This window comes from Symphalangus syndactylus, chromosome 4 (genome assembly GCF_028878055.3).
Source record: "Symphalangus syndactylus isolate Jambi chromosome 4, NHGRI_mSymSyn1-v2.1_pri, whole genome shotgun sequence".
NCBI classification, from domain to species: domain Eukaryota; kingdom Metazoa; phylum Chordata; class Mammalia; order Primates; family Hylobatidae; genus Symphalangus; species Symphalangus syndactylus.
In genome coordinates this window covers 81,669,911-81,791,806 of record NC_072426.2, presented here as the reverse complement: position 1 = coordinate 81,791,806, position 121,896 = coordinate 81,669,911, and the positions used below count along the sequence as shown (strand labels likewise).

Below are 121,896 nucleotides of genomic sequence, written 5' to 3'. Positions count from 1 at the left end.
TTAATACATAATTTCCCAAATGTGCAAAAGCTTAGGTAAATGGTTAATATAATGTTTGAGCATTAAGTGTGGGTACATGGATATTCAGGGTGCTCTCCTGGATTTAACCCAGATGTGTTTCTATGGATTTATATTAATAAATCTGCTCTCTGAATCTTTAAGTAACCATTTTCAAATCTTCCAGCTCTTGGAGAAGGGAAGTATCTTTTATTTTTCTAGATCATTGTTTTTCTAGCTGTGTTTCAGTTACTGTGTTCTTTCAAGGTTCAGCTGCTTTTGGCTTTTTAGTTTCTTGAATTTTTCATCTATCTCAGGATTTCCAGATGTTAACTGAGAGTCAGTTGCTTTTGGCTTTTTAGGTTCTTGAATTTTTCGTCTATCTCAGGGTTTCCAGATGTTAACTGAGACACTGTATTTCAGGGTGTGCTCTGTGGGGCAGGGGTAGGTGTCAAATCTGGACTCTTGTCACTTCTTACTTCCTGCTTTGTAGCTTTCTTAGCTTTATATTTCCTTTGATTTTTCAAGGCTGCTTTTGATAATGGTTTATCATTTCCTGGTTGTGATTTCTTATTCTGGGGTGATTTCTCTTCATGCAGCTTAGAATTGGTGATTAGTTTATTTCTTAAAGCTGGGAGTCTATCAGTCATTGCAAATTTAGGTTCCTAGTTGGGTACTTCACTTGGAACTGCTTGATAAGTTACTGCTTTTGCTGGAAATAGTTCATTCAGAATTGGCTGCCAAGAAATCTGCCGTATTTCTACATTTGGTGACACATCTTACTCATGCAGGATAGGGCTGGTATAATGTCAAAGCTTGTATCCATTGTTAACACACAACCTGGGAGCATGTGTGATAGTAAAAGGTGCTCCCATCTAGGTACCTGGCAAAATATGTATGATCAGAGGCTACTTGTTTGGAAATAAGTTTGTAGCTTTTAATATCCCACACTCATGTTTGTTCCTCAGATTTCCAAATCCAGTTAGTATTAATATATGGCCATAAGGGCCAAATAGGCTGCCTTAGAGCACCAGTTCCAAGGTCAAATGCAAGATCACATTTCAAGTTGAAAATCATAGCTTTGGCAGGCATAAAACCATAAATAGCATAAAACTCAGTAGAACCAGAATTCCAAATTATATCATAAATGGGGCTACGTTTTGGTAATTGAACAAATGACAGCACTTTCTCCATTTGTTGCAGTGCAATGCAGCCTTTGTTCCCCATAGCAGGAAGTTCTTGTCTTGTCAACATCTGTTCTCGCTATTACAAGCCAGCAGTGGCTTTTTCATTCCACAGTGTTGTAACCTCATCGGCTTAGAGAAACTGCAGTTGGCTAAAGCTGCATGAGGTCCAAAAAAGTTGGAGTACGAGTATAATACAACAAATGAAAGTACACCCTTACTCCCTGGAACATAGACAGTCACCTTTTGTGACTGGAGTCCAAGTGATAACCCACAATTAATTTTTTACAAAGACAACTTACTTGCAATTTTATAAAATCGTTGTTTACAAAGAAGTGAACTTTATTGTTAACATTTTGGACACAAAAGAGTTTCATCTGACCAGATGGATACCAATCTGCATTTTTTTCTTGATGAAAGACTTCAAGCACACCCTACACAGTGGAGTTGCAGGTTGAGTCTCCCAGGAGTGCCATGTGTAGGGAAGTGTAAGGCTGCTGTATTACCAGGACATGGGTTTTTGGTAAGAATTCAAGGCAAAGTGCTTTTGGAGGTGGAAGAAGTGTAGTAAACCCATGTTAGTGACAGATAATATTTACAATTTTTTTCCTTTGCCCCAGCAAAGGAAGGTCCAACTGTTGCTAAAGTTATAGACTTTGTAATTTTCCTGAGATTTTCTTGGAAACACTATGCTTTCTGCAAAACATGGTGGTGCATTCACCATACGGAGTCCTTCTGATCCTCAGCTGGGTTCACATACCGACTGTGGGAACTTAGAAGCATCATTATTTCTGAGTCTGTAGCCACATCTTCCAGGAGTGGCATGGACAGCCCCACCTTCTCCTGGAAAACAGTTACCTTTCTTTCCAATCCCCCTTCTTGTCATGAATTTTTATACTGCTGCTGGGTCTCTTACTTGACTAACTTGGGGGAGGTCTGTATATGTGTCCTCCACTCCCCGCTGGAAAGTAATGGGAAATGCATGAATTCTCCAGGCACACAGCCTTTGCTCCTGCAGTTTCTCTTTGGCCATATGAATAAGTCCGTGATGAATCCTCAGCGGTAGGATTTTGGATTGCAATTGGTGTTCTCTGTCACCACTTTATTGATGTCGGCTGCAGAAACCTCCACCCGGTCTTCAGTGGGGTCCAAATGAACCAGAGTGGGAGGAAGGAAATAAACTGTGGTCTCTCCATAGGCTCCTATCAATTCACACTCAGCACCAAGGCCATCTGGCACCTGACTCACATTCCGCAACTGTGTCGTCCACAGAACCTGACCTCTGGCAGGGCAGGGACTGACATCCCTCCTTCCCCGCCTTCCAGCCTGATTCTTCTGGTATCCTCGTCTCAGAAAGGGTCACCACCATCCTTTACTTGCTCAATCCAATAACCTAAGCAATTGGCTCAAATCTCTTTCACTCCCTTTCCACGAAGAGTTCACAGACAGATCCAAACACACCTCATACTCCACCATGCATGGCTATTCTTACTGCCATGGCTGTGTCACAGTGATACTTCCTCCTCACCTCCCCTCCTCCATGGCCTCTGCAGTGCTCGCTCTGCTTGCTTTCACTTTCTCACTTTACTCATTGCATAACAGCAGCATGATCCTCCAAGAAGTAATTCCATCCATCTCCCTGTTCAAGGCCCTAGAACACCACTCACGGCATCTACAGTAGCTCCCCACACCTGCCATTCCCCACACACCTGTCACTCCTGCTTCCAAGCCTCAGGCTGAGCACCCTTCCCCTGCTGGATCCCCAGCCAGGCCCCCTCTGGTGGGCACAGGCCTCTCCAATCTGGGAGCTCTGCATTGTCCCCTAGGCGCCCTAGGCATGAAAGCCTTGTCCTGGGTCCTTATGTGGGATGGCTTCCTTCTTAACCTTCAGATGCTACTTTCTGAAGTAGCCTCTCCCAGGTCATATCTACATCATTGCCCTGTTACTACCTTGCCTGGTCATGTGTTGACTGGCCCATTGTCTGTCTTCCCAGGCAGAATGCTGGCTCAGTGAGGGGAGGAGAGAGGTCTTTCTCACCATTGCTCCCCAGCCCTAGCATGGAGCCTGGGACATAGTAGGTGCCTAACACACGTTTGTTAAATGAACTAATTAGATCCTTTCCTTAGCCTTCTGTGTCCAGTGTGGTCAAGAAATAGCTATTGAATGAAAAATAAATAGATGAATGGATCAATAATGGTGTAATTCTGTTGTAAATCTTGCTGCAAATGTCACCGACATGCAAGGCAGCTCCTGGGTGTGAAAGCACCTCTTCTCCATTTTTTCCTCCCAGTCATGTTCATGCAGTGGCATTGTTTATAACCAGATTTCCTTTGATCTTTTGCAGGACAAGAATTCATCTTGTGTGGGTGGAAAAGATCATGACTCTGGAATTCTAAAATATCTCCCAGATTGATTTTTTTTCACCAAGGAAGCACCTGTGGATGTGGGGCCCTAAATGAGAAAGTTCTGATTTTACACATCTATGATTTGGATGCAAACAAAAGTGAATCTCTGACCTTCTGGTCACCTCTCTGACTAGCTCTCCCATTCCTGTACATTTACTCCAGGGAGAAAGTGCAGAGGAGGCGGGCCATGCCAGGAAGGGCACAGCCACTGGAGAATCTGAATTAGTGGATTTCAAGCAAAATTAGAGTCTGAGGCTAGGACCACCTGGAAGCTCCTGTGGTCTTCCAGAGCTGACACAAGTGGCAATGAAAATGGCCTGAAGAAGAGGCAGAGGAACTTGCTACAACAGCCACTGGCATCTGCCTCTGGGCTTGCCTTTTGTCTCCTCTTCCTTGCTCTTTAAACCTGGCTATCCTTACCCTCCCTTGGAGAACACTCCTCCCAAGACTGACTGTAAAGTAAGGTTGCCCCTGCAGAGCCCAAAGATGAGCCTGGCTGAGAAACAAGGAATGCTCTCTCAGCTTTCCAGACTCCCCTCTCCCCACTGCTGGTGAAGCTCATGGCTGGTGAAACCTTGGCGTGTTTAACCTCTCCATACAAGTAACTCATTGATTGTAGATTTTGGAAGCATCTGAAAATACAAGATAGTGTTAAAGTATGCATGTGTGTGTTTGAAAGAACAGATGGGAAAATCCCTTTCCCATAGCTATTAATAACCCTTTCCAGGCACTAAAAGAACAACAGCCATAACTCTCACCCATCCAAAAAGTGCTGAGCACAGCACTGTCTTACTTTACACACCTCCTCCCTCCTAATTGCTCACTGGTTGGATTTCTGATCTGATAACTCTATTTAAAAATTGAGTTTTATGGGAATTTCACCCTTGTCTGAGCTCTTTCTTTTGGCCAAGCTCTTCCCCTCTGTGGCTGCCTCTCCTACTCTGTGAAACTGGGCCAGCATGCCACTTGCTCCCAGAGGTCCTGCAGCCCCAAATAGGGGCATGATCATCATGTGGCTAGGGTCACTCAATGCAGTTCCAGAAGACCCTAACTCCCACAGAAGAATCGCCATGTGGGCCAAGTCCTGCATCTTCTGGCACTTGAGGTCCCTTCATCTTGTCTCCTGCCACTTGATAGAGACCTGGTGTCAAATGAGCACTCTGTGAATGCTTGTGGAATGAGCATTTTCACCTTTTGCCTCTGCTCCCTCTGCTACCAAAATTCTCAAGATTCTTGGGTCACATCATGGCCTCTCCTGGGTTTGAGTCTTTGAACAAGAACAAGCTGTTCTGTTTGCCCATCTTGCCTTAAGAGCACCCATTGTCCAGTTTCCTGATGTTGAGTCCATGTGTGTTTACCTTTGAAAGGAACAAATTGAAAATCTGCAAAAGAGTTGAAAAGTGGAAAATGGTGGCATAAATAGTCCAAGACATAAGGGAAATTTTTGATGAAAGGAAGTCAATGGCATCGGAACCAGTGGTTTCCAGGATTCAGCACTGAGATGGGATAGAAATGGATGGGCTTCCCCAGAGAGTGTGAACCACCCCAGCTTGGAATAGCAGGGCTGGGAGCGCTGAGGCCAGGGTAGGAAGCGGGTTGGAGGGAAGGATTTGGAGGACCACACTAACACCCTGCCCAAGCTTCACTTGGCTCAGCCTGCAAGCCAGGGAAAAGGAATATGTGCCTGTAGGCTCTGAGCACCAGTGGGCAGAAACACAGGTGTCTCAGCTGGCACACAGCTGCAGAATACACCCAGGAAACACCAACCCCAATTACTCGGCCCTGCAGTGAATGCCTGATTGTTCTGGCAGCTGAGGCAGGATGAGCTAAGTTTGTATGGATGAGGGAAGTTGATCAAAATTTACTATTGAGTGAAAACATGAGTCACAAAAATTATATTTCCATATAGTACACACATGCAGGCACAAACACACACACACACACACACACACACACACACATCCCTGAAGGGATTTACAACCAAACGAACTCAGGGTTCAGATTCGGAACTGGACTTTCTCTTACAGGTACTGTCTTATTTCTCCTCCCATGCAATGATCTTGTTCCTGATTCTGAGGGACTGGCTGATTCTGATTTCCTGGTGGTCATGCTTTGGGGAAGAAACCTCCAGTCCCCTGACTGTGCATCTCAAACCCTGATTTCCCTTCCAGGACAGTTCCATGTGTGCACCTGCATCCAATTGCCTTGCTAGGTTGACTATAGCCTCCCAATAGAATCTATAGATTATCTGTGGGATGTTTGCACTCTATTGAGCCTGGTTTGATACATAAATGTTTGATTGACCACATAATTTAAGTAATGTCCAGATTGTGTCACTGGAGGCCTCTGGGTGGAGGCTGGACCTCAGGGTCTTGTGGAAAGATACTTGGATTTTCTTGTAAGTTTAAAGGGGACTGGATCTCGGCTGCCATGTCATTACCCTCTTTTACTCAGCCTCCGCATAACCCCTGGTTCTCATGGTGCACAGATGGGAAGGCCATTGTGCCTCCCTTATTCTGGGCCACAGGAGACACCTGGCTCTGAGCACTCAGCAAGAGGCTTCAGGAACACCCCAGGGAGACTGGCACCCAGCCAGCTCATTGCCTGACTTGGCTGCAGCCCCAGCCTGTCTTTGAGGTATTTAGAAAGTGCAGCATGAATGCCTCTGGCATGGCCCCAGCTGTGGGACAATAAAATGCATCATTTCTCGGAGACAAGTTCTCAGTGTCAAGTTCAGTGTCAGTCAAGTGGCCCTAATAGAAGAGTGTGCTTCCTGTCCAGGGAGTATTGCGGTCCCATGTTGGACAACTGCAGGCACCACTGTCCAGAGGACACAGGGACAACCTGAGAGAGACCTGGTTCTGATTTTCTATAAAGAAAATTCATCACCTGAATTTCCACTATTTTAAGACAATCTCCATTGTTAAAAAATAAGCTTTGATGCACTGAAATTTCGGAGTTTATTTAAGCAGTGATTCATGAATTGGGCAGCTCCAAACTAGAGTGGTTTGGAACTTCCCAGAGGTAGACGAAAAGCTCTAAAAGGGTGAATGTGGAAGCAGAGCAAATAAATTAATTAGTTAAAATTTGAACAATGGCCTTATTTGGACTATGCAGGTGGGAAGTTCAAAGTGATATAACTAATAATGTCCAGTTGGCTGGTGGTGGACTGAGCTTAAGTTTAATTTTTAAAAAATTAGTCATATATAGGAAATGAGTCTGAGTTAGGTTTCAGGGGTTTGTTTATGTAGGAACCCAGGGCATTGGAGCCACCTCAGTCTAATGGCCTCCCCATTTAATTATTTTAACATCGTTAGTGTTCTAGAACCAACCTTTATATTTTAAAGCATATATAGGGCACTCTCTCTCTCTCTCTCACACACACACATATACACATGTGTACATATGTATACATATTTATTTTTGTGTATTGATCTTTTATCCTGTGACCTTGCTGAACTTACTTATTCTAGATTTGTTTGTTTGTTTGTTTGAAAATTTCTCAGAACTTTCTATGTAGACTATTATGTCATCTCCCAGTATTGAAAGTTTTTCATCCCATCCTATGTGCCTTTTACTTTCCTTTCATTCCTCATTGTGCTGGCTGGATTTTCCAGTACTGTGCTGAATGACAGTGGTGAGAGTGGACATCCTTGTCTTGTTCTAGAGCTTAGGTGCAAGCACTTGGTCTTTCACTGTTAAGTATAATAGCTATGGATATTTTGTAGTTGTTCTTTATTTCTAAACTTCTAGTCCTCAGTGGTCCCCTATCCGTGAATTATTTTTTTGCTCAATTAAACTGTTAAATTTAATTTATCTAAGGTTTTTCTTTTAACAGTTATATCTGAAGTATTTTTGTCTGTTTGTTTTTTAGACTGTGTATAGTTGGGTCATATTTTTTATTTAATCCACCCTATCAATTTCTGTTTCTGCTTTTCATTTGGTATATTTAGACCATTTACATGTACAATAGTTATTGATCTATTATTCGATCAATATAATAGAATGTTGAGGTTATCTACCATTTCATTTTTCATTTTCTGATTATTCTGATTGTTTATCTTTATGTTTTCTTTTTCTTCACTTCCTGTGGGTGACTTGAATATTTTTAGAATTCCATTTTGACTTATCTTTAGTGTTTTCTGATGTGTCTCCTTGCATATTTTTTTAGTGATTGCTTAGGTAAATTATATGTACATAACTTATCACAGTCCATTTGGGTTGGCATTGTAGCAGTCTGAGTGAGTTAGAACACTTACCTATTCTTATGCCCCTTTACCCTCCCCAATTCTTAATACAATCATCTTAAATATTTCCTTTACATGTGTTGGGAGCTATACAGACATTATCACAAGTTTTGCTCCAGTGGTCAAACATACATTTGGAAATTCAAGAGGAGTAAAGTCTGTTGTATTTACCCATATTTTTGCTTTTCTGTCATTCTTTCTTTCTTCCTGATGTTTCTGTATCCTTCTTTTATGAATTCCTTTCTGTTTAATGAACTTCCTTCAGACATTCTTTTATGGTAGGTCTGCTGGTGACAGATTCTCTTGGTTTTACTTTATCAGAGAATGTCTTGATTTCCCCTTATTCCCTAAATGATATTTTTTCACTGGATGTAGAATTCTGAGCTGACAGCTCTTTTCTTTCAGCACTTGAAAAATGTTCCTCTTCCTTCTTGCCCCCGTGGTTTCTGAAGAGAAATCTTCTGTTCTTTAAGATGTTTTTACCCTGTGGTTAAGTTATTCTTTCCTTCTGATTACTTTCAAAAATTTTTCCTTGTCTTTAGTTTTCAGAAATTTGACTATGATGTATTTTAGTATAAATTTCTTTGGTTTTATTCTGTTTATGGTTTGCTCAGCCTCTTGAATATGTAAATTTATATATTTTCCAAATTTGGAAATTTTCTGACATATTTTGAATACTTTTCAGCCCCCACTCCTGTTCTCCTTTCCTTTGGGGACTTCAGTGACACAAATGTTAGACCCTTAGTTATAGTTCCACATGCCCCTAAGTTTATACATAAAAGACATCAGGTATATATATATATATATGTTAAAAATAAATATATATCTTTATTGTCTCTTCTTTCTGTTGTTCTTTCTTTTGTTGGGTATATTCTAGTTTATTTTCAAGTTTACTGATTCTTTCCTCTGTTTTCTTCATTGTGCTGTTGAGTTCATCCATTGAGTTTTTCTTTCTGCTTTTGTATTTTTTAGTTCTAAAATTCCTATTTTGTTCTTGTTTATGTCTTTTATTTCTTTGTTATAATTTTCTTTTCTTTTTTGGTGGGGGAGAGGGGACAGTCTTGCTCTGTCATCCAGGCTGGATTGCAGTGGTGAGATCTCGGCTCACTGCAACCTCTGCCTCTTGGATTCAAGCAATCCTCCTGCCTCAGCCTCCCAAGCAGCTGGGATTACAGGCACGCACCACTATGCCTAGCTAATTTTTCCGCATTTTTAGTAGAGATGGGGTTTTGCCATATTGTCCAGGCTGGTCTTGAACTCCTGACCTTGTGATTCGACCACCTTGGCCTCCCAAAGCACTGGGATTACAGGAGTGAGCCACCACACAGATCCTCTTTGCTATAATTTTTTATTCTTTTCCAAACATCTTCATCATTGCTCCTTGAAACATTTTTGTGGTGCCTGCTCTGAAATCCTTCTCGGAAATTTCCAACAACTGTGTCATCTTGATGTTGCCATTTGCTGATTGTCTTTTCTCATTCAAATTGAGATCTTCTTGGATCCTGGTATATTTAATTGAATCCTGGACACCTTAGCTATTATGCTGCAAGACTTTGGATACTGATTAAATCTTGTGTTTTAGCAGGTCTCCTCTGATGACGTCTTAGCCATGAGTGGAAAGGGTGTCTCTTTACTACTGGGTGGACATTGAAGTTGAGGCGCCTGACAAGGTGTCCAGAGACACTGTGGGAGGTGGGAAGGAACTCATTACTGCTCAGCAGAGATGAGATTCCAGCCTCCACACTTAGTCTTCTTGGCTTGGGAAAACTTGGGCAGGTTTGAGGGAGTCCCTTTACTCCCTGGCAAGAGTGGAGGTGCAGGCTCTCCACTCAGCCTTTGCTGGTGGGATAAAAGTGGGGCTGCAGGTTTTTTCCTGTGGTGTTCTGCTGGAGTAAAATGGTTATTATCTAAAACTTTTCTGTCTTGTGAGGCTGTACAATTCCTGGTCCTTTGGCTAAAGTAAACAGCTTTTTCTTGTGGAGGGTAGGGAAGTGCTATGTTTGTCTGTATCTGTTGGCATTTCTGGGTCATTAGCTTCTCTAATACCTAGTCTGGAATATATAAGGCCGGAAGAAAATTCACAGAACTCACCATTATATCATTTGTTGGATTCTGAGGTCCCTAACTGGTCTGCTTTTTTTCTATTTACTTTTCAGTCTTCTAATTTTTTAAAAAATAAAGTCCAGATTTTTAACTATACTCAACAGGAGGAATAGTTAAATATATACAGCTAGTTCCCCTTGGTGGAAGCTCTATCATTTTGTTTTTAATGTGTGTGTGTTTTTTTAAATAGTTTACTGCTCAGCTTTGCTTTTACCCTAACTGAATTTCTTTACTTTTGAGTGAGGAAATTCAGCCCATTCACAATGACTTCAAATCCTGCTACAAAACAATGAATTTCTTCCGTTTTGTTTACTACCTTTGTGCTTTTCAGTGATTACCTTTTCTTTTTTAGTTTGCTGATTTAATCAAGTAAAATTTTATCTTTCTTCCCTGTGCCCCAAAGTCTCTAACTTGGATGATCTATTATGCTTCTCGATTGCACTTTGAGTGGCCTCCTAGGTGGCCCACAGCTGCTAAGTATAGCGCTCCATTGATCCTCTGTCCATATTTTGAGGTTCTGGGAGAGTATTCAGTAGGAACACAAAAGCTGTGGTTTCTCAATCTGTGCTTTGGAGCAAGTTTACGTGCTTATACTTCTCTAAAAGAGCATCAGAAAACTAAGTTGTAGAGGTAGGACCCAGAGGCAGTGGATCACACTGACTTTAGGGCTATCTGAATGCAGCTGTCTTCTCTGGGCGAGATGACAATCCCAAGAAGTTACAGCCCTAAAGCCTTACATTGTCATCATCTGATTCTGTTCCACATTAAATGAATCCACTGGCCACAGCCCAAAGGGGGCCTGGAGAGTCCACTATTGGTAGGGAAAATAATTTCAAAGAAGTTCCTCTTCAGCTGGGTCTTCTTAAAAGGTGACATGAGGGCATGACCTAGAATCTCAAAGCATCTCAACTGTCTGTATTTTGGGCAAAGGCCCTCCTTATCCATCATACTATTTTGGTGAATGAAGATGAAATGCCTTGGCCTGGAGTCACCTGGACTGACAGGATTTGGGGTTAATTGTCTCCACCTGGGACTTGTCCATCATTACTACTAGCTTCTAAAGTCCCCTTATGTTTTAGCCCTACTTGGTGCAGAAAAGCAAAGAGTTGTGGAAATCATTTATTTATTTCTGAAGCAGAAACACATCCTGAAAGGCCTCACAAGTTCAGGTATTCACTCAAATTAGGTCAGGACACAGGAAGATGAACCTTATGTGTGTCCCATCGAACTCTGAACACTTGCTTAGCCTTTCTATGCCTCAATATTCCCCTCAGGAATTTATTTTATTTTAGAGATAGGGTCTTGCTATGTTGCCCAGGCAGATCTCAAAATCCTGGACTCAAGCTATCCTTCTGCCTCAGTTCCCAGGTATCTGGAACTATAGGTGGCATTCTTATTTTTAGGAGTCATAGTATAAAGAAATAAATTAGATAAATGGAAAGTATATCAGGTGATGATAAGTGTTAAGAGAAACAGCAAGTCAGGAAAGGAGATATGGAGGAGGTTGGAGGAGGCTGAAGCTTTAAATAGGTTGCTCAGAGAACTCTTCCCTGAGAAGAGGGTATTGAGCAAGGATCTGAAGGGGGTGAGGGAGGAAGCCCTGTCGATGGCTGGGACATTCCTGGGGTGTCAGAGGTTCAGGAAGGAGACCATTGGCTGAAGCAAAGTGTGCAAGGAGCAGAGTGGTAGAAAATGAGTGAGAGAGGTGGTGGGATGGGTGCCTGGGGTGGAGTAGGGAGGGAAGACTGGGATGGAGACCTTAATGAAAGCTGTAAGTACATTGACTTTGTGCATCTAATGAGAAACCACTGAGACTTTTGAGTAACAGGTGATGTGACCCATTTTTTGTATTAAGTTTACTCTGGGGTTCTGTAGAGTGTAGAGTTTACGGGGCCAAGTGTGGAATCAAAGTCACCAGTTTGAGGAGATTACTGCAGAAATCCTGGGAGAGGTGACAGGACTGGACCAGGGTACAGGCGACAATGAGTGGTCAGGTTTTGGAAGCGTTTGGAAATAGAAATGGAAGGCTCTGCTGATGGATTGTGTGGTGTGTGAAACAGAAAAACATAACTCTGGGTGTTTGGCCGAGCAAGTAGAAACTCACAGAGGAAACTGATGAAATTCAGGCCACAGATACATTTTCATTAAAAAAATCCAAATTTCTGAATTTCTTGAACAATTGGAAGATCTGACATCAATGGGCCCAAATTATTGCATAACGGCAATTTGCTAGAGGTGAGTCCATGCTTTCTTTCAGAACAGCTCAAATGCCTTCCCATTTGCCACAATCTCCCCCCACCCCACCCCCTCTGCTGTGCTCATGTTGCCTGCCAGGTCCCGGCAGTCATTTTATTTTATAGCTGTTGTGTTCCAGATGCTCTACTAGACACTTCCATATGTCCTTATACTTAAGAACATATGAAGAGAACAAGAAGAGTTCTTGTTGAGAACTCTGACTCTCACTGTGTTCCTAGAGCCACCCCAGCAGAGGTGGCTGTCCCCTAAGTGATGAAGAGAGTAAGAAAATCATGTGCCCAAGGTTCTGCTCTTTCCCATTATACAGAAGTTCCTATCCTCCTCCATCCACTCACTTACAGTCTGGGAGCCCTAGGTGTGACTCATGCATTTTCTGGGCCACTGTGTAGTACCTGCTCTTCCTTGTCTCTCCTGATGCCTGTGATCTGTCCCACCACGTGAAACAGCTGGAATCAATGTCGCTCATGCCTCCTGCTTACCATATCTCCTCCCATTCAGTTGGCATGTGGCTTTATTGCAAATCTTTGTCCTAAGATTTAGGTGGATTCCAGGAACTAGAGGATAATCCTAGTGAAAGATATCATGTTGTCTTCTGAATCACCCTGAGCCTATTTATTTTCCCCATCTTTTCCTTAGGACAAGGCTCATCCCAGGAGGATCCATGATGCTTTATGAAGACAGTCCCAACAGCCCATCTCTGTCATCCTCCAGACGTGCCAAGGCTGAATCATGGAGCAAACACGGCACAGGCTCAAGCTGAGACCCTGCCATGTGACCTCCTAGTTCTATGAAATACCCTTAAACAATGCAGAATTGACAAACCCTCACAGAACCTGATATAGCTACACATATTTATTGTATAAGTGTCTCAGTAAATGAACAATTTTCTGTAGTGCTTAGTAGCAGACTTCTGACTCCATAAGATGTTTCTAAGTAAAGGTTTCTTGGTCAAGGAATTTGGAAAATGCTCATAGCATATACCATTCTAGGAGACTTAGGAAACACATTAGTGTATTCAGAGCCCCAGGAAGCCCTGCCGTAGTCTGCCGCTTGATTTATTCCAGCTTATCCCTATATTATGGAATGCTTTTATCACTGAATACCTTCAGAACGCATTTTGGGAAAACTTTTATATATTCGTGGCAACCCTGGAGAAAAAACTTAGAGGTAAATTCCCTCTCCGAGAGGCCATAATAAATGTGAAAGTGTGGAAAAGAGCCCTCATCCTCCACCTCCAAGGCTGGTGTTCTTGCCAGGATACCATCCTATCAGTTATTTCTAAAACTCTTCTGTCCCCAGTGCAAATACTCTCATCACGACAATGCCTCACTTCACCAGGGCTTCTCATGGAGCTGCAGCAGTTCTTTGCAAAGTCCCCCAGCCCTGGTCTAGGAATTGGGATTGATCTATTACAGTAAGAGTTGCCTCACAGATGCTTTATTGTTATTACTGGTTACATGTGTGATATGTAGCATACATATCAACTACACCTTTAACCAATAACTTTTACTTATTTTTTATTTGGAGAATGATATGTGCTCATTAAAGAAAAATTGGGGAAAAAGTTGGTAAAGAATGAAGAAGAAAAATTCACTTCAACCTAGAAATAGCTCAGTTAACATGCCGGTGTCAAGGGTGTACATACACATATACATGTTTGCATGTTTTGGGAACAATTTGGAACAATATGCATGTTTGTTACAGTTTTGGAACTTTAACAAAAATGCACAGTTATAGTTGTTTATCATGACCTTCTTGTTTTTCTTGCCATGATAGGTTGTGAAGATGTTTACATATCATTAAACCCTCTTTGGGATCATTTTTTTTTTTTTTTTTTTTGAGACGGAGTCTCGCTCTGTCACCCAGGCTGGAGTGCAGTGGCACGATCTCGGCTCACTGCAAGCTCCGCCTCCCGGATTCACATCATTCACCTGCCTCAGCCTCCTGAGTAGCTGGGACTACAGGCACCCACCACCACGGCCAGATAATTTTTTGTATTTTTAGTAGAGACAGGGTTTCACCGTGTTAGCCAGGATAGTCTTGATCTACTGACCTCGTGATCTGCCTGCCTCGGCCTCCCAAAGGGCTGGGATTACAGGCGTGAGCCACCGCGCCCGTCCGGGATCATACTTTTAATGGCTGCACAGCGCTGCCTTGTATGAATGTGTGATGTTTCACTCAGCCATTGGTGGTAGAGTCAATGCCACAGGTTCTCCAAACCATTTCCTCTCTCTGAGCACTTGGTAAGCCTTCATTTCCAAATCTCCCTTGCAGTTTTGAGTTCTGGACAATGGTTGTGGACAGAAGTTATGGATGCCACTTCTGTGCCTGGAGTATCTGTCCCCTCGTCAGCAACTGTTGGTGACAGAACCACAGATTGGGAGCAGTCTGGATCTAATGAGTCACTGCTTGGGAGACCTCTGCTTAGAGATGCCCAAACTACATCAGACATTAGGTGAGAAATGAACCTTTGTGTGTTGAGTACCGAAATTTCGACGTTTACTTGTTACTGCTGCATTGCTTAGCATACACTAACATGTCATCACTCTAGTTGCATCTTTGGGTTTGTTTTCAATTTATATTTTAAAAATAGAGCTTCAGTACACATATTAAAGCATAATCTTTGTTTATATCTCTGACTACTTTCCTCAAAAATATCCTGCTTTTGGGAAAATGTGTACCAATGCATGCACCCCCCTCCCTGCCACACGCAAAGTACTGTATGAGAGTAACCATCAGATCTTGGCCTCATCAAAATTGTTCATTGTTCTGAAAAAAACTTTTCCTAATTTTATAGGAAGCAAATAGCATCTCGTTATGTTAATTTGCATGTTTTTGATCTCTAATAAGGTTGAAAACATTCTTTCCTAAGGTCTTTCCAGGAAAGAGTGTGAGTGTGATAAGAAAGCTGAAGCTGCGGCCATGAGCATATCCCCACCTCTCTGGCTTCCATGAGTCTTCTGGCTCCATAAGGCTTCTTTGATTGAGCCCTACCCATGAAGAAAGGTGCCCCTTGCGTCTGTCTTACAATTAGTTGCCTTTTTAATAGCCTGGAAGAGTGTGGCTGTGTCTATACAGAAATGAAGATACTGATTCTTCCCATTTCACGTGTCTTTAAAACAAAGAGCAGCCTCCTGGCTGTCCAGGGAGAAGTGGGTAGCAAATCTGAAAAGGTTGCATGGACTCTTACTGATGATACAAGGAACTCACGGTCTAGGACAGACACATATATCACAACAGACCCCGTCCTGCAAAAAGGCCAACCAAGGGGTTGCAGTAGTACAGAGAATAGGGGACCACTTCTGCCTGGGGGGCTGGAACATTCAAGCTGGATTTTGAAGGCGACATTCAAAATGACACTGGAGTTTGATCTCTGGTCCTGAGTCCCAGGCTGGGCCTTGTCTTCCATGGACAGGTCTCACGGCAGCCCCTCTAATGGGATATACAAGCCAGGTTTTCCTGTGCTGAAAGGTGATCAAATCAGACAAATTGTAAATCCACAGCCCTTGTTTTGTCAGCATGTATATTTTTATAGAAAGGAGCACATCTCTGACGAGCTGGCCAGATAATCATCTCTGCTTTTCCTTACTTCTTCGGAGCTGTGAAAGAACGCCCTCGGCAGGGACCTGGTTTTAATCACCTTTGATTAACACAGAAGCTTTTGAAAGCAAAGGTGCTTTCCGTAAACCATAGCATGATCCAGAGGCATTAACATTTCAGACCTTTCCTCAGTATATGAAATGTCTAAAGCAGATTCAAGGTATCAAGCCCATGGAGACAAAATCACTGCGTGGGGAGTTACTTTAATGCCTGTGACTTATTTCTTACAGAAAGTTTTTGGCTTTTTATTATCATTATTTTTTCAATCTTGAAAAATTGCAGGCCATACAAAGCCAGAGCCTTCTGGGTCCAGGGAATGTTTCAGCTTGCCTTTTATTTAGTGCAAAAGGAAGGCTTTTAGCAGAGATTGAGAGAAGCCAGGGGAAACCTTGGGAATGGACCCAGAAATGATTAAGAGGCTGGAAATATCTAGCCTAGAAGAAAAGGCAAGAAGGTTTGTGGGACTTCACTGGAGACCATGGGTAAACTTACTTTGTGCCCTTAAGAAAACTCAGAGTTAAAACATAGTGTTCCCTTATCCAGGGATTCTACCATGGGCTGCATGGTTTGGCTAGGGACATAGGAGGCCTGAGGCATGCAGGCAACAGGTAAGGTCTTTAAAACTAGGACCAATATCCATCCTTTGGCCTGGTTTAAGAGTGAATCTGCTTTAAAGTCTGTATTGCTGAGCTGATACTGGGCTTCTGGGGGTGAGACTAAGGAATAAAGAAAAGAAAAGAACAACAGGGCAAATGCTTGTGATATTTGTTTTCAGAAGCCCTAACTTGGAGCATAAACCTCCAGCCGCAATGAATCTGAGTGAATATTGAGAGAAACAGGCTTATGGGCTCACCTGGATAGGAAAGTCATGGTGAGTTTGTTCTCTCCAGTGTTTCTCAAAGTCAGGCAGGACCAGGCATAGGTCCATGGATGAGCTTCCAACTTCCTCTTCTCTCATTTCAGAGGAAGGGGCTCCCCACTGGAAAATGCAGCCATGGCTAAGGGTTCATCTTTGGCTTGATTTCCCAGACCTCCCCAAACCCTGATGCTCCTCAGGTGTGGGGTTCTGTCTGGGGATGCTGGCTTTTTAATTTCCTTGTAGATTGATCAGTTTTGCTGGGCCCAGGGGATTCTGCAGCATCCAGCCCATTCAGGATTGCTCAGGAAAGCCAATTCACAACTTTTGGTTTGCCACAGAACAGAGCACTTCCCTTTAAGCCAAAACATAGCTGGGGCTACTCCATGGTGAGGAGTAGGAGAGCAAGATCAGAGACAGGAGTCCACAAGCACCACAGAGGACATGGGGGCCTCTGTGCTTCATCCAGTGTGTGGCCTTGCCAGGATCACATCACATTTGGAAAGAGAGCAAGGGGGAAAGAGGAGGCCCACCCAGGACCCCTCTCTCTGGACAAGGTTCTGAAGGCTGAGATTGGTCTGGAAGTCTCCCTCTATGACATCACGCTCATAGACAATACTTCCTATTCAGTCATATTTCTTGTAAGAAATGAGAACAGACAGCAAAGGTAGGTGCCGTGTAATAAATTTGATTGTGGGAACTGAAAAATGGAGAGGGGTAGATGGACAGTTTGGGAGGAATTGCTGGGTGGGGGTTCTGGTTTCAGTTTAGAGAGAGATGTGAGAGTGCTCATAGGCTAATGCATTGGAAAGATTCAGTTGAGAGGAAGAGGTTTAGATAAGGAGGGAGAAAGGATAATCATTAAGGTATTGTTTCTGAGAAGATGTAGAGGACGGGTTTTGAAGCTGAATGGGAGGCCTGAGATGGACACACAGGTTGGAAAGTCTGTCAGGAAGTTAATGAAGTTCCCTCCCAATGGTCTCCCTGTTCTCTACAGAGCAGGAGAAGAGGCCAGCCTTCTGGAGCAAGGGCAGAGGAGTCCAGAGGACTGAGGCACATGGTTTGCATAGTTACAGAGGAAAGGAAAGCCACCATCCTGCCATGGGAAGGGACCTGTGAGCTCCATCTTCTCAGCCAGGTGGCCTGTCAGTATCACCGTGGCTCTGGCACCATGAGCAAAAGATGAGGCAACAGCTCTGGGGTCTTTTCTTCACATTATAGAAAAGTGTTTAGCGTGCTGCAGAACACAGGAATCCATGTGTGTGTGGTGCACCATGATATTTCACCACACAGGGGAATAGAGGGACTCCCATGCTGCAGTGCAACCTCTCTCCCTGTCTCGTGTTTTCTGGCCACATAACTTCCGACCCATTGAGACCCTCTCTAGACACACCCTGTGTCTGCCAAGCTCAGTGCCCCTGGGTCCTTCCAGGTTTGTGCATGGCTTTCACCCTCATACTTGCCCTGGGCTTCTCTCCCAGTCACCCGAGCCAGAGATCAGATCCCAGCACTGCTCTGCCCTGGGTCATCATGGAGGGAATTGGTTCAGCCTATCAAACACTGGCTAGGTGGTTTTTAAAACTAAAAATTTTGATTAGGAAGCATTTTGAGGATCTATTAAAGGGTTGGGAGCTGGGAAAGGACTGGAGATCAGGGAGAATGTGGGTGGGGAAGTGAGCATCAGGGCCAGCATCAGCCTTTCCGGTGGGGAGCATGGTGTTTTGGGTTGCACTGTGTCTCCAGAAGAGATACGGTGGAATCCTCACCCCAAGCACCTCAGAATGTGACCTTATTCAGAAATAATGTGTTTACAGTGTCAATCAAGTTAAGATGAGGTCGTTGGGTGGGTCCTAATCCAATATAACTGGTGTCCTCATGAAAAGGAGAAATTTGGACACAGAGACAGACAGTTGTAGAGGGAAGACATTGTGAAGCCGCAGGGAGGAGACAGCCTCTGCAAGTCATGGAGACAGGCTTCAGGAAAACAGCCCCGGCAACATCTTGATCTTGGACTTCCATCCTCCACAACTGTGTAACACAAATTTCTGTGTGTAAGCCACTTAGCCTGGTGTTTGTTACACAGCCCTAGCACACTGATACAGAGAGGGGAGGATGGGGGAGAGGGTAGTCAGAGATATAGTAAGTAATAATTGGTAACTTAAAGGTAGGCTTCCTCCTCTGTCACTTCTCAGGGAATATATAGGCAGAGTTTAATCAAATCAGCAGGATTCAATAGTCTTCTTTGTCTTGGACACCATCTGTAGGAGCCTCTTTTCCAGCCTTCTTAGAAATAACCCTTTCTGTGTCCCCAAACATGAGAGTTAAAACTGGCAGTGCTGTGCTGAGGGTGGGTTGGGAAGAACCGAACCAGAGTGGGGAGGCCTGACCCAGGCAGGCAAGATGCCATGACCTCCAGCCAGACAGGGCTGAGGAGGCCTGCTGTGAGGACAGAGAGTGCATCCCAGGTTCTGTGGGATAGGACCTGAGCAGGGGAGCAAATTCCATGCTTCTGGAAAGTTCTGACGTGATTCAACACTCCAGTGAGTTGCCTTGACCGTGAGAAACCAGAGCAGCCCAGTTCTGATGTTTAAACTCCCTTCCAGTGAGACAGGAGGAAAGTGCAACGTCACGATGACCACACAACAAGGGACAGATGATGCACGGAGGTGCAACAATGTCAGGCTCTGGTGTGGATCGTTTCATGTAACCCTTGTCCATAATCCCTCGAGATAAGATGTTTTCATGTTAAGTTAAAATAGGATAGGGTGACCAAGCAATTGCTCAAGGTCTCTCAGATACTATGCATTGGAGAGGTGATTGGAAGGCAGGTCCCTCTGATTCTCACACTTGTAATTAGCATGCGTGCAGGACAGTGCAGGGCCCAGTCATGGTGGCGGGTGGGGTGGGAAACACCAGGGAGCATGACCCAGAGAAATAGGTCTTGGCAGCTGGGATCTGCACCTGATGCCAGGAAGAGGCAGTGAGCACTCTCTCTGCAACAGGTATCACCATAATGATTCATGGGGGATGCATCCACAGAGCTTGCAAGGTTGTGTGTGTGTGTGTGTGTGCATGCGTGTGTCTCTGTGTATGTGTGTGTATGAGTGTGTGTCTGTGTGTGTATGTGTGTGTGCATGTGTGCCTGTGTGTGTGTCTGTGTATGTGTGCATGTGTGTGTGCGTGTGTGTGTGTGTGTTTGTGTGTGTGTGTGTGTGTGTTTGTGTGTGTGTGTGTGTGGCGTGAGGTAGGAAGGTACAGGTGAGGCCCTCCACAAGAACACTTTCTAAGGCTGGATGACCACAGATTGGGCGTCTGGTAGAGAAGCACAGTGCCAGACGGAGGAGGGTTGGGATTCAATGCTGAGGCCTGGGGCAAATATGGAGCATCAGAGACTCCCTTCCAAGCCAGGCTGACCACGAGGTAGGTGTGATGTGAACCATGACCAGACAAAACAGTGTCGATAATATTGGGCACCTGATAATCTGAGACTGTGACCATGTTAAGGATATCAAAAAGTCCTTCCTATTTTTTCTAAAGCATCATTCTGCACAATAATTTCAAGGAAGCTATTTCAGCAGGCTGTGTCTGGAGGTTACCAGGGCAATTTTGATGAATGACAGACAGAAAGCAGAACTCCTCACCTCCTGGAATGTGTCTCCTTCTTTGTGGAGAGAGGTTAGGCTGGAAAGGCTGGGTGACAATTCAGCTGCAGCTAGGCCGGGTGGAACTTCTGTCAGGGGCTCAGTACTGCCCTATAAGAATACTTGCCCCTGGGCCTGGAAGGACACACCCTTCAAGGACCTGGGGAATGTCTGAGTCCACTGAGTCACCCTCTTCCTGTGCTCTGGGCATGGAGGAAGGTGGGACTGTGGCTGGTGCCAGAGACAGTACCCATGTTCATTATCACACTGTGCAGAGGACCTAAGTTACAGTCTGTGTCGAATCACCCTGACACTGCACACTTTGAGGCCTTTTGCAAAGTATTGGATAACCAGTAATTACAGCAAAGCACTGGCTTTTGTCTCAACAGCTCTTTCACCATGAAAAGAACCAGGTACCCAAGGATATTTTTTACCCTGGATAATTTAACAGCTCTAGAAAGCTCCTAATGTAACTAGTTTATTATTCTTGAAGTACGATGAACCTGGTCAGCCCTACTTGTAATGTCTCTCTAGCCTCTACAGGTTCTCATCCACTGGCCCAAAGGCTGGTTCTGCCATTGGGCTGACCTCACAATAGGCTGGCTGGATGCCTACGTCTCAGGTAGCTCCCCACCCTTCCCTGGCTTCCTGAGTGCCCAAGGGTCATTTGCTCACTCACTAATTCAATCACAAATATTCTTGGGGTGGATTCACTGTGCTACAATGATCAGTTAAGTATTTTGCACCTGAAAACCCCAAAATAGAAAGTGCATTAATTTTTTGATGAAGAAAATTGACTGTCAGCTTTGCCATTATGAAACTTCTCACCTGGGGCATCACTAACCTCTGGAGGATGGGGATGGTGAGAAAGTTGTCCCAGGGATTTTGTAAGAATAATAAGCAAGAATTAAGTAAGATAATTTGTGGGGAATTTGTAAAGAGTAAACCACTGTACAAATTGAGATTTCCTACCTACTATTTATTTATTTTTCATAATAAAAAATAATACCATGGAGGGAAAACATGTCCGTTAAGAGTCCCATAAATTGGAGATGGGAGAATCACAGCTGTTTTGAATGGGCAAAGTTGAAATCATAAATGGACTCTCAACCAGATAGAGCAAGCTTGTGAAGATGTAGAATGTCTTGGCTTTCTGCTGGACTCACGTCTGCTTGAAGAAGTGAGATAATTATTCTCTGTTGATTAGAATGGAAAAAGAAATGCCATTTATTTGTAAAAAACCACAATTGTAAGAGAAAACATGAGAGGGGGTCCTTGAGATAAGCAAATGATTCATGCTGGCCTTGAATTGTGTTTTGCCTGCTCCATAGCAACTTTCAGCCGAGAGAATGGGGCCCAGCAGCAGAAGAACTACGTTTACAGACTTCGCAATTTTCCCGCAGTCCTGGCTCCTTCCAGGAACATTCCTTCTAATGCGCCCAGAAAACAAATTGGGCTGGTTTCACCATGACAACTACAAATCTAATCCAACATGAAAAGTTAGAGGCAGGCAATTTGTTATATACAATTCAAGAGTTACCAAAAAATCCTTCGGATTTGGGGGCCTTCCACACCTCTTAGGTAAGTTAAACACATCCTTTTGATTCTAAGGAAAACTGCTTTTAAAATATTTGGGAGCTCTTGGGACATCAAACAGCTCTTAGAGGAGTGCATTTTAATGGTTTACTTGTAAAGGAATCAGTAAAAGAAGTAGAAACATATGGTTCAAATTCCTCTGAATTCTGCAAGGTATTGTTGTAGATGTCTTTTTTTTTCTTTTTTCCTGAGGGTCTCCACACTTCTTTGAGTGCTTATCCTAAAAATACTCCAAATAACCATTACATGTACTGGCACAGCAAGTGAGACATCACATGGTAACATGGGTCTTGCTGAGGTTGCAGACCTGGGTCCTAGCAGACACTGGGTTCATTGAGAAGTGTGGGGAGAAGGAAAGAAACAAGAATGTTTGGGAATCCTGAGTAATTAGGGTGCAGAGGCAGCTCGTCCAGGGCTTCAAGGCTCAACAGCTTACAAACTCCAAGCAGGTAGCTTTAAAGCTTAATTGGATGCTGAGAATTGAAAATGGAGATTGGGTGGTACAAGCAGCTTGAAAATTGTAGCACACTTGTTAACTCTGGGGCATTCAAATTCAACTAAAATGACACCCTAACCAAACAAAACAGGACTGTGGACAGCCTCTGCCACCAGCCTCACCCCTACCCCTCCCCACTCCGGTGTAGCTTCTTAGGCTGTGGATTAGCACATGAGCTGGGGAGAGACTTCCCTAAAGGCAAATGAGTAGAAAGATGGGTACTGAATACAAGTCCTGGGCCCCCCTGCATTATATTACATCCCAGTGCACATGCAGGCAGGAGGCTGTGGATCGAGGGTGATGATAGACTCGGGTCAAGGGCACGTGACCTTGGGCTAAGGATACTGTCTCAACATTGTTAGATTTCTCAACTGCGAGGCAGGGGCAAGAATGATCGCATCACTGAGTTGTGAGGATGGCATATTCAGACTGTTCTACAGTTATGTGCTGCACGATGATGTTTCTGTTAACGACAGAGTAGGTACGACAGTGTATGGTATTTTTGCTGTGCCTTATCTATGTTTAGATGTGCTAATACACAAATTCTGACCCTTGTGTTACAGTTGCCCACATCATTCAGTACAGTCACAGGCTGTATAGGTTGTAGCCTAGGAGCAATAGGTGGTCCCATGTAGCCTAGGTGTGTAGCAGGCTACACCATGTAGGTTTGTGTGAGTACACTCTATGATCACGCAATGACAAAACCACCTAAAGATGCATTTCTCATAATGTATGTTTGTTGTTAAGCCATGCCCATAGCTGTTATTGTAACAGTTGATTTTTCCAGTCTTAGACATTAGCTCAGCAAATATGATTGGGTGCTTGCTTTGTGGCCTTCACTGAAGATGCAGTGGGGAGTCAACATGGACATGGCTTCCCTGTCAACTCTGTCCAATGGGAGAGACCACCACAACTGAAGTCACCACACAAGCAGATATAAGACAGCAGCTATGATCAGGACCCCAGTTTGGGTCAAGAGGATCCTCCCTGAGAAAGTAAATGATGAGTGGGGTTTAACTAGAAAAAGCTTCCCATGCAGAGGGAATGGTGTGCAAAAAGCTTCCCTGTGTCTGAGGGCCAGAGTAGCTGTAGCTGAGGCTGTCAGCACAGTGACTTAGGAATTTCCCTCCTGCTTTCTCCTAATATGCATTTGCAGCCTGCACTCTGTGCTAATGGAATTGGTCAGGATAATCAGTTATCCGTGGCCATACAGCTTGGAATTCCGGGAGCAGGCTGGACATTGCTGTCACCTCTTTGAATAGCATCACTAGAATTCTTAACAAAACAAAAACAAAAAAGAAAACAAAACCAACTTTCCACATTCCCTCTACTATTTTGTCTAAAATGTTGGTGAAAGAAGGGAGGTCATATACTTGTTCAGAAAAAATGATCTAGGGAGGTGGGAATAGGTGGACAGGAGCTAGGCAAAGAGAGGGATGGGTAGGTTGGGAGCATGAATATAGGCTGGTGGGGACCGGCCAAGAATGAGAATTGGAAGGTGGCTACAGCTCAGCTCCTCCAGGACAGGAGGGAAGGTCCAGGCGAGAAATGAATATTATTTAGCAAAAAGTTGCTGTATTCCAGGTCTAGAAGGAGATGAAGCCTAGGCGGTCCAGGTGACCGGGACAGAAAGAGAGAGTGCACAGAAGATTTAGAGGCTTGGGACTCACTGAGAATTGAGGAGCAAGAGGGTTGGGGTGATCCCAGTAGAGTCACTGGGAACAAAGGAAGCTACAGGAGGAGACAGCTCAGGCACCTCTTCTGACCAGGATGTGGGTTGGTCCCATATTGGATCCCTGGGTTGAACAGGACTTAGAGATGAATTAGGTGCTCAAGAGTGATCCAGAGAGGGGAAGAGAATGATGCCCAGCTTATGGCGTGGATCACTGGGTGATGATGGTGCATTTACTAAGATGGGACATACAAGAGGAGGACCAGGCTTGAGGGATCCATGGGAAAAGTGGGTTTGAGATGCTCGTGGGATATTAAATATATTGTTGAATTTAGACCATACTTGTCACATAGCAGATGTTCAATAAATACTTGTCAAATGAATAAATTGGCCCATGAGCCATTTGGAAGACAGATACGGTAGCAGGTGAATAGCTATGGTTGGATCAAGGAGAGAATACAGGAGAGAAACAAAAGAGGTTTCCCTCCATGCCATCCCCACCAGCACTAATGGTGCCCTTTCAGGCAGATGACTCAACAGAGTTCATGCTAACATGCCCCACAGGTCCATCTGGGGTCCCTTACTCTTTTCTAGAGCTCCTCTGGGGTCACAGCATGGCTCTTAGTGCTAAGTGTTGCTGTTCCTCTGTAGACACAAGCTCCTGAGGCCTCCACCGATATCTCTTTTCCCTGTTGAACTTCTATTTGGTCATCACATTCTTGGTGCTGTCTTCCTGGTGCTTTCCAAGTTTTCCATGGAATTACACTAATGGCAAAAAGAGGAAGCTCATGTAGGGTTTCAGGAGCAGAGCAGGTTGGGAAAACACTAAATTTCTTTGAAGCTCCATCTTATAAATCATGTGAGTATGTTTTACTTTGAATTTTTTGACTGCTGAAGGAGATGAACATTCCTGACACATGTATATTCTACAGCCTCAAACACAGCACCATTCCTCCAGCCCAGCCTGCAGTTTGAGAAGAAAGTCCGAAAGCATTTATCCTGTGAAATCTCCTGCACTCCCACTGCAGAACAGCTCAACCATCTCACTGTTTTCATGTTCTACAACATTTCAGATCAAGAAGAGTCCAGGTAGACTTACATTTATGAGGCTGTGCAATTTAGACAAGGCCAAAAGGAAAGATCTGTGTGGCCACAAATATCATTTCTTAGAGGGATCTCAGTGGTTTCCTGATTTGAGGACTAGAAGAAGCATGCCACATGTACTACTACTCTGATCCTCCGTGTGCAAAGCAGATTGCTGTCGTTATCATGGAGCCCTTCCCTTTGGGACTTAGAGCCCAGGAGTTCTTTTTAAATTGATATATAACTGATATAATTATACATATTTTGGAAGTGCATGTGATATTTTGATACAAGCATACAATGCGTAATGATCAAATCAGAGTAATTCACCACCTCAAAAATTTATATTTTCTTTGTGTTGAAAACATTACAATTCTTCTAGATACTTTGAAATATACAATAAAATATTGTTAATTATAATTTCCCTACTGTGCTATCAAATACTAGAACTTATTTCTTCTTTCTACTGTTTTTGGCACCTATTAACCAAGTTTTCTTTATTAACTGCCCCCCACCCCCTGCTTTCCTTTCCAGCTTCTGGTAACCAGCAATCTACTCTCTATCTCTACTAGATCCACTTTTTTAGTTCCCACATAGGAGTAAGAATATGCAATATTTGTCTTTCCATGTCTGGCTTATTTCACTCAACATAGTGACCTCCAGTTTTATCCAGAATGTTGCAAATTTCAGAATTTCACTCTTTTTTTTATGGCTGAATAATATTCCGCTGTGTATATATGCTATGTTTTCTTGGTCCATTCATCTATTGATGGACACTCAGGTTGATTCCATATCTTGGCTATTGTGAATAGTGTTGCAATAAACATGGAAGTACAGACATCTCTTTGATGTATTGTTTTTCTTTCTTTTGGATATATATCTGGCAGTGGGATTGCTACCTTATATGGTAGTTATATTTTTAGCTTTTTGAGGAACCTCCATATGGTTTTCCATAGCAACTATACTAATTTACACTCCTGCCAAAAGTTTATAAACATATCCCTTTCTCTGCATGCCCACCAGCATTTGTTATTTTTTGTCTTTTTGATACTAGCCATTCTAAATCGCTATTATGAGATCTCATTTTGGTTTTGATTTGCATTTCCACGGTGCTTAGTGATACTGAGCATTTCTCATATGCCTGTTGCTTATTTGTATATCTTCTTTTGAGAAGTATCTGTTCAGGTTTTTGCCCATTTTTAAAGTAAGATTATTATTGATTATTATTATTATATTGCTATTGAGTTGTTTGAGTTCCTTATATATTCTGGTTATTGATCTCTTGTTGGATGGCTAATTTGCCAATATTTTCTCTCATTCCATAGGTTGTCTCTTTACTTTGTTAATGGTTTTCTTTGTTGTGCAGAAGCTTTTTAGCTAAAGTAATCCCACTTGTCTATTTTTGCTTTTGTTGCCTATGGTTTTTAGGTCTAATCCCCAAAATCTTTGCCCAGATCGATGTCCTGTAGCATTTCTTTAATGTTTTCTTCTATTAGTTTCATAGTCTCAGGTCTTACATTTAAGTCTTTAATCCAATTTGAGTTAATTTTTGTATATGGTGAGAGATGGGGATCTGGTTTCATTTTTTTTGGCATATAAATATCCAGTTTTCCCATCACTATTTATTGAAGAGGCTGTCCTTACCCCAATGTATGTCCTTGATGACTTTGTCAAAAATGAGTTGGCTGTAAAATCATAGATTTATTTCTGGGTTCTCTATCCCATTCCGTTGGTCTATGCATATGTTTTTATGCCAGTATCATGGTGTTTTGGTTTCTACAGCTTTGCAGTGTAATTGAAATCAGGTTGTGTGATGCTGTCAGCTTTGTTCTTTTGCTCAGGATTGCTTAAGCTATTCTAAATCTTTTGTGGTTATGTACACATTTTCAGATTTTTTTTCTATTTCTGTGAAGAATGTCATTGGCATTTTGATAAAGATTGCATTGAATCTGTAAATTGCTTTGGGTAGTCTGGTCATTCTAACAATGTTTATTCTTCCAATCCATGAGTATGGGATATCGTTTCATTTGTCTGTGTCCTCTTTAATTTCTTTTATCTGTGTTTTATAGTTTTCCTCATAGAGATATTTCACTTCTTTGATTAAATTGATTTCTAGGCATTTTTTGTAGCTATTGTAAATGAGATTGCTTTCTTTGTTTTTTCAGATCAATTGCTATTGGCATATAGAAATGCTACTGATTTTTGTATATTGATCTTGTATCCTGCAACTTTACTAAATTTATTTGTCAGCTGTAAGTGTTTTTTGGTGCAGTCTTTAGTTTTTTCTGAATATAAGATCACATTGTCTGTGAACGAGGCTAATTTCAACACAGTATCCCTAGAATTGGTGTGGGGATCACAACCTACTTGTCATGCTCTTGATGGTCAGTCCCTCTCCACTTTACAGAGGGCTATTGAGGTCTGGGGAGGTGGAATTTACAAAGACTTCTTGTAGCAAAGCCTGGACTGGAGCCTGGTCTCCTAATGTCCAATTTAATTCACTCTGCATTCCATTGAACAACTTCTGGCAAGAATCAGTCTTCCTTCCCTGTGGATCCCCTCTTAAGTGTCTTTAACACAAGTTCTTTGTTTAAAATTCTAATTGGAGTGATTAAAACCTCTCACTCAGCTCTGAAGACATGAAACAACCATAAATTGCCTAATGAATGGAGAGAATTATATTCCATTCACTTGGGAAAGGAGTTTGCCTGGTTTACATCTCTGCTCCACCAGTTACAAGGTGAATGACCTTGGATAAGTTAACTAGCCTCTCTGAACTCAGTGTTCATCATCTGTAAAATGGAAACAATAGCCACCTTGGAGAAATAGCATGTTAAATTAAATGAAATAGTATGTTAAATTAAATGTAATATGTTAAACACATGGAATATAGACAGCCTTTGACTAAGAAAAAGTTCTGGGTTGTTTCATTCATTTTTCAAGAGACAGTGTTTTCCTAGGTCACTGGGGCTTTGGTCTAAAATGCTTACAGATGATACATCACCTGGTAGCATATTCCTGGGCCCTCGCAAACTACAATAAAGGGTCGGGACATGCTGGACATACCAGTATAAGACAAAAGCAGGTGGGCTGTTGCTTTTGTTGTCGTAAGTTGAAACAGGTCAGCAAGGGGAAAATGATATGAGACAAATGCACAAAGAATGTGGGGAACACAGAAAAAGTAAACTTAGAAATCATCATGAGGTGTAACACTACCAAAGAGAGAGCCGGGCAGTCACAATGGGCCCTGATTGTTGACCTCCACCTATGGGAGGTGCAGCCTCTGTGCTATGCAGAACCCTACTGGTCTCCATGCTCAGCTAAGATGATGAGCCACACAGACAGAGGAACCTCCTCCCGGTCCTTTGAATGTCCAGGTTGAGGGACAGAGCAAGGAGGACAGGAAAGTAACCCAGGGACAAGAAGAAGAGGGCTGGCAGCCATGTGGCCAAGAGCTAAGCCAGGCTAAGACGGCAGATGTGAGCGATGTTTCCAGGTCAGGAGCCACTGCCAGGATGCCAGGCCTCCTTGAGGGCATGAGCGAGGCCTCTTGCGAGCAGGAACACCTGTTTGGAAGCATGCTATTTTATTCTGTCCACATTTTCTTTTCTGGTTTTCAAGAAGTTCTCAGTGAAAAGTGCTGGTCAAATCTATGACACAAGCCAAACAAAGATAAGAGTCCGCCGTGTAAAGCTAAAGGGACATCACTGTGCAGTGGAGGGTGAGCGGCCGGAGCTGTGTCAGGAGACAGATGAAGATGCAGGAGAAGAAAGATTCAGGGAGCAGAGAGGCAACTCCTGGTAAGTCCCCAGCAAGCTGACTCCATGTTCTAGAATGGGCACTCCTAGCACCACTAGAAGCATAGGTTTCGGGTTTTATAGAAGGGCTGTTTCCTTACAATTTCTCTTCTGTTTTTGCTTCTCACACTCCTCTGGCTGCTTTTTGTCTTTCAATTTACATGAAATTTTTTTTTTCTATTTATAAAATGATAGTTGGCATCATGACTTTGACATTTGGGGAAAAAGCAGGTATAACTCACACCTTACTTTTAAATTCCAGATGGATTAAAATGACTGTTTCTAAAAAAAAAAATCTGTATTACAATAAAATATGTATAGGGTAAAATGTAGACTATTATCTGAGCAGAAATTGCAAATGAAAAGATTGATAAACAAGACTGCAAACAAAAAAGTAAAATGTCTGCAGAGTACATAGAATACAGTATCCATGAAGTTTAGAGACAAAGAATCAACCAAGAGAAAGATAATACAGCAGACAAGAAAGGAGGAGTTATCACTTTTGATCTACAGAGCTCTTACTTGAAAGCCAGTTAAAAAAACAGAATCTGCTTAATGATAGTAGAAAAAAAATGGGCAAAGGATATGTATAAATGGACAATGGAGATATAAAATATATTTAGCCAATTTTATAATAAAATATCATAAATATAAACAAAAATCATGAGTATTTTCTCCTACTTGTCAGGTCAGTAAAGATGACGGAGACTGGCAGCACCAGTGGCAGGAGGAGGGGAAATGCCAGCATCAGAGCAGAGGAGTCAGGGCACGGACACACGCCCTTCCAGCTGGGTTGAAATTCAGCTCCGTTACTTGCTGGCTGCCACTTGCCTTCTCTGTGCCTTAGCATCATCAGCTAATAATGCCTCAAAAGGTTGCTGGGAAGATTAAAAGTGTCAACATGCAAAGTGCTTAGAATAGTGCCTGGCATGTGGTAAGTGCTACACAAGCACTAACTCATCTTATTATAATTATTACTGTTGTTATTCTCAACATGTTACCTATGGGAACATAAACTTAAAAAAATCTGGCTATATGTATAAAATATGCATGCACTTCAGCTTATTGATTTTTTCTATTATTTTATCCAAAAGTGTTCACCAGAGAGTACATGAGGAATTGTGCGCAAAGATATTTATCACTGTGTTTTCACAGTAGCAAAACATTGGCAGGCAAGTTGAAATTTTAACATTAAGAGCTTCTTTGCATGAATGTCATGTAATGTCAGTATGATGAACTATTATGCATCAATTAAAACTAAAAAGAATGATATACCTAAGCGAATTAACACAGAAACAGAAAACCAAATACCACCTGTTCCCACTTATAAGTGGGAGCCAAACATCAAGTACACATAGACACAAAGAAGGGAACAACAAAACCTGGGGACTCCAAAAGGTGGGAGGGATGGGAGCAAGGGTTGAAAAACTAGCTTCTAGGTACTACGTTCCCTATTTGGGCTGCAGGATTATTAGAGACCCAAACCTCAGCATCACACAATATACCCATGTAACAAACCTGAACATGAGTCCCCTGCATCTAAAATAAGATGAAATAAAGAATAAAAAAGTAGAAAAAAGAATGATTTATGCTCAAATGTGCATCCATATCTGTGTCTGTAGCTCTACCCACATGCACATTTACATTTATTTCCAATCCATCTGATTCTGGAATTAAACTCTGAAAATGCAACACAAATGTTAATTTCTACTTTGGTACTACAATGGTGTTTTAATTTTTATATTTCTCATTTATTAGATGAATTTTCAACAATGCATTTATTCCAAATGACAATAGCTTTATTTTTTCTAATTGCAATAAATATTCTGAAATCTCAAAAAATCAAAATACTCAAGATAAGTGGAATCAGCCACAATTTCAGTAGACACATCGGTGGGATTTCATTTTTCCAGTTTGCTTTCATTGTACTTACACATATGAAGGAGACATTCTTATAAATGAAGATGTCTAAGAAATGAAGATTCTTACAAATTCTATGAAAGAAGATATTCTTATAAACCACACATATACCCATAGTGTAAGTTAGGGCTGCAGGATTTGCAGTTTTTCTATTGTCCTGTTTTTCACCGGTCAAAATATCACAGACATCATTGCCTTTGAATAAAGATAGATGTAACTTATTTTAATGAACTGGTTAGTCTGGATTTTATGGAAATGTAATGCATTATTCATACATATTGGTTCAAGCTTCTGGGCTACTAGAAGTAGAATTAATGTGTTAAAAGAAATAGAAATTTAAGGCCGGGCGCAGTGGCTCACACCTGTAATCCTAGCACTTTGGGAGGCCAAGGTGGGTGGATTGCCTTAGGTCAGGACCAGCCTGGACCAGTTCCAGACCAGCCTGGCCAACATAGTGAAACCTCGTCTCTACTAAAAATACAAAAATTAGCTGGGCATGGTGGCGCATCCCTGTAATCCCAACTGAGGCAGGAGAATCGCTTGAACCTGGTGGCGGTGGGGAGGTTGCAGTGAGCCGAGATCCCACCACTTTACTCTAGCCTGGGCTTCAGAGCGAAACTCCGTCTTGAAAAAAAAAAAAAAAAAAAATAGAGATTTTAAGTCTCTGGATGGCTATTTCATTATTTTCCAGAAAGATAATACTTATCCATACTCCTGCTAGCAGGATTCAAGGACTATCTAAATGTACATTCATTTTTAATTTAACTTTGAAACTGTTGTCTCTTCAGTCTTAGTTGGCACTCAGAAGGAAATTTTGGTCCAAAGCCCATGAAAGAGCAGTAGAGATTCTATTGAAAAGTAAAAACCTTATTAATTCAAATGATAAGCATTTGAAGCCTTCATAGCTGTAAACAACTCATTTACAAATGTCAAAAACAGAAAGTAAAGATTCTAGGTATCATAGCTTGAGAGTGTATAAGAAAGAGATTTTATGGACACCATCCAGTTCCAGTGGAGAGTATCACTTTATCTGTAATCTCTTTATTCCTGGCTTCTTCTGTCCGTTGAAAATGAGCTGCACTTAGAATTATTTTTGGCACTATTTTTCCTTTCATTATTCACAGTAGAATGCATGCCTTAAGTATTTACTTTTGACTACATCCTTACTTTGTAAAACCTTTCTCTTATCTTTAGGTTCATACACACACATGTTGATGTTATAATCACAGCTAAACCTAGTGCTGTGTCTTTCACGCATACAAAAGCACATTGAGATAGTCAATCTTAGTGCATGCTAAAGGGATACACATGTAAGTTGTGCATATATCTGTGCAAATGGTATGCATGTGTGTGTGCATGTGTTGCGTGTGTGCCTATGTTTATTCTTGGGGTGAAGGACAAGGAAGGTTACGGCTGATAAAGATATCTGGGGTGTTCATCTGATCCCTCTGGTACTGCATCCCATAGTAAGGCTTAGATTTGCAATGTGGCCATCACAGTGCCTGGGAGCTGGCCTGCCCTTCCTCTGACTGATGCTCTAAAGCATCATTGTGGGATAGGCTGACAAGGGGTATTCTTCTAAAGCTGGAGGTTGGGGGAGTCAGGGGTCTGCACCCAAGGCCCTCAGCTGGAGATGGGAGAGATGCAGATGGTCTCATCTTTGATTCCTAGACCATGTTCTTTCCTTTCCAAGCTGCTGCCTTGGCCTCTGGTGGTCCCCACTCCTCTTTCTCCCAAGGCAGTAACTGAATCCTGCAGGTATGGGCCAGGACAGGAGGGTGTGGCCCCTCCCTTCCCAGCCACTGCTTCATTTGGACACACTCCCTGCATCCGACCTGCCGCTCTGTGATTGGTGCCCTTGGGTCTGTGTCACCATGTTTGGAGCTCAGCCTCCTGGTCACTCTTCCCCTGTGCCTCTGGTCCACAAGGAGCTTATGGGCCATCCTCTCACAGGGTGCTCTGGCAGATAGGCTGTCCTCCCCGGGGCGGAGCTCCTCGCTCAGGACGTGATCTTCTTTGTGTCCCTGCAGCAACTCTCCCACCACGTTCACAGCTGTGGCTGACTAATGAGATCTGAGTGTGGAAGGAATTACCCAAAGGCCCAGAGACATGAGCCTCAGACAGCCTTGTAGGTCCCGCTGTAACTGGCTCTGTAGGGATGGTTCTGGGGGAAGATTCAACCACAGAATAACCCTTTCTGTGGAACAGCTTGGTTAAGTAGTATCCGTTCAGGTCCATTCCAGCCTTGCCTGTGAGCAAATTGGTTCCTGGCTTTCGTCTCAGCAGCCAGCTGGGCACCATAAACAAGAAACCACTGACCAAGAAGTGAAGGTTGGCATGTTTTCAGTGGGCCTTGAACTTCCACCCAGAAACCTTATCTCTGGCAAAAAAAATTCTCAGATCAGTTCCAAATTCTATGGTTGGAAATAGCATTGTGGGAAAGAGCTGACCAGAAAACGATGCAGGAACACCTATTTGTTTGCAACGGGCATGGCAAAGTACCTCTCAGACTGCTTCAGAGAAGGTTTTTAATGCAGATCTCTTAGCACCTCTGACCCTGGAATGAACTTGCCCTCTAGCACCATCCACTGCTCGATTTGATCCCACCCTCAAACTCCTGCCAGGTGCTCAGGAGTTCTGCTCAAACACCATGCTGCCTGGCCTGACCTCTCAGTGCACACCAGGGGCTGCTCCAGGACTTTAGACCAGCTGGTTTCTTCTAAAGTTACCCAGAGCACCCCCAGGAGCCACCTCAGGACACCCACGCTTCCCTCACAAACATGGACATCTTAGAGTTTTTCTCCAGACAGAACACCTGCCACCCTGAGATGGGGTGGCTTTCTGGAAGTACACTCGCTGCAGGAGGGTTTTAAGAGTTAACAAAAACGTTCAGAATTCATTGTCCGTTGGTGATCAACCCACCAGGGTTGTGTCATTTCTTCATTGTTTTTTAAAACAGACTCAGGTCCTACATATAAGCCCCTCCCACTGTCATAAGGGATTAAAGCACAGCTTCTGGGAAACCCTGAAGAGCACTTCTGTGAAGCCCTGTGCTGTGCAAACCAGGCCAGCAACTCTTCTGCTATCCCACACAACCCAGGGTCTTTCGCTTAAGCTGTATCATGACCCAATGCAGTATGCAGTCCTGAACTGGGAAATCTGGTTTAGTCGAACACACCAATAACGGTATTTTTGGACAATGAGGACATTTGAATTTGAGCACTAGTCCATACAAAGGAATCATCATTAATTTTATTGGGTGGAAAATGTAGATTTTGTTCTGTAGGAAAATGTTCTTGGTTTGTAGAAATTTACTCTAAAGTCTTTAGGGTATGAAATATCAAGTTACTCAGAGGAATTAATTAAAAAAATATTCGAATCATGTTTGAAACATCTATTTAGGGGCAAATAGGCCTGGACTGCTTTGTCTCTAGAGAGAAACAAACATAAGCTACTATTGGGCCCTTGTTTGCCCAGAACTAATGGAAGTAACAAATTTCTCTCAATATCGAGGGAGACTGCACGAGCGCCTGGGGAAGGCGCCTCAGAAGGGAAGCAAGTCTCAGAAGGCATGGGTACACCGCTGAAGTTGCTAAAGCTCAGAGCCCTGCAGCAGGGCAGGAGGGGAGAGGCAGCGCCCTAGGCTTCCCGTTCACGGCTGTTAGGTTCTCACCCTCCTCCCTGCACCCTCCGCGCTGGGAGGCTCCGAGCTGAACCACTGCAGCAAGGCTGGCGGCCCAAGCCCCAGCTCCGGACCTGGGTCCCAGCGGCACCTTCCAGCAGCGGCCGTTTGCAGGACAACCCAGAGGACCCTTCCGCAGACAGGTGGATCTGGACTGTGTTGTCCTGTAAGATACACTGCATGAACCTGGAGCACTCAGAGGACATCTTCGGCTCAGGTGTAATGAAACCAAGAGACTATAGTTATTTGTCTTCAACATGTAATTATCTCACTTTCATTCTCACCATCACCTCCTCATGGCACTCACACTGGGCAAGGCGACAGACAGAATAATGGTCCCACCAAGACTTGCACACCCTAATCCTTGGAACCTGTATGTAAACAGGTCATTTTAAGTGGGAGAGGGGACTTTGCAGAGTTGATTAAGTTAAAGCTCTTGAGGTGAGGAAATTATCCTGGACTCCCTGGGTGGGCCCCATGCAGCCACGTGAGTCCTTAAAATCAAAGAATCTTTGTCAGCTGTGGTCAGAGAAAGCGGTATGCGGCCAGGAGCAGGGTCAGGGGTGCAACCCTATTGCCCTGGAAGGTGCAGGAAGGGACCAGGAGGAGGTATGGCCACCTTTAGATGCTGGAAAAGCAAGGAAATGCACCCACCCCTAGAGCCTCCAGAAGGAATAAAGCCCTGCTAACACCTTAATTCTAGCCCACGGAGACCCTTGTCAGGCTTTGCATCTACAGAACCCTGTGTTCTGCACTAAAATTGTGTGATTTTTTTTTACAGCAGTCCATCTAATCCAGGTGAGATGGAACCAGGTATCATTCTCTAGGCTCAGCCTGGTCTCTTTTGTGCTAGTTTTTACATAAAAGCCCACTCTCTACTGCGGAATCATGCTCCTTCTGTTCATTTCCTTTCTGCATTCCCAAACTCACGGCATGCATTTGTCTTTCAGCTTGTCCCTAACCCGGGCAGGTGGGTGACTTTTTGAAAGGCCCTCCCTCCAATGAAGAGGTACTCACTTTCTCACTGTTCTTAGCCAATTAGGCAGCGTCAATGTATAGAGGATATATTATTATAAAAAGATTTCCTTATCTTCCTCTCTCCAGGAGTTGAAAGCTCCTTTTATTTTGAGAGAACAGAGCCAGGTGGGAAATACAATTTTGGAATAATCTATCCCAAACTGCTGGTTTACCCAGCATTGCTCAGGAGAGATATTAACTAATACTGAAAAACTCAGCCTACTCCTCACCCTGGGCTCTGTTTCCTCTGCCTCTGGCCTTCTCTAGCTTGTCAGTTACCTAGGACTCTCCTGACCTGGTTTTCTTTTCTTTTTTTTTTTTGAGATGGAGTCTCGCTCTGTCGCCCAGTGTTGTGATCTTGGCTCACTGCAACCTCTGCCTCCCAGGTTCATGTGATTCTCCTGCCTTAGCCTCCCAAATAGCTAGGATTACAGGCATGATCCAGCATGCCCAGCTAATTTTTGTATTTTTAGTAGAGAATGGGGTTCCACCATGTTGGCCAGGCTGGTGTCGAACTCCTGACCTCAAGTGATCCGCCCGCCTCAGCCTCCCAAAGCACTAAGATCACAGGCGTGAGCCTCTGTGCCTGGCCTCCTGACCCAGTTTTAACATGCCCAGAGCCTCTCTGAATTTCAGATGCACCACCTCACTTGCAATTTAGGCATACCATTCTAGACACACCCTTGTTTGCCAGAACTCATGGAAAGGTGAAAAACAAAGACACTGTTTATGATAAGTGGACAGAAAAACAGAATTTTCAGGTATGCCGATTCCTTGCACAGCCTCTCCAGAAAGAAAAGCTGCATTTAATAAATGGAAATAAATTAGCCTTCCAGAGGACATGGGTCTTGAGAAGCTTTCTCATGACCAGATGTGATCTGTGCTTTCTAATGCCGTTCTCATTCTAATCTCCCACTCATTGGAGTGACTACAGAATGCCTTGTTTGCTTTATAAAGTCAGCCAGTCCCCAACAAGGGAGACTGGTAATTGTTTATCCTGCTGTGGCTCTTTCATTCTGCAAGTCTCTTAATTCCTCTGAAAGAGTGCAATTAAAGTAATTTAGCACAGTGCTGACACACAGCAAGTACTCAATAAATGTTGGCTATTATTGTAATGATTACCATCAAGCTATTATTATAATTAGCTTAATTATAGAACTTGTCAAAAACACAGGTTAGCTATAGAATGTTCTTATCAAATTTATGTAGAGGAAATCCAAATTTCCTTGTACATTCAGCCACATTACAAGAGATACATTAACAAAAGGAAATTCCTGGGAAACACTTGAATTGTAAGTGAATTTTAAGGACAAATGCTACAATTGCCTACTTTATCTCTGTCAGGAGGTTTGCACATCATTTCCCACTCTTACCATGTGCTCTAGAACTCTTTCAGCCTACACACACTGTTTCATTTAACTATATCACGTATCTTCTCTTGTAAATGTAGTTCTCAGAAAGAGAGATCTAGGACTCTTTAACCTCCTTTTACTTCACAACCCACTAAACATTGAACCACTGAAACTACTTTATTAGTATGTTTGAGGACTACATTGACATTGGAAACATTCCTCTTAAGTCTTTCCTAATACTGCATAACAATTTATCACTCCATTCTCTCATTTATTCAATTCTTTTTTCAATGTGTTTTTACCACAGTTTTTTAGAACTTTGAAATAATTTTAGACTTCCAGAAGAGTTGCAAAAATAGTACTATGTGATGTTGGTGTATCCTCTTCACCCATCTTCTTATTATGTTAACATCTTATATAACCATGGAACATTTATAGAAACTAAAAAATTAACTGGAGCAATACTATTAACTAAAGTACAGAGCTTATTTGGATTTTACCACTTTTTGACTCTTCTCTTTTTGCTTGTCCAGGATCACTGGGAATTGCCTCTAATCTCAGGGATGGTCTTGTCTGCTCTGGGGACGGTGGGGGCAACCCTGGCCAATGATTGGTCATGGTGGAGGATCAAAGGCATGGCTGCCTTGAGTACATTTGGGATAACTCTGAAGGGCCATCTTGGCTCTGAAATGCCCACAGGAACAGTGGAAACATCAGTTGCAGCTCTATTGAGTTCAACCTCTCCATCCCTTATTTCTCCTTTATTGACTTCACTCCAGGTGTATCTCCTGAAAGCCGTCCCCAACGAACATTCTGCATGCAGATCTCATCTCAGCATCAGTTTCCTGGGGATTCACCATAAGATTGTTGGTACTGTGGGTGGTCCTAGAAATGAGACCTTAAAAAGGGATTTGGAAGCTGGGTCATTCACTGGTTGGTTGGCAACAAGAATCCCATCTCTGGTGGTAGGTGTGGTGCTGATAGCGGAGCACACAGTGGTAGAGCAATTTCGAAAGCTCTCACCTGTGGTGAACTGGGACAGGATACTTGTGCAAGGCAGTGCACTGCTAGTGCAACTTCCTTGGCATTTAAGAAACATGATGAAATGATAACTGTTAATCCTAAGAAGCTGGGCGGCTGTTTCTGAGCACAATTGATTCATTTAATAAAGGCTGGCACATCCAGTTCTCTGAGCCTGTTGATCCCTTTCACCTATTTGCCATGCCAGTTCTGGCATTTATACTTCATTTAGTGTGGCCCACTGCTTTTTTCAAGTTTCCAAGCTCCATCCTAGCAGCTTCTAAACATTTCTTCTTGGGTCTGCACAAGGAAGTTAAATCATGTATCACAGAATGGTGCTTTCGTTCCAATAAACTCTCTCTTATCCAACTTCAGGTCCAGTTCTCTTGATCCAGCACATTCAGGATCCAGTCTCTGTGTCCACGCTTTGGCTCCTGCCAGTGCCTGGGAGCCAGGTTTGGAGCTCCTTTGGCACCTACTACCCTTCACAGGGCCAGCAATCCCCAGTGGGCTGTGATGAGATTTGATCCTAATCTTTAGACTGGAGTGCAGAGGGGAGGTCCAGACAGTCTGAGGGGATAACTATTGTCTGTTAAAGCATCTATCACATGGAATTCCCAGCACGATCTTAAGCAAGGAGCCATCACCATGTTCTAACAAGGGAGAATGGTCTGTGGGCCAACAAGTTCAGGAAAATCCTGCAGGTCAAGGTTCTCACCGGCACTTACCAAGACACCCCGCTTCCAAGTCTCAGCTTCCTCATCCTGCCCTGTCAGGGCTGAGATTGTAGAGCAGGAGGCCCAGCAGGGGTGACGATTAACTTTTCTCAAAGTCTGCTCTTACAATCAAGTCCTAAATAGGAACCTCTACTCTGTCTGCCCCTCTTAATTTGATAAGGCGCACATACTAGCTTCCACATTTTGCTTTGAATTGGTGAACAATAGCCCTGAACCTGTTATTGTCTTTATTAAATAAGTCAATATCTAGAAATAGCCAACCCTAATAGGAAACGCCAGATATTTAAGAAAAAATACTTCCTAAATTAAAAAATTGCACTGAAGAACATAGAGTTAAATAAATGAAAAATCATTTTCATGCGTAAGAAAACTCAATACTATAAATATATCAATACCTTCCTGAGGGATCTATAATTGCAATTCAATGTTCATTACAATGCTTTTTATGGAATGTGAAATTCTAATTCTGAAATTCATTTTCCTGAGACAACTAAAAAAAGGAAAAGAAACATCCATTGTCTTTGTTACCTATCAGCATTTATTACAAAGCCAAGGAATTTAAACCAATAGGTAAGAATAGATAAATATATAAAAAATAGAAAGTGCAAGCATTTTTATATATGTGTGTGGTTAGCAAATGATGGCAATACTGTTTAAAATCCATGGGGAAAAATGGACTACCAAGTCTAATAGTGTAGGAATTTTTAGCTGTATATTTGGGAAATAAATTAAATCTCTACTTCAAATATCATTCATCAAAACAAATTACAGATGGCTTTCAGAGTTAAACAACTACAATTTTTAAAAACCTAAAATAATACTAGAAGGGAGAATGTTTATGACTCAGAAATAGGAATGGCCAAAAATAAGAAGTGTATTTTAAACTCATTAAGATTGACAAATATGACATCAAAATTTAAAACTCTGTAAGATCAAAAACATTTCTAAAAAGTTAAAAATAGTAATAGACTTATTACTTTAACATGTTTAATATATATAAGAAACAAATATTTATAACATATATAATAGATAAAAGATCAATATTTTAAGTATATGAAGACCTCCTTTATTCAATCAAAGACAAACAAGAAATAGAAAAATGGGCAAAGCATTTGAGAAGGCTGTTTACAGTACAGTACAGATAATACAAATTGCAGGTTAACATAAGACTGTTTCTCAATACATAAGACATGTTTAAACAGAAGACAATTTTTCATTTGGTGAATCCCATTTAAAAGATCAATTAGATGATTTATAAACCACAAGAATGGCAACATTTTCAAAGTTTGATTAAATTAGTGATAGCAGGGTGGTTTAGTGGGAGGGTACATAGATATACATAGGGTACATAGGGGCTTTACAATGACTGTAATAACTAAAAATTAGCATACACTTTGCCTTAGAAATTGTACTTCTTCCTAGTTTTACTAGGAAAATAACCACTCAGCTTCATGAAAGGGCTGATACAGGGATGTGCAAGGATGTTAATGATAATATTATTTTTAATAGTAAACATAAAATTAAAAAGTAAATAACCTAAACTCCATTTGTGTAAAAATGGCAGATGCTAAAAGAATGTGGGTGATGCACATGCAGTGGCATTAAAAGATCTTCAAGACACATAATTCAGAGACAGAAAAGTTACAATATGATGTGTGCAATGTAGTAAACTTATGCAAAACAAAAATAGTCTTTCACATCACACAAGCACAGGGCCATGTATTTCTACAGATTAGTGATGTCCAACAGAACCTTCTATGATGATACAAACCTCCTATAATCTATGCTGTCCACTATGGGAGCCACTAGCCATGTGTGGCTTTGGGCACTTGAAATGTGTCAGGTGTAAGGAGTTGAATTTCAAACTTTATTTAATTTTAAATCATTTAGATAGCTGCACATGGCTAGTGGTTCCCACAATGAAGAGCACAGCTGAAGATGTGCATACACCATATTAAGTCACTGATGGATGGAGGACTGTGTCAAGGTGTTGAAATGTGTCATGTTGAGTATATTCCCGTACTACTCGTATCAGTGGAAAACGAATGTTTACAAAGCAAAATACAATAAATAGCTTCTCAAAAGATGTATCAAATCCGTTATAACAACAAAAAAGCCATTATTAGTGAAATCACCTTCCGTTAGTAATGGGATGCTCCTGGAAATATGGGCAAGTGGCCCGCTGGCCAACCCCTACCTTACAAAGGCATGGCTAAAGAAGGCTAGTACTGCCAACCCGAGCTGGGCGCTTATTCTGGCCAGCAAAGTAGAGAAAGTGGAGGCATCTGTAGACTCCGGATTGAAATGGAAAGACCTACGTCCGAGGGTGGGTCATGCTAGCTGAAGCACTCAGTCACGGTGACAGTCCATTATTGCATTTATTTGAATGAGTGGCATCCATTCACCCACCCTTCATATCAGGATACCATGTCCCCTAGGGATGGCCTATCTGTGTGCATGCAGTAGAGAGGGGCTGAGCATAGAATTAGGGCTGAGAAGAGAGTTTCCCCTTCAGAGCCTCTATTGTGCCCTGCAGACCAGTGGGAGGAACCAGGCAGTTGGATTTATTGATAGAGAAATGCCTCAGCGCTTCCTGAGTACTGCGTAGTAAAAGAAGAATTGCATTGGGCTGTTTTATAGAGACCGGCCATCCAGCTCTAAGTAGGAGCAGACATGTATTTGTTTATTTATTTCTGCCTTCCTAAGGATAATAAAAAGATCATTTTTAATGGGCCAAAACCCATAGATAACAACATCCTGAATTCATCATCTTTCTCAAGCACAGGATGTGGCCTTTGGGAATAAACTTAAAAGCAGAATATTTTGTACAAAGTGCTAGGTGCTGGATATGTGAGTAGATGACAAAAATGTTAATGAGGAAAGTGCCGTGACTAGGAATGAACAAATACTGCAGGTGGTAAGTGAAAGTGTCCACACTGGTTCTTTACCCAGTGCAGTGACTTTTCGCCGCATGCTCAGCCTGCATGACTCACTGAACTGTGTTCGGGGATGCTGCAAGGGGAGGTGAGGCTGCCACGAACAGAAACCTGGGCAAAGAGGAATAGAAGCCAGGGAGCCCCCTGAGCCAAGATAGAGTCCAAATGGGCTGTGGAGAAACTAGGCCTGGTCTGGTAGGCAGTAGGACTGAGTGGGAGGCACAGGCCATCTCCAGGAGCCAGACTCCAGACAGGGACACAGCCTCAGGATTGCAGAGCAGTGAGCTGGAGACGCAGATAAAACCGGGAGTTGGGTGGGGTGGGTGGGGGTGGGTGGGGTTGGTGAGCAGCCCAGCCTGCCTGCGGAATAAGAAAAAAAGAATAGACCTTTTAAGGAAATTGATTATTGAAATGTTGAAATTCTCTATAGACACAGTCTAGGAACCCATGTGCATGATCAAGTCAAACACACCCCAAATGTGTGGAAACTAGTGAAGCTTTTAGAGACTTTGGGAAACTTCGACTCCTCCACAAACTGCAGCTACCAAAGCTGCAACTGTGCCCTCACCCCTTGCTCAGAATGCTGTTGGGCTGTTGGACTGTCCTGGAGAGAGAGAGAGAGAGAGAGAGAAAGAGAGAGTGCAAGCACCTGCGAGAGAGTCACCAAGAGAGGGCATTTACATTTATTTATTAACTACAGAGCTGTTTGGCAGAGCCACAAAAATAAATGGTGCCCAGATATACCCATTAAGAATAAGGCTGGAATCTTATTAAGAAGTGAGATTCTCTGCTCTTCTCAGCCTGGGTTTTGTCTTGTTTAAGGAGACACAGACTCATGGAAACGGTAGGAACTCTTAAAGCATAGTTGTGCAGTCTAGGAACAGATTGTGAAGTGGAAGGACAGAGTGGGTGAGAAAAGGAAATCATGCAGAATATTAAAGATTTCCTTGTTATCTTAAAATGGAAAGATTTGAGGCCCAACTGCACCATCATTAGTCCTCTGACCTCAACAGGTGAGGACCAAGAATCTATCTGGCCATATGGGGCAACTGTCTTAACAGGGACACAAATGGGCAAATGACATCCCTCACTTGTGAACTTCAGCTCCACAGTGACAGAAGGGAAGCTCACAGAGCCCTCCCTGTCCAACTCAGTGGGTTATGGTAAAGCCAGATGAGGCAGTTATTGGAGCCGCAAAGTCGACATATAGGTGAATTTTTAACATTATCTCCTAGAACTGGGACAGACCAGCTCAGCCAGCTGCAACCAGGTCTTCCGAATGCTGCCTCTGAGCTTTGGTAATTCAATATAAGTAAGGAAATCACATGTGAACCAAACACTGGGAATTTCTGAATCTTGACTACACATAAGCCCGTGAGAATGCTTCACAACATTTTACACCAGTTCTGCACACTGAAGAGGTCCATATGGACTCAAATTATCTTGACCTTTGTTCACCTACTATTTCTCAAGTGGAGTTCTTGAAAACTGTGGATCTGACCCTTTGTGTAAAAATGTGCCCAGCAGCTCAGATTGCTCAACAAAAACACAAAGGCACTTGGGGCTCAACCATCTCCAAACAACCACTGTCTCAACTTTAGAGTGTGCTGTGGCGGTGTCTGCTTCCAATTATCCTGGGAAGCTACAACTGTGCCCTCACCCTTTGCTCAGAATGCTGTTGGGCTGTTGGACTGTCCTGGAGAGACAGAGAGAGAGAGACAGAGAGAGAGAGAGAGAGAGAGAAAGAGCAAGTGCACGTGAGAGAGTCACCAAGAGAGAGCATTTACATTTATGATGCCATCAACATTTTCACCAGTGTGGCTTAGGAATAATGGGGACAAGGGTAACAATACTCCTTCAGCAAGGATTTAATGAACACTTTGATGTTTTGGAAACTATTCAAGGCATTAGGTAAAGGATGGTGGAAGAAGATAAAATGTCCCTGTGAAACTTATATTCTAGGAAGGCATATATATATGTATCTCTATAACTATTATCTATCTCTCTCTCTACTCCTTTGCCTGTAATACCTCACTCATACCTATGTCTACATCTACGTATATATGTGTGTTTACATATTTATGTATACATATATGTCTACTCTTTATACATCTGCTCTACCATGTATAAGTGCATATACATATATGTGCATATACATATGCATATATACACCTACACATATACACATATGTGTATATATATATGTATCTGTATGTCCACACTTTACATATAGCAATAATTCTTATGAACAAAAATAAAGAAGGTTTAGGAATTAGTGCATGAGTGTAGCAGGTTCTTTATTTTAAATAAATGCTCAGTGAATGGCACTTTGGAGAAGATGATACTTGAACAAAGGCCTGAATGGAGTGAGCCATGTACAGATTTGGGAGAAAGAAGTCTTCCAGATACAGGGAATGGTGGGGTAAAAGCGCAGAGATAAGTGTTCTCAAGGTGAATGAGCTCAGGCAAGTGTGTGGCAGTGGGGCCAGGGCAGGAGCCAGGGCTCTGTGCCAACTGCAGGATCCTGCTGCTGGGGCCTTCTTCTTCTGCCTCCACCCCAGGCAGATAGTGAGCTGCCCCAACCTCTCCCTCCCTCACCTGTAAGAGGTGTGCTCTCAGGTCCCAGGTAACGTGCTGGGCCTCATCCCTGGTCCTTTCCCCTTCCTCCTTTCTTTCCCCCTTGCCCTCTTCATGTAAGCTGAGCATTTCATTAATTCATTTTAAAACATCTTGTGGAGGTATGATAAGCACACAGAAAAGGCACAGAGATGCACATCTGCATGGATTTTTACAAACTACACACACCCAGATAGAGACACTGTATATGATGCCCTGGAAGCTCCTGCAATTTCTTGCAGTCTCTGTCTCCTGAGAGTAACTAGCAACTTAACTAGGCCAGTTTTTGTAATTTATATAAATGGAATGATAAAGCTGTGTCTTTTCTATCTGGCTCCTGTCATTGAGCTTTACATGCTGTTGGTGAGTTGATCTGTATCGTTCCATACAGTTGCACGTCACTCACTCTCATTGCTGTATGTACCCCTGTTGTGGGAATAGACCACCATTTATTAATTTATTACTAATAGGCATTTGTGTAGTTTTCAGCCTTAGGGTATTATAAATAACACTGCTGTGAATGTTTTAGAATATGAGATTTGGTGAGCATATGTATGCACTTTTGTTGAGCATACGCCTAGGAATAGAATTGCTCAGTCATAGATAGGGTGGATGTTAAGATGGAGGAGATACAGCCAAAGGGTTTTCCAATGTTGATCCATTTAAAAATAATACTTATTGTTATGATAGAAATATATATTTATTATTTGGAATTTGGAAAACAGAGTAAAGTAAAATAAAATAAAACCACATGCCATATTAGTCTTTATAATTGCAGAACTGGGATCATACTATGTATATATATATGTCTGTATCTTTCTATTCTCATTTTCCACTGAAGCATTTCCAATATTATTGAATGTTTTTCAAAAGCAAAACTTTTAATGACATCATTTGGGTGTGTCAAAATAAATGTAATTATTTAAATTATTTTGTTTTTATTATTATGAACATTATCACATAAATTTAATACACATGTGTGAACGTGTCTTCAGAATACATTTTGGAAAACAGAATTTCCAAGTCCAAGGGCTTTAAAACATTTAAAGCTCTTGTTTTATAATGCCTAGTTTCTATAGTACTTGGCTTATTCATTTCGCTGACAACCTAAGGATATAATATCCTATTAATTAGCATTGACATAATAGCTGTTAGGAGTAAATATTTGCATGCCAATTGGCCATTTGCACCTTTGGTAAATTCCTGGTTCAGATCTTTTGATCATTGTCTTGGACATTCAACTTTTTCTTAATGACTTGCTAGTAATTTTGTTTTCAAATGATTGACTTTATTGAGTTCCTTATTTTTAACCTACATTTTGCAGGTGCTAATATTCTGTAAAGGAAGGCTTGTAGCCTAGGGGCAGAAAAGGCTTGAGAGTCACAATTTACCTTCCTTAAAAGGAAAGTGCACGTATGTTTTGGATACATATCCCTACCACTTATTTCTACTTCCAATGATCTATTAGTCACCAGTGCTTTGTAACTGGCATGGCAGTCAGAAGTGTGACTCCCTCCCAGTGTTCTTAAGTCCAGATAAATGGAAGATCTAGATGAGACTTAAGGTACTTCCTCATCCGTACCCTCACTGCACAGATGAGGAAACTGAGGCACTGAGGATATCAGAGACTTGCAAAGGGTTAAATTGGTGTCAGGGAATTACAACTCAGGTTTCCTTCTATCTGTTCCCTCATTGGCTGTTGAGAGAAATCACCTCTTTCTATGAATTTCTTTTGTTTGTGTGCACATAGATGAACACACATTATGTTTCTTGTTTTCTGTGGCAATCCTGATCAGTTTACAGAGTGCTCTGGAAGCTGGGTATTCAGCGGGCCCTAAATACCCACACCCGGGAGCCCCTGCTGAATGCCTGGCCCTTCCCTCCTTGCGATCAAGAACTGAGGCTCCCTGCCCCAGTGTGCTTCCCAGGTGGCTGGGTCAAACTCCAGGGCAGACATTCTCATCCCTGTCCATCTTCTCTAGCTCTCTTCTGCAACTCTGGTGCCTGAGGCTGGTCTCTTTCGTGATTCCTTTCTGGTGCCGAAAGGAACCAGAAAGGTTCTTGTGTCGAGGTAGGAGCCTAAATGAGCTCCTGGAGCCCTTCCAGAGCCCTGTGGGAAAGCCGGAGCAGACGAGTGCCAAAAGGGCCTGTGTGCAACTTGGATGGGATCCAGAGATCTAAAGATGTCTGAATTCCTCTAAGTGCATCCTTTAGTGGACATTTCCCAAAGCAAGCCTGGCCCCTAAGGATGACAATGCATTAGAACTCAGTTTCTTGGCAGTGTTCTCTGTAAATGCATAAGGAAGTTTACTTCAAAAGCGAAAATCTGGGATATATCTCTGATCATAAAATTGGACTTGCAGAAAATTTCACAGTGGCATGAGAAATTGAGGTATAGGGTTCATTAATGGTACTGAGCCACGTTTCATGGTTTGGCTGTGGGATGGAATCACCACCCTGCCCAGCTTAGAATCATCTGTCCTCAAGGTGTGAATTAGGGACTGTCAGGTAACTCAAGAAGGAATCTTGCAGAAATTTCTAAATTGTAATACATACATCGTTTTTAATTGAACTAGCATCAAATGGTTAATATATTAACACTTTCCAGACTGCAAAAAATACACACATAAAGCTTTTATTATGCATAAATATAAAAACATTCCATGGTTAGAATGCATAATATATGATTCACATTTGTTTTACATGTCTTGCTTTGAGAAACTTAAAAGTGTAAGTAAACCAGAGAACACTGGCTAATGTCTAGATTAAAACAATCTGTATGTCACTATTTGCTTTTCCATTTATAATTCAGGTAAAACAGAGGGTTTCTTAACAATAAGTCTCTTGGTTTTAGATTCTGTATCTATTTATAATACAATTTCAAAGCTTTTTAAGAAATTGTCCAAACTTCACATCTTCTATTTAATCAAGAGGACAAAGTTAAGCCAATCCTTCCAAGTGGAAAATAACATTAATCAAAGGAAAAGTGTAATTTGTGCCAACTGCCACTGAAATTGAGTGATTAAAAGGAAAATACTCTCATGTATTCTCTCTTCTTCCCTACAGAGAAACTAGCCTGTATTTTGTTTTTAGACTTTACCAAGGGAGATAACAGAAGAAAATAAACCTCAGCCAGAGGAGCTCTTCCTTCCAGCTGCCTACGTTGTCAGTATTGATCACTGCTGAAAGAGCTGATTCGCACGGCACCCCCATGCTTGCTGGAGCCCTTGGCTTCTAGGGCTTCTCCATGGAAGTTGGGAAAGGATGTTGGGCTGAGCACTTTGTCTTGTCCCTCCATGCCACTTATTGCCCACTTATAGCAACAGAATTCTAGATGCCAGTTTCATTAAAATGAGCATGCTGACATCTCTGAATTGGTCAAAATATCAGAATGTGCTTTGGATCTATGCACAACCAGCAATTAGACTGAGAATTTTGTGTCTGCTGCTGTTCAAACTCTCTGTAGCAAATGCTATCTGCAATTATGCATAGTTCAGCATTCAAAGTTGACTGTGGAATGTTATCCTGTCTCCTTGTATCTTCTGTTCTAGCTGTTAACATTGTGTGTTCATTATTAAAGAAAGAGTTATTGAAATATCAGAGGACAGCTGGCATTTGCTTGCTGCAGAATGAACATGGGATGAGCATGGGAATGAGGAACAAAATATGCCCTGTTGACTTGCCATGTGTCAAGACTGGCTGCGTGGTGAAGTGCACATCACTGAAGCCATTTCAGCCTTGGTGTCTATGTCAGTGAAATTGAAATCACAACACCGATTTCCCCGACATGAAGGACTAATGGAGACTGTGAGTGAGGACACACTCTGAAATAAACAAACGGAGCAGAATAGAGAATTCAGAAGTAGACTCACACAAATATGCCCAGCTGATTTCTGACAAAGGTGAAAGAGCAATTCATTGGAGGAAAAAAGTAAATACTGTCAATTGTGCTGAGCAACATGGGATCTAGAGGAGGCATCTGAACCACAGCTCCATACCGAGAGGACTGAAGACAACCTTGGTGGCCAGCGCCACTGGAGGACACTCCAAGAAAGTAAGTAGCCAGAAACACAAAAAGAAACGAGATCCTGAAAACAGGAAATCGAACCCAGAGAGGCTGTAAGTAAGTCTGAGGATGACAGCTCTGCAGCTTATCAACAGAACAAACTTTGAGATTGTAGCAGCGAATCAGAAGACTCCAAGAAGGAAATCTCGGGGGGAAAAACAGAGCATTTCATGCCATTGGTGTTATATTGAGGTTTTGGAGGAACTCGAGGATGTGTTGAAGGCACAGTATTTTTTTTTGACAATAGCAACAAGAAGGGCAATTAATACTCCAAGAAAGTGCTGAAAACAGTGGCCCAAATAAAAGCAAAGCCAAATATGCCTTATTTTAAGCAATTGATGCAGAATGAGAAAACAATATATTTTATCTGAACACTATGAACATTTGTCATCCAGGGATTATATCATGCACCTATACAGAGATATAATTCTGGCAGACTACTTTACCATGAAATGTACAATATTTTCAGTCACAACAATATTAATATTATTACTCAGCTATTAAAATTTTGAATCCAACCGTAGAGAAAGTATGGAAGACATAATTATGATTGCAAAACAGACTGAGATTATTAAAACAACAACAAAAACTAAAACTGACAGAAGGCAAAAGGTAGAAATGAGAGAGAGAAATATTTTCATCTTTCATGAGGAAAACCTAATGAAAATACAAGCAGTGAAGGTAACCATATGTCATTTAAATTAATGAATGAAACCATAGAACAAGGAAGAGATCCTCTGTAGGTGAGTGGTTCCAAGCCCATAGTCTGGTGCCAGCAGCCTGGATTCGAATCCCAGCCCTGGCACCTACTTGCTTCATTGCCTTGAGCAACTTAGTTAAGCTCTCTGTTACTTTTCCTCCTCATCTATAAAGGATAATTAGCAATAGCGTCTACCTCGAGGTTGTTACAAAGGTGAAATGAGTGAACATTTGTAAAGTTCTCAGATAGGGCCTGCAATTGTGAGCACTACATAAGTGGCTGATAAATAAGCTGTGAGTTTTTGGAAAAGGCTTGCGCCGGGAGGGTCAGGAGTGCTGTGCTCAGGGAACTGAGTCCTCACACACCTCGTAGGCATTGGCCTGGAGCTGGGGAACGAGGCATGGAAATATTTTCATGTTCTTAGATTTATGAAGAGATACACTAAGCACAGAAAAGGCTAAAGACGACAGACAGCCTTAAGCAAAAGGACTGGGCAGGGGGATGGGACGGGGTGTGAGACTGTCTCTTTTTTGTTTAAAATACACACACACACACGTACACACACATACACACATGCACACACACACATATACACATGCACACACACATATACACACACATGCACATACACATTGACAAGCACCATGCAAAGGCCAGGACCAAGGCCTGGCAGATTTAACCCCTAAGGACAAAGAATTATTTTCAGTAAAGACAGCTCATTACTCGCATGAACAGCAGAAGGAAGAGCAGCCAAAGGTGTCAGTTCCTTGTGCCTAACCCAGGAGACACTGAGACAGAAGTGATCAGATGACAGCAGCCTGAATGACCAGATCCCTTGGCTGAGGAGCCAGGCCCAGACTACAGCTGAGGGTTTGCAGGCCCTGAGGGGGCGGGGGCTAAGGCCTCCCACTTCATCAGAACTGGGAGAGGACAAGAAACAGTCTCATGACAGCCTCCATGGAAGACAGGGAGGTGAGAGGGGGATGAGGGGAGATGGGGAGGTGAGAGGAGAGACAGGAGGAGAAGGAGGTGAGAGGGGGGTGGGGGAGATGGAGGTGAGAGGAGGATGGGAGAGATAGGGGGTGAGAGGAGAAACGGGAAAGATGGAGGTTAGGGGAGATGAGAGAGATGGAGTTGGGGGATGGGAGAGATGAGAGGTGAGGGGGGATGGGGAAATGGGAGTGAGAGGGGGATGGGTGAGATGGAGATGGGGGGTGGGGGAGATGGGGGTGAAAGGAGGATGGGGAGATGGGGGGTGAGAGGAGAAATGGGGGAGATGGAGGTGAGAGGGGGATGGGAGAGACAGGAGTTGAGGGGGGATGGGAGAGATGAGGGTGAGAGGAGAAACGGGAAAGATGGAGTTTAGAGGGGATGGGAGAGATGGGAGGTGAGAGGGAATGGGGGGAGATGAGAAGGTGAGAAGGGGATGGGAGAGATGAGGATGGAAGGGCTAGGGACATGGGGAGGTGAGTGGGATCGGGGAGATGGGGAGGTGAGAGGGGGATGGGAGAAATGGGGAGGTGAGAGGGGGACAGGAGAGATGGGGAGGTGAGAGGGGGATGGGAGAGATGGAGAAGTGAGAAGAGAGACAGGGGAGATGGGGTGATGACAAGGTGTTCTGCCAAGACTTAGGTCGGCAGTTCAAACCTTACCTGTGTGTGTGGTCTATGTGGATGTATGCAAGGGTGCCATGGTCGTAATACACACACACACACACACACACACACATATACACACACACACAGACACATACCCCGACACATACACATGCATGTACATATACAAAAAACATCATTATGATTGAAAATATTGTTCATCTCATGGTCAAGTAGTCCTTTGAACACATGTATGTGTGTGTGTGTATGGCACATGGCAGTTTCGTAGAGTGTGTACAGGGGGTGCCTACACATGTAGCCAAGTCACTCAGGTGAGCAGGGGTGCAGCCAGGTGACCCTTCGTAGGCAGGTACTTCGTAGGGCAAGCCAGTGTTTGAGACAGAGAAGGAGTGACTTCCTCATATCTTGACCAGTTAGACAACTGTCTTCAGAGCTGAAATTTACACTGTAAGTTCAGGAAAAGTACAGAGCTCTAGGATGTTTTGAAAATGAATAATGGGAATGACTAATCTAAACTGAAAATGAATAATGGAAATCGCTAAATTAATCTGGCTCATTCCAAAATTGCATTTTCCCCCTCTAAATGGTCCCTGGGAGTGACTGCAGTGGGCGCAGTGGGTGAGTCAGCGGGGACCACTGGATAACTTATTCTTCCACACCCGCAAGACAAAGCTGTTTCCCACAGAACAAAAATTAGCAGGAGCTGACTCCGTTCAGGAGGGAGAAATGAGATATCAAAAGAAAACTCTCTGAATTCCAATTTTCCATTCCTAAAAATAGGATTAAAAATTGTACCTTGCTCATGTTACAGGATTGCTGTGGAGAGCAAACGAGAGTCAAACTAATTCAGGGCTCCCCTGCCCTGCACCACCTGTCCACAGCCCATGCACCATTGCCAGAGGTGTCTCGGGAGATGGGGGCTGAGGGGGAGATGGGAGGTGAGAGGAGAGATGGGGGGCAGTGGGGAGGTGAGGGGGGATGGGGGGAGACGGGAGGTGAGGGAGGATGGGAAGAGTTGGGGAGATTAAGGAGATTAATTAATTAATTAAGGAGATTAATTAAGGAGAAGAGAAGGTGAGGGAGAGACGGCCTCGTAGCAGTTCTTCACAAAACTTCAATAACTGTGGGGTCCTGAGAAAATGGGATCCACTATTAAAATGATATGGGAAGCGATGAAAAGGAGTCTAATCCAGGAGTATGAATGCTTTTCTTACTCTGGAGTCACTCTTTTCAATACAGAGAATATGTTCTGCTTCATGAGCTTCGTAAAGACCCATGTGGGAGTTAAGCTGCTGAGTCCAGTTAGGGGAAAAACCTTACACAAATGTCTTAGCCGTCCTAAGTCTTCATTTCCTCAAATGCAAAATGCGGTAGATGATACATTCTTTGTTGGCTTGTGAGGATTAAATAAAATAATGAACTTTAATGCTTGGCAGGTGCTTAGCACATGTCAGGCAACAATAAATGGAGCTATTAGAAGTACCAGTATTACAGGAAGAGAATTATTATTAGATAACCATTCCTAGAAGATAATTAGATTATTATTATTAGAAGTGCCAGTATTCTATATAATGACCCCCAGTAAAGATGATAACAGGGCCAGGCGCAGTGGCTTACACCTGTAATCCCAGCACTGTGGGAGGCCATGGCAGGCAGATCACCTGAGGTCAGGAATATGAGATCAGCCTGGCCAACGTGGTGAAACCCTGTTTCTACTAAACTACAAAGATTAGCCAGGCTTGGTGGCACCATGCACCTGTAATCTCAGCTACTCAGGAGGGCTGAGGTGGGAGAATTGCTTGAACCCAGGAGGTGGAGGTTGCAGTGAGCCGAGATTGTGCCACTGCCCTCTGGCCTGGGCGATAGAGTGAGACTGTTTCAAAGAAATAAAAAGAAAAAGATGGGCCGGGAGCGGTGGCTCACGCTTGTAATCCCAGCACTTTGGGAGGCCGAGGTGGGCGGATCACGAGGTCAGCAGATCGAGACCACGGTGAAACCCCGTCTCTACTAAAAATACAAAAAATTAGCCGGTCATGGTGGCGGGCGCCTGTAGTCCCAGCTACTCGGAGAGGCTGAGGCAGAAGAATGGCGTGAACCCGGGAGGCGGAGCTTGCAGTGAGCCAAGATTGCGCCACTGCACTCCAGCCTGGGCGACAGAGCGAGACTCTGTCTCAAAAAAAAAAAAAAAAAAAAAGATGGTATATGTGCCACATTTTCTTTATCCAGTGTATCATTGATGGGCATTTGGGTTGGTTCCAAGTCTTCACTATTGTAAATAGTGCTGCAATAAACATACGTGTGCATGTGTGTTCATAGTAGAATGATTTATAATTCTTTGGGTATATACCCAGTAATAGGATTGCTGGGTCAAATAGTATTTCTGGTTCTAGATCCTTGAGGAATAGCACACTGTCTTTCACAATGGTTGAACTAATTTACACTCCCACCAACAGTGTAAAAGCATTCCTGTTTCTCCACATCCTCTCCAGCATCTGTTGTTTCCTGACTTTTTAATGATCGCCATAGTAACTGGTGTGAGATGGTATCTCATTGTGGTTTTGATTTGCATTTCTCTAATGACCAGTGATGACGAGCTTTTTTTCATATGTTAATTGGCTGCATAAATGTCTTCTTTTGAGAAGTGTCTGTTCATACCCTTTGCCCACTTTTTGATGGGGTTGTTTTTTTCTTGTAAATCTGGTACATATACACCATGGAATATTATGCAGCCATAAAAAAGAATGAGTTCATGTCCTTTGCAGGGACATAGATGAAGCTGAAAACTATTATTCTCAGCAAACTAACACAGGAACAGAAAACCAAACACTGCATGTTCTCACTCATAAGTGGGAGTTGAACAATGAGAACACATGGACACAGGGAGGGGAACATCACAGACCAAGACCTGTCAGGGGGTGGGGGGCAAGGGGAGGGAGAGCATTGGGACAAATACCTAATGCATGTGGGGCTTAAAACCTAGATGATTGGTTGATGGGTGCAGCAAACCACAATGGCACACGTATACCTATGTAACAAATCCGCACGTTCTGCACATGAATCCCAGAACTTAAAGTATAATAATAATTTTTAAAAAGATGGTAAAGGGTACATGAATCATCATGGACTGAATTGGGCAAGCCATTTTGGTGCTGCAAATACGCAGATACATTCCTCTCATATAGGTACAGTGTTTTCTCCTCTACAGAGTGTGTCTTCACTCAAGAGCCCCGCCAGTCCCTCGTATCCAGGTGAGGCAGGCATTGTGGTTCTGGTTTCATTGACCCAGACCTGCACTTGGCCATATGGCCAGTAAAGGTGGGGCAGGTTCCTGCTCCTCAGCCTATGCTCATTCTGTAGAACACAAATGCCTGTTGTCCTCTGATATTTCACTAAAGTCTTCTCCATCTGAATCTTACTCTTCTTAGTCCTAGGATCAAAGCACTTTGCTTCAGAGTTTTTCTTTTCATCATAGAATGTCAAATCTGGATGACAGCTTAAAAGCCAACTCTCCAAACCCCCTAACATATGCTGGAAACTGAGGTTCCTTCCTACACGGGAAGCTACTCAAAGTCACAAAGGTAGTAAATATTGACAGTAGAATCCTGACAGTCTGTGTTTTAAGGAAATGCCCTTTAAAATGTACCTCATGGCTTCTCAGACCCATTGACTCGTTTCTGTGTCTGTGTGTGTGTGAGCATGTTTTGCATACTATAATTGTGAATGCTATGGCTTCTAACATGTCATACTGATTTAGCTGACCTTCCCAGCACCGTAGACCAGGGCGTCCTTACTGTGCATATCCAGTGCATCCAGCGTCCCTGGGAAAGTGGGTTGCTGTAATCTACTCACACACACAGGCAGCTCTTGTGATAAAATGCACTCTAACCAGAGTCACTGGAGCCATGTAGGCTTCCACAATCATTAAAAAGGTGCATCAAGAATTTTCTGTAGGCTCCTGCCAAATTGGCAGAGGACTAAAGGAGCTTGTCTAGCACAGATGCCCCAAACCCTAGATGTTGCTCCTCCAGGGAGCTGGAGATGATATTGGTGAAGTGAGAACTTTACCCCAATCATGTAAAGCAAATAGTGGCATCATCAACCCATCAACAGAAGTCAGCAGGCTCATGAGGAATGAAATATTGTTCATTTCACCAATCTAAACAACCTTGGCCATGGCTGGGAAGATTGTATAAACAGCTATTAAAACCTCTCTCCTCCATGAAATATTCACCTGTTGTCTGCTGCCAAAACCAATAAACTGCTTTCTTGGCTGAGTCACCCAAACATTTCCTTTGACAGCAACAGCTTTCAGCTCCAACTGCAAGGCCAAGTTGCATGACAAATATACCACCAGCCCTATATTTGGATATGAGTATGTTTTCTACTAGCCCATTAAAAACATACCCTGCTGTTGTGGATGAAATGTCAATAGTCCTTGGAAAGTACAATGAAAAGAACATCGAAAAGAACCATGGATCATGTTTCCATGACTCTGAAACCTGTAGATAGATTTTGTTAAAAAAAAACTTCAATAGTGTTACAAAACCATGAAATAAGCCTTTCTTGTCCTCTCCATGACTGCCCCTTTTGTGTGTACATAGGCACATATCATCTCATGTTTCGATTGTGTGCTGGAGACAGTGGCAAAGCCCACAGGACCTGACTCACAGATGTTTTTGAGGCCTAATGCCCTGTCTTGTAATGAGGGCCCTACATTGAAAACAGTCTGGAATTTATAGACTGTGAATTACCCATGGTTCAAATGACATTCTTCAGATTCTCCTCAGAAGGGTTCGACACAGGTTGGCAGAATTCTAAAGGCATCATCTGTGGGTACGGCACATCTGCATTTCAGCACAATTAGACCTCCATGTATCTGAACCATGTAGAAAATATCAAGCACAAATTCTCACAGTTATCATGACTAGGGATGGCTCATCAGAATACAGAGGTAATGCTGACATTGTAATGTTTAACATGTTAACCGTTACCATTTCCTTCCATCTTCAAACAGTTGAATGAGACCAAGTTGTGCTGCATCATCTTTCTTGCATAAACCATATCTATAATAATGTGCGATTATTTAAAGCAGTACTCTTCCAAAGCAATGTGGGTACAGAATTTTGCTGAAGGTTTTGAAATAAACTTTTTTCAATACTTTGCTGTTGTTTCTCTCATTCCCAATTTGAGAAGAATTTCTTTAAAATTTGGCTGTATAGAGTTCTTCCAAAATATCCAGCTTAATTTCATTATATTCAACAGCTCTCTTTTCATACTGGTATATCCATTTAACAATACTTGACTATCACATAATAACATATAATTGAGGCAAACAGTTCTGGAAGGTGCAGAAATTTGTACACATGCTAATGAATGGTTTTCTAGTCCCAAGTTTTCTGCATTGCCATATACATTGTTCAATATATTTGAAGAGAGAATGGGAAACAATTCAGCACGTTGACTCAAGCGTGAGTAAGGTAGCTTCCACTGTGGCAGTGTTCATGAATGAAAGAAAGAGAGAGAGAAATATAGAGAAAGAAAGAAGGAAAGAAAGAAAGAAAGAAGGAAGGAAGGAAGGAAGGAAATAAGAAAGAAAGAAAGAAAGAAAGAAAAAAGAAAGAAAGAAAGAAAGAAAGAAAGAAAGAAAGAAAGAAAGAAAGAAAGAAAGAAAGAAAGAAAGAAAAAGAAAGAAAGAGAAAGAAAGAAACTGGGTGGTCTGCTTTTCACTCTATGTTTAAAAAAATTAATAGATTTTATTTTTTAGAGTAGTTTTAGCTTCACAGCAAAGTTGGCTGGCAAGTACAGGGAGTTCCCACACACATTACCCCTGGCAACCCTCCAGCCTCCCTCACCATCAGCATTCTCTTCCAGAGGGCTCACTCGTGACAATTGGTGAACCAACATTGATGCACCATTGTCACCCAGGGTCCATTAGACTTCACTGGTGTACATTCTATGGGTTTTAACAACACAGAATGTGATGTATCTATCACTATAGTATGAATATACCAGGATAGTTTTATTTCCCTGAATCCCATATGCTCCACCTAGTCATCCCTTTCTCTGCCCAGCCCTGGCAATACCTGATCTTTTTAGTGCCTCTATGGTTTTGCCTTTTCCATAATGTCAGATAGTTGGAATCGTAGTGTATGCAGCCTTTTCAGATTGACTACTTTCACTTCATAATATGCCTTTACACTTCCTCCATGTCTTTTGTGGCTAGGTAGCTCATTTCTTTTTAGTCCTGAATAATAGCCAATCATATAGACATACCACAGCATGTTTATCTATTCACCTAGGACATCTTGGTTGATTTATATCTTTTTTAAATTAAAATTTTAAGATAATTGTAAATTCACACTCAGTTGTTAGAAATAACAGAGAGATCCCATGTACCCCCCACACAGTTTCCCCCTGTGGTGACCACTTGCAAAATTATAGTATAATGTCACAACCAGGTTATTGACATTGTTACGACCCACTGATTTTATTCAAATGTCTCCAGGCTTCCTTGTGCCCATTTGTGGGTGTTCTTAGTTGTATTTAATTTTATTACATTTGTAATCACATGTATCCACTGTCACAGAAACTCCTGGACATCTCTGGTACCACGAGGATCACCTTGTGGCCATTTTATAACCACACCCACCTGTGTCCCCTTTCCCTCCCCCATTCATAATACCTGGGAACCACTCATTTGTTTTCCATTTCTATAATGTCGTTTCAAAATATTATACGGGGATCATACAATATGTCAGCTTTTGTTAATAATAGCTTTATTGAGATATAATTCACAACAAAATGTAACCATTTAAAGTGTGTGATTCAGAGGGTTTTTGTGTATTCACATGAAACCAGGTTATTGACTTGTTTCTAAAATACTGTAAAATGTGAGACCTATATTTTTATATTACTTTTTATCTATATGCAATGTGATTCTTGAAATATTTGGATTATTAACAAATTACCACTATCTATTATTAATTACAAAATATTTAGATACCCTATATCCATCCATTAGCTGTCAGCCCTCCCTCCAGCCCTTGGCAGTGACCAATGAATGGCAGTAATGTGATAACTTATGGGAGGGAGAAATTAGAAATTTTCTGGTACTTGCACTACATATGAAGCTGTATAGTGTGATCTGAAGGTAAACTTAGATTAGATATAGATGAATATTGGAAAACCTATGGCAATCACTATAAAATAAAAAATAGAATTATAATTCACACACTGAGAGGATATAAAATGGAATTATATAAAATGGCCAATTAAAACCAGAGAAAGCAGAAAAATTGGGGGAAAGAAAGCACAAATACAGTTATTAGAAAACAATTCAAAATTTGTAAATAATCCAAATATTTCCAGAATTGCACTGCATATAGAGAAAAAGTAATTAAAAATATGGGTCTCACATTTCACTGTATTTTAGAAACAAGTAGACACATAAAAGAGAATCAAATGAAGAGACCTCTGCTGTGAAGCAGAACAAGTGAAGCAGATAAGTCAGCTTAACTCCAACTATTGCCACAAAATATCATGGAAAGGCAATACATTAGCCCATTTACTATTATGACATATTGGAGGGAACTAAATACAGGCCTAGGAAACAAGGTGAGTACTAAGACCACACTGACCTTCTTGGATGGGAAGGAAAGTAGGGAGGGGCCTCCAGTTTTGTTTAAAGGTGCCTGGACATTCCATTCTGTGGACTCTGCTCAGTCAGTCTAAGTAGTAAATCACGTGCTTACATGTCCATGTGGCCACACTTGTTCTGTTAGCTGCTGTGGAACCCTGCCCTGTGCCAGCCTGCCTTGAAGTCTCCTGTGGGGCCACTTCCTTTCAGGCAGCCTCTTTCCTTCCCAGATCCCTGTTCTCTCTTGTGGCTTCCTTGGCCTCACATCCACAGTGAACAGTAGCCCAGCCTCAGCCTCGGTTCCTGGGACCTCATCCTGGATTAAAGGCTGGCCCCACTTGGACAGTTTTGTGGAATGTCCTCTCAGTGCATTTACAATCAGAAGAGCTGTGGCTCCTGCATTTCCGACTGTTGCACTTATCTCAAATGATCAAGGACTCGGTTCATGACCATAGCCGGAGGAGTCTGTCCCAAGAGGCATTCCAGTGAATGCTTAGGGGAAGAGCAGTCATTCACTGAGTGGAAACTGTTCATCTTAGCTCTTCCTGAGAGCCTTCAGCTGCTGGGGGCCATGTACCTTTAAATAGCTGGCCGGAGGCTGCTACTCAGTTTTCACACCTGGATAATATGTTATTTAAAGATACAATACAGAAAAGTGAAGAAATGATTAATACACAAGTCAAGATAGTGCTTATGTCTTGTTAGGAAAAGCGATACCACTGGCACACTGGGGGCTTCTAAGGTACTCATAGTGTTCTATTTCTTAACCTAAGTGGTGGCTTCATGGGTTTTGTAGTCTTGTTCTTAAAACATATCTCCTGAGTGAGTGAACATAATTTAATAAAAAAAAAAACTATATCTGGGCAGATAACCCAGATACTAGCTACTGGGCAAAACCAAGTCTTTCAGCTACCAAAGTAACCCCACTCTTCATTCTTAAGTAAAACTCACTCACCCTGGGCTCCCACACACCATTTATGTCTCTTTCAACATCTCAAGGTATTCAGGGCTACTCTACCTCCTCTCTCACAACTGGCCCAGAGTTCCAGCCTCTGTTCTTCTTTTCTCATGTCATGTTGATAGAGGCAGGAGGCAGAGAAATTCTAGGCAGACATGGGTGGGTCCCCAGTGAAACCCTATCTTCAGGCAAAAGTAGCCTGAAACCCATAGCCCAAAGTGAGAACTTCTATTTTTGTTTGCCTGCTCTCTCCTGATTGGTTCTTTTCTGAATAATGTCTTTTTACCAATCAAATATTGCCTTTTCCAAAACTACCTACAGCTCACCCTACCCCCATCCTGTGCCTATAAAGACCCCAGACTCAGTAAATAGAGAGGAGAGATGGCCTGACTTTGGGGAAGAGAGATGGCTTGACTTCAGGGAAAAGACAGCTGGACTTCAGGGAGAAATGACCTGACTTTGGGGAAGACAATCTGCCCTTCCCATCCCCTTTCCAGCTCCCCTCTTTGCTGAAAGCCATTTCCATCGTTTAATAAAATTATCTGTCTTCACCACCCTTCAGGTGTCTGCATGACCTTATTATTCTTGGACGCTGGACAAGAGCTCGGGACCCACTGAGGGCGGGTACCCAAAAGGCTGTCACATTGGCCCTTTGCTCTCACTGGCAGAGGGAAGCCCCACCATGCAATGAGGCAACGGGCCAACTAAGCTGTTAACACACAGCCATCTGCAGATGGAGGAGCTAAGAGAGCACTGCAACACTCCCTCTGGGGCTTTGGGGTCACAGGCACCCCCACCTGGGTTCGGCTGTGGGCCCTGCATAGAGCTTGTTCCCTCTGGTGCCTGAAGCAGCTGGCTGGATCTGGCACTCACTCGCTTACATGCTTCCTCCTCCAAGGGGTTAAGGGCAGTGGGCTGAGTAAATGGGGCACCCTGTTGCGAATCCAATGAAGGGGCTGAGAAAAATACTGCATCAATGTTGCCTCACTGGACAATATTCAAATACTTTTATTTCCCCAGTGCCACCACATCCAGGCTCTATGTGAAGTGACTTTACCAAAGGAGGGGCGATAGTAAAGGTTACAGCAGACAAAAGCACATTGAGCAATGGAAACTTGAACACTAGACTTCCCTGTTATTAGCAGTCCTGCAGACATTTTTCTCTGAGAAGCTCTGAGTGGTGTCTCTTCTCCTAGGCTCTGCTGCCCACTATACTGATATTCTAAACACTGTGCTTGGCCTCCAAGACCTCCTTATCTGTGTCCCTTGCTGGTTGCTTTTGGCTCTAAAGAGGCTTGTTCATTACATAGAACAATCCGTCTAAACTCTTTGCCTGCAACCATATTCAGATGAAGCCATCCAGGGATTTAATGTGCTTCCCCACCATAGGCAATCACTGCTTGTTTCTTTGTTGAACGCTTACCTCTCAAGTAGACTGTGAACTTCACTGAAACCAGGGTTCTATTGTTTTTGTTTGCTGCTTTATCACAGAGCCTTTCTCAATCCCCAGCACAGGGTATGGTTCAATGACTATTTGTGGAATAAATTAATAAATGACCAGTGAATTGTTTTCATAATTAAACACATCCACTAAAGTGTATTCCTCAGTAATACAATCCGTCCCTGGGAAAAATTCTGCTGTTGGCTATTAAAGCATACTTTTCTTCCCAAATATATTTATGGTTGAGGAATGCAGTATTTATTTTGAGAATGGAGGGTTTGCGCAGTAGCAGTCTGAAGCTTTCTTAATTGGTTGTACAGCTCTGATTTAAAGAAGAGATCAGTTCGTGATTCTTTGTGCACTGTGTGGGTTGTAATCAGAAAGAGAATTGATGCATAAGAGGAGGGGGACCTGGAACCAGACTGGAATTCAGATACGCCCTGGGGCCTCTTTAGCTTAGTGCTTTGTTAATGTTTTAAGGAAGTAAATAGTTAACACCAGAATCATAATTTTTTGTGTATATAATATGTATTTTATTATAATTTTGGGAACATATTCATGCTTAAATTAACTCTTTGGTAAATAGTAGATGGTTTATCCCAAAACATGCTTCTGTCTCCTTTTTCTTATGTGCTTTGTGGTTCTGTTCCTTAAATTGATATATTCTTGTCTTGGAAAATGCAGAAAAAAGTAAAGAATATAAAAATTTGTGATAATGTTATCCAGGAAACTAAATTGACTTCGTATGTTTTGTTGGTGCTATTTTTTATGCTTTTTTTTTTTTTTTTTTTTTTTTTTTGAGACAGGGTCTCCTTCTGTCACCCAAGCTGGAGTGCAGTGGCGTGATCTTGGCTCACTGCAACCTCTGTCTGTCAGGTTCAAGCGATTTTCCTGCCTCAGCCTCCCAAGTAGCTGGGATTACAGGTGCATGACACCACGCCTGGCTAATTTTTGTATTTGTAGTAGAGACGGGGTTTCACCATGTTGGCCAGGCTGGTCTCGAACTACTGACCTCAAGTGATATGCCTGTCTCCGCCTCTCAAAGTACTGGGAATCACAGGCATGAGCCACCACACCCAGCCTATTTTTTATATTAGTCTATGCCTTACTATATTTTTTAAACTTAAGCTTTTATTGAGAATATGATCTCTAAGGGCTGTTTAACATTTCATCATGTTTCATAAAATATTCTATTATAGATTTCATTACTTATTCCACTGCTGTTTAAAATTTCTAAACCAAAATAAAATTCTAAGGACTCCCAGCCATCTAAATGGACTTCCTCCTCAGCCAGGGCTCTTTTAAATTTAACCTGAGAGACTGTTTCAGGCCATGACAGGAAGTGGGAGTCAGACATGCCTCATTATACCTCCCTGGCATTAACATCAACAGACTTCAAGTCTGATAAGAAACATGTAACAACCCATTCTCTTTGAAGCCTGCTACCTGGAGGCTTCATCTGCAAATAAGAACTTTGGTATCTACAACCTCTTATCTTAACCCAAACACTCCTTTCTATTGATCCCAGGGCTTTAGATAAACTCAATGGTCAACCAGAAAATTTTAAAATCTGCCCGTAAGCTGGAAGCACCCACCCCCCAGCCCCCTTGAGCTTTGAGTTTTTCTGCCTTTCTGGATCAAACCAATGTATTTCTTAAATCTATTTGTATTTGATTGAAGTCTCGTGTCTCCTTAAAGTATATAAAACCAAGCTGCACCCCAACCACCTTGGGCACATGTTCTCAGGACCTCCTGAGGGCTGTGTCACAGGCCATGGTCACTCATCTGTCTGAGAATAAATCTCTTCTCACAGAGTTTGACTCTTTTCGTTGACAATTTTTTTTTTTTTTTTTTAGACGGAGTCTAGCTCTGTCTCCCAGGCTGGAGTGCAGTGACATGATCTCGGCTCACTGCAAGCTCCGCCTCCCGGGTTCACACCATTCTCCTGCCTCAGCCTCCTGAATAGCTGGGACTACAGGCACCCGCCACCATGCCTAATTTTTTGTATTTTTAGTAGAGATGGGGTTTCACTATGTTAGCCAGGATGGTCTCAATCTCCTGACCTTGTGATCCGTCTGCCTCGGCCTCCCAAAGTACTGGGATTACAGGTGTGAGCCACCATGCCTAGCCTCATTGACAAATTTAAATGGATAATTTCTGTTTGTTTTTGTTTGTTTGTTTTGTTTTGTTTTTTAAGAAAGAGTCTCACTTGTGTTGCCCAGGCTGGAGTGCAGTGGTTGGATCTCTGCTCAATGCAACCTCCACCTCCCAGGTTCAAGTGATTTGCCTGTCTCAGCCTCCCAAGTAGCTGGGATTACAGGCACCTGCCACCACGCCCGACTAATTTTTGTATTTTTAGTAGAGACTTAGTTTCACCATGTTGGCCAGTGCTGGGATTACAGGTGTGAGCCCCCAGGCCTTTTTTTTTTTTTTTTTTTTTTTGGAGACAGAGTCTTGCTTTGTCACCCAGGGTGGGGTAAATGGCGTGATCTCTGCTCACTGCAACTTCTGCCTCCTGGGTTCAAGCCATTCTCCTGCCTCAGCCTCCAAAATAGCTAGGACCACAGGTGCAACCACTGCCACCCCTGGCTAATTTTTTTGTATTATTTAGTAAAGACGGGATTTCACCATGTTGCCCAGGCTGGTCTTCAACTCCTGAGCTCAGGCAATCTGCCTGCCTCAGCCTCCCAAAGTGTTAGGATTACAGGCGTGTGTCACTGCACCCAGCCGATACTTTTACACTATAATAAATTATATGATAAAAATATCCTTACAAATATGTATCTATGTCTGTAATAATAATCTTTTTTAAGACAAATTCCTAAAAACAAAGTTACTGTATTAAAAGGTGAATGGTTTTATATGGTAAAAATACCCTTACAAATATGTATCTGTGTCTGTAAAAATAATCTTTCTTAAGTTCCTAAAAACGAAGTTACTGTATTAAAAAGTGAATGGTTTTAAAACTCGTAATATATGATGATAATTTTTATTGTGAAAAAGTTATATTAATTAACACTTCCAGGCTAACTTTTAATATATAATTCTAGGTAATTTGGTTTGAGAAAATAGAATCAGGTTGCAGTTTTAATTTCCACTGCTTGGTTTACTAAGTTTTCCTGTGTGTGTGTAATAATAACTATTATTCATGTTCCTTACTTCTTTAATGATATTTGTCATTTCATTAAATTGTCTAATCCCTTTCTATGTTTAGAGTAACACTTTATTAGAATGGAACAAGAAACATAATGGATGCCTGCTTGAGAGTGGAGGGCGGAAGGAGGGTGAGGATCGAAAAACTACCTATTGGGTACTGTGCTCATTACCTGCATGACCAAATAATCTGTACACCAAACCCACGTGACACATAATTTACCCATGTGACAAATCTGCAGACATACCCCCGAACCTAAAATAAAAGTTGGAAATAAAGAATAACACTGCATGTATCATTTTGTTTTGATAATATCATTTGCATTTCAATCTTGTAGATTTTCAGTTTTTATTGGTCAAATCCCATCTATATTTCTCATGTTGTAATTTTTTATTGCGTATTTAGAAAGTTTTATCCATTCTGAGATAAGATCAATGTTCAATATGTTCATCTATTATTTTAATACTTTAATTTTAATAATTAAACATGAAAGATTATTTTGGTAGAGTTAATGATACATATACATGATTTTTTAAAAATCAAATATAAATGGTTATAATAAAAATCTGTAGATCTCTATTTGACCCCACCACTCCAATACTACTCACAAAAGTGACAACTTTTAAGTGTTTATGTTTTTAGATCTAAAAGTTTCATTTTTCTAAATATGCTTTATACTGTTATTTCTTGATTAAATCAGTTTAAATAATTTCCTGCTATTATAAGTGAGGATTTTGCTGATCTAAACCATGTCCAATTACTCAAACTTTCTCTTGCAAATCCACTAATATTAGCAAGATGGATTCCAATGGCAATCCTTTCCATTAATACAAATAATATAAATATAAAAATTCATCATCTCCCCCTTTAATAATGGAGAGTAATTTATGACTCCTCACTCTCTAAGATAAGAACATTCAAGTTCCTCTACTTTCTTCTATCTCTCTTCTCTTTCTTCTGCCCTAACCTCTTTGACCTACTCTAATATTTGTGGAGTTCAGAGCAAGAATACAAATGGAGCCTTGAGTACTGTAAGTCTAAATATTTAAAAGGTATATATCAAGCTATAAATAAGCTGCTAAATGAAATATGTTCTGTTTTTTTACTTTGAGAAACATATCTTCCTGAGGACCAGAAATGTCAGGTTTGAATAGTACAACCTCTGTGGAAAACGGTATGGGGATTTCTGGAAGCACCAAAAAGAGAATACCATTCAATCCAGCAATCCCACTAGTGGGTATAGACCCAAAGGACAAGACATCATTATATCAAAAAGACACCTCCACTTGTATATTTATCACAATATGTTTATCACTTTTCACAATAGCAAATATATGTAATCAACCTAAGAGTTCATCAACAGATGACTGGATAAAGGAAATGTGATATATATATATATAGACACACACACATATATATGTGTATATATATATTATATATAGTATATATAATATATATATAGTATATACATATATAGTATATATATCACTATACATATATACTATATATCTAGATATATAGTATATATGTATAGTGATATATATATAGTGGAATATTATTTATCCATAAAAAAGAATAAAATCATATATTTTTGCAGCAACATGGATAGAACTGGAGGACATTGTCTTAAGTGAAACAATTCAGAAACAGAAAGTCAGATGCCACATGTTCTCACTTGTAAGTGGGAGCTAAATAATATGTGCACATGGACAGAGAGAGAGAAGCAATAGTCACTGGAGACTTGGAAGGGTGGTGGGGGTGAGGGATGAGAAATTAATGGGTACGATATACACTATATGGGTGATGGTTACAGTAAAAGCCCAGACTTCACTACTACTTAATATATCTTTATAACAAAACTGCAATTGTACCCCTTAAATCTATACCAAAAAAAATAGATTTCTCTGACTGTGCAAATCTAGATAGAAACAAGCTGCAACTATAAAGAAAACTCAGATACTTTTCTAATGTAACTATTTGAAGAGAGTTAAAATCTAGATATAAAAGTTGGTATAAGGCAAACTCACGATTCTCCTATGTAATGCCCAGCGAGGGTTAGAGGTATCCAAATGAGCAAAAGCAGTAACTGTGAGTCAGTGCTCAGACACTTCCCAAATATAAATTTTTTCAGAGAGTAAAATAAAATCTGAGGGTAGTCAAGATGCATCCATAAATACAAGATCAGATACTCCTCAATGTCATTTTTACCAGGAGTTAGAGAAAATCTACATGTATTCAGGCAGTATTAGTGAATAGAAAGTCAGATGCATCTCAAATGTAAGTTTTCACAGAACCTTTAGAGGGAATCTAGATGAAACAATGCAGTATATATTTAAAGAATTTCAGACTCACAAACACTTCTCAAGTGTAACTCCCTAGTGAGAGAGCAAATCTGGATGAAACCAAGCAGTATGCACAATAAAGTCTCATGTCCTTCTTAAATTAGTTTAAGAGAAAGTTAAAATTCAAGTAGGGAAGTCAGTCTTTATGGAATAGATACTAGTTTTATCTACTTTTTTATATATTGGGAAACTGAATCCCAGAGCAGTTAAGTAATTTTAATAAAGAGGCTGATGTAGGGCAGGTGAGCCCCAAAAGTGAGGCTTAGCCTGGGAGGGGTCTTGGCTTTTCCCAGGAAAGAATTCAGGGGCAAGCCAGTGGTATTAGACAGCAACTTTTATTGAAGCAGCAGTGCACAGCAGCAGCAGAGGCACTGCTCCTTGTGGAACAGGGCTACCCCATGGGCAGTGTGCCCAGAGCAGCAGCTCAGAGGCAGTCCTTCAATCATATTTATACCCACTTTTATTACATACATAAGGGGTGGACTATGCAGGAATTTCTAGAAAATGGTGGTAACTTCTGGGTTATCTGGTTTTTGCCATGGTAAGGGGTGGTAACTTCTGGATGTTGCTGTGGCAATGGTAAACCGACACAGCACACTGGTGGGTGTATCTTAAAGAAAGCTGCATCCACCCCCTCCCTGTCTTAGCTAGTCCTCAATTTGGTTCGGTGTCTGAGCCCCACCTCTGGAGTTGAGTCCCATCTCCTACCTCAATAACTGTAATCCAGTCAATCTGACTGTAAGTCCTTCTCTCTTTACCACTATGTGATACACCAATAACCCGCTCTATTTGTTATTACAATCTAGTACTTTAATTCCAAATTATTGTCATTAATTACTATTTGTATATTAGGTAGTCAGTTTTATGTTCATGATTTTGAAAGTATGATTACTACTAATCAGGTTTATAAAGCTGATTTTATTCAAATTTAAGTTATTTAAATTTAAGTTATTTAAATTTTTTTTGGTTTAACTGACTTTAAGTTGGCTTCGTTTCATTATTTTGACTCTTAACTCATCTTTCAATGAATTTTAGAAAGAATCCATGAGTTGTATGCTTTGTTAATTATATATATTTGAAAATACCTTTTGGTCTGTAATATATGAATAAACAGCTTGAATGTGTATTGCATTGCTGAGTCAAATTATTTTCTCCTCTAAGCTCAGTACCTGAAACTTTATTGTTTACTTCAATTTGCTGTTGTAGAGTAGTCATCTGAGGATTCTGTGGATTTTATTATTACTATTGTTTCTTTTATATTAACTTATTTTAATTTCTGGATATAAGTGGGATTTTAAATTTAATCTTATATGCAAAATTTTGCTTTTTATCAATTCAATCGTGTCAAAGAGATAGTTCTATTTTTCAGCAAAAAGAACGGTGATTTTGTTTCTGATTTTATTTTTGTATTACAATTGTATTCTTTTATTCTTTGTTGTTGTTCATTTGTTTTGTTCCTGGAGAATTCTTATCATTCTTATATTAGACCTGTTTTCTATGCTCCATTTTAGTCATCAGTTCATTGTTGTTCTTCATTCTTTATTTTATTTTTGCATTTTAAGAAAATCTTCTAAAGTTTCTCAACTTATTTACTTAAAATAGTCATTTTCTTAAGTGAAAATTCTCTTTTGCTCCTTTAAGTGTTGCAAGTTGTTAGAGATTCTGCTTTCCAACAAAGTATTTCATTACCTTCTTGAAGAAGGGCAGGACTGCTCTAATTTGTGAGGTAAGTTATCGGTGGACTACATATCCTTCTTCTTGGTCTAGCCTCAACCTCCTTGTATTTAAAGTTAGCTCCTCCCAGATTCTGGCCACAAGCTGTCAGTTTCAGTGTTTGATGGTAGTGTTAGGAGTTTCCACTTTCCTTCCCCACTTGCGTCCTGACAGGTATATGAAGCTGAAAACCCTGCAACTCATGTGGTATTGTAAATCACAGCAACTGCCACGTTGCTCTTTTTAAAGTGAAGTTCACACAACATAAAATTAATCATTTTAAAGTAAATATCTCACTGACATTTAATACATTTGCATGTTGTGCAACCACCACCTCTATCTAGTTCCAAAACATTTTCATCACTTCAAAATGAAACCCCACACCCATGAGGCAGTTACTCCATATTCCCTCCTCTTCCCAGCTGTTGGAAACCAACAACCTGCTTTGTGTCAGTGTGGAATTACCTATGCTGGATATGTCATTTAATATAAATGGAATCATAAAAAATGTGACCTTTTTGTCTGGCCTCTTTTGTTTACATTTTGAGGTTGATCCATGTCGTAGCATATATCAGAACTTCATTCCTTTTTATAGCTGAATAATACTCATATTTATATCATATTACAGGATTTTTAAAAATCCATTCATTTGTTGATGGATGTTTGGGATGTTTTCATTGTTTCTACTTGTGACTATTGTGAATAGTGCTAGTATGAACATTCATGTACCATTATTTGTTTGAGTACATATTTTCAATTCTTTTTGAGCACATACCCAAAAGTGGAATTCCTGGGTCTTATAGTAATTCTATGTTTAATATTTAGAGGTATTGCCAAGTGCTTTTCATGGTAGCTGAATGTTTTACATTCTCACCACCAATGTACAAGAGTTCCATTTTCTTCACATCCTCATCAATATTTTTCTTCATTTTTAAAATGATAGCCATCCTAGTGGGTACAAGACGGTATGATTATGCTATGGTTTCAATTTGCATTCCCCTGATGACTAATGATGGTGAACATCTTTGCATTACTTTTTGGCCACTTGTTTATCTTCTTTGAAGATATGTCTACTCAAGTCCTTTTGCCATTTTTTAACTGAGTTGTTTGTCTTTTTGCTGTTCAGTTGTTGAGGATTTTTTATGCATCTATGTTCATAAGATGAGCATTACATTATGTTCTATGTAATTTTCTTCTTTCTTGTAATGTCTGCTTGGTTTTTATATTAGCACAATGTTGACCTCATAGAATGAATTAGAAAATGTTCCCTCTGCTGCCATATTGTGGAAGAGACTTCAGAGAGCTGGTATAATTTATTCCCTAAATGCTTGCTAGAATTTGACCCATCTGTGTCTTGTGCTTTCCTATTTGGAAGATTATTAACTATTGCTTCAATTGCTTTAATATATATACACCTATTCAGAGTGTCTATTTCTTTTTTATATGAGTTTTGCAGATTGTGTCTTTCAGGGAATTGGTCCATTTCATATAAGTTATCAAACTTTGAGACATAGAGTTTTTCATAGTATTCTTTTAGTAGCTTTTTAATATTTAGGGGAATCTGTAGTGATGGTCCCTCTTTCATTTCAGATATTAGAAATTTGTGTCTTTTCTCTTCTTTTCTTAGTTAGCCTGGAAAGACATTTATCAAATTTATTGACCTTTTCAAATAACCAACCTTTGCTTTCATTGATTTTCTTTGTTAATTTCATATTTTCAATTTCATTGGTTTCTGCTTTAAATTTACTTTTCTTATGCTTACTTTGGATTTTATTTTCCTTAAGTTTTCTAAAGTGAAATCTTAGATTTATGAATTGAAATCTTTTCTAATGCATGCATTCAATGTTATACATTTCCATCTAAGCGCTGCTTTTGCTGTGTTTCACACATTTTGATAAGTTCTATTTTTATTTTCATTTAGCTCAAAATATTTTAAAATTTCTCCTGAGATTTTTTCTTTGATTAATCTGTTATTTAGAAGTATGTTGATTAATCTCCAGGTATTTTGAGATTTTCCAGCTATCTCTCTAATATTTAGTTCTAATTATTCTTCATATATTCTGGATACTAAACTCTTATCAGAAGTATGATTTGCAAATATCTTTTTTCCATTCTATAGATTGTCTTTTCACTTTTTTGACAATGTCATTAAATCTTTTCCATTTTGATAGAGTCTGATTTATTTTTTCTTCTGTTGTTTGTGCTTTTGGTGTCCTATCAAGGAATTTATTGTCAAATCTAATGTCATAAAAATTTACCCTTGTTGTTTCTTCTAAGAGTTTTATGGTTCTAGCTCTTACATTTAGGTCCTTAATGCATTTGGAATTAATTTTTGTGTATAATGTCAGGTAAAGGTTCAACTTCATTCTTTTTCATGTAAATATCCAGTTGTCCTAGCACCACTAGTTGAAAAGACTGTTTTTCTTTCCCCTCAATGGTCTGGGAACTGTTGTTGAAAATCAATTGACCACAGATGTATAAATTTATTTTTGGACTCTTAAATCTATTGGTCTACATGTCTAGCCTTATGCCTTTACCACACTACTTAATATTGTAGTTTTGTGGTAAGTTTTAAAGTAAAAACACGTGAGTTGTTCAACTTTGATCTTCTTTTTCAATGTTTTTACTACTAGGGGCTTCTTATAATTTTATATGAACTTGAGGATTGAATTTTCCATTTCTACCCCACCAAAAAACGCCATTGAAATTTTAACAGGAATTGCACTGAATCTGTAGATCACTTTGGGTAGTGTTGCCATCTTAAAGATACTGTCTTCCAGTTCATGAAAGTGGTGGGTGGTCTTTCCATTTAAGTCTTCTTTAAGTTCTTTCAGTGATGTTTTGTAGATTTCAGGGTATAAGTTTCGGGGTTCTTTTGCTAAATTTATTCATAAAAATTTCATTATTTTTGATATATAATAAATGATATTGTTTTCTTAATTTCTTTTTTGGATAGTCCATTGCTGGTGTGGACAGAAATCAACGCAAACTGATTTTTGTGTGTTGATCCTGCAACCTGCAATTTTGCTGAATTTGTTTCTTAGCTTTAGTAAATTTTTGTGGGTTCTTTGAGATTTTCTATATATAGAAACATTCCATCTTCAAGTAGAGAAAGTGTTACTTCTTTTCCAATATAGATGATTTTATTTCTTTTTCTTGCTTAAGCATGCTGGGTAGAGCTTTCTGTACAAAGCTGAGAAGCAGCGTGAAAGCAGGCATCCTTGTTGTATTCTTGGTCTTAGCAGGGAAACTTTCAGTCTTTTACCACTGAGTATGTTGTTACCTGTGGGTTTTTCGTAAATGCTCTTTATCTTGTCAAGGAAGTTCCCTTGTATTCCTAGTTTTATGCATCATAAAAAGTTTTGGATTTTGTGAAATGCTTTTTCCATGTCAATTGAGATTATCGTGTTTTCTTGTTTATCTATTAGTGTACTGTAGTACATTGATTTTTTAAATGTTAATCAACCTTGTATTCCTGGGATAATTCCCATTTGGTTATGGTGTATAATCCTTTCATGCTCTTGTATTTAGTTTGCTAGTATTTTGTTGAGGATTTCTGCAACTATATTCATAAGGGATTTTGGTCTATAGTTTACTTTTCTTGTGGTATCTTTGCTTAGCTTTGTGGGTAATTTTTGCCTTACAGAATGAATTAGGGTTATTCCCTCCTCTTCAACTTTTTTGAATAGTTTGAGAAAAACTGGTGTTAATTCTCCTTTAAGTGGTTGGTAGAACTCACTGTTAAGTCATCTGGTTCTAGACTTTTCTTTTTCTTTTTTTTTTTTTTTGAGACAGAGTCTTGCTCTGTCGCCCAGGCTGGAGGGCAGTGGCGCAATCTCGGCTCACTGCAAGCTCCGCCTGCCGGTTCACGCCATTCTCCTGCCTCAGCCTCCCAAATAGCTGGGACTACAGGTGCCCGCCACCCCGCCTGGCTAATTTTTTGTATTTTTAGTAGAGACGGGGTTTCACCGTGTTAGCCAGGATGGTCTCGATCTCCTGACCTCGTGATCTGCCTGCCTCGGCCTCCCAAAGTGCTGGAAATTACAGAGGAGACCCACTGCGCCCGGCCTGGACTTTTCTTCATTAGGAGATTTTTTATTATTATTTCTTCTCAAGTTTCTTTTGGTAATTTTACGTTTCTAGCAATTTGCCTTCTATCTAGGGTACCTAATTTGATGTCCATTTGTTTTGGTCTTCTAATTCCTTTTTATTTCTGTAAAGTCAGTAGCAGTGTCACCACTTTCTTTTCTGATTTTAGTGATTTGCATTTTCTTTCTTTTTTTCTTCGTCAGTCAGTCTAGGTAAGATTTGGTCAGTTTCACTGATTACACTTGCTCTTAATTATAATACTTGTTTCCTCATCTCCATAAAATTTGGTTATTAGTAATGAGAAGACTGTTAACCTGTTGGATATAATTATTATTTGAAATTATCCTTTGGTACTAGGTTGATTAATTTTTTCAAGATTCATGCATAAATAGGAAGCATTTCTCTTTGCCCACTAAAATACTACAGAGATACTTGCTATCACACATATTCTGACAATGTTATCTTGTTTATGAGGTCATATGGCTAAGTATTTTTTTGTATATAATCTGCAATGACAAAAAATAAGGAAAAAACAAACAAACAAACAAACAAAAACACCCATTTTCTTTGTCTTCTTATGATATTCATACCCAGATATGTTAAGGGATCACTCTTCAGTTCAGTCACCATGTCACATATGGTGATAGAGTCAGACAGGCCTGTGCTCTTGCCCAAACTCTACCACACAGCAACTATTTTATTTATCCAGTTAATTACAGCATATATTTGTGGTATCATGGTTAAATGCCTCACTCTTTGGAAAGGAATGCTTGGGTTCAAATCTTGACCTTCTCATGGCTAGACGTGTATTTTTGGATCAGTTAATACTCTCTTTCAGCATCAATTCCCTCACATGTAAAATATGAGCCTTAAAATTTGCTTACTTCAGAAGAATGAAACTAGACCCCTATTCTTGCCATATACAAAAATCACATCAAAATAGATTAAAGACTTAAACCTAAGACCTCCAACTATGGAAGTACTACAAGAAAACATTAAGAAAAATCTCCAGAACATTTGTCTGGGCAAAAATTTCTTGAGCACAGGCAACCAAAGCAAAAATGGGCAAATGGGACAACATCAAGTTAAAAAGCTTCTGCATGGCATAGAAAACAATCAGCAAAGTAAAGAGAAAACCCACAGAATGAGAGAAAATATTTGCAAATTACCCATCTGATAAGGGATTAATAACTAGAATATATAAGGAGCTCAAACAACTCTATAGGAAAAAATCTAATAATCCAAACAAAAAACGGGCAAAATATTTGAATAGACATTTCCCAGAAGAAGACATACAAATGGAAAACAGGCTTATGAAAAGGTGCTAAATATAATTGATCAAAGAAGAAATGCAAATCAAAACTACAATGAGATAACATTTCACCCCAGTTAAAATGGCTTATCCAATAACATTTGTTATGGCAATAACAAATGCTGGCGAGTATTTGGAGAAAAGGGAACCCTTGTATACTGTTGGTGGCAATGTAAATTAGTACAACCACTATGGAGAACAGTTTGGAGGGATCCAGCAATCCCACTACTGGGTGTATATCCAAAAGAAACGAAATGAGTATACAGAAGAGATATCTGGACTCCCATGTTTGTTGAAGCTCTGTTCACAATAGCTAAGATTTGGAAGCAATCTAAGTATCCATCAACAGATAAGTGGATAAAGAAAAGGTGGTGCATATACACAGTGGACTACTATTCAGTCGTAAAAATAATGAGATCTTGTCATTTGCAACAACTTGGATGGAACCGGAGATCATTATGTTAAGTGAAATAAGCCGGGCACAGAAACATCACATGTTCTCACTTATTTGTGGGATCTAAAAATCAAAATAGGCCAGGCATGGTGGCTCACGCCTATAACCCCCGCACTTTGGGAGGCCGAGGCGGGCAGATCCCCTGAGGTCAGGAGTTCAAGACCAGTCTTGCTAACATGGTGAAATCCCGTCTCTACTAAAAATACAAAAATTAGCCGGGGTGGTGGGAGGCGCCTGTAATTTCAGCTACTCTGGAGGCTGAGGCAGGAGAATCACTTGAACCCGGGAGGTGGAAGTTGCAGTGAGCCGAGATCACACCACAGTACTCCAGCCTGGGCGACAGAGAGAGACTCCATCTCAAACAAAAACAAAAACAAAAACAAAAAAATCAAAATCAAAGTAATTGAACAAATGGAGATAAAGAGTTACAAGGATGGTTACCAGAGGCTGGGAGGGTAGTGAGGGGCTGGGGTGGGGGAAGGTGGAGATGGTTAATGGGTACAAAAAATAGAAAGAATGAATAAGACCTACTACCTGATAGCACAACAGGGTGAATATAGTCAATAGTAACTTAATTGTACATTTTAAAATAAGTAACGGAGTGTAATTGGATTGTTTGTAACATGAAGGATAAATGCTTGAGGGGATGGATACCTCATTCTCCATAATGTGATTATTATACACTGCATGCCTGTATCAAAATATCCCATGTACCCTGTAAATATATACACCTACTATGTACCCAAGAAATTCAATATTTTAAAAAAATTGCTTACTTCACAGAGCTTCATGTTCCTTAAATGAGATCATCTACATAAAGTCCCTGACACATAGAAGAGTTCAAAAAATATCTTTTGTCATTATGATTTTTATCAACAATTAACAGCCTCAATGTACTTACACATGTTGGGAATAATAATAGTACCTGCCTCATAGCACTGGGAAGGGTTTTGGTTATCTATTGCTGCGTAACAAACCCACCCCAGCTTAGTGTTATAAAATGTACAGCAGTTTTAGCGCTCCCAGGAGATGTGGGTCAGGAAATCAGAAAAGGCACAGCAGACAAGGCCTCAGCTAGAGAGACTTAAATGGCTGGGGCTGGAAAATTCTGAAGGTATCTTTGCTCACAGGACTGGCACCTACACTTGGTTTACTCAAAGGGTGGGCTCAGATTCAGCTGTCCACTACAGTTGGGGTCCCCAACCCCCAGGCACGAACCAGTACTGGTCTGTTAGGAGCTGGGCTGCACAGCAGGAAGTGAGCATCAGGTAAACAAGCATTACCGCCTGAGCTCTGCCTCCTGTCAGATCAGTGGCGGCATCCGATTCTCATAGGAGCAGGAACCCAAAGTGAACTGCACATGCGAGTGAACTAGGTTGTGCACTCCTTATGAGGATCTAACTAATGCCTGATGATCTGAGGTGGAACAGTTCCATCCTGAAACCATCCCTCTCATCCATGAAAAAACTGTTCACAAAACCGGTCCCTGGTACCATAATATTGGGAACTGCTGCATTAGAGTGTCTACATGTGGTGTCCCCATGTGGCTTGGACTTCCCATTGAATGGGAGTTGGATTCTAAGAGGGGGCACCCCAAAAGGGAGTATTTAGGGAGACCAAGACCGAAGTTATAAATCTTCAGGGCCAGCCTCAGAAGACATGAGCATCCATGCTGCCACAATCAATTGGTTGCAAGTCGGTCACTAAGGCCAATTCAGATTGAAAAGAAAGGACATTGATCCCAGCCTTGATGGGGTAATGGCGATAGCACACTGATAACGTGCATGTGGGATGGGGGAATATATTGTGACCATCTTCAGAAATTACAATATGTCAGAAACAATGTGGGTAGTTCACTTGATGCAGTGCAGATTCACAGTAAGAATTCAATATAAGCTGTTGTTATTGCTTTCATTATTGTATTAATCTGAATTACATACAAATCCCTACTTTTGATGGACTTATAGTCTAGTGGATGAAAAAATAATATAAGACAAGGCATATAATATATTATGATGGTATCCCATAATGGTTACGATGGGTTCTCAGAAAAAGGGATTGTTACTTTTCCCTGTGAGTGTAAGGAGAGTGTCACACTCAAGGACTACAGCTTCATCCAAAGCAGTCAGAGAAGACTGCATATGCAAGGCTTTGGTGGGCCGGAAAGGAAGTCCCAGAGCAAGTCTGGTTCCTGTTGTCAAACCTCAGGCAGGTCTTTCTCACCATGTTAAAGCCCCCAAGCCTGCCTGGACATTGCTGGAGCAATGTTCACAAAGTTGTCTGATTGACCCATATGCAATGAGATTTGTAAACTGGGATTTCCTGCTTCTCTGGCCAGTGACAGAACCTATTTTAAGGCCAAAGAGATAACTCAAAATATTTGTTCTTCTTTATCCAAAGACAAAACAGGAGGGTGAAAAAGCTCACTCTAACTGGTAAAGCCACCCTTGCAAGCAAGGAATGTCCACCTGGTGGTCAGGGAAGATGACTCGCAGGAGGATGCTGGGTGCAAAGCTTAGAAAGATTGTGGCAAAAAGAAGAACAAAGACTCTGACAACTCTCTCCCTGCCTTATTCGTTCTTTGTGTTACAATTAAATGGATGTTTAACAGATCATCCTTCCATGATTTTCTATACCCACGGAAATAACAAGCTCTTAGGAAACCAGACATTATGTCTTGGTAATTTCACTGTGTCAGACTCATTCTGGGCTCTCAAACACTTAACAAGTAAAGAAAGATCCTTTATCTTCCTGTCCAAAGACAAACCACAGCTTATCTTTTATACTTTAATATTTAACAAGAACTTGCCATACTAGTTTCCCAATTCCCACATCACAGTTTTTGGGAAAAATAGCCAATACACAAAATGTCATGTTTAATCAGTGTGTCAGTGCATGTGTGTGTGTGTGTGTGTGTGTGTGTGTGCATGTTTATGTATATGTATTACAGAAGAAAGTCAGTGGAGAGATTGATGGAAACAGCCTCATCTAGATTTCCTTAATGGAATAGATGTCTGGCAGCATTTTTCATAAAGCTAAGGTCTCCAGGAGTGAATTGGAAAGAAGCACCCATCTTGACGTGCTCTTTTCTTGTCCTTGGAGATAGTAATTGTTCTTTTCTTTTTCCCCCTACAAGCATTCTCAGTGGGAGTCTCAGATGACTAAGGTGATGAAAAAATAGTTACACATGTTTTTCTTTTGCTCCTAAAGAAATACCCTGGGCTAGTTCCATATTCTTTCAAATGAGTTTGGCTGGAGAAGGAGAGGGAAGGATTTTCATGCATAGTGCTTGAGTTGTATGTTAGTCTGCAGGAGGTTAGAACGGGGAGTACTAGTATCATCTTTAAAGTAGTCTTCAAGGATTCCAAGACAGCTGCCCAGTAGTTTTAATGTGACATTCTTGAATATCTTCTTTTCAAAAACCTTACATTAAAGTTTTCCAATGCATAGAATTCATTATACATGCTGGAATTCATTAAATACATAAATTGCCTTCTGGATCATTGCATTTTTATACCACCTACATGCACATTAATGCCTAATTTGAAGTCAATCTGTTTTGGAAAATGTCTTCTTCACTGTAAATTTTAATTGTCATTAGTTGTTGATGAGGGATTTAGAAAGGAAAAGTTGTCCATGGTGCCAAGGCAGATGTGCCTGTAAGTGTAGACCACTTTTGGAATCAAGGCAGAAATGCCAAAATACAATTTCACCATATGCCTTTTTCTGAGGAATCACCACATAATAGTGGGGGATATTTATGTTTAATGTCTGTATTTTATGAGGCATTGACAGAATGAGAGGTGGCTAGAAGAAAGAACAAATTTTCCTTGCAGAGGCAGCTATAAAACAGTCATGTACAGCGATTGCCCAGTGTATATAATTTTCCGGACTCTTCCAAAAGTCTGTTCTGCAGGATGTCTTACTCTACCTAACTAAATATAATTTCAAATATTGGTAACATTTAGTGGCTAATCAAAAAGAAAGTTATCCTTAATTCGAAAATATTGTTTTGGCAAAATACCTCTCTTGTATTTAATCTAAATTTGTTGATAGGATTATTTTCTTTACCTTTGTTATGGCATGGATTCTACTTTGTGAAATCTTTATTTAAATAATTATTATTTTATTATAACTGTCCTTTAATTAGTTATGTTTTATACCTTTCTTATGGCCTTGAGATTGTTGTTCTTTGTGTTATAATTAACTGGATGTTTAACATATCATCCTTCCATGATTTTCTATACTCACCAAAATAACAAGCTCTTAAGAAACCAGAAATTGTATCTTTGTAATTTCTCCTTGTTAGGCTTATTCTGGGCTCTCAATGAATACTTAAGAAGGAAAGAAAGATCTTTTATTTTCCTGTCCAAAGACAAACTACAGCTTGTCTTTTATAATTTAATTTTTAACAAGAACTTGCCTTACCAATTTCCCAATCCCCACATCACATCACACAGCTTTTCGGAAAACTATGTGATCTATGTGATTAAAAATCAAATTCATATTATAGATCAAAAATATCTCTCTTTAAAAAAGTAGGTTGAGGTCTTGACTTTCCGAAGAGTGGAGTGAGAATCTAGGTGAACTCATCTTCCCTCTAAAATAATAAAAATTAAGTCAACACAACTGAAATCAACCTTTTCAGACTCAGGGAGTTAACCAAAATCATGGATGAGGCTCAAAGTTGTATTTCCAATACAGACTACTGTGTCTTGGTAAGACAGTGAAGTCACAGCTGAACCTAGGTAGACAGTGAAGCCTGTGACAGTTAACTTGGGTTATTCTCATCTGGTCTTGCTACTCTTCTCAGAGGCGCAGGAACCAAAATCTGGCAGCTTTGCTGACAACAAAAAATATTTGACAGCATCTGGAGGTTTACTAAATGTATTATCCACAGAAAACAGTCAAGATTTTGTCTAAAGTTGCAGTTTCCTGGGAAGTCTGCATTTTCAGAGCGGGGTGTTAAATGGTTTAACTCAGAGCTCAGCTCAGGGAAATTGGTGGGGAACCTACCCCCAGGACATTACCTAAATAAGAACAAACTGCTGTCAACATCTCAGCTATCCAAAGTTGTGACCTCATTTGAGGTAAACTAGAGCCAGGATGAGAATTTAAAAGGAAATGCTGGACAATAAGACAGCCCTAGGGAACTCTGAAAAGCTCTAACATGTTCCTGGGGACATAAAATACTGTGCATATATGTAAGGCTGTGTGCATGACCAGGAAAAGACCAGAGAAAGAAGGTAACATGCCCCCTGAGTGACCTTGAAGCCTCGCTGAAGTAAAAGTGAAGGCTAAGGCTATCTTGTAAATTGCCTGAACTTTTAAGGCATGCCTTCTCACAAATAGCTTTGGCAATGGGTGAAAGACGTACAGGTAAAGCATTTTACAAAAAAACTCTTTGGAGCGATCATTGGGCTGACCACTAAATTATACAGTACTGACCCAGGTGTGACTTCTAGGAAGCCAGGCTAAAAACTTAAATCAAGAATTTATGTTTTTTTTAAAAAAGTAGGTGCAAATTCAGAGGCTACGCACTCCTAGATATGCAGAATTAGTCCAGGAATGTCACAAAATAAATACTCAACAACAAGAAAAAAGAACCACAGCAATAAAAAACCAGCAACAAATCAGCCACAGCAACAAATATTGAGGAACAGTAGAAGAATGTGGCACCAGAATTGTCCTCATATATTAAGTAATGCTCAATTTTCAAAAAAATTTTTTATAAGACATACAAAGGAAGAGGTGTGTCACATACACAGTAAAAAAGAAAAAGTAGCCATCAGAAAATATTTTTAGTAGACGTAGACTTCAAATTAGTGATTAGAAATATTTTTTAAAATTAAAGAAAATAATATTTAAATAATTAAGCAAAAATAGAACAACAAAGTCTCACCTAATACAAATACCAATAAAGATATAGAAATCACAATAAAAAACTGGTAGAAATCCTGGAATTGAAAGTTACTATAACTGAAATGATAAATTCACTAGACAGTTTCAACAACAGATTTGAGCTGACAAAAGGAAAAAAACAATCAATAAACCTGAAGATATGTCAGTAGGGATTATCCAGTTTGGATAGCAAAAAGAAAAGAAAAGAAAAGAAAAGAGTGAAAAAAAGTGAGCACAGCCTGGAGGACATCATCAAGAGTAACAATAAAAACACAACGAGAGCCTTAGAAGATGAGAAAGATAAAGGGGAAGAAAGAATATTTGAAAAAATTGTTACCAAAAATGTCTAGATTTAATGAACAATATTAATCTATACAGTCAAGAATCTTGAACATTCATGAACTCCAGTAGACAAATCATAGTCAAACTGACAAAAGTTAAAGACAAAAAGGAAATTTCAAAAGCAGGAAGAGGAAGCAACTTATGAACAAGTAAACATCAATAAAAGTAACAGATGATTCTCATGAAAAACATGGAGGCTAGAAATTTGAGGGGTGATGTGTACAAAATGTTGAAAGGAAATGACTATCAATCAAGCAAGAATGTATATCCATCTAAATTCTTCTTCAACAATGAAGGAAAATTTAGAACTTTCCAGATAAAGAAAAACTGAAATTGCCACTATCAGAGGTACCCTATAAGAAATCTAAAATGAATATTTCAAGTTGAAATGAAAGAAAACTGAACATTAACTTGAATCTAAATGAAGAAATAAAAAACATTGGTAATGTTATTTACATATATGTGACCAAAACCAATATAAATATTTTTCTGTATATAACTCTTCTTCACCTATCGGTTTAAAAAGATAACTGCCCAGGACAATAATTAAAAAAAAAAACAAACCTGTGTTGGTGGGCTTAAACACATAAAAAGAAATAATCTCTGAGACAATAATAAAAAAGAGAGGAAGGGAACAGTTTCTTGAAGCAGTTTTTGTATACTATTAAAACTAATTTGGTATTAATTAAAATGAGATTTATATAAATTAAGATGCCAATTGTAATCCCTAGGGCAATATCTAAGAATATACTAACAAATAGCTAACTAACAAACAAACCATGAGAGTTCAAAAGCTACAATGAACATTTTCATTTAACAAAATAAGACCATAATCAACGAACAGAGAAACAAGGAAACAAACAAACAAAAAAACCCCATAACATGTAGAAGAAAAATAGCAAAACAGCAGATCTAAATTCTACTTTATTAGTAATCATGTGAAATGTAAATGATTTTAACACCTAAATCAAAAGGCAGAGATGGACAGAATAGATAAATAATGCTATATGCTATTTTCAGGAGGCACACTTCAGAGTAAAAAAACACAAATAGGCCAACAATAAAAGGATAGAAAAAAATATACAATGTAAGGAGTAACCAAAACAGAAATGAAGTGCCTACATTAATACCATACAAAATAAAATTTATGGCAAAATTGATACTAGAGACAAAGAAGGATATTTTATAACGATAAGAGGGTCATTCCATGGAAGGTGCAGTGATTAGAAACATATGTGTACCTAATAACAGAGCCCTAAATTACATGCAGCAAAAACTAACAGAATTGAATGGAGACATGGGCAATTCATCAATAATAGCTGGAGATGCCAATAGCCCATTTTTAATAGTGGGTAGGAGAATCAGGTAGAAGATAAAAGAGGAAATAGAAGACTTAGCACTATAAACTAAATGACCTAACAGATACCTATAGAACACACCCCGCAACGACAGCAAAATATATATTTTTCTCAAGTGCAGATGAAACATTCTCCAAAATAAACCATATGGTAGGCCACAAAACAAGTTTCAATACATTTGCAAAGACTGAAAGCATACAAAGTATCTTCTTAGGCCAAAATGGAATAAAATTAGAAATTAAAAAAGAAAAAAATTTCCACTAATATGTGGAAATTAAACAAGCACTCCCTTAAATAACTAATAGGTCAAAGAAGAAATCGCAAGGGAAACTAGAATATGCTTTAAATAAAAATAAAAACAAGACATGGGATACAGTTATAGTAATACTTAAAGAAGAATCTATAACTATAAACATCTATTTTAAATGTAAAGAGTGGTCACAAATTAATAATCTAATTTTCCACCTAAGGAAGTTAGAAAAAGAACAAACTAAACCCAAAGCAAAGGTTTAAGAAAATACTAAAGGTATAATGAAAATAAATAAAATAGAGAAAAGAAAATTGATGTAGAAAAAAATAATGATAAAAGGAATTGACAAACTTCTAGAAAGGCTTATAAAGAAAAAAGACTTAAATTATTATGAAGGAGAATGAAAGATGGTCATCACTATTGACCTTACAGAAATAAAAAAGATGATAAGGGAATATGACCAAATGTATGCTAAATTAGATAATTTAAATATGGAAGCAACTGAAACTAACTAAAGAAGAAACAGAAACTCTGAATAGACCTAAATAATAAGAAAAGGGATTAAATTGGCTGGGCGCGGTGGTTCACACCTGTCATCCCAGCACTTTGGGAGGCCAAGGCAGGCAGATCACGAGGTCAGGAGATCGAGACCATCCTGGCTAACACAGTGAAAACCTGTCTCTACTAAAAATACAAAAAATTAGCCAGGTGTGGTGGCAGGCGCCTGTAGTCCCATCTACTCAGGAGGCTGAGGCAGGAGAATGGCGTGAACCCGGGAGGCAGAGCTTACAGTGAGCCAAGATTGCGCCACTGCACTCCAGCCTGGGCGACAGAGACAGACTCCGTCTCAAAAAAAAAAAAAAAAAAAAAAAAGAAAAAGAAGAAAAGGGATTAAATTAGTAATTTAAAAACTTTCAACAAAGGGAAGTTTGAACTCAGATGCCTTCACAGATGAGTGTTACCAAAAATTTAAAGAAGAATTAAGCAATATTTTACAAGTTCTTCCAAGGAAGAGAAGAGGAGTAACATTTTAAAATTCATTCTATAATACTATAACTAGACAAAGACATTATGAGCAAACTACAGACCAATATCCTTATGAATTTAGATGCAAAAATCTTCAGGAAAATATCAGCAAAGCAAATTTACCACCACATAGAAAGGATTATACACCATGACCACCTGGAATTTATATCAGGAATGCAAGGTTGGGTCAAACAACTCAATACACTGTATTAATAGAATAAACTATAAAACCACATGATCATCTCAACAGATGTAGAAATAGCATGTGAAAAAAATCCAACACATCTTTATGATAAAAAAAAGCTCAACAAACTAGGAATTGAAGAGAATCTCCTCAACGTGATAAAGGACATCTATGAAAAACCCACTGTTAATATCATACTTAATGTGAAAGATTGGTTGCTTTTTTCTTCTTATGAGGAACAAGCAAGGATGTCCACTCTCATAACACTATTAATCACTGTATTGGAGATTCAGTTCAGGGAAATTAGGCAAGAGAAAAAGTCAAAGACATTCAGATTGGAAAGGAAGAAGTAAAACTATTTCTATTTCCAGAGGACAGATGACATGACCTTATAGGTAGAAGACTCCATGGAATTAAAAACAGTAATAACCGCCAACAAAAATAAAGGGAAACTTAGAACAAAAAGGTTCAGCAATGTAGCAGAATAAATGATTCATATACAAAAATCAATTGCATTTCTATGCACCAACAATAAATAATTCAAAATTATATTAGAGAGCAATCCCATTTAAATAGCAAGAGAAACAATAAATATTTAAGAATAAATGTAATAAAGGTTCAAGACTCATGCTGAAAACTATGAGATATAATTAAAAGAAATTAAAGTTCTAAATAAATAGAAAAACATCCCAAGTTTATGGATTAGAAGACTTAACATTGTTAAGATTGCACACTCCCTACATTGATCTACAGATTCAAGATTATCCCTGTCAAAATCACAGAGTTGCTTTTTTTGTTATAGAAATTGATAAGCTGGTTCCAAAAACCTTATAGAAATGAAAGGGACCCAGAATATCCAAAGCAATCTTGGAGAAGAACAAAGAAGAAGGACTCACTTGTCCCATTTTAAAAACAATATACTTTAAAGCTATAATAATATACTGTAAAGCTATAATAATGATGTGGTTTTTTGGTATAAAGATTCACATATAGTTTGTTGTAATAGAAATGAGAGTCCAGAAATTAGCCCTTGCTTTTACGGTCAATTGATATGCTGTAAGGACGTTAAGACAATTTAATGGGGGAAAGAATATTCTTTTCAACGAATGGTGCTGGACAACTGTATATCCATATGTAAAACTGAATTTTTACCCTTACCTCATACCATACACATAAATCAACCCAAAGTGGATCATATAACTATATGCAAGAGCTAAAGCTATAAAACTCCTTGATAAAAACAGGAATACATCTTCATGGCCTTGGGTTAGACAATAGTTTATCTTATATGACTCTATAAGCACAAGAGGTAAATGAGAAAATAGATAAACTGGACTTCATCAAAACTACAAAACACTTTTGTTCATCAAAGGATGTGATTAAAACAGTGAAAATATAACTCACACAATGAGAGAGTATGGTTGGAAATTACATAGCTGATAAGGGACTTGTATCCATAATATCTAAAGAAATCTTACAATTGAACAATAAAAATACAATCAATTAATGTAAAAAGTAACCATGGTTTGAATAAATATTTCTCCAAAGAAAATATGCAAATGTTAATAAACACATGAAAACTTGCTTAATATAATTAGCATTAATTTGCATTAAAGAAATGCAAATCAAAACCACAAGGAGATACCACATTATACTCACTATGATGGCTAAAACTAATACAACAAAAAGACAGACAATACTCTGTGTTGATAAGGACATGGAGAAATAGGACTCCTTATACATTGAGTTATCATAAGACTCGGCATTTCCACTCCTAGGTATATGCTAAAGAGCAATGAAAACATATGTCTGCAAAAAAACTTGTACATGATTATTCATAACAGCTAATGAGTGAGAATAACCTAAATGTTTATCAACTGATAAACGCATACATAAAGTGTGTTATATACATTAAATGGAATGCTATTCAGCCATACAAGGGAATGAAGTGTCAATAGATGCTACAACATGAATGAACCTTGAAAACACGCTAAATGCAAAAAGCTAGTCACAAAAGACTAACAATATATGGTTCCATTAACATAAAACACCCATAATCCACAGAAACAGAAGGTAAATTATTGATTGCCTGAGTGTGGGGTGGTGGGCGAAGGGAGGGATCAGGAATGAGGAAGTACTACTAATATGCACAGGGTTTATTTTTGAAGAATTGAAAATATTCTAAAATTAGCTTGTGGTGATGGTTGCACAACTCTATGAATACAGTTAGAAAGCACTAAAGTCCACACTTTAAATGGGTGGATTTCATCTGTAAAATATATCTCAATAAGGCCGCACAAAATAAGAGACTTCATGGGAATAAAACCTTGAAAACAAGCAGATTGATTCTATAAAGTACAAGTTATATCCTTACTGTTGTTGGTTTTCAGAAGTAATAATGACTTGTCCCTTGAGTTGAGATTTTATTTTGGGGCTGAGTTCTATTTGCTCTCCTGTTAACTGCTGTGTCCTTTTAATTTTTCAGGCTTGTTAGAAATCTGAAAATCACAGGGAGGTGCAGTCCAAGCAGTGGCAAGTGAGAGAAATAGAGTTTACATTTCCAATTTAAATTAACAACACACATATAGAATTAATATGACTTGTGATCATTGGGAGCAAATGAGATTATTTATACATTTGACTAGACAGTTTTGGAAAAACTCAAATTAGAATCCACATGGCCTCAAATAACTTCACACAGGAAACAGCAGAAATGAGTCAACTTTGCTAATCTGAGTTCTGAGCAGATCCTATCTAGAAGACTGTGACTAGAAAGAAGCGTAAGAGCCAATCAGACAGCTAACACCCCAAATGCTTTGTCCTGGTTGGTTCTTGCTGGATAACAATCCAACTCCAATTTAGAGGCATACACACTAACCAAATACCTAGACTCACAGATTTCGTGGGTGAAGAATTTAGAGTATTGTGAAATGGCTTTTCTCTGCTCCACAGTGTCCAGGGCTTCAGCTGGGTAGATTCAAAAGGCTGGAGGTGACTTCAGTAACCGAAGGCTGTAATCATCTGGAAGCATCTTCATGGACATGTCTGGTTCCTGGGCTGGGAAGACTTGAAAGTTGAACTTCGCGCTGGGACTGTTGGTTGGAGGACCTCAGGTGGCATCTCCACGTGGCTTGGGCATCCTTCCAGCATGGAGTTTCAGGGCTGCAAGACTGAATGTTTCAGCAGTGCCCTAGCTTCAGAAGGTATAATATATAATGTGTTTCCTCTAGTTTCTATTGTTTGAAGAAGTCACAAACTCAGTGAAAGTCAAGGAGACAGAACAAAGGTCATCTCATCTTTGTGGAGGGGATAAAGAATTTGTAGCCATGTTTTAAAACTGCTACACTTTTCAAGGGAGACAGTCATTCAAACAAAAAGACTAAGTGACTAGGCGTATGCTTGCTCATTTGGGACAGAAATGATCGGACCTCACTAAGACCTATGTGAAATACCACTCATATTTATATTGTATAAATGTGGAGGTCTAAATTCCTCCACATTTATATTGTATTTGTGTTCCAGTTTCTCTGTTAAGAAATATTCACCTCCATACATTAATAAACTGGCAAGTTTGTGAAAAGTCAGTCTCCTGGGAGTTTGGTTGTGTGCACTGGTTCCCTGACTCAGAACCCCGGGGGCCCTGATGCAAATGCACAGTAATTGAGGCCCCATGCCTGGAATCACTGTGGCCACATCCAGGGTGGCTCAAATCAATTCCTGCTTGTTTTTATAAAAAATATTATTATAAAAGTTAAAGCTGAACTATCCTAATTTTTAATACCTTAGGAGTCACACAAATAGCCCAGAGAACTCCCATCACCCTGCTGATACTCCTTCCCATCCTCCCCATGGCCCCAGGGCTTTCTGTGAGAACACTTACAGCCCAAGAGCTGAGTTTGGCAGCCATTGAGTCATAAGCCGTTTTCCAAGAAGGACACCGTGACTGTGATTTCTGGCCCAAAGAGCTCAGTTTGAAATAGATGAGGTGTCTGGGGAAAGCTTCAGGGAAAAGAGAAATGAGTAAAAGGGCTCTGGGCTGCACCTCCTGACACACTTCCCTTGACCTACTGGCCTGCGGAAGAGGTGAAGGTTTTGCTCCAGTGGCTCCACATTGGTCCCAACATCGTCCAGTTGGAATATCTTTTGATATATGTTGACTACTCTCACATTGCAATACCAAGTTCATTTCCATAGCGTGTCTCTCCTTTGAATTATGCTGTCCCAAGTGGTGGAGAAACATTATTTAAATTGAATGAAAACAACTCCATTCCTTGAGTTGCAAGCCAAGGTCTTCACAAGCCAAAAAAAAAAAAAGGAAAGCTCTTCCTAAGATGTAAAATGAATTGTGAAATGGTAGGAAAATCTGCGATGTTTCATTGTATGGTATTTCAAGGGAAGTCCAACATTTTCAAGCAACAAAAGGCTAATGCTTATGACCTGTGGTAGAAAAAGAGAAGTAAAAGTCTGTGCAAACCACAAATCAAGGGTATTAGACCTTGTCGTCCACAACAGTGCTTATTCTGGGAAAGTTGATTTTCCTCCCTGATCATCAATTATTAAAATTTACTCTGCCCTCACAAGGCCACAGATAGGGGAGGGAAAGAGAATTCTTTTAGGTAATTGTCACTAATGAAGATTGCAAGGTGGTTGAGGTGACTGGGAAAGAGGGGCAGCTGAAGTGAAGCTAAAATAGGAAATCCCAAGGAAAAGGGGAAGGTCCAAGAAGAAGAGCATCAGGCAGAGGATAAGTCAGAATGCTGAGCAAGGAAGAGACCAAAGTCTCCAGTGCTTGTAAGATAAGAGTGCAGGTTACATAAAACCTTGAGAAATTGATGTCACCTCTCTTTGGCTGTCTCCTCATCCATAAGACAATGATTAGATCCTACCTGATGGGGCTGTCATGAGGATTGGGTTAGGTCATGTGTGTCATGTGTTATATCTATACATATGTGATGCTTGGCAGCACGCAAGATGCAAAATAAAACACACAATAAGTTGCACTTACCGTTGTCGATATTATTGTCACCATTGCCATTATATATTTCATTTCTGAAAATAAAATGTATTACTCCAAGAGGGACATTGATAATGTAGAGAATAAATGTTGCAAAAAGAGGCCATGTCACTGGTGGGGGAGGGGAGGAAATGAAGAGACTGTGTCAGGCACACCTTGCTTTTAAAAAACGTTGCTGGCCGGGTGCGGTGGCTCATGCCTGTAATCCCAGCACTTTGGGAGGCCGAGGCCAGCAGATCACTTGAGGTCAGGAGTTCAAGACCAGCCTGGCCAACATGGTGAAACCCTGTCTCTACTATAAACACACAAAAAATTAGCTGGGTGTGATGGTGTGTGCCTGTGGTCCCAGCTACTCGGCAGGCTGAGGTGGGAGAATCGCTTGAACCTGGGAGGCGGAGGTTGCAGTGAGCAGAGATCATGCCACTGCACTCCAGCCTGGGTGACAGAGTGAGACTCTATCTCAAAAACAAAACAAAACACACACACACACACACACACACAAAACATTGCCTTGCAACGGAAGCAACAACAAAGAATTTAGATTAAATCAATGGATGAAACTCTCAGATGAGTATCTGTGGTAGGCAGAATAATTCCTGAAAAGGATGCCACATCCACATCTCTGAAACCTGTGTATTTGTTATCTTATATGGCAAGAGGGACTCTGAAGATATGATGAAGATAATGGATCTCATGATGAGGAGATTATTTGGGATTATCTGGTTGGGCCCAATCTAATTACATGATTAATAGTGGAAGAGGGAGGCAGAAGAATGGTTCAGTAAGATGGAATGTGAGAAAGACTCAACCTGCCAGCGTTGTTGGCTTTGGAGATGGAGGAAAGAGACCAAAAGTCCAGGAATGCAGTGGTCTCCAGAAGTGCGAATGCCTGTTAGTTTATAACCAGCAAGAAAATAGAGACCTTAGTCCCATGACCACAGGAACTGAACTCTCCCAACAGCCTGGAGAAACAGAAAAGAAATTCTACCTCCAGAAAGGAATGCAGCTTGCTGATACCTTGATTCTAGTTTGGTGAGTCCTGTGCTGGACTCTCATCTGTACAGAACTGTAATATAATTAGTGTATATTTTAATAATACACATTAATTTAGTTTAATACTACTAAATTTTTGGTGATTTCTTATGGCAGCAACAGAAAACTAATACCTTATCCAAAACCAGAAAATGTTCCCTCAGAAAGCAGGGAGTTCTGAGGAAGAGAGTTAACATTTGGATATCTCCTATGATCCATACACTATTTTATTTTATTTTTTAAAACTCTAAATAACTCATTGAGCCATGCTTATTGTTCCCATTCATGAATGTAAAAACAGGTTCAGAGTGGAAAACTGGGAAATAACACAACACTAAACCCGGGTGTTCCTGACTCCAAAGTTCATGGTGCGACCAGTTTATCGCTCTATTTCTCCCATGCTTGAAATATTTAGGGGGCTTAATAATTTAACTCAGAAACTTTGAGGTTCGCTAAACCTGGAAGTGCCCCAGGTGGGGAGGTATAGGTGACTGCATTTTTCCAATTGTATCTCTTGGCCTGATTGGATTATTGGAACCCTTACTTATTCTTACAGCTGGCCCATATTACCTTTTTACCTGTAAGCAAGCCCACACCTGGGATTTTCTAAAAATAGCTGAAGAAGGCTGGTTCATTAAAACTCTTTCCAAAACACTAAAGGAGAACCCAGGGGATAAATACAAACCACAGGAGAAATGCAGGTATTTCTCCTGGAAAGCCAAACATTTGGGTTCTACTAGATACAGTTCATGCCCCTACCACCGCTGTCCCAAGACAGGCCTGCTCTCTCCCCTCAGTGACGGGCCTTGTGTCTTGGTTTATGTCCTAATACATGGTCTAACTCACATAATAAAACTCGGGAGCAGCTGAAGAGGGATCTTAACTTTTTCCTTGAAAATAATAGAAGACAGATCCCATCTCTCACCTCTTGATTCTCTGTCCTAAGACTTTTTTTTTTCTTTCCTGGCTGAGCACACTGTCTATGCCTGTAATCCTAGCACTTTGGGAGGCTGAAGCAAGAGGATCATCCCAGGCCAGGAGTTTCAGACTAACAGTTTCAGACAAGCTTGAGAAACATAGTAAGAGCTTGTTTCTACAAAAAATTAAAAAATCAGCCGGGTGTGGTGGTGTGTGCCTATATTCCCAGCTACTTGGGTGGCTGAGGCAAGAGAATCCTTTGAGCCCAGGAGGTCGAGGCTGCAGTGAGCCATGATCATGCCACTGCACTCCAGCCTGGGCAACAGAGTCGCTCTGTTTCTAAACAACAAAAAAAATACATTTTTTTTTCCTAAATGAATGATTTCAGGTGTCATTTCATCCTTTGATTTAGATCCTGCTATTACATAAAATGCTGATCTTGTTTCATACACATCCACCCAAAATATTTATACAAAGTTTCCCAAAGTATGATATTTGTGTCCCTAGAAAGCTTCAAGATGATTTAAAATGGTGTACAAATCCATAGTTTCATTTTAATAATTATGTCATTATTTAAAATGTATAGTTATTTTAATATGTGTGATAAAATTGTAACTAGTGCCTAAAATGATAATTTAACTGACTTGAATAACATTTAAAGGGAGTTTAATTTAAATAAAAACGACTTTTGAATTCATCCATGAAGAAGTGACTCTTATGAAGGTAATGACAGTAAAACAACAACAATAACAACCAGAAAACTGGGCAAAACAGATGAAACATCTGCTTTCAAACACTGGGCAATAGACAGGACCAAACTACGACATGTGAGTAAATGGAAGCAAAGGAGGTAGTCCCATGGTCACCCTGCTATTCTACCTGGGAGCAAGTTCTGGACCACAACACAGGGAGCAGAAACTCAAACGGAGCTGGGGATCTCTCTGAGTTCGCGTGTCATAGATCAGAGTTCAAGAAGGATGAGGCAGTTAGAATTGGTGGGACAAAGTACCATAAAGACTTAATTACGCAGCGGAAAAAACTCCAAAAAGCTGAATTGAGTCTTTGGCTGAATACTAATCTTTATTATTATTATTTTTTTTTGAGACAGGGTCTCACTGTCACCCAGGCTGGAGTGCAGTGACACAATCTCAGCTCACTGTAACCTCTGCCTCCCAGGCTCAAGTGATCCTTCCACCTCAGCCTCCCAAGTAGCTCAGACTACAGGCATATGCAACTACCCTTGGCTAATTTCTAAATTTTTATAGAGATTGGATCTTCATATATTGCCCAGGTTGGTATCAAACTCCTGGGTTCAAGCAATCTTCCTGCCTCAGCCTACTAAAGTGCTGGGATTACAGGCATAAGCCAGTGTGCCCAGCCTGAATACCAATTTTAATGTGCATATGGCAACACTTTACAAGACCAAGGAACACTGCTAGGAAAATAACATAGACAGTGGACCTGTAAGATGAACAATTCCTAAATTTTGCACAGTTTGGAATCATTCAATATTTCACTATCCAGTGTGAAAGGGACTTGTTGGATACATGGGGCATTTAATGATGATCCCAGAAACATCATCCCATAGTAGTGGGAATAAAGTAGCCTGATTAAGTCCCCAAGACCTGCCCTAGAAAAGCTTAAAAATAAGACTCAAAAGGATTAAGCTACACTGTAAGTAGTTTATTGCCTTACAGAAAAAAGTAACACTCATTAGAGGAATACAACAAAATCCAGAGAACTAAAAAACAAAACCTACTACGTCTGATACTCAATAAAAAATTGCCAGATATGTATAGAAACAGAAAATGTGACCTATAACTAGAAGAAAAATCTATCTGCCTACCTATCTATCTACCTATCTATCTGTATCTATCTATCTGTATTTATCTGTCTTATCTATCTGTCGCGAGAAATGGTGACAGACATTGCAGAATATGATATCAGTAGATTTGAAGACAAACAACATAAAACTACATACTGAATCATACAGAGATTATAAATACTGATAAATTACTGATAAATAAAAGAGATTCCATGAGCTGTGGTACAATATCAAGCAGTCTAACATGTGTAGTAGGAATCGTAAAAGGGGAAGAGGTAGAGGGAGGAACAAAAAGATATTTGAAAATATAAATACAAAAATATAAATTTTGCAAATTTATGAAAACCATTAAGTCAGAGATCTGATAAAATCTATGAATCCTAAACAAGACATACATAAAGAAAATAACACCAAAGCACATCATAATCAAATTGCACATAACTAAGCATAAAGAGAAATTCCTAAGAGCAGCTAGCAAGAAAAAAGACATTATATGCACAGGCCCAACATACAAATAGCATATTTTTAGTCAGAAGCTATATAAGCCAAAATACAATGAAGCAACATTTTTAGTGTACTGAAAGTAAAACAGAACTGTTAATCTAGAATACTATACCCAGTATAAACATATTTCAAGTGTAAATATGAAATATAAACATTTCCAGATAAAAAATTGCTGGGAGGAATTATTGCCAATAGACCTGCACTTCAAGAAATGTTAAAGAAAGTTAATTAGGCAAAGGAAAATGATATCAGATAAAAACTTGGATCTATACAAAGAAATAAAGAGCGTTAGGAATAATAAGTATGTAGGTAAATATAAAAGACTTTATTCTTATTGTTAAAGCTTCTTTTGAAAATTTACTGTTTAAAGCAAAAAATAAGAAGATGAGAATGTATGGTGGGGTTTATAATATATGTGAAAATGAATGATATAAAAGCAATAGCACAAAGGATAGGAGAAGTGGAAGTATACCGTTATAAGATTGCCACATTATATGTGAAAAACTATGTAAGATATTATTTGAAGGAAAGCTGCAATAATTTAAAGAAGCATATTGCAAAACCTGGAGCAGCTATTAAGAAAATTAAAAGATGGTATAGTTAATTAGGCAATGATAGAAATACAACTGAATCTTGAAAACTATTCAATTAATCCAGAAGAAGGCAAAAAAAAAAAAAAATAGAAGAAAAAGAACAAAGAAGAAAACAAAACAGCAGATTTAATCTAGTAAAGTCTATAATAATAATTGTTATTATCATTATTATTTTCATGTAATTCCATTAGATGTAACTGGTCTGAAAACTCATTAATAGGCAGAGATTATCAAATCAATTTACATAAAAATATTAAATTGGTGATACACAGGTGAGAAGATAAGGCAAAATTCATAAAGATAATATAATAACTAAGAATCTGGCAAACACTGTTTTAGTAAAATATAATAACTATAGCACTAATTTAATTAAAAATGCACACACAGTGTTGGAGATTGGGGTTGAGAGTGTATGAGAGTTCAGTTCTCAAATAATATAGGGATAAAAATCATTACATTCAATTCAAATCTCATTTTATAAGTGGCTATTTTCTGTAATGTCCTCCTCAAAAGGCTAGGAGTGGATCTCAGTAAACTATATATTATTAATAAACCTTCTGATTACATTATTTGTAAATTATGTATGGTTTCTTTTGAATATGTTGATAATTTTAGTCAATACTACAAAATGGAGAAATAATGTCTATAATTTTACTATTTGCTACGTTTAGGACTTTTAATAGAAACATAAGTAAATTCCTGCATATTCTGTCTTATTAGATGTTTCAGATATGGAAACTGAGGTTCGAGTTGATTGAATGCCTGATTCCTGTTTTTATCGTGCCCACACGGCATAAATGAGGTCATATATCTCTACTTCTAGATTGCAAATGCTGTCAAATTTCCTTCCCCACTCCAAGTTCTGCTAGGCGAGGATTCATAATGAGTGTCCAGGCTCTCCTTAGCTTTCCTTCTTTTAGTGGTGTAAATATTTTAGATTTTTCTTTCCAGTTTTAGTATTTCCAGGCCAGCAGGTCCTCATCTCTTCAGCGCCTCATTAAGCCACACTCTTGTTCCCCTGGCATTCTGCTTCCCCGAATCCAACGTAGCAGCATGAAGACCTATGGAATCACCCCCATGCCTTCCTTCCTGTGTCCCTGTGGGTAGGGGGGTGTGAATCAGATGGTCTGGATTCAGAGCTGGTCTGGCCAGGTACTAACTATAAAACTTGAGGAAGTTACAGAACTACTCCAAGCCTGAACTTGTTCAGCAATAAAGGACATTACAATAGTGGAGGTCTCCCACAGCGGGAATTCATTGCTATTTTGTAAAGCTCTTAGCAGAGTATCTAGAATAAGACACACACCCTAAAAGTTGCTATTGTTTTTGTTACTGTTATTCTCACTAATGGATAAATTAGAAGAACCTTTAGTGTGAGTTCTTCCAGATTTTCATTCTGTTACCAGTAAACTCTAGAGAATCAGGAGTTTGCTGTGCATATGAGGCCCAGAGACACTTAACCTGGAGCATACTGTAGCCAAAGGCCAAACACGGCTACCCAGCCATTGAAATGAGGCTTATCTAAATGGAGGTGCACTGTGAGTATAAAATACGGTACAGAAAAGGAATGTAAACTACTTATTCATAATTTGACATTAATTACATGATGAAATAATACTGTTTTACATATGGGGTTAAATAGAATATATAATTAAAGTTAATTCCCTGTTTTTTTTTAATTTTTTATTGCAGCTACTAGAAAATGTAGAATTACATATGTGTCTCCCTGTTGTTTTTATGGGACAGTCCTCATCTAGTGTCCACTTCTTAAGTAATCAGCTCTACTGCAGGGTCAACTCTGTGCTACACACTGCTGGTAAAGACCTCTCAATCTGTTTAGAATCTCGAGGAAAAGTTCTAGGAAGTCACAAGATTTCTATGAGTATTTAGGGACACAACTTATATTCAGTGACACAGGGGTGAGCATATAGAAGTCAGTAAAAGTTCTCTAGTTTTGTTACTGTTACTATCTCTGTATTAAGTGGGAGGCTGTAGGATTCTCTGTGCCTCAGGAGGGAGAATCATCTCACTTGCACACACCGCTGACGTGTTCCTAGACTCGGTGGTGTGCTCTGCACTCAGGGAAAACGGCTCCTGGAACTGCTGGTTCCAGAGGCAGCCTGGCCAGCAGCAGGACTGTGGAGCATCAGCTTGGGTCCGTGGAAGCTAGCAGTGACACCCTGTGTGAACCCAGTAACTCAGTAGTGGCAGGCAGGGTTACAGATGAGAGTTTTGTGGCTTGCTGACCTGAGTGGTGCGGAGGATGGAAGTTTGTGGAAGGACCTTGGAGATGCCTGTCTTTTCACCACATTCTCTGAGAACTGACTGGCTTCTCTCTCTCATGTCTCACCCCCCACCGAGTTTTCTAGGGACCAAAGGGTCTCCCTGTGAGGTGCAGACCACTCGTGATTTATTTGAGGTTCTCCTGCCAAGTACTCTCAATGTTTAACAGTTTCCACCAGAGCATCTCATCTTCCTTCCCCGTCTGTTTCTTCACTTCTCCGTATTAGATGCAAAATAGATTCGGATGAAAAATTTGGCTGGCTTGGCTCCTTCCTGGCCACTGCCTGTGTTAGCTCCCCCACATAAAACCTGAGCTGACAGCAATGGAATTTATGAAAACAGTAAGAAGTGAGGTATGCAGTGCAGCACTCACATGGAGCTGACCCTGAAGGGCTGAGCCCTCTATTTCCAGGCCAAATTGCACAAATAATAGGGCTAGGACCCTTGCAATTGCACACAGCAAATATGTGAAGGTAATTCAAAGAAAAGTAGTTTATGTGTTTTTGAAAAGCTAGGATTGGAAGTGGGCTGTGGGGGCCATCTTCCTCTGCACCCCAGTATAGCTCCAGAGTTCCCAGGGACCCTGGGACTGATTGGTCCCGCAGTTGGGTGTGATCCTTCACATCCCACCCTAGGATCTAGCTGGAGCCTGGGCTCCAAAGATAACACATCCAGAGATTTCCTTGTATGGATTTCCTTCTGAGGTTTTAGTTGTGGAGGAGAAGAGAATCAATGTAAGCTTGGTAACCCTTTCCAGATCTCCATAGGAGGCCTCCATACTCCTGCTGTGCTTCGCAGAATCGCCTTCCCAGAGTAGGGATGTGAGGATGGTCTCCAGCCACAGGACGGGACTTTTGGGGTTTGTGTTTCACTGGTGGAATGTGGTGCCCTCGGGGCTCAAAGGAACTGATCACAAGAGGCCAACCTGTTTTCTCAATCTGACTTGCTTGCCTCCGAGTTCTATGTTCATAAGCTCCACGGAGCCCCTCTGCACACATGATTGGAAACATGCTCTTTTCAGCCTTGAAATCCAAAGGAAACAGAAATATGCCAAACTGCCATGTGATTTCTGTTAAGTGTGTATATATATATATATATATATATATGCCTGTACGTATATATACGCACATATATTGAATCTATACATGCACACCTACACACGTGTGTATATACATACACACATGCATACCCCTATTTGTATATACACACGTGCATTTATGCACATGCATAGATTATACACATACTGTTCATGCCTACACATGCACACATGTACACACATATATGCATATATACACATACATGCAAATGTATGTACACGTGCACACACTCACTATGCATTTCAGGCTCTCTATGGACTCACCGGCAATGGCTGAGGCATACTGAAACCTGAACACAAAGTTCACCAGCTCCAGTTCCTCCTGGTGTGACTGCTCAGCTTTGAGAGCTGGGCAATGAAGATCCAACAGCTTCAGAGCCAGCCTGTGGTAGAGACGTTTGTTGTGTTGCATGAGAGAGACTGTGCCGAGAAAGAATGAAGCCTCCTGAGCAGAGGGCACTGCCCTGGCCAGCCTGGGGCCTGGAGGTTTGAGTGAAGCAGGCCAAGTCCGGGCCCCTCATGGTGAGTTCTGTGCTGACCCTCAAATAAACTGTTGTGCTTCATTATTAGACACATTTTTATTTGAAACCTCCAACTATTGCCATTCAAATGCTGTCCCTGAAAAGAAACAGATCCCAGGAGAGGGTCACGGGGGAGCCCCAAGAAAGCACTCCCTGCTTCCTTCCTGCCCCAGCAGTGACACACGTTCACCTGTCAAAATGATGAGCTCCACAGTCAGAGACTTTGTGTATCACACTGAGGAATAATCACACTAAAAAGTAAGTTTAAGAAAAGGGAAAAAATCAGATGCCTTCCAAACAAGTGAAATTTGTTTAAAACTGGAAATGATATTTGGAGATAACCTGGAGTTTGTGCAGTCTGCCAATCTTTGCCTTCTGGAACAGAATGACTGCCAGCAGCCAAGACCACGGGCACCCACGGTGCATGCAGTTTGTCATCCTCTGAGTTCCTCTCACCGAGGAAAGTATTCATGTATGTAAGCTTCACTTCTCCCCTGAGCCTTCCCCTATTTGCCCAGCCAATTATCTCCAGAGAAATTAGGCAAAAGCAACTCTGAAAGTAATGCAAAAAAATTGCTAAAATAATTGACTGAGATTGCAGTGATCATATCCAGTTCTTTAAAGACACTGACATAGCCTTAAATACATCCATTGAGAGTTTTGTAGAAATATGAATTTATGGGTTAGAATCCAGCAACCGAGGTTAATGTACAATGTTTCAGAATCTGGTGCAGTTTGTAATGAAGTAGAGGAGACGCCAGCCTGGCAGTCTTGGAATATAATATTTACACTTTCCAGAGAACAGTCAGCACCTGAAACTGAACTTTTATGTGGGGGCTGATCCTCCTTGTGGCCATGGATCCCTCTTCTGAAGGCCTTAGAGAAGACAAAGCAGAAGTGTTAATGTGAAGAGTGGAGGTGAGTGTTGTGTTGATGCATGCATTAAGTGGCATCATTCATATCCATCAGCTTAGAGCAGCCCAGTCTACAACATATGACAGGGTATGCAATCACCCCATAAATGTGTGCATAAGCATTATCAGATTATTTATTTCCATTAAACAAACTCACCTTAACCTTCAGGTGGAAGAGAGTCAATCTTCATTCTCATTCGCAGAGCTGCCTAGTGCTCCCCGCAATAGCATTTTCATGCTTCTCGTAACTGGGGCCATGTGACCAGAGGGGCCACCAAACCGCAAGCAAGAGTGCTGTGCACCGTTTCTGGGCTGAAGTAGTATGAAGTCTTGGTTCTGCCCTCCAGCTATCTCTTTCCTGTCCCAGCAAGCTTCAAAACCATGCTTTCCAGACAGTGGTGGCCATAGAAGCAGGCCAACAGATCCACATCCAATTTTCTGGAAGCAACAAAGACATCTTTGTTGAGTGGAGCCTGGTTCATTTAGGAATTAGTTACATTGCATAGCCCAGTGTATTACCTGCCTAATTATGTCCTCTGGGCTCACAGGGTGGGAAAGACTTACAACATGACAGAGAAATGAGACAAGGGCCCTTTCCATGTCACTCTGTCACGGTGGCCACAGATCCATTCATGGTCTAGTGTTTGTAATCCTTTATTAATCCCACATAGTACTTAGGGGTCAGAAGTTCTACCTGCTGAGGGGAGTAAGGGACAAAAGGATGGTCACTACCCACTTCAGCCTAGGGCTATGAGTGGTGGGCACAGGTGAGGCGATGCCAACTGATATGGTTTGGCTCTGTGTTCTGCCCAAACTCCATCTTCAGTACTAATCCCCAGTGTTGGAGGTAGGGCCTGGTGGGAGGTGACTGGCTCAAGGAGGTGCATTTCTCACGAATGGTTTAGCACCATTCCTCTCGATACTGTCTTCACCATAGTAAGTTATCATGAGACTTTGTTATTTAAAATTGCGTGGCATTTCCTCTCTCTCTCTCTCTCTCTCTGTCCTGCTCCTGCCATGTGAGACACCTGGCCCTTCTTTTCCTTCTGCCATGATTGGAAATTTCCTAAGCCTCCCCAGAAGCAGAAGTCATTATAATTCCTATACAGCCTGCAGAACCATGAGCCAATTAAACCTCTTTATAATTACCCAGTCTCAGGTATTTCTTCATAGCAATGCCGATATGGACTAATAGACCAATACAGATGCAGTTCACTCCCAGGCACAAGCCCAGGGAGACATGGGGTGGATTACAGGGCAGTGATGCTGCCACCTTTAGGGTCTGGGGTGCTGTGACCAGTCTGCTCCCAGCACAGAATGAGCAGCAGCAGAACATCCTCAAGAGGGGAACAGGTTTTTCTCCTTTTGCCCACATGGCGCCAACTCCTTGCCTTTGAAGGATGGATAAAAGGACCTGAAGGAAAATGGAGCAAAATAACAGCTCTACTCCAAATTGATGTATAAACTTAATGTAATTCTTACTAGAATCCCAGCAATATTTTTTTGCAGAGATAGACAAGCTTCTTCTACCTTTTATATGGAAAGTCAGAGGACCTAGAAGAGCTACAACAATCTTGAAAAACACTGAAGTGCAAAAATAATTCAGTAATTAAGATAGCATAGTATTGGCAGATGAATAGACACATAGATCGATGGGATAGAGAATCCAGAAATAATCACACTGAAAAGGCCAACTGATTTTTAACAGAGGTGCAAAAGCAGTTCAATGGAGAAAACGTAGCCTTTCCATCACTGGTGTTGGTGCAATTGGACATCTGTTAGCAAAATAAAAAAAAGAATGTCAACCTAAACTTCACAACTTTTGTATAAGTTAAACGAATCACAGATATAGAAGGTAAACTTATCAATATTTCAGAAAAAGAAACTTAGGAGAAAATCTTCTGGACCTAAAGCTGGGTTAAGAGTTTTTAAACTTGACACTGAAAGTACAACCTATACAGGTAAAAGTTGATAAACTATATATAATAAAAATTTTTTAAACTTGTTCAATGAAAGAATTAGCCAGGCATGGTGGCGGGCCCCTGTAGTCCCAGCTACTCGGAGAGGCTGAGGCAGAAGAATGGCGTGAACCCAGGAGGCGGAGCTTGCAGTGAGCCGAGATTGCGCCACTGTACTCCAGCCTGGGCGACAGAGCGAGAATCCGTCTCAAAAAAAAAAAAAAAAAAAAAAAAAGACCACCATGAAGAAAATGAAAAAAATAAAAATTAAAAGCAAGCTACAAGTTGGGAGAAAATATTTGCAAACCACACATCTGACATAAAATGTTTTAGAATACATAAAGAAATCTCAAAATTCAACAGTAAAAAAAAATCTAATTAGAAAATGGATAAAAGGGAGAACATACATTTTACTGAAGAGGATATATAGAGAGTAAATAAATACATGAAATTATGTTCAACATTATTAATCATTAGAGAAGTGTAGATTAAAACTACAATGAGATACTACCACCACACCCCTATCAGAATGGCTGAAATCAGAAATAGTGATAACACCAAATGCTGGTGAGGATGTAGAGAAACCGGATCACGCACTCGTTGTTGGTGGGAATGTAAAATGGTCCAGTCATTCTGGAAAAGTTTGACAGTTTCTTAAAACACTAATCATGTAACTATCACATGGCTTAGCAATTACACTCTTGATTTTTTATCCCAAAGAAATGAAATCTTATGGTTCCACACAAGCATGCATATGAATGTTTATAGCAGTTTTACTTGTAGTAGCCAAAATGAGACAACCCAGATGTCCTTTGTGTGGTGAGTGGTTAAACAAACTTGGGTACATCCAGGTGATGGATCAGAGCTTAGCAATAGAAAGGAATGAACTCTTCACACATGCCACAACTTGGATGATCTCAAGGGAATTATGTTGAGTGATAAAGGTCAATCTCACATGGTTACATATTGTATGATTCAATTTACATGATGGTCTCAAAATAAAAAAAAATTATGGCAATGGAGAACAATTTCACTAAATTGTGATCTAATTTGCCAGGGATTGAGGCTGGGGGAGAAGGGTGAATGTGACTTTAAAGAGATGATGCCCTCTTTATATTGTGGTGGTGGAACGGTCCTGCATATGGTGGTGGTGGGTACACAAATGTGCAGATGTGGCAGAATGGCAGAGAACACACACACACCTGGAAACGAATGTGGGCAAAATGGTGAAATTCAAATAATGTCTGTGGCCTCTATCACAGTCAGTTTCCTGGTTTCGATGTTGTTTTGTAGTTGGGCAAGATGTTAACACTGAACAAAACTGGATGAGGGACACACAAGACTTTCCCGCACATTTTTTGCAACTTCCTGTGATTCTATAATTACTTTAAAATTAAAAAGTTTTTAAAAATCCAGTAGATGTAGACCATGACCATGAACTTAGACTCCTTGTTTTTTTTGCTGTTGTTGTTGTTGCCGTTTGTTTGCTTGTTTTTTGTTTTTTGATTTTTTTTTTTTTTTTTTTTGACGAGGAGTCTTGCTCTGCTGTCCAGGCTGGAAGGCAGTGGCACGATCTTGGCTCACTGCAACCTCCACCTCCTGGGTTCAAGTGATTCTCCTGCCTCAGCCTCCTGAGTAGCTGGGATACAGGTGCCCGCCAGCAGGCCCGGCTAATTTTTTTTCATTTTTAGTAGAGACGGGGTTTCACTGTGTTAGCCAGGATGGTCTCAATCTCCTGACCTTGTGATCTGCCCACCTTGGCCTCCCAAAGTGCTGAGATTACAGAATGCAGCAGGCTGCCTGCCAGCAGGGGCTGCCTTGCCTTTGAGTCTCCCCCATCTTCTGGGGAAGACTGTGAATGAATCAAGGAGTGCAGCTCTTGGCGACAACTCAGCCCAGTAGAGGCTCTTGGCTCTGAGGCTTGATGTGGAGTACAGAATTAGTTCATGCTTTATCTTCGTTCATTTGTTAAACAAAGATCCCGCTAGTACCCACTGTGGTCCAGGCCTATGCTAGGATTTGAGGCACTAAAACCTGAACCCTGTCTGCAAGGAGGTCCTCTGTTACTCCTTCATAGAGCGACAAGTGAAAGTAGAAGTGAGCCAGTAGAGGTGAGTGTAGGAATCTCAAGCAAGGCCAAACAACCCAGCTCACAGGCTCAGAAGCTGAGGTTGAAAACAAATAAAAATTCAGTCAAGAGCAGATAGTGTTTCAGGTGGAGAAGAGATCACTTGCAAGACCAAGGGGTCCCTGGGTCTGCACTTTTGCATGTAATCTCTTCTACAACTGGCCTCCCCAGTGTCCCCTGGCACCATGGTTTCCATGGAGGGGACCCAGAAGCCTTGGGCATGAGGCAGAGAAGAGTCAGGTCTCAGATGTGGCAGGATGGGGGCTGAGGATAGAGTGAATTCAAAGAAAAAAGTGGGAAGCAGAGCCTGGAACCGTTCCAGTACCAGAAGGAGACAAGGAGAGTGGCTTTGGCCATGAGCTGGGCTCACCAGAGGAGTGGGCCTGCAGCTGGCAAACAGACTCCCGTGGATGTTGCTGCACCCACTCCTGGCCTAGTGAGAGCTTTGCAGTCGACTAGAGGCTTTGCACATCTCACAAATTAGTGCTACTGATTAATTAGCAGCACTGCAGTGTGGTGCTTGGGGCCTCTGGTTCTGAAATTACATGGCTTGACTTCCAGTGCTGCTTTTGCTAGGACAAAAATTGATGACCTTGAGCAAGTTACTTAATGACTCAGATTCTCATTTTTTTATTCATACAATAAACATAACATTAATACCTACTACAGCATAATATTACCATGAAGATTACGTAAGACCATGTAAGTAAAGGGCTTATCAGATCATCAAGCACATAGTAAGCACTTGTTACCTACGATTAATACTACAATTATCACTATGCTGTTATTATTGTTTTTTTTTCCTTGGCTCACTAACCATAGAGATATCTTCCACTGTGTTTCTACAGCACGTCTCTCTGGAGAGGTGAGCTTTTCCAAGTCAGGGCACGTACCCCTCCAATCCCCCAAAATAAATCGGGGCCCCAGCCAGGCTTCAATGCAGACACCTCATAGAGGACTTTGCAGGCTCCCCCAGTGCAGGACTCAGGCGGCCAGTTATATCTTTGTAGTGTAACCCATTCTTTTCCTTCAGCCTTTTTATGGGCTTGGGCACAAGTCAAGTCCTTCATCTCTCTTTCCTCGTGCAGCCCCTTCCTCACTCTCTGGAAGTGAGATGCCATAAAGAGACATCCCCAGGGCATACTGAATCATGAGAGCATTCCATAGCACAAGAGAACATCCTTTGATTTTTTCCAGGACCACATTTTTTTCTCCAGTTTGCTTTGTCTTCTGGTTGAAAGATTTAAAAAAAAAATCGCATGAAAATCTCTATGTATCTTTTTGAAGAGGTAAAACAGAACCAGCTGAACCTAATCAATTCGCAGAGGTGCCATAAATGCTCACCAGGCTATAAAAGGGCGACCTCTCTGATACTGCAAAGGAGAAGTGAGAGCTACGATGAGAACATGGCAGCCCCTCGATGCCAGGATAAACACCTCTCAAGCTCACTTTGTGCTTATGCCTGTCAGCTCTAGTGGCTGAGCTGACAATTAGAGAGAGAACTTTAAATGAGGCTCTCAGAGAGCCCGAGCCTTGGTCCAGGTGTCCCCTGGGCACTGGAGTTGCCTGGTATAGGTGAAGGAGAAAAATAGACACCCTATCAGAGCCCAGGCCTTAGAGTGGGGACACGAAGATTGATGCCACCCTTGTCTGCTTGGACTGTTGTCCTAACTACTCGTCTAGTCCTATCTTCACAGATTCCAGCGAATCGGGAGAAGTTGCACGTCCCTGGTTGTGCCCTAAAGCTTTCCTCCTTAGGGTCTAACGGAGGCTTTCTCTGATTACCTCCAGATACAAACATTAAAAGGTTGTTTTAAATGGGCACAGCAGATAAGTGGGACAGGTGCCACCGCTGTCTCCTCTCATGCACAAGGTTATTGCCATTAATTGGTCATTGCATTAGTTTTTCCTTCCGGGCCCTGAGTAGGTCTTAGTCATCTCCCAGCCACTGAGTGGAGTTGGCAAACAAGGTGAAACAAGGTGAAACAACTCTATCATGGCAGGCCTTCTCTGGCCATCCCAATTTGTTAGTCCTAGAATCACCGCTGATGTGGCATCAGATGGGCTTTTATTCACTGGTTTCCAAGGAGAATCTCCCAGAGAGTCTGAGGGGGTTGAGAAGAATCTGTACAAATGGTGACTAAGTGTTGAATCACTCCATGCTGGTCAGGTCTAATGTGGGCCACAGCCATGGCACTGTGATTTGTTCCATGGCCAAGAGGGATGAATCTGAGGCAATAAAAGGGTCAGGACTCATGTTTTCCATTTATTCTTGGAAACAGGGGACAGAGCTTAAATTGTGTTTGTGTGGGTGGGTGTGGTACATAAACTTCATTTTCCAGCATAGGTATAGGTCAATCTTCCTTTAAGAAACCTGGTCTATCAACAGAATTTCCACAGGACCCACCATCCTCGATATCCTGATGAGGTTCTATTGAAACCTATCATTCACAATCCCCTGACACATCATCTGAGCCTCTGATGGGGGTTGCCAGCCTTCTACATTTTCCCTCCTCAGCATTGCTGGGAGTATCTTGAAGATGTTTTTGATAAGCTCATGACCAAGTTCCCTCCCTCTGGGTGAGACCGCTGCTTCTCCGGTACCTCATTTCTCAGCTGCCGCTTGTTGAGTACCAAAAAGCTCCTGCCTCAAGGAGAAAACTCTGACTCTTTGGAGCTTAGTGTTCCCTGAGACGTTGACATGATGCTCCCACTTCTCCTTGGGTCACCATAGTCCTCCTGCTCTATCTGGTATGATAATTTCCTCCTAAGGACGTTAAGACTATGCCAAGAATCACCAAGCTGTGGAGGCCTGGACTACAGAGGTGCATTTCTCTGTGCATGCACGGGTATGGCAGGCACTGGGCTGTGACACTCTAGCGACAGACCTGGGTTTTATGTAGCATCGCCTCTCCCCTGTGTTGGAAAAGGAGCTCCTGACCTGTCCCTGGGTCAACTTTGGAAAAGTTCTCTTCCAGGATTCTTTCCCCTTACAGAAAACAATAAGTCATCCCAACTTATGCAAGACATGTTGCAACTTCATAACCGACATGGGTTCTATTATATTTCAAGAGTCCTTTTTTGCCCCCATGGAAACAAACTTCTGTTGGTCCCATCAGTTTAGTTTGCTGAGCAGTAGGAGGTATGTGAATCTGAAAGTCAGGCTACAATGCCCAAATGTGAAAATTATAATGTAGAATAAAATACAAAAGTTTTGCCTTAAAATGTGTGTATCAAGAATGGTGGGTGGCAAATTATGGTAACTGAGAGTGGTGCTGAAGCCCTAAGTTTTGGTCACATTCTCACCTAAGTAAGAACCTGATCAAAAGAGGGGAAACTTTAAACAAAATTATGGGAGGCCATTGTTTTGAACTGAGCTTGTACACTAGGCCCCAACAGACCAGAGAAAATCAAAACAAAGTTTCATGCTAAATGCCACATAATCAAATGGAAACTTTAAGAAAACAGATAGGTCCTAAAACAGACTAGGTTTTGTATTTTTCATGTACACAGGAGATTCCAGCACAAGGAGGCCCCCTCTACTGTAACCGTTACCAAAAAAGAAAAAAAAAAAGCCTGAATTCCCTGTTCCCACCTTACAAAACATACTCCTCTTCCATTTCCTAGTAGGATTTAAGACCAAATAAGTACATTTACAATGGAGACAGAGTGATTTCAATGCCTAAAGTTTTGGTCAACTTCTTAAAATTGGGAGGTTGATCAAAAGTAGGAAATTATTAAATTAAGTTTAGTCTGAAGCTGCCTCTTTACATTTTTCAGTTTGGCTTAAGTGTTTCTCTGTACATAGTGCACTGTATCCGAATGAATGGTGTGTGGTAAGAGGAGCTCTGCCGACCTTCTCCTCATTGAAATTTAACTGGTGAAAATTATAAAAACAAAACAATTAATGTGGTGAAACCCCATCTCTACTAAAAATTTAAAAATTAGCTGGGCATGGTGGTAGGCGCCTGTAATTGCAGCTACTCGGGAGGCTGAGGCAGGAGAATTGCTTGAACCTGGGAGACAGAGGTTGCAATGAGCCGAGATTGCACCATTGCTCTCCAGCCCGGGCGACCAGTGCAAAACTCTATCTCAAAAAACAAAACGAATCAAAACAATAAACAATTTCATCTCTAAAAATTGTCTCAATGGCCTGCAGCAAATGGAAAAACATTTACTTGAGAAAATCTAATACATCTTGATAAAAATAGCAAGAGACTCACATTTGAGCCATGAACTGCTCCCATGTCCAGCCCGCACTCAGCTTCTTGTGAAAAAAGCTCTACCCTCGGGACTTTACTCCAGAAGTGTTTAGCCAAGAAGGCATGGGATCCTTCTCCTTCCAGTTTCCAGTCTATGGCTTTGGCTTCATGCAGAGAGAGGCAGAATACCAGCTTTCCTCATACCCCTCTTCTTGCAGTTCTACTTTGGGTGGATGTGGCGAAGAGGACCAGCATTCACTTTTTTCACCCAGTTCCCATTCATATAAAAGAAGCTCTACCCCAGGCATGGCAAGTCAAACTGTTGGGACTACCTTTGTCCAAGACATTTCAATGGATGAAGATTCCACAGCAGTAGGGGCAATCCTAGAAGACCATGAGCTACCATCTCTGACCAGTGACCACTCACAGAGCAGGATATCCCTTTGGGAAAAATGGACTATTGTTCTTACCCGTATGTCCCACTCAGTGGCACAGGGATTCCGTAGAGGAGAAGAGGCAAGCCTCAAGCATGGATAGCTCCACAGCTGTTCCTGAGAGGACTGATTTTGTTTGGAAAAGAGTGCAGAGAATTTTATGCCTAAGGGTGTTGTCAAAAACAATGGAGATCTTTGTGGAGAGCCACTAAGAGGGGACTGGTAGTTCCATGAGACTTGTAACAAGTGAAAAAGCAGAACAGCCAAGAGTCTAACAGAGAGAACCCGGAAAAGAAAGAGTGTAGAAAGATCCTCCTAGGATCATGGTCAAATCTAGGTGTTGGCAAGGCTATTCATGTAGATTAGTCTGCATTCAGTTGGAAAAAATTAGAGTAGGCAATGGGACAGAAACAGTACCCAAGTCACACACAAATTCATCAAAAAGGGGTGGACGCTTCCCTGGCACATGACACGTAAGCACATACTCTGACCAAAAACTGACTTAACAGAAAGCTATTCTGTTCCAGAGGAGACTCCTATAAAGCCAATCTTAAACAGAAAATCACATTTACCTTTTGAAGTCTGGAAGACTCTGTGCATTCCAAGGCCATGTCCTCTCAGGAGTAATTGAAGAGGAATATTTTAAGCTACTAGTTCCTACTTGACCTTGGGAAAAAATTGCAACTTCCCTGAACCGTGAAAGCAATTTCCAAGCCAAATACACATCCACGGCAATGGGTAAAAATTTAATGACTAATGGGGGCTTAAGCACAACCTTTGACCAATAAGCAGCTTAATGTGGACCCAGGGGTGACCACTAGGCTAAATGAAAAGACTAGGGAAAATATTATGAGGATAGACAACAGAGGCTGCATACTGTAACGCTAGAGGAAGAATAAACTTCACAGATTTAATTTAGACAAATCACTAAAAATCAACAAATGACTAGTGGGAGAGGGAACAAGCCTGGGTGTGGGTGTGACAGGAATGTAATCAATTGGAATTTCTACAATGTATTGTCTAAAATGTCCAGTTGGAAACAAAAAAGTTACAAGATATGCAAAGAAACAGGAATGTGTGACTCATAGATAGTAAAAAAAAAAATTGTCAGTAGAGGGAACTAAATAAAATAAAATAAAAATAGTTTTGAGGGAACACAAGTGTTGGACTTAGTATACAAAGACATAAACTAGCTATTATAATATGTTTAAAGCACCAAAATAAATTGTTTTAAAAAAAATAAGGAAAATTATGGTGACGATATCTCGTCACACAGAGAATATCAACAAAGAAATAGAAGTTATGAAAAAAGAATCAAATGGGCTTTCTGAAATTGAAAAATAAAATAATTGAAGTGAGAAATTTACTAGAGGAACTCATTAGTACATTTTAAACTGGCACAATCAGGAATAAGTGAATTTGGAGATAGAGCAATAAAAATTATGCAATCTGAAGAACACAAAGGAAAAATGATAAAGAAAAACAGAGACTCAAATAAATCTGACACCATTAGGCACAGCAATATATGTGTAATGAAATTATCATAAGGAAAGGAGAAATAGAATTATAAAAATTGAAAACAGAATGGCTGAAAACTTTCCAAGTTTGATGGAAAACATTAATCAGCACATCTAAGAAGTTCAACAAACAAAAAGTTGGATACACGCAGACATATTCACCCAGACATATCATAGTTGAAATCTGAAAGCCATATATAAAGAGAAAACCTCAAAGGTATCAAGAGAAAAATGACTCATCATGCACAAAGTTACCCCAGTAAGGTTAATAGCTGACTTCTTATCAGAAACAACAAAGACCAGAAAACGGTGTGGTGATGTTTTCAAAGTGTCTAAAGGAAAAACAATATAAACAACAAAAATTCCCTCTGTCTTATACCCAGCAAAACCAAAAACTATCTTTCAAAAATGATGTCAAAATAGACATTCTACAATAAACCAAAAGTGAGAGAATTCATTGCTAGCAGGCTTTTCTCAAGAGTAATTCTTCAGACTGAATTTAAGTGACACCAGACAGTAAATAGATTTCACATTTTAAAAAATGAATGCTGATAAAGGTAAATATAAAGATAATATAAGGATATATTTTCCTTTTTAAAAACTGATTTTAAAAGTAATTGCATCAAATAATATGTATAAATTTATATAGTTGTTCCTATAAGATATAGAAATATAATATACTGATGGTAACAGCCCAAAGAAGACAGTGGGAGCAAAACTATATGGAGAAAGGAAATGATACTAGACGGTAACTCAAATCCACAGAAATAATTTAAGAGAGCCAAAAATGTAATTAAAATTTAATAAAACAAACTTTCTAAATGTATACTTTATCTCCTTGTTTTCTTTCAGCTTATTTAAAAGACATGATATTACATAAAGTAACAATTATGGCAGTGTATTGTTGTGTTTGTCACCTATATAGATGTTAGATGTGTAGTAATAATAGCACAAAAATAGTAGCAGAGAGGGATGTGGCTACATATGAATAAAACTTTTATATATTACTGGAATTAAGTTAATACATATTTGAAGTAGATTCTGATAAGTTAAGATGTATATTGCAAGCCCTAGAGCAACTATTAAGAAAATAACTCAAAGATATAGTAAAATCTCATTATTGGAATTAGTTATACTAGATACTACAAAAAGAAGGTGGTAAATGAAAAACAGGGGTCTTTAGCCAAAAGGTCAAGAAGCAATTCACGTGACATGTAGAAAACGAAAAGCTAAATGGCAGAGGTAAATCCAACCATATCACTAATACAATATTAAATATGAATGGATTCCATTCATATTTAACGGTATGTGGAGCCATAAAATCAGCCTTGATAAGTTAAAAAAATTGAAATCATGCAAAGCATTCTCTCAGACTGTAGTGAAATATAATTAGAAATCAACAAGAGAAGGAAATTTGGGAATCCATTTTCAATCCAACCAAAAGGAAGAGATTATGACACTGGATTAAAAAAATTAAACCAAGACACAAGTATATGCTGTCTACAGACAGGCACTTAGATTCAATAATACAAATAAGTTAAAGGATAGACGAGTATGTAGAATACAAGTAGCAAACATAAAAGAGCCAGAGTGGTCATAGTAATATCAGAGAGGGTAGACCTTAAAATAAAAAAGCTACTAGAGATACAGCAGGGCATGGATACCGACAAAAGGTGAATCTCTCAGGAAGATATAACACATATAAATATACACACACTCAACAAAAGATCTGCAAAATACATGAAGCAAAACCTTGCAGAATTTATGGAAAAATAGAAAATTCAACCATAATAATTGGAAACTTTAATATCCCACTTTGAATAATGAATAGAACAACTAGTGATGATAAACAAGAATACAGAAGACTTGAACAACTATAAAACAACTAGGTCCTGCAGACATGTATAAAACCCTCTACCTGATGAGGGCAGAATACACTTTCTTCTCAAGCTCTGGAACATTCTCCTGCATGTGGAGCCATGAAATCAGCCTTGATAAGTTAAAAAAAATTGAAGTCATGCAAAGCATTCTCTGAGACTGTAGTGAAATAAAATTAGAAATCAACAAGAGAAGGAAATTTGGGAAATTTTATAACATGCAGGATTAAACAGCACACTCTCAAAATAACCAGTTTGTCAAAGAAGTCACAAAGGAAGTTAGAAAAGCCCTGAGCTGGTAAGTTGGTAAATCCTTGTCCAACGAGAGGAATCCTTTAAGGGCTCAATGGAGGAATGGGAAACAGGTCTTACCCCAGGAAAACAAATGCATCAGAATAGAACAGAAAGGGGTCTCCCTGGGGCTCCTACTGGGCAACTGCACATGTTCCTGGCTTGTGCAAAGAGCTGTCTTCAGAAAAATGGTGGAAAGACAGGAACAGGAACAGGACTTCAGGAGAAGTTTGCACACAGCAAAACCATCCCTGTGGAAGTGGTGAGCAGGTAACCCGGCTCCTACCATACTTCCTCCTGCCTTCTACCTGGGGCTGGCTCTGTAAAGGGTCTCTTCCAAGCCACCAATCTGAGCTCATGTATGACTTCTCCTGCCTTTAATTTCATACAAATATACAACTTTGTTGGCTTTTCTCAAGTCAAGTTGCATCTTCTGTTATCAATGGGAAACAATGTGCCTTTTCTGTAGCTAACTGATGCAAATCTAGCTCAGAATGGGGGTGGGAGATGGGAAGAAAGGTGCTGGGCACAGTTAAGGGCAACACAGCTATCTAGAACCTTCCTTTGGTCTTCCTTCAGGGTTTTGCAGCCTTGGCACTATTGCCATCTAGGCAAGATAATTATTTGTTGTAGGAGGTCTGGCCTGTGCATTGTAGGATATTTAGCATCATCCATGGTCTTTACCCACTACTTTCTAGCAGCACCCAAATTCTCCATTGTGACAACCAAAAAGGTCTCCAGACATGAACACATGTTTCCTTGGGGGCAAGATTGCCTCCAGGTGAAGAGCACTGGAGGCTTTACTGTCAGACTAACCTGGGTTCAATTCCCTCAGCACCCCTCAGCAGCAGCATGTTCCTGAGTCTATTTCCCCCTCTATAGAGTAATAATGTTACTGCTGACCTCCTTGTGTTGTCTGGTAATGAAATGAGTAGGTACTTGTGAAGCACCCCATTAATGAGGGCACTTGGGGTGCCTCCCGTTATCTCACACCCCACTCTGCATCACAGCCACCTCTATTCCCCTGATCTATTCCCCCAGACCTGCCTACACCAGCCTTTCCTAGGTAGCCTGGACATTGGGCTGGGAATCTCCGGGTTGTGAAATGTACGAGCTGGAAGGAGTTACTCAGGGTTCATCTAGATAACTCCTTCATTGTTCAGGTGGAGACAGGAATCTGAGGAGGGAGCAACCATTCCACCTACAGGACAGTACAGGGCAGAGAAAGTCTGTCAGCAGCTTCCTGCTGTCTGGATGAGAGTCTCTTTGACTCACTCCTCTCCTTTTTCATACCCAGCATCTGACTGTATTCTCCCAGGATCCCTGAGCTGTAAGGAAGCAGAGTAGGGATGAATGTCCCTATTTTATAGGGGAGGAAACTGTGGCCCAGAGAACTTAGGCCATCTCTCTAAATCACACAACCAGTTAGTGACAGAACCAGGACAAAACTCAGCTCTACTGGCCCCTAACTCTATTCCCTTTCCTGTATACCTGAAGAAAGAAGAAGTGTCAGTTTTAAGCCCGAGGCAGGGCATGTACGAGAGAGACGTTGGATCAGACAGCCTTATCATAAAATAATAATTCTGCACCAGTTGCCCATTAGAATCATCAAGGTAGATGAACAAAAAGAATGAAGACCTACAGTAGTTTATCCATACACTAGAATGTTCCACTCTGGGAATCTAGATGTGCAGCAGAGACAGGTACTTCTGGTGAAGACACCTCTCTCTGCATATGCAGGTAGCCCTTGAACATCACACAGAGAGAGTGTCCACCCCAGGGCTCTCATGGAGGGAAGTCTGCCAGTACTTGCACGCCCGCCTCCTCTGGATCTCTCTTTCCTGGCAGAAGTGATAGGCAGTAACAGTGACTGGGCCCCAGAGCTGCCCTCTCACACAGTTACTGGGTATAAGAACTAGTAAAAGTTCAGAAAAATAATTTTCTTTCTACCCCAAACAATGTTTGTAAGAAAATGAATTGCCATGTGATTGATGTTTTTAAATATCTTTTTATTGGTTGGGTTGAATTTTTTTTTTCCTTTTGAATGCAGGGTCTTAAGTAATGAAAGAGCAAAAATTAATTTTCTTCTTCTTCCCATGGGATGTTCAGTGAGGCTTTGAATTCAGGTCCTGACTCCTTTTCCCCAATCCAAGTTAGCAGTTTTTGCATTTGGAAGATGTGGGAACATGGGGCCACATTCCCCCAAGAAATAGACCAGCTGCTGCCAGGGCTGGATGCCTCCCCAAGCAGCCACCTTCTTGCTGGTTCTCCAGGCAAGTTCCATGTGCTCCCACCCTGTGGTTTCAGTCCGTTACATTTTCTGTTCCATCTATGTAAGCATTTGGATCAGTGGCTGCTTACCCAAAAGAATGTGTCTGAATGGTCTCAAAAGTGGAAAAAATGAAAGATTTTGTGCTTCAAGGATAAAACATAGGTGTTGCAAACCCTGGGAGGGAGTTAGACTCCAAAAGATGAAGGACAAAAGGACTGCCAGTTCAAAATAGCAGGGCCAGGAACTTAGATGTCTGGACGCTGAGCCCTGCAGTGTTGTGAAGAGAGCAGCCACTGAGGCTGGCCTGGCAGGTGACCAGTGAAGGGGATCTACACCGGAGAACCAGACATGAGCATCTCTATGGCAGAGGAATGAATGGTTGACCAGAAAGTAGAGGTCTATCCCCAAACAACGCCAGGGAGGATAGAGTGATCTTACCAAGAAAATGACCAAGACTAAGGGATCTCCCAGATTCAACTGGACATAGGCAATTATACAAAAATTATGGTTTCTTATGGCTAAGTGTCAGATAGCAATTCCTATGGTTCAACACATAAAACCACAAAACCATTCCCAGCATTTTACCAATACTTTTATTTTATTTATTTATTTATTTATTTTTAGACAGCGTCTCACTCTGTTGACCAGGCTGGAGTGCAGTGGTGTGATCTCCGCTCACTGCAACCTCTGCCTCCCAGGCTCAAGCAATTCTCCTGCCTCAGCCTCCCGAGTAGCTGGGATGCCCAGCCACCACGCCTGGCTAACTTTCTTGTATTTTTAGTAGAGACAAGGGTTTCACCATGTTGGCCAGGCTGGTTTCGAACTCCTGACCTCAAGTGATCTACCCACCTTGGCCTCCCAAAGTGTTAGGATTACAGGTGTGAGCCACCACACCCGGCTGTTTTACCAAGACTTTTGACCCATGTTATTTCATTTAATCTCAAACATAGCTGGCATCCTTGCAATTGGTGTCTGTCATCTTAATGGGGAAGAAGCTGGATCCTGAGAACAATCATGTAAGTACCTAGAATTCTCATTTTTATTCTCATTTTACAAGTGAGAATTCTGACACTCAGACAAAGTGACTTATCCAAAATCAAACAGCTCGTAAATGCTGAGGTTTGAAGCCAAATCCAGTTGCTTTCCCAACCTGCTAAACAAATGCAGAAAATAACCATCTCCTACTTAAGGCTTCAGTTCAGTATTCATCAAAAGGCTGTGGGATTGAGTCCAAACAAGCCCACTGATTTGCTTTGTGAGTTTGGGTCCAGCACATCCCTTCCATTAGAAAGGGCAGGCAAAGTGCTTACTTGTTTACAATGTGTCCACAGCAGGGAACATGGGAAGTGGTCAGAGAGCAAGCTTTGGTGGGGTGGAATCTTAGCTCTGTCACTTATTAACTATGCACTGTTTAGCACATTTTTCAAAATTTCAGAGATTCTGTTTCCTCAGCTGTAAAGGGTTCTAATAATACAATCTTATTAGTCTGCTGTAAATATTATAAACAATGCTTCACAGCAGTAGGGACCCAGTACACACTCATTAAATAGCCTTATAGAAAGTAGTTGTTTTGTAACTTGAAGCCAGGAGCAAGGATAGTTTTCTAATTTTATTTGTTCCAGAAAGAGTTGGTAGCTCTTGGTTGTCAGTCGGACCATTGTAGAGCTCAACCATTACATGTAGTCAAAGAAGAGGATCTGTGATGCATCCAGGGCCTGGGTCTCTGTGAAGCCACAGAAGGGGATTCTAAGTGAACCTGGGGACTGTTAACATTGACACCCACTGAGGGATGTCCTCTGTGGTGAGCAAACCCATTTAGAATGATGAAACCCACAAAGCTTTGTTCTGCCTACAGTGCTTCATTAGGAAGAAAACATGACGACTTCATTCGAATGGAGGCTAATGGCTAACAGATGTGCTGGCAAGGCAAAGACCACAAAACACTGTCTCCAAAAATGTAGTTATGTTTTGTAAACCCTGAATTCTGTTTTCACTTTACTCTGCAGTCCCTGTGAGTGTGAGCTGGGACGGAGGAAGATGGCTGAAAGGAAACAGAGCATGACCAGGGAATGTGTTTACGCTTCTGCAAAACTAAGTTATTTCCACTAGCTGCCCCCAGCAAGATAAAAATGAGATGTATGAGAAGAGAAAGAGGGCCAGGACATGGCCTTTGAAACTAATCTGTGGGGTGGGCTCTTGAAATCACTTCTGCTACAAGGTGATGACCCAATGAGAAAGAAAGGGAACACTTACTGAGCTAGTGTCTAGATACTCACTGTGCTAGATTTCACACACACACACACGCACACAAACCAAACAAAAATTTTATAATTTCAACCTCCTTCCAATCACACACACACACAATTTTATCATGTCAACCTCTCTCCAATCTCTCTCACACACACACATATCCCCAATTTTGTAATGTCAACCTCCTTCCCATTAAGGTAAATTCAGGCAATAGAGGGTTTTTGTTTGTTTGTTTTCCATTTTATTTGTTTTTTTGTTTTCGGCTTTTTTTTTTTTTTGTGGCAGGCACCAAAATACTGTTGAGCTCTGGGGCCAATCCTACTGGTTTGGAGGTAAACAGGGTTTAAAGCCTAGGAAATAAACAGAAATGACAGAAGACAGTGCACTCTAAGACTCTCCTAAATCTTCATAAAATTAATTATGGCTCAATTGCATGAAAACTCATAAGTAAATGCAATTTTGTTTCTGGATTGATCAATGTAGGGACAAAGCAGAGATAGCATAATGGGAACTGAATGTAGCAGCATAAGAGTTTGTATTTACAGCATTGGCAGAAATTGTGGGGAGGGATTTGACTTCCACAGGCTGTGGAATTGAGGTTTTAAATTAAGTAGAATAAAGCTGACATATTTTATTTCATTAAAATTGACAAAAATACATATCTTGACTATTGTGAATAATGTGGCAATAAACAATAAATGGGGTTAGAGATTATTAGTCCTATGTTATTAGGAAATTGAAGATTAAAAGAGTAAAAGAAATAGAGTAAGTGGGAAAATCAGTATTTGAATCCAATTATTTTTCATTAGAAAATTTATGACTCACCACAGCCACAAAACTACCTACTTTATTGGTTGGGAAAATTGCCGCATTGGAAGAGACATGACCACATGTATGTATTTTGTCCACATTATGGAAGATACCAAAGCTGATTTGGTCTCCTAAGCTGCTTTCTATTGAACACATTTAAAGAATTAACAACTATCTTAAAAAAAAAAGACCCTGACATGTACCTATTGTAAAAATAAAACTAAAATAAACTTAAAAGCACAAAAATAAATGTTAAAAAATGCATCATGCAAAATCCCACACACAGTATTGTTATCAAAGGTTGATGAATTTCATTAATGCCCTCTTCTTATACAAACTAGATATTGATAAGCTATCAATCTAAATTAGCTAGATAGGATTTTATAACACTGATATAAAAGTTAAAGCCAGAGCAATTAGGCAAGATAAATAAATAAATGAAAAAGAGGAAGTCAAAATGTCCCTGTTTGCAGATAATGTAATCTTACATATTGAAAAGCCTAAAGACTACCAAAAAACTCTAAGGACTGATAAATGAATTCAGTAAAGTTGCAGGATACAACATTAACATACAAAAATCAGTATCATTTCCATACCCAAATAACAAACTAGCTTTCATGAAAAAGACATCAAGAGGGTAATCCCACTTAACAATAGTTACCCCAAAATGGCTATTATCAAAAACACAAAAAATAACAAATGCTGGTGAGAATACAGAGAACGGGGACCCCTATACAGTGCTGTTGGGAGCCTAAACTCATACAGCTCCTACCACAGAGACCAGTATGGAAGTCCTTCAAAAGACTACAAATAGAACTACCACATGATCCAGCAATCCCACTACTGAGAATTTATCTGAAGGAAGGAAATCATTATATCTGAGAGGCATCTGCACCCCCATGTTTAGTGCCTCATTATTCACAATAGTCAAGATATGGAATCAGCTTAGGTGTCCAGCAACAGATGAATTGATAAAGAAAATGAGATGTATATACACTGTGGAATACTATTCAGCCATTAAAAATAAAATCCTATCATTTGAGGCAACATGAATGGAACAGGAGGACATTATGTTGGGTAAACAAAAGCCAGGAACAAAAAAATTAAACTTCTCATGTTCTCACTCAGATGTGGCAGTTAAAAAAAAGTAGATTACATAGAAGCAAAAAGTAGAACAGAGGATACTAGAGGGTGGGAAGGAGAGGGAGACAGGGATTTATTAAATGATACGAAAATACAGTTATATAAGAGGAATGTGTTCTAGTGTTCTATACCACTGCAGAATGACTATACTTATTAATAGTACATTATAAAACTTCAAATAGCTAGAAAGAGGATAGTGATGTTCCTAGCACAAAGAAATGATAAAGGTTTGATATGATAGATATGCTAATTACCCTGATCTAATCACTGTACATTATATGTATTAAAACATCACTATGTAGCCCATGAATATGTGCAATTATTGTCAATTAAGATAAAATAAAAATTTTAAAATAATTTAAATATATTAATTATGAAAATACAGATTAATCTGAGGAGATTAATCTGTAGATTTAATGCTATTTTGTTAAAAAGCCCAAACAGAATTTATTACAGATTTGATAAGCTCCTTCTGAAATTTTTAGATAAGAGCATATAGCCAAAATAACCAAAATATTTAGAAGAGAATAAAGTGAAAAATGTACTTTACCAAACATAAAGACTTCTAAAGAATTTAGCAAAATAGAGACCACGCCAATTTGGTCCAGAATTTTATGTACAAACACACAATGACTTATCTATAAGAAAGAAGTAAAACTGGAACCCATATCATGCTGTATGCAATAGTCAATTTCAAGTGGATTAAAACTTAAATAATTTGTTTAAAAGTAGTTTCAATTTGGAAGAAAATATAGGAGGCTCTATTTAACACCTGAGGTAGAGAGGGAAGGATTTCTTTTAGAAAACCACGAAGTTACAAGCCATAAAGGGAAATTTCGTAAATTTGCCTATGTTGTAATTGAAAACAGGTGAGACTTCTTGCTATGGCAAAGAGAATGGCAAACGTTTTGTCCCCAAAACCAAGTTTACAACTGAATAAAATTGTCAAAAATAAACATTTCAGGCCTCAGGAGGGTGACCAAAGCAAAAAAAAAATAGATATTTTTAATGAAGATGTGCTGGAACTTCTGGTAAAAGTGGTGGGAGGGTTGGACGCGGTGGCTCACACCTGTAACGCCAGCACTTTAGGAGGCTGAGGCAGGTGGATTGCTTGAGGTCAAGAGTTTGAGATCAGCCTGACCAACATGGTGAAACCCCGTCTCTACTAAAAATACACAAATTAGCCAGACCTGGTGGTGGGTGCCTGTAATCCCAGCTACTCTGGAGGCTGAGGCAGGATAATCACCTGAACCTGGAAGGTGGAGATTGCAGTGAGCCAAGATGGTGACACTGCACTCCAGCCTGGGCAACACAGCAAGACTCTGTCTGGAAAAAAAACAAAACAAACAAACAAAAAAAACGAGTGGGAGTCTGAGGCTACTTGCCAGGGTCTGCTCCCATTCCTTCTACCCCTAGCTCAGTTGCAGTAGTTTTACCAGGGAAGGGTTGGTCATGGAAACCAGCAATTTTGCTGCCAGAGGCGGCTCACTAAATTTAGAATAGAGGATGAAAACTCATGGCTGATGGTGTTTTCAGTAAAATTAGAAAACTAACTGGGAAAAAAGTGGGGGAAAACTTGCAACTCTGCTAGCCTAAGGTTGTTACTCTTGGTTGCAATGAGTGTCAAACCAGCCTGAAATTTAAGGGGAATACCTTAAAAATTAGAGAGTCATAGAAGGGTCAGATAAGCTCTGTATACATCCTTGAAAGACTAGAAAACTATGCATGCACCTGGGAGACCCTAAAGGGCCCAGGAGGATGTAAAAACTAGGGCAAAAGCCTGAGAACTGCCTGAGTTTTGAATGTGCTGCCCTTCCCACACACAGACCCATGTACAGAGGTTGGAAGCATTACACTCTACATGTCTCTAGGCATTTGAGCACAGTCTCTTCTTAATCATTGCTGATCCTTAAGTTATTCAGGCAACCCATAGGAAGCCATTATTGGTCACACATTGTCAAGGAGTCAGATCTATAGGTAAGTCCAGGCACGTAATTAATAATAAACAAAAAAACAAACAGAAAACTCTCAGACCAAAAACTTTCAGAATCCAGAATTGCTACAATATATTATGTAAAAGCTCCAATTTTCAACAACAACAAAATTGTAAGATGTGAAAAAACAGGAAAGTCTGTCCCATACTCAGGAAAAATTTAAAAAAAAAAACAAAAAACGGTCAATAGCAACTGACTTAAAGTGGTCCCCCATGTTGCTTTGGGCAGGCAGACTTTTAGCTGCTATATGTTAAAAGACAAAATAAATTTGTTTACATAATTAATGGAAAATATAATAATAATAACTGTATAAATTTGATATCTCCATAAAGAAAGACAAATTATAAAAAAGGAGCAAGTGGAAATTCTAATAATTGACATGAAAATTCACAAACTCTTTAAACAGGGTATCTCTGTAAAAGTATAAATTATGGAAAAAGAAAAAAGAAGCAAATGGAAATTCTAGTAGCTGACATGAAAAACTCACTAAATCGTTTCAAAAGAATATTTGAAGTGAACTTCATGATTGGTAAATAGAAATTATCTGATGTAAAAAATGAAGAGGAAAATACAGAAGAAACATGGATAGAGATTCAGAAACTGTGGGACAGCGTCAAACACTCCCTCCAGGTACGCGCAGGACCCTCCTCAGCACTCCTGAAAGGAGGCCCTCTCCCTGCCTATGGTAGTGGCATCCACCAGGGGTGGCTAATGACTTCCAGACCAATCCTACTGCAATTCCTCCATCCTTTTGTGGGTGTAGCAGGCGCTTTCTCATGAATCACAAACTGCAGTGTTGAACTTTATATAAAGAAACATTCTGTGGGAATCCTTTTCAAGGGTATTTACCTACTTCTATTCCCTTTTATTTGCCCTAGGTTAGGCAAGATAGAGGTGTACTAAAGCATTGTGTAGTTTTTATTGGGTATTTGCCATTGATCTGTCCTTTCCTGGTGCTTTAAGCAAAGAGGGTGGAAAGAAAAGGCCACTTTACCATAAAGCCATCTATGAGCAGGTCTGAAATGGTGATGGTTGGGAAAGGACTCCCATGAGGGAAAATAAACTGCTTTTTCTCTTCCTTTCCTAAAATAAATGTAGCTTTTCTGTTTTACTATAGGGCTTACTTTTCTAACCTCTTAGATCACTAGCAAAGAATAAAATATTCAGAGAATTAAAATATTTAATAAATACAAGTTTCGTTACTCAATATAAAATGGATAATATTTATTTTTTAGGTAGAACATATTGGATTATTGTGAAAGTAGCATTATAACAGAGCTTAAGGTTTCTTCTAAAATAGGGAATATTTTTTCTATCATGTCGTGTAAGAAAGCACCAAACTAACCTTATTACAAAGTTTGTTATGGTAAAATTGTTTAGCCCCCAGATGGAAGTTTCACTTGAATGTAAAGAATAGCATTGTTTATTTATACTTTTTTTTTAAACCCACCATTTCACACCTATAAGAATGACAAAAATATTTCAAAGTCTGACAATGCCAAGTATTGGCAAATAAATGTAGAAGGGAACAGTCACACCCTAATATAGCACTATAAATGATTATAACCATTTGGAAAACAATATGTCAATATCTAATAAATGAGAAAGTTAACTCATGACTGTCCGCCTAACATTTCCTCTGCTGCTTACATAACTTGGAAAAACATCTTCATATATATTTAATTGAAACAAGAAAGACTGGCACATCAACAAGATAAATTATAATTAAATTTTGGTGGACTCTTTAAATACAATGGTTCCCAGCAATGAAAACAAATGATTTAGATCTATGATTATCAACAACCATAAATCTCATAATCGTTCTAGGGAGTAATAAAAACAGGCTGCAAAAATGTATGTATAGAGTGATTCTGTTTAAAAATATACGAAACAAGATTATACATTCTGGAGACAAATACACATATGCGGTAAAATGTAAAAGAATAAAAAGGATAAATGCTATATTCAGAGCAGCAGTCACCTCTGGGAGAAGACAAGGATGTGTGCACAAAAGGACTCAATAATATTTGCAGTTTTATTTTTTAACCTGAATGATTAATATATAAATGTTTATTTTTGTTAATCTTTACATGTTTTGCAAGCCTGAAACACTTTATAAAATTTTTATAAAAGAAAACTCTTATTCAGTCCAATCACTAGGCCTATTTGAAACAATGCTACTAAAAATATTGATAAAGCTGCAGTATATGTATAACACTGAAAGTACTGAGAACCCCAAAGACTTAATGAACATCAAAAAATAAATAATTTCTAACATAGGGGTGTTAACATAGGGCCAAACACACGACTATCTTTTTACTTTGTTATTTCGTAGCATCAGGACTTCAGCTGATAAACAGAAATTCCCACCATTCTCTTTCAGGACATCACTTCCCAGAACTTCTTTGAGAGACTGTAGGGATATTGGTGTTTTTATTTAAACATTCACTGTTACACTACGACATATTTTCTATATCCTGTAACAATGTCCTTTGTTATTTTATTAACCAGTGGTACTATTGAAGTCTTGAAAACAATGTGCCAAAAAAATAGTAAATTTGGAATAGAATCTAACTGTAATTTATTAAGGAGATTAAGAATTGCAGTGATACTATTAAGATTGTATGCCTCAAATATTAGAGATAATGAGAAAATAAACACTAGCATAAATGTATCATTTAGTTTACTAAATAGAATAGCACAGAATCATTAAGTTACAATATATACCTTAAGTCATGTGGTTATCCCTCCCTGGCACCCCGTGACACACACACGTTGATGATATTTGGGGCATAAAAGATGTGGCAACCCCAGACCTTCATTCCAGTAAAGCAAAAAGTGGACGGAGAAGGGTGGGGGCTGAGCCCTTTGGATGGGGTATGCATTCATTCATCATGCTGTCTACCAATTTCTACTGCTTATCAGGGAATCTTGAACTTCAGCTTCAATGAGAATTTCCTGTAGAGCTTGTTAAAACACAGGTTGTGGGATCCTACCCCAGAGTTTTGTTTCAATAGGCCAGGGACAGAGCTTGAGAACTGGTATTTCTAACACGTTCCCAGGGGCTGCTCTTCCTTGTGAGCAATTGCTCATAGCAGTCTGTTACACTCATCTACCTTTCCTGCCTTTCATCTGCCTTTCCTACACAATCTTTCTTGACATTCAGTTTGTGGCTCCTTGTCAAGATCACACAGTTAATAAGACAGAGTTGATAAATAATTTACCTTTTTAACATATTAGCATAGTGGATCCTGTAGTAATGGTATTTCAACTCATCAGTGTTTCAATGTACTTTCCTGAGTGGTAAGAAAAAGCAAAGTTATCCCCTATATTTCTAAGTAATCAGCCTGCACAAACTCCTGGGATCAGCTCTCACATAGTGAATGCTAATTGTGTGCACTGAGAAGTGGGAAGGATTAAGAACACTGGGTTTTATGATATTAATACTCAGTGTGCTTTGAGGTACATTGGGGTATATTTGGGAATTTGTACAAGTAACTCAAGTTCTTTTTCTCATTGTAATTGGGGATAAGAATATTCCTCATAGACGCCATTGAAAAAATT

At 40.3% G+C, this 121,896-nt stretch overlaps 2 long non-coding RNA genes and 1 pseudogene across 2 annotated transcripts; 1 reads left to right on the top strand and 2 right to left on the bottom strand.

Moving 5' to 3' along the window:
• Positions 1 to 381: 381 nt before the first annotated feature.
• Positions 382 to 2,550, bottom strand: LOC129480117 (eukaryotic translation initiation factor 2A-like; annotated as a pseudogene).
• A 12,663-nt stretch (positions 2,551 to 15,213) lies between these two features.
• Positions 15,214 to 17,220, bottom strand: LOC129480269 (uncharacterized). Its single transcript, XR_008656965.2, has 2 exons — positions 16,647 to 17,220; positions 15,214 to 15,657 (listed from the first exon to the last, which is right to left on the bottom strand). It is a non-coding gene; the product is annotated as an uncharacterized lncRNA (long non-coding RNA).
• A 4,161-nt stretch (positions 17,221 to 21,381) lies between these two features.
• LOC129480268 (uncharacterized) lies at positions 21,382 to 37,957 on the top strand. The gene is made up of 4 exons (XR_008656964.2): positions 21,382 to 21,871; positions 28,759 to 28,937; positions 29,623 to 29,868; positions 37,685 to 37,957. It is a non-coding gene; the product is annotated as an uncharacterized lncRNA (long non-coding RNA).
• Positions 37,958 to 121,896: the final 83,939 nt, after the last annotated feature.